This window comes from Rhinatrema bivittatum, chromosome 10, assembly GCF_901001135.1.
Source record: "Rhinatrema bivittatum chromosome 10, aRhiBiv1.1, whole genome shotgun sequence".
NCBI classification, from domain to species: Eukaryota; Metazoa; Chordata; class Amphibia; order Gymnophiona; family Rhinatrematidae; genus Rhinatrema; species Rhinatrema bivittatum.
In genome coordinates, this window is record NC_042624.1 from 48,827,260 (window position 1) to 48,971,438 (window position 144,179).

The window sequence follows — 144,179 nt, forward strand, 5'->3', positions numbered from 1 at the left end:
AGCGGATAGTGACCAAATGCAGGAAGACCTTGAGAGACTAGAAGATTGGGCATCCAAATGGCGGAATTGTGGACAAGTGCAAAGTGATGCATATAGAGAAAAATAATCCATGCTGTAGTTACATAATGTTAGGTTCCATATTAGGAGCTAACACCCAGGAAAAAGATCTAGGTGACATAGTGGATAATACATTGAAATCATCGACTCTGTGTGCTGTGGCAGTCAAAAATGCAAACAGAATGTTAGGAATTATTAGGAAGGGAATGGTGAATAAACGGAAAATGGCATAATGCCTCTGTATCACTTCATGGTGACACCGTACCTTGAGTACTGTGTACAACTCTGGTCACCACTTCTCAAAAAAGATATAGTTGCACTGGATAAGGTACAGAGAAAGGTGAGCAAAATGATAAAGGGATGGAGTGTCTCCCCTATGAAGAAAAGCTGAAGAGAGGTTAGAGCTCCTCAGCCTGGAGAAGAGACGGCTGAAGGGGATATGATAGAGGTCTTTAAAATCATGAGAGTCTAGAACGGGTAAATGTGAATCAGTTATTTACTCTTTTGAATAATAAAAGGACTAGGGGGGGCACTAATCAGAGAAAATTCTTTTTCAGTCAATGCATAATTAAGCTCTGGAATTTTTGCTGGAGTATGTGGTTAGTGCAGTTAGTGTACCAGGGTTTAAAAAAGGTTTTGATAAGTTATTGGATGACGAGTCCATTAACTGCTATTTATCAAGTTGACTTAGGGATTAGTCACTGCTATTATTGGCATTGGTGGCATGGGATCTACTTAGTGTTTGGGTACTTGCTAGGAACTTGTTGCCTGGATTGGCCACTGTTGGAAACAGGATGCTGGACTTGATGGTCCCTTGATCTGACCCAGTATGGCAATTTCTTTCTTTTAAATAAAAAAAAAATGGACTTAATGCATTATGTTGCTAGAGATGAAGGCCTATTTTCAATGATAATTGATCCTGATGGTTTTGGTTCTTTGGGGCTTGCTGAATATGTTCAGTGATTGTTTTGCTTTATTCACTTGCATATAGTTTTTAATAGGGATCTGCATTCTAGGTTTTGCCAACTGGCTCCAGATTTTCAGTACAGGTTGAGACAGTCCTGGTTTTACCCCACTGCATCCTGGGATTTATTCTGATTTCCCTATTGCATTCCCTAAGAAAAGCAAGACTCTGGAATTCATTGCTAGAGGATGTGGTTACAGCAGTTAGTATAACTCGGTATAAGAGAAGTTTGGATAAGTTTGGATAAGTTCCTAGAGGAAAAATCCAAAAAACAGCTAGTAATTAATAAGCAACAGTAGCTTCAGATTTATTTAATGTTTGGGTTCTTACCAGGTACTTGTGACCTGAATTGGTAGAGATGTGAATCGGGTGCCGGAATTTGTTCTGGTTTCAGGATCATGGACCCGCGTGAAATTTTGTTTCCCGCAGGTCCAGACAGTTTTTGTCCCGAGCCAAAAAAAAACAAAAAACACTCTGACCTTAAAATCTAATTATTTAGAATCCCCCACCCTCCCGATCCCCAAAAGCTTTCTTAAAGTACCTGGTGGTCCAGCGGGGGTCCCTGGAGCGGCGGCGGGCCATCCATTGCTCCTACCATGTGATAGGGGCCAGTCAATGGCACCGATAGCCCCTGTCACATGGTAAGGGCAAAGGACCATCAGCGCCATTTTGATTAGTGGCAGCCAACGGCCCGAGAGTGGGAGATTATTCCCAGGACCCCGCTGGACCACCAGGTACTATAGGAAAGTTTTGGAGGAGTCGGGAGTGTGGGGCATTCTAAATAATTAGATTTAAAGGGTCGGGGTGGGTTTGGGTTTCTTTTTTCAGTGTGCCCTTTCTTCCCCCCCCCCCCCCCCCAAACGATAAGAAAACCACACGAAAATTGTGTGGGGTTTCTTATTGGTCTGAACCAGTATGGTATATCTTATGTTCTTATGACTAAGTACCTGCATGCAGGTGAGTAAAAGCAGGACTGATCAATCAATTCTGAAACTTGGGAGCCAATTAGCAACCCTGCTGCATTTAGATGATCTGAATGTGAAGTTTGATCCAAATGAGCCAATTTTTTATTTGGTTTGGGTCATCTGAACCAAATAGGTGCAATCCCCTGAAAAAGTATGAAACTTTTTTTGGCTCATTCAGTTTTATCCTGTGGGGAAGCAAAGCCAGACAGAGAGGAACTGGTTGGGGATGGAACAAGAAAGTTACAGAAGCAATCAAGTTTCAGCACATTTTAAACCAGCCTGTTCTAGCTGGAAGTGGCATGGATTGACTTTTGTTTTTAGATGAAAGTAAAATTAAGAGCACTGGGGTAGATTTTAAAACTTGCGCGAGCGCGACCATGTGCACGCACTACCCGGCGTGCACACATGGACACGCGATTTTATAACATGCGCAAGCCTGCACGCATGTTATAAAATCGGGGGTCGGCGAGCACAAGGGGGTGCACAATTGTGTACCTTGCATGCGTCGAGCCACGCTGCCTTCCCCCATTCCCAACCCCCCACCCCACCTTCTCTTCCTTTCCCCTACCTCCTCCCCCTTTACCCCCTACCTTTTTCTTCTCTTTTCTTTTGTTTTAAAACTTACTTCAGCCCCAGGGCTGAAGTAAGTTGCATGCGCCGGCCAACTGCCGGCATGCGATCCCCGTCACAGCGGCAAATGGCCCCAGACTGCCCCGCCCTGCCCCCTCCCCGCCCCTTTTTGCAAGCCCTGAGACTTATAAGCATCCCGGGCTTTACGCGCGTCATTGGGCCTTTTGAAAATAGGCCCGACACGCGTAACCTTATGAAAATCTGTCCCACTATGAGCAACCAAAGACCATTTTGTTCTCAATCATTCCTTTGTTGCCTCAGAGAGAGACGTAAGAGATTTTGAAGGTATTTGTTTCAAAGTTCCAGTTAAAGAAAAGATTAGCAAAAAAAAGCTATAGATTTAGAGAAGAATGCAACGTATGCTCTTACAGTCACTGACACTGTGTTCTAGTTATGCTGCTAGTAGCAGGAGAAATTGTAATCTTTGTCAGAGAGTTACAATGTAACTGTATTTCAGCAGGGCAAGACTGCACTTCTTTAGAAGGCAGGCAGCATGTGTCAATGTTTGCAATTAACATACAGTGGGAGTGATTTAATGTTAGCAGCTGCCACTTACTCCTTTGTCCGTCGGCCAGTCTAATTTACCTGACCCGTACCCTAATACCCTCTTGGTCCTTATCCACTATAATAGTAATCATACAGACACTGTCCTTGGTAGAAAAATGGCCGCAGCTTTTATTTTAAAACATAACATGATAACTTTCTAGGATTCCCGAGCCGACAGCATGCTTATACCGCTGCCCGCCGCCTGAACCAAGCAAGGGAGCCTGACTCTGTAGGCGCTAGGGATGTGAATCGTTTTTTGACGATTTAAAATATCGTCCGATATATTTTAAATCGTCAAAAATCGTTAGGGCCACGATACAATACCAATTCCCCCGATTTATCGTCAAAAAATCGTAAATCAGGGGAAGGGGGAGGGCAGGAAAACCGGCACACTAAAACCCCCTAAAACCCACCCCCGACCCTTTAAATTAAATCCCCCACCTTCCCGAACCCCCCCCCCCAATGCATTAAATTACCTGGGAGTCCTCCGTAGTGGCGGTCCGTGGCTAAATCGGGGGAAGGGGGAGAGCACGAAAACTGGCACACTAGATCGTGAGGTCTTCAGCCGGCGCCATTTTTCAAAATGGCCGCCGCAAAATGGCGGCGGCCATAGACGAAAACGATTCGACGCAAGAGGTCGTTCCGGACCCCCGCTGGACTTTTGGCAAGTCTTGTGGGGGTCAGGAGGCCCCCCCAAGCTGGCCAAACGTTCCTGGGGGTCCAGCCATTTTGCGGCGGCCATTTTGAAAAATGGCGCCGACTGAAGACCTCACGATCTAGTGTGCCGGTTTTCGTGCTCTCCCCCTTCCCACGATTTAGCCACGGACCGCCGCTACGGAGGACTCCCAGGTAATTTAATGCATTTGGGGGGGGTTCGGGAGGGTGGGGGATTTAATTTAAAGGGTCGGGGGTGTGTTTTAGGGGGTTTTAGTGTGCCGCTGGACCACCAGGTAATTTAAGGCATTTGGGGGGGGGGGGTTCGGGAGGGGGGGGATTTAATTTAAAGGGTCGGGGTGGGTTTTAGGGGGTTTTAGTGTGCCGGCTCACGATTTTAACGATTATGACGATACTTTACACACACAAACGGCAACAATACGATTCCCTCCCCCTCCCAGCCGAAATCGATCGTTAAGACGATCGAGGACACGATTCACATCTCTAGTAGGCGCCATGCTTTGTTCCCGAGCAAGGGGACCATAACCTTTTATACCTCCTGGCGCCAACGGCTACCACGCCATCACTTGATGACACCAGCACCACTTGTAATCCGGCCCAACCGGCCCGGGTACCACCAGAACATGAGGCAGGGAGGACCCTTGCCTCGTGTCCCCCACTAAAATATAAGCTGTGGCCATTTTACCTGTCTTGTGCCTCATTGGCATCTTGTAGGGTATTATCGAAGATGTCGTAACCAATACCAAATAAATGTATTTCGTCCAGTCGGAACAGCCCAGGGGACATGTCGTCGGCTCACTGATGTCTTATCTGATGTCCCCCCATTTTTTGTATCCATGCACCAGAGGTTAGGACTTTTCAGCTTGGAGAAGAGACGACTGAGGGGGGATATGATAGAGGTGTTTAAAATCATGAGAGGTCTAGAACGGGTAGATGTGAATCTGTTATTTACTCTTTCGGATAGTAGAAAGACTAGGGGGCACTCCATGAAATTAGCATGGGGCACATTTAAAACTAATCGGAGAAAGTTCTTTTTTACTCAACGCACAATTAAACTCTGGAATTTGTTGCCAGAGAATGTGGTTAGTACAGTTAGTACAGCTGTGTTTAAAAAAGGATTGGATAAGTTCTTGGAGGAGAAGTCCATTACCTGTTATTAAGTTCACTTAGAGAATAGCCACTGCCATTAGCAATGGTTACATGGAATAGACTTAGTTTTTGGGTACTTGCCAGGTTCTTATGGCCTGGATTGGCCACTGTTGGAAACAGGATGCTGGGCTTGATGGACCCTTGGTCTGACCCAGTATGGCATTTTCTTATGTTCTTATGTTCTTATGTTCTTTCTCCCGTGGCCCCATAATTTTGACTCTTTCCATTTAGACTCTTTCCATTTTGACTCTTTCCATTTTGACTCTTTCCATTTATCAGACCAGCATACAACCGCACCTGGGTATAGCTCTAGTATTCTGGGTAGGTCGCATTTTACCATCTTAATCAAGCGCTTACATGTCCATGAACTCAAGTCATTGCTTCCCAAATGTGGTATTATTACATTGGGCGGTGCCCTCTTGTGCTTCAGGTGCCGTATTAAGGGCAATAACTGTTCCCATTGCATGCCTGGTTTCCCCATCCTTTCGATGACCCAACCTTTTGGCACCAGACCTAAGTGTTGTCCGTAAGGCCGGTCATGAGCTCTTTTTGCCGCTCATCGGACATAAGAGTGACCGATAATCCATGCAATACTCTGTCTCTGCCATCCATCTGTAAGATACAGTTAACAATGCTTGTTAACAGTAGCTACTCTGTCCAGTCGGACATATGAATTGACAGCCCTAGATTGCCAACGCCCAATTTTCTTGATAGCGTCCATTTGTAGTCCAGCCTGCACCTCACTTGTGGCCGCACCAATCCTGAAAGAGTGTGTGTGTTGAACTGTTTTGGGTCCAATTTCATTTCTGTTACTGATGCTCTTAAGATTGCTGAAAATTGGAATCTGGTAAGCGGCGTACCATCAGTGTGTATCAACAGGTGCACTCCGCCCTATGGCCGCATCGCCTGATATGTTCTCATATTATATATTGGACAAGTTTCGCATGCTGGGACTTTCATGAGAGATAACATGGTTCCTCGTCCTTCTTGGTCTGTTTTTGATTTCTGTATAGTAATCGTTATTTTCTCTGGAGTCCACACTACATTCTTCGCCAGCAGTCCGCTATTTCCTTCGTCTTCCTTGTTGTCAGCCATGAGTTCACTGACTCTGAATGCTCCGAAGAATGCCAATGAGAATGCCAGGCGAAAAAGCCCTGTTTCAAAATGAGAAGAGCAGATTGATGATAACTGTGTCCATAATGTCCTGAGCATGTTGTGTGTGATGGGATGTCTGGTATCCTTGGTTGAACCAGTTTCCCTCACCCATCCAGTCATCATTTTCTTGATAAGGAATGACTTCGTGGGATCACCCCAACCACGTGCTTTGGTAAAAAATGCCAGGCCGGCCATGCGTTTTATGACGGTGTTCCTTGTTACACCGGCCTCCTTTGAAGAGTCAATGTATCTGACCATCAGGTCGTCGCTTATGGGGCCCTGTTGCCAAACACTCTCCTTTAAGAACTTGGCCACGACCTCATATCCTCGGCAGTACGAGTTCCAAGTGGATGGGGTGACTGATCTGCATATTAAGCCTTGTGTAGTTGTTGTCCAATGGTCCATAAGCATGCTGGCATTGGTGTTCCTGCTTCGTCCGCTGTCGGTACCTGTTTACGAAACAAATGCCATTTAGAACGGGAGAAGGAATCCGCTGTGCCATTACATATTCCTGGCACATGCCTAGAGTGCAGAGTGGTGTTATTATGTAATGCTTCTAAAACTATTTCCCTTAGTAAATTGACAACCATCGGGCACTTGGCAGTTTGCGCATTTAATACCTGCACTACTGCCTGGTTGTCACTCCAAAAAATTATTTATTTATTTCTTGTCCTTTCGCTCCACAGAACCAGTGTCACCCAGATAGGAAAGAGTTCAAGAAAAGTAATGTTCTTAGTAAGGCCTTGTGATATCCAGTCCTCCGGCCACCTCTCCGCGCACCAGGAATTTTGACAAATAGTGCCGAAACCCCACCCTCCAGGTGTATCTTTCATAGATCTCCACACATGTATACACATGTATACAGGCTCACAGAGATATACTATAATATTTCATAATCTGTATGTATCTAGTCTATGCAGATTGTAAAATATGCATATATCACCCCAACATACATGCACATGCTTCTGTACATGAGCATACTTTCAAATCATTGAAGGAGCGTACTTTCTCTACCTATTGTATACACATACATGTATATTTTACATGAGAAAAATAATTAATCATATGTATAAAACCATGATTTACATTAGAGATGTGGTTCGTTTTTCGCCCTATTTAGGAAATTTAACGAAATTTCCTAATTCGTTTCTGTTTCGGAGTATCCGAAACACGACATAAACGCCGTTATTTCGGAGCCCCCGAAACCGGAAACTAAATTTTCCCCGCAATTCGGGGGAAAATTCGTTTTCGGGTTTGCCTGGGGAGAGGGGCAAAAATTATTATTTTTTTATTAAAAACCACCCCAAACCACCCCAAATTTAAATTAATTATAATACACCACCCCCCGATCCCTCCCCAAGACTTAAGAAGATCCCTGGTGGTCCAGCGGAGTCCCGGCTTCCATTTGCCATGCCCTCCGTGCCCTAGTTCGTGCCAGTGCAAGCCGCGCGCCAAAATGGTGCCGAATAGCCCGAACGACCATGTCACAGGGGCTTTCGGCGCTATTGGTCAGCCCCTGTCACATGGCCATCGGCACCATCTTGTGCTCCTATCATGTGACAGGAGCTGACCAATGGCGCCGAAAGCCTCTGTGACATAGTATGGGCAAAGGCTATCGGCGCCATTTTGGTTACTGGCAGCCGAAAATGAAATCGCTTTCGGACCCTTGCTGGACCCCCAGGGATTATTGGCAAGCCTTGGGGGGGTCAGGAGCCCCCTCCTGACCCCCCCCAAGGGTCCGAAAGCGATTTCGTTTTCGGCTGCCAGTAACCAAAATGGCGCCGATAGCCTTTGCCCATACTATGTCACAGAGGCTTTCGGCACCATTGGTCAGCTCCTGTCACATGATAGGAGCACAAGATGGCGCCGATGGCCATGTGACAGGGGCTGACCAATAGCGCCGAAAGCCCCTGTGACATGGTCGTTCGGGCTATTCGGCACCATTTTGGCACGCGGCTTGCACTGGCACGAACTAGGGCACGGAGGGCATGGCAAATGGAAGCCGGGACTCCGCTGGACCACCAGGGATCTTTGTAAGTCTTGGGGAGGGATCGGGATGGGGGGGGGGTTGTTATATATGTACGAAAATGCTTAAAAATGTTTTTAAATGCTTGGGGTGGTTTTTTTTTTTCGCTTCGTTACCGATTCGTTTTTCGGTCCGGTTTCGGGTTTCTCGTTTCGTTTTCGGGCAAACGAACCAAAAACGAAACGAGAAGACCCGAATTATACCACGAAGTATTCGAACCGAAAAACGACCCGGTAGAAAAAAACGAAGCACATCTCTAATTTACATGCAGAAGTAGGTATATTTTTGAATATGTGTATCTACTTGAAATTACCAGCTTGCTGATACCTTCAGCAGCTCACCCAGTCCATCTCCTGTTCAATAAGACCCTTGTACTGCTTCCCCTTGAAATTCCTCCAGTTCACCCAGATCTTCCATTAAAAAAATAAGACAACAGACATCTGACATCAGTTGTTCTAGTTAATTAGCAGATATAAAATTGCATGAATAAGCTGTGTAAATACTAGAGATGTGCAAAGCCCGAACCTGTTGGTTTGGGCTTTTTTTTTTCGGTCTGCCATGGGAAATTATGTATTTCCCGCGGTTCTGGCCTTTGTAATTTGGGGGACCAGAATTTTAGGTTAGTGCGCGCTAACATTTTAACATTAGCATGCACTAATGGGGAGTTAGTGTGCACTGACCCAAAAAATGAATTTTCCCAAAATTTCGGGAAAATTTGATTCAGTTTTTGGGTTCCCTGAACCAGGACAAATTAGGCAATTTCATTGAAATTGCCTAAATCATCCTAAACAATTGCACATCCCTAGTAAATACCACCCCTTTTTTGCACAGGTGCACTCAAAACTATGTGTCCCAAGCAATTCATGGAATTCCTGGGACACACAATTTATCCTGAAGGAATACAGATTTCTCTCTAAGGTCAGCACAATGGCCAAATTGCCTGACCCAAAAAACATTAAGGAAATATAATGCTTCCTGGAGTTTGAAAATTTTTCCCTTCATTTTATCCTGGGATTTTCCAAATTGGTGGCTTCACTAACAGAGGCTCTTATGACAAGGACTCCTTTCAAATGGGCCCAAGAGTAGCAATTGGCATTTGAGTATCTGAAGAATTCATTCATGATGGCCCAAGTTCAGGTATACTTAGTAGGGATGTGAATCGTTTTTTGACGATTTAAAATATCGTCCGATATATTTTAAATCGTCAAAACCATTAGGGCCACGATACAATACCAATTCCCCCGATTTATCGTCAAAAAATCGTAAATCGGGGGAAGGGGGAGGGCAGGAAAACTGGCACATTAAAACCCCCTAAAACCCACCCCCGACCCTTTAAATTAAATCCCCCACCCTCCCGAACACCCCCCCCCAAATGCCTTAAATTACCCTGGGGTCCAGCGGCGGTCCATAGCTAAATCGGGGGAAGGGGGAGGGCAGGAAAACCGGCACACTAAAACCCACCCCCGACCCTTTAAATTAAATCCCCCACCCTCCCGAACCCCCCCAAATGCCTTAAATTACCCTGGGGTAGAGCGGTGGTCCAAAACGGCCTCCTGCTATTGAATCGTGTCGTCTTCAGCTGGCGCCATTTTGCAAAATGGCCACCGCAAAATGGCGGCGGCCATAGACCAACACGATTCGACTGCTGGAGGTCGTTCCGGACCCCCACTGGACTTTTGGCAAGTCTTGTGGGGGTCAGGAGGCCCCCCCAAGCTGGCCAAAAGTTCCTGGGGGTCCAGCGGGGGTCCGTGAGCGATTTCCTGCCGCGAATCGTTTTCCATACGGAAAATGGCGCCGGCAGGAGATCGACTACAGGAGGTCGTTCAGCGGGGGTCAGGAACCCTCGCTGAACGTTTCTGTGGGTCTAATACTTAGACCCACAGAAACCATTTATAGTTGAGCCAACAAATTTAGGGTAGCTATCGGGGCTATACTTTCTCAAAGAAGGGGATCTACAGATATTATCCATTCATTCACCTTTTATTCACATAAGCTTACAGCTGCAGAGAAAAATTATCATGTCATGACATAGAACACCTGGAAATAAACACCTTTGAGAAAGTGTCACCTTCTAGAAGGGGCCTATCAAGTCTAGACTTTTACTAACCAGAGAAATTTATAATTCTTTCAGATCATGCACAATATGAATTCCAAGGCAAGCTTACTGGACTCTTTTCTTCTCTCAGTTTGACTTCATATTGACATACCAACCAGGTATGGCAGATGTTCTGTCCTGAAGAGAAGGAAAACCTGCAGAACTGGAAATGTTTGCCACGTTCTTCTGACTGGAGAACTTTGCTCTCAGAATCAGGAATCCTGACCTGATGGAGGTAATATGTGGAGATCTACAGCAAGATGAGTTTACACAAGCTCGGCTGCAGGAATTGGAAAAGGTGTAAAAGGACAGCATAACGAGACATTGGGAAATCATCCTTAATAGGATGGATTGTCTCTACATTCAAAGGGCACTTCACATGTGGAGGTCTTGCAAAGCTGCTATGATTCCTCATTGGCAGGTCATCCTAGTTGCCACAAGCCTAAGGAACTATTTGCCCATTAATTCTGGTGGCTGGAATGCAGCCAAGATGTAACCCAGTATGTCACCTCTTATGAAATATGAACCTGTAACAAAGTACCCTGTCATCACCCTCTAGGATTAGTCTTGCATTACTAGTATGCTCAAGACCATGAGAATAGGTATAAATGGACGTTCTTACTGATTTACCAACTTCATAAGAAAAGACCATGATTCCAGTGGTGGTAGATTCATTCACCAAGATGACCCATTTAGTGCCACTATTGGTCTTCCCTCTTCCTGTGAAACAGCAGATCTGCTATTCTGAGAAGCAGTGCATCTGTGTGGTCTGCCAACTCATATCATCTCTGACCTGGGCTCACAATTTGTGCCATGCTTCTGATGTGAAATAACTAAACTTCTGGATGTCCAACTCTGATGGGGACAATTATATTTGCAAGTAGCATTCTAGACTATTCTGTGATTGCACATTGACTTCACTCTCTCTTTCTGAATTTGGACTTAATCCAAAATATCTTCACACAAATTTATGAGTATTCATGCAAAAACATAGGGTGAGACTCTTTCATTGGAAGTGAGATATTAACAGCAACTTTGTATATCTATAGTGATATTTTTTTGCACATTCCAATACATTTGTTAACTTAACAGTCTCATTATGGTGACTTTCATTACCATGAAATATCATTTACTTCTCCCTTATCTCATATTTGTAAATGGTGAGCAAGTGCTCATCAGGCAACATATATTAAATCATTCAAACATAATACTTTACAAACAGTCTATGAAAATTATAATGAGTGCTCCTAATTAGCTGATCATCAAGCTATAATCACTTCAAGAATAAATTAAGTTAAGGGTATTACTGAAAAGTAATGAAGTGCTTGTGTCAGTTGTTTTCTTTTCATCTGATGCATTCAGATGAGAGGGGCAGATTAGATTTGCTTTGCCCTTAACCTCTGTTTGCATGTGGTAAGTAAATATGAGCTTCTCAATCCCCCATTACTGGAGCTTGTTCCTAAATTGAACATTTTATCTCAGGCTAGGGCTCTCTGTGGCAAGGCTTCATTTGTCTTTGTCAGTTTTGACCCCACTTATCTTCATCAGGTTACTTTTTGAACAAATACTTTTATGATTGTCTTGACTCTTAAAAAAAAATGATACAACTTGTCTTAAAATTTCCTATCATTTAACTCTCAAAAAACTTACATTATAGTCTTGAAAAAGACCAACTTTGAAAATAATATTAGTGGCCCAAAACTACACACATGCAGCAAAAGTATGTACACACCATCCACTTATTGCTTTTATATGACTGACAGTACAATATTAAAAACTTGAAATACAAAGGGAATAATAAGCAATTAGATTAATTGCCCTAATAAAAAATGTTAAATTGCTATTCAGAACCCATAATAGTCATAATATTCTACAAGAAAGCTCTGTGTTTACATGCATAATTAGGATGAAAATTCTGATGACACTGTATTGTGACATCTGTCATATAATATAAAGGAAATTAAAAATGCATAGCTTTAAACCAATGGATTTGTTCATTCAGTTTTAAATTCAACTGAAGAGGCACTGAGAGATTGCAGCATAATAACACTTTTATGTTTGTTATGCTAAGCAATTTTAGAAAAGGAGCCTTGTTTATATAGCTTCTAGTTGATTAGCTTTCCTGTTTACACACGAAGCATGGCAATTTCAATTTGCATCTTGCAGTCATGGTCCTCTCAATAGCTTGCTAAAAATTATAGCATTTATATTTTGTAATAAAGTCTGGACCTCAAATTTCAATGGAGAAGACATGGCTGATTAGTGCATACTAGATTAATTTCCTAAATACTTTGGATTTGCTGTTTTACTGGCAGGATATTTAAAAAAAAATGCTCAGAAAACCAATGGTGAACTTAGAATTATAATATGCAACAATTAATCCTTGGTAGTTGCTTCCTTAAATGTGAATCTAACTTTGCTGCCTTTTATTCAAATTTGCAGTTGTTTCTCCTGTTCTTTACTGAAGTTCTGAATTTGAAGTAGATATAGAGTATTTACAGGCATCCTGAAAACTGTACTAGTGATCATTTTAATCAGAGATAATCAAGACAATGCAGGCCATATCACAGGAAAGGCACACAAATCTGACCCCACACTATGTATCGTATCACTCTGACTGATCCAACCCTGATTTCATCTTGAATTTGACCTTCAGCTTAACACATTTAAACCTGTAACTGTTCTGAAGGGGACACTGTCAGGATTAGTAACAAATGACTGAAATTGATTTAGCATCATGGTACAGCAACAAAAATATGCAAACTGAGACTCTGTTACATTTTATCAGGATTGAAATGTCTTGTTGCCTCGGTTTGCCAAAGAGTAAAGTGAAAATGAAAAATGAGATAGAGGCATAAAATAGTAAATTCTCTCTTTGCAGAACATGCTTGAAGTTCAGATACAATATAAATTATGCAAAGGACCTGATTTTAAAAGCCCGGCGCACACAAATCCTGGGAGAAATGCACGTGGCCTGGCTGTGCGTGCGCCAAGCACATTTTAAAAATGGCCCGGGGGAGCGTGCATCGGTAGGAGCATGCCAAAAGTTCCATACCAAAAACAACGAGGGTAGGAGAGGGGAAGAGGGAGGAAGGTCAGGTAAGGGGTTAGGGAACTGGGGTAGGCCTATTCACATCGCAGTGTGTTTTTTTCAAAAATCCCCCCCTGTCCCTGCATCAGATTTTATAACATGCATGCATCATGCATGTTATAAAATTGACGTGTCCATTTGCACGCACCAGGAACCGTGCCAAAACAGAGGTGAATTTACCCCTTGAGATTTGGGCCTCCATTAGGTAAATAGTAGCGAAATAGAGGATTTTCCCAAATAGTCAGAATCATAATATATATTCAGCTGCTATTCGGTGTGTTTTGAAATACTCCAAAAGTTATATGCAAAGGCCTATATACAAATATTCAAAGCCTGCTATTATCAGATTGCTCTCTGCCTCTGTTCCCACCAGCAAAGAGTTATTTGCCTACCTACATATGTGAGGTTTTCATTTCCCTGAGGTCCCTATCCTGAAGATATTTACTCCTGCTTAGAACAGGAGTATATCCAGGTGGCCTCCCTTTTGCTTGTATGCTCCAATTATTTGTTATTGGAGGAAACATTTATATTTTATTTTATTTATCTCATAAAAAAAAAAACATGTGAGCTAGCCTTCCCCTCTCTTTACCCTTTTACTGACGATTCCATTGGCAAGGAATCAGAAAAAATCCCCAGGAGATTAATAGAAGTTCCTATTTCCTGATGCTTTTAAAAAGAGAAAGTATTACCATTACTGCAACAGCTGTGCCAATACTGGTCTAAGAAGACTATCTAGAGAAAAGTGGGTGGTTATTTGGCACACATGGAACACATCCCATCCTCAGTTCTTATAATTAACTTCAGCCTGTATAAAAGGAGTACTGAAAGGTAAATGCCAGTGACCATAAACAGGATGTGCATCATGAACTTGAGGCCTACTATTATGCACACAGACTGAGTAAAAAGTTCAGCCATGTGATGATTTTGGCAACTTTTCATGAGACTGTTTTTCATACTGAGGAGAAAAGACTGTGTTTGTTTTATTCATATCAGAGAGTTGTCATCACCTTCCAATGTGAGAACAAAACCTTGGACAGCAGAATTGTGAAATATGTCCAGTTATGAAATGAGTATTGTTCTAGCACCTATTTTGCTAACAAAATCTCTGAACATCTTTAACCTGTATGAGAATGTTCCTATGCATTGGAACTCAGATGACATAATTTGCATCCCCACCAATCCTATGTCTAAAGGAGGTGGTGGCATCCAATCAACACCAATGTTGGACCTTATGGAACTGAATATTCAATGAGGTTAGACTCAGAGAAAAGGGACTCAGTTACCCAGACAGACTTTGACGTCAGACATTATCTGAAAGGATATTATCTGAAAGAGCCTTTGCTAACTGCTAAGAGCTTATTCCAGTGGCTTTTTCCACAAATTCCCCAAACTCTGCCAAGAGAGCTTTAATTGAACTTATAGAAACATAGAAATGATGGCAGAAGAAGACCATATGGCCAATCCAGTCTGCCCAGCAAGCTTTCACACTTTTTTTTCCTCCTCTCTCATACTTATCTGTTACTCTTGGCATTTAGTAACCTTTTGGTTCTATTTCCCATCCACCCCCGCCATTAATGTAACTTTTTAGTTTTATTTCCCTTCCACCTGCGCCATTAATGTAGAGAGCAGTGCAGGAACTGCTTCTAAGTGAAGTATCTAGTTTAATTGGTTAGGGGTAGTAACCACCACAATAAGCAAGCTACTCCCACGCTTATTTGTTTACCCAGTCTGTGCAATTTAATCCTTGTTGGTTGTTATCTGAATATAAATCCACCTTTCTTCACCCCCCCCTGCCGTTGAAGCAGAGAGCTACTCTGGATATGTATTGAAAATTAAGTATCAGGATTGTTTGGTTTGGAATAGTAACCGCTGTAACAAGCAAGCTACTACCTGCTTTTTTGTGAATGCCAATCCTTTTATCCACATTTCCTCTTGCCGTTGAAGCATAGAGCACTGCCGTAGTCACATTAACCATGTGTATGACTATTGAATAAGGGTATTATCTCCAGGTATTACCTGTCTTTCCCGCAAGCCACCCTCTCTTCATTCACATCCTCTAGACTTTATGGATCCACAGTGTTTATCCCACGCCCCTTTGAAGTCCTTCACAGTTTTGGTCTTCACCACTTCCTCCTGAAGGGCATTCCAGGCATCCACCACCCTCTCCGTGAAGAAAACCTGCAGTAAACCTGCAAACTAAACTGAGTACCAGGTACTTAGCACAGTCTGCTCCTTAATCAAGAAACAGCTGTTCTTGTCAACATCCCTTGAAAGACTTTTGGCCAATTAGTATGTCCTATCCTTTTTTTCCTGCTGTCATATCTCACAGAGACATCTGTGAGATTTTGGGGGTTTTATCTGTCATTCCCCAAAAGGGACTTCACTGAATTACCCTATGGTGTTGAGACAGCATCCTGTTACAGGAGTGACCCTGGACTTGTGCAGTACCACGGAGGGTGAGAACACTGGCTTAATACCTTTCAGCTAGGCTAATTAGTATGGCAATTGCATAATTCTAAGTGCAGAAGTTGGACATAGAGATAATGCATATACATTGTGATTTTCTTTTACTACTATGCCTTGTGCTATGAAACTGAACCTGTAACAAACTAAACCAAAACTAAAGAAAGAAAATAAATAATTGTACTGTATTAAACTGTTCTTACTTATGCTGATAATAAAATTAACTTATTACCTCACAAAAGTATCTGTATCTACTTCCTAAAACTAAGGAATTCATGTCATAAAGTTATCAGACTAAATTCTGATAATCAAAGGTAAGATATTTATACCAGATACTTCACAATACAAAAAGCTTTTTCCTTTCCACTTGCTGGAACTAAGAAGGATTTGCATTTGAGGTATACCTCAATGGCTCTAGAAGGGTATCCACTTTTTTATGCACATTGTAGGAGATCCAAGCACCCAGCAGAAGAAAATGTGTTCCATACCAGATTTAGAGGCACTAAGTGGTACTGCCTAAGTAGATTCAGGTTAAACAGAACTCTCATCTCTCAGCTTTAAGAAAAGACATTTGGACATATGGAGGCCAATATTCTGTTGGCTATTTAGTAGATAAGTTATCTGGCTAAAGTTAGCCAGACAACTTGACTAGTATATTCAGGAGATATACATCCCACTGAATATACTTGTATAAAGTTATCCAGCTACATATAGCCAGATAAATTTAACCGTAACTGGCCAACTGAATATTGGCTGGCTAGATCTAAAGTTATCCAGCCTCATGAGGCTAGATAAATCTCTACATACCTGAATACCTTTAGACATATCCAGGTAAGTAGCTCATCTTAAAAAAAAAAAAAATCACAAGTTGCAGGCCTCCCAGCCTGATGCCTGACATCCCCTCCCCCCCCCCCACCATTACCATGTGTCTACTCCCTCCCTCCGCCACTGTCTGATAAAATGGCAGGCAAAGCCAAAAGAAAAGCATTTTAAACTCCTGTGTCACTGATCACCATTGACCTGGGCTTCCCCCAACCCTGCCCATCTAAATATTTTACAATTTGCTTCCTCTGCCTCCCTCTAAAGCTACACTGCCTCCCCCACCACAGGATGATACCCTTCCACCCACTCGTTACTTTTAAACAGGGCCCCATCATCTTGATGGTATCATTGTTCTCAGAAGGAGGGAGGGGGTAGAGGCATGATGATGGGGGGGGGGGGGGAGACAGGCATTGAGCTTGGAGGCTGGCAACATGTATTTTTCTTTTCTTTTCTTTTTTTTTTTAAGGTATGCTATTTACCCCGATATCTTTGAAAATATCTGGGTAAGAAGCAAGTTATCCGGCCTCATGAGGCCAGATAACTTTAGGCCTACTTTGAAGTAGGCCTAACGTTATCCAGCTAACCTAACTGGATATACCCCATATTCAGCTAGCTTAGCCAGATATCTCAGTCCCTCCCCAGAACACCCTCAAAATGACCCTTTTTTATCCGGCTAAATTCTACCCTGGTAAATGATAAGGACTGAATATAGCCGGGTATGCCAATTAGATGGATAATTGTTAGGTTATCCATCTAAATGGAATTTTTTTTATTAAGGTTTTAATAAATTTACATACTAAGAATACAATCTTTTTAAATTATCTCTCATCATGGATTCTTGAGACTCCTTATTTGAACCCAAAAGAGTTTTAATTATCATTAGAGAAGACTTTTCAATGTCTTCTCTAATGATAATGATCTTACTTCATTATTTTGTACAACATCATTTATAGGAGGAATTTTATTAGCTATAAAATTTCCTAAGCTCTCAAATGCAGTCCATAAAGATTCTAAAGTGAATTCTGCTGGTTTCTGTAATGAGTAAGAAGGAGTTGAGGAGTCAAGTCCAGCAATTAATCCTTGATCCCCCCTCACTGGACTGCCAGCAGACTCGCCAGATCCCAATTTCCTGGCATCCTCACTTGGTTCTCCCCATTTAGGAGACCCTGGACCTTCAAAACTGCAGGCAATTTCAGCCTGCAGTGTATCCGACTCCGATTCTGGGGCCCTAAGCGTGGAGGGTTTGCTGGCGCCACTCTCAAAATCGGGGATAGTGAGATGTCAGAGTCAGGCAATGGAGCTTGAGAAAATTCTGAAGCTCCCTGAACTAGCGACTGCACACCCGATTCAGTTCCTCCTCGTCTAATGTGTTCATCCATTGGTCCGAATTTTTCAGAGTTTAGGGGGGGTTCCAGGGCACACCTTCTCCTTAGCCTTTCTTTTTCTGACACTATGAGGCATTTAAAATTGAAAACGAAAGTCCAGGTTCACACAATACAGCGGTTTGAAATGATATCCTTTGGTCCTTTAATAAGGGAGGTGTATAGTAAGCACAATAATTTTTCTTTAATCAATTACAAATAAATCTATTTGCTAACCAGAGGTGGAGGAGTATTCGATTAAGAAGGGTAAAAGTTGGGGTGAAGTCAAGCACTGGGGGGATGGCCTTATATCTCTCAAGCCCGTCCCTCCCCGATGATGTCAGCATCCTGGAAAAGTTATTGGAGGCCCCGACTGGGCTAGGTGAACCCTTCACCCTGTTTCAACTTCCTCAGGTAATTTTGTTGTAAATCGCTCTCACCTCCACCCCGTCATCTAAATGGCTTTTGAATATGGACCTCCATGGTCTTCCATATCATCTGCCCATACAGCTTTGTAGTGAAAACCTTTTGATTGCAGCAGATGTGATGGCCATACAAGATAATGTCACCACCTGAGTTTGAAACAGGCTCTAAAGCACCAGCCTCATGCTTTTGCTTGAACCGCAGATCCCAAGGCAGGCAGTAAAGAAGGTGAAGCCATAGGAGCCATCAGTATTTAAATCTTCAACTTATTCCACCCCCTTCTGCATTATGACACTGCCTCATGCAGCCAACCAGAAGCTGCCGGTGCACTCAGCATGGACTGATGAAATCAGTGCACCACTTGGTAGCCAATCATGGGGTGCCCTGTCATTCACCCATACCAGGGAGGGCACTAACCATAAACCAGCCATACTTCCATTTGGCCAGTGCTATGACTATGACCAACCCAAAATCTCTGTCCCAGCCCCAGCCCCCCCCCCCCCCTCACCTTCCCCTCCCCCACCAAACCCACTGTATCAGGTATGTTTCTGTAGTCTTCTTTGCCAGGTGTATGGGTGCCCTGTTACAGGCAGCATTCATATGTTCACACAAGAGGCCACCCATTTAAAAGATTTATGCATTGTTTATTTCATGTTGATTACTCATCTCTGATCATCTGCTTTTCTATGGGAAGTACTGTAGTAGTGATACCAGATCGATCATCATTTCCCTACACTGGTTCCACCAATTACAAAAGAACATTTCTCAGCTATTGCAATCAATATGTTTGAGTTAACCAGTGGAAAAATATTCCTTCTTTACACATTCATAGGTTTATTTATTTGTACATTTTCTCTGCTAAATATTTATCTCTACCATGGCTTGCAATAAATCAGGTCTGTCAGCACTCAGTTATAATCTATTAAATAACTATGAATCCTTACTAATGCTTTATTCCACATTTGTTCATTGGAGTCCTGTTTATAGAGTTTAATATCACATAATCTTATCTAGTAACATAGTAAAGAAGGGAACTCATATTCAAATACCAGTTAATTGTTATATTTTTGCTCTATTACTATTGCTTAACCCATGACATATAATATAGAGCTAGGAACATTTCAGAAACAATATTCTGCCACTGGCTGGCTTGTAAAATTATCTGAATAAAATTCAATGCAGCTAAATATACGCAACTATCTTAAAGATAGATACATTTATCTGGCTAACCATAGGATTACTCTATGTCAAGACGAGAGTTATCTGGATAAGTTATTTGGCTAATTCTGAATATTGGTATTAGCTGACTAGTTTAAATCTACCCAAGAACACCCTCAGAAAGCCAATTATCTGACAAAATTTTAGATGGAAAATGATTTAGCCTATGGGCGTCCAATTCTAGTCCTCAAGGGCCACAAACCGATATGATTTTCGGAGTAGCCCTAATGAATATGCATGAGTTAAATTTGCATGCACTGCCTCAATTGTATGCAGATCTGTCTCATGTATATTCATTAGAGATATCCTGAAAACCAGACTGGTTTGTTGCCCTTGAGGACCAGAGTTGGACAACCCTGATTAGCTAGTTGAAATTTAGCTGGATAAGTTTCTACAATATTCAAAATTCAGCATTTAATTGGATAACTCACAAGTTATCCGGTTAAGTGCCTTTGAATATGGACCCCTTGATACCTCAGTGCTAAACAATAATTTCTAACATTTCTTCACTCCTTTAATTATACTATATTAATCAGTAACCATACTATAACAACTAAAATAATTTCACATTTGCTTACTTATTATAGCCTTCGAAAATTAAAATGTTGACACTTCATAATCAATCTTAAATCAATTATGCTGTAATTGCTGAGTCAATAGTCTACGTAGTTAAATATTGATAAGTGTCTAAAAGCTCCATCAGAACATATCGACAAGTGAAGAGATGAATGCAAACCTATGTGAGAGGAGAGCTGGACTTGCATTGCTTTGATGGAAAGCAGCATAAGGTTGAGTTTACATTCTTATTACTGCTGTTAGACGTGACAATCAATACAGACTACCTCTGCTCTGTCAGCATGGAACATCCAAGAAGTACCTTGGTGTTCTTTCCAGACTTTTCATCTTAAGAGGCACACCAAAAATGAACTAATGCTCTTTGCATCCAGCTACAGCGTACAGAGGCCTTTTTTGTCTTTTCAACAATTTTTTCTTGACTTTCACAAGCAAGGTGACATATTAAGCTATGCAGCAATGAACTATCTGCTGCTTAAAATTCCTTGGCTATTACACAGGTAGATACAGCAGCCTGAACTGACAAAAACCAGAGTAACTATGTTTATATAAATTATGTATTAAAACCCTTTCTAGTGTGATAGATTTAAACAAATTGACTCTGAAGATTTACACATTATATATAAAGTTAGAGAAAATTGTTATTCATTTTAATTAGAAACAGATTTAATATTATTATGGCAAATATAAAGAACCATATTTTTTTGTTTGAAAGGCTTTTTATTCATGCTTTTTAAAAATGTATTTGCAATGTATTTTTTTTTTTTTACTTTATACCAGAAGACCAAGAAAGTTTCATTTCCTTAATGAAATCATGAAGATAAAGCATTTTAAGGAATTAATGCACTATTTGATCATGAGTTTGATTCACTCAAACTCATAATCAAGAGCCAGAAGCCAGAAACTCAAACAGTAATTGTTCTAAAAGTAGCTGTTTGGAAGACTATGCACTAGAGCTCCCCCATGGCATGAGGTATCCTCCTGTTGTCCCTACAGAGACTGGGGCCCCTGTCATCCAGATCACTAAGAACCATGCATTCAAATGGCAGACAACCATGGTTAACCAAGTCCTAATGAGAATACATATTCATTTGCCCTTCCCAGCTATGAAAATCATATGCTAGAGAAAACATGCCAGCTAGGAAACAAACACATGTAACACTTGATTATTTATAATCCAAATGTTACTTTACACCATATTCTAAAATAGGTGTCCCCAAAATTTTCAGGGAAAGGGCCATATAGAATGTTTTAGGAGAGCGAGGGAGGTCTGATGGACTAAGGGGTGTCTGATGGACTAAGGGGTGTCTTTTCATTCATTTGAAATGCTGGGAAAGAGGAAAAGAGGGGTAGTGTCCCCATAAATGTTAGCCATAATGGGACGGATTTTAAGAGCCCTGCTCGCGTAAATCCGCCCGGATTTACACGAGCAGGGCCTTGCGCGCCAGCACGCCTATTTTCCATAGGCCTGCCGGCGCGAGCAGAGCCCCGGGACTCGCGTAAGTCCCGGGGTTTTTCGAGGGGGCGTGTCGGGGGTGGGGCCGATCGGCGCAGCGTTTTGGGGGCGGGCCCGGGGGCGTGGTTTCGGCCCGGGGCGGTCCAGGGGCGTGGCCGCGCCCTCCGGAACCGCCCCCAGGTTGCGTCTCGGCGCGCTAGTGGCCCGCGGGGATTTACTTCTCCCTCCGGGAGGCGTAAATCCCCCGACAAAGGTAGGGGGGGTTTGGAAAGGGCCGGGGGGGTGGGTTAGATAGAGGAAGGGAGGGGAAGGTGAGGGGAGGGCGAAAGCGAGTTCCTTCCGAGGCCGCTCCGATTTCGGAGCGGCTTTGGAGGGAACGGAGGCAGGCTGCACGGCTCAGCGCGCGCCGGCTGCACAAAATCGGCAGCCTTGCACGCGCTGATCCTGGATTTTAGCAGATACGCGCGGCTACGCGCGTATCTGCTAAAATCCAGCGTACTTTGTTTGCACCTGGTGCGCCAACAAAAGTACGCGAAGGCGCACTTTTTTAAAATCTACCCCAATATGTCTTGATTTCTCTGGTTAGTAACTGTGCCACACTCCTGGGAACGTTGCCTCCTGTGGTATAAGTTTGGTGCTCTCCCTCTTATCCTCCCTTCCTCCTCTATGCCCTCTCTCGCTCATCTCCCTTCCACCTTTCACTCATACTCTCCCCATCCCCTCTTTTTCTTCTCCTCTTCCTCTTCCTCTCACCTCTTTCACCCCTTCCTTCTTCCTTCCTCCCTTTACTCTTACGCTCACATCTCCTCCCTTTCATGTCTTTCACCTCCTTTCCTTCTCAACCATTTACTATTACCTCCTCTACCCTATCCTCTCTCACCTCTCATCTCATTCACTACTTTCCTTCTCACTCCTCTCCTTTCCCTTCCCCATTTTTCCTCTCACCCATCCTCTTCCTACTGACCAGTGTCCTGTGCTCTTTGATGATTGCACATGCATGATTATCTTTATCAATACAGACAAGAACTGATAGAAGGATAAATTCAAAGTTCCCTAGTGTTGCGTTAGTGCCTCTTCTCACCCCTCGCTCTACCCTCTCTACCTGGGATGCGGCTCCTTTCGGCTCTGATGGACAGATGCGGCCACGGCTTCTCTCCACCTCCTTGGTCCCGGTTCCCCCGGGCTGGCCTGATGCTACGGATCCGCCATGTTCTCGATGACGTAAGGGCGCGTACGCGCTCCAGACTTGTACCAGCAAGGGCGCGAACCTAGGGGGCATCCCCCCATAGTGACGTCATCCATTTGTACTTTAAAAGGTCTTTGTTTGCTAACTTCTAATGAGTTAGCAAGGAACTCCAACAGGACTTGCTTCGGCAGTCCACGATACTTGCAACAACGATCCGAGTCAGCGAGGGGAAGCCTTCCCCACTGCTCGGCCTTTTCAAACTTACCAGGAGAGCAGAGCTCCATGGGGGCTCTGCTGTCTCTTCTTGATTTCAGATTGCCAGAACACTCAGAAGACTCCTCATTGCCTGAAAGTGATCGCGGACTTGAGCACAGTGAGTTCTATTACATGGGAATCTGTACTCACTCCACGAGGGCCTACATTCCTATTTGCTCTGAAGACTCCCTTCCGTCCAAGACGTTTTTGCAGGTACAGAGATCAAGAGTTACATTGGCAAGATTACAGATAGGAACCGGTTCTCGCTCCACCAGGGCCCATGTTCCTAGAATCTTATACAGACTCTCTTCTACTCTAGAAGCCATTTCATATACAGCAATTGTGAGTTCTTATTACAGACTGTTTGTGGGAACCAGTGCTCACCTACGACTCCTGTTCCTGAATGTACTGAAGACTCTCTGTGGCATAGAGACCATTGCAGACATCTACTATTGTGTGTGTACCATCTTGTATCCAGTATACCCTGTCTATTCACTACCTCTAGTCTCTCTACAGCTCCGCGACCCACAGATTATATTCCAGTATCAGAAGGACTTCAGCCTTGCCAGACACAGTGACTCACTATTGCCACCCCTGGTGGTCCAGCTTCCAGTCTAATAAAGAACTATTGTGTTTATCTCATATTCTAGCCTAGCCGGTGGTTCCTCTCAAGATCTCCTGGGGGCGCTGTCATCTACCATCAGCCCAGGGATTCACCATTTCCTCCAAGTGGTCATTCCTTTCACTTTTGTCACCTTGTGGGAGCCAACCACTACAGACCACTAATTCCGCTCACGGAAGTATTATATAGACAGCTACTCCTCTTTCTCTAAGACTTGCCAGCAGCTTATATATATATACAGATTGCTACTCCATAACGGGGGCATGACAAGATTGCTATCTCAGTAGCGAAGTACATTATACCTATTGTTAGCTCCTCTCCTCAGAAGAGTATCATTATACAAGTTTGCCAACTCCTCTTCCTTGGAGGGTTGATCCATAACAGATTGCTACTCCTTAACAGATTGGTAACAGAGTGCTACTTCCTTTCCTTACAGGAACATCTAACAGAAGTTCTCTAACAGATCTACAGATAGTTAACTCCTCCCCTCTGGAGGAGCAGGTCATGCCATATCGCTACTCCTTCCCCCTTCAGGAGAACAGCAGAACAGCTTGCTAACTCCGCCCTCCTGGCGGGGTGAGTGACAGCAGATTGCTAACTCCTCCCCTCTGGAGAAGGAGAGCGTAACACCTAGTCCATTAGGCAGTATGCTAGTCAATATAATATGATTACTGTTGCGGAAGGTGACAGGGTGCTTGCACACACACACTCACACAAAGGAATGCTAGCTGGATGCAAACCTCAAAGAATAAAAATAAGTTTGTGTGCCCTTGGGACCTAAACTCTCTGTTGCGCTTGAAGGGACCTTGGCCAACTGTTGCGCTGGAAGTAGAGTGTCCCCTTGGGCCTCAGCGAACCAGGAGAGGAGCTCTGAGGAAACACTGAGGCAGGTGAGACGGAGCCTCATCTGGGCGGAATCTGGGAGCCCAGGCCTCCGCCAACCTGCATCGCCTCCGTGAGGCCAACCACACAAGGTTCTTCTCTGAGTAGTCCTCTGACCACTCCAAGCCCTTCTGGACCTGCCGCTGGGTAATGGCAGAGGTAGCAGGCCAGACAGGAGGCACAGGTGGACGAAGGCCAGGAGCTGGAGAAGATGAAAATGAGGACTCTGGAGAAGGTTAAGACACAGGAAGCAAGACAAGCTAAAATCAGGCAAGTAAAACTCAGGATGGAGTGGAATCCAGATAGCACGCTAACTGACATAGCCAGAAAGGAGGCTTCAGTGGCCAGAATGGCCCTCAGGCTATCCACTGAGCACAATCCGCCAGAGGCTGGGCAAAGCCAGAGTCGAAGACATTAGAGGAAGCTAAAACACCAGGCCTCCATGGTGAGGGCTCAAGACATCCCTTTGGACTCCCAGGACACTCAATGAAGGGCAGTGAGGAAGAGCGAGGCAAGGGCATGAGGAGAATTCGGGACCATGGACATGGAAGATCCGTGGCTCCACAGAAGGAGTTATCCCACCAAGCACCCTACACACACCAGCCAGGGTGGTTGTGGACCACTAGAGCCACTGTGCACCCTACACAACCCAGCCGGGCTGGTCGCAGACCACGCAGGGATGGGACAGTGTGGAGCTTTGGCAGATGCAGGCAGGATGGACAACAGGTATGAGGAAGGGGCATCAGGCTTCAGATTCAGAATTGGATCAGGAAAACTGGAGACACGACGGACTTTGGCGACATCTGAAAACATGACGGACGACAGGACGAAACGAAGGACATTCAGAGGAGAGACCAGGAACATGGACGATGAGGGATCGATCCCACGAAGAAGAGAGATGCCAGAAGCAGGAATCAGAGATGCAGGAAGCAGAGAAGTCCTAGGGAGGACTAGCCCCTTGCAAAGGCAAGGAAGAAGTGGAAGCAGAGCCTTTTTATAGGGCTTTGCTGGAGATGCCCAGGGAGGAGTCCATAGGCGGAGCTGGGGACATATCTGGCTGTGGGTCCTTTAAATATTGATGAGAGATGCGGCTTCGCCCCTTAGGAAGAAGGGGCAAGACCCTGGACAATGGCGTCCCTGCCGCTGAGTGCAGGAGCCGGCCACGATCAGGCCTGATGCTGGAGTGGCGGCATCCAGGACACGAAGAAGAGGCTGAGGGTGGCTGCAGCCACCATGCAGGTCCCAAAGGGAGTGGATCCAGCTGCCTGAAGATCCCACGGAGGCCCCACTGGTGTAGAGAAGGTGTTAGCGGCCTCCTACCGCAAGGACTGCATCGTAGTGGCTCCAGCTGCTGAAGACCACGTCGGCCATCTCCTGAGCGCATGGAATGCTGGCGGCAGCCACTGGACCGCGAGGTAAGCGCCTGCTCGAGGCTAGGCCCACGAGCAGGAGCGCAACACTCTCAAGCAAGGTTTACACATAAAATATATACAAATATGTTTATAAAATAGGTAGGAAAAGAACACGTTTTCAATGCATTGCGTGTATTTGCTCGTAACCAAACTTATGGATTCAGCTTTGTAAGGAACTGGGGAAACTTTTGGGGAAAGGGGAGACTTTTCCGAAAGGATGGGCTCCACCTTAACGAGAGTGGAACCAAGCTGCTGGCACTAACTTTCAAAAAGGAGATAGAGCAGCTTTTAAACTAAAACAAGGGGGAAAGCCGACAGTCACTCAGCAGTGCATGGCTCAGAGAAATGTATCCTTGAAGGATACTACTGAAACAGGAGAGTTAGGGCATCTCAAAAGAGGTTCTATTAAAAGCAAATATAGTCCATGTGCCTATATGTAAAAAATCACCAAAGCTAATGATTTCTAAATTATCCCTAACAACTGAAAAGAAGGTTGTTAATACAAACAAAAAACACACTTTGAAATGTCTGTATGCCAGTGCCAGATGTCTAAGAAGTAAGATGGGAAAGTTAGAGTGTATAGCAGCAAATGATGAGATTGACATAATTGGCATCACAGAGACTTGGTAGAAGGAGTATAACCAATGGGACAGTGCTATATCAGGGTACAAATTATATTTCAATGATAGGGAGGATCAACTTGGTGGGGGTGTGGCACTTTATGTCTGGGAAGGTATAGAGTCCAACAGGATAAAGATCATACAAGAGACTAAATGCTCAGTAGAATCTATATGGGTAGAAATCCCATGTGTGTTGGGTAAGAGTATAGTGTTAGGAGTATACTACCTTCCACCTGGACAAAATGGTCAGGCAGATGGTTTAATGCTAAGAGAAATCAGGGAAGCAAATCAATTTGGCAGTGCAATAATAATGGGAGATTTCAATTTACCCCAATATTGACTGGGTAAATGTAACATCAGGACTTGCTAGAGACATAAAGATCCTGGATGTAATAAATGAGGGGGGGATATGATAGAGGTCTTTAAGATCATGAGAGGTCTTGAATGAGTAGATGTGACTCGGCTATTTACACTTTCGAATAATAGAAGGACTAGGGTGCATTCCATGAAGTTAGCAAGTAACACATTTAAGACTAATCAGAGAAAATTCTTTTTCACTCAACGCACAATAAAGCTCTGGAATTTGTTGCCAGAGGAGGTGGTTAGTGCAGTTAGTGTAGCTGGGTTCAAAAAAGGTTTGGATAAGTTCTTGGAGGAGAAGTCCATTAACGGCTACTAATCAAGTTTACTTATGGAATAGCCACTGCTATTAATTGCATCAGTAGCATGGGATCCTCTTAGTGTTTGGATAATTGCCAGGTTCTTGTGGCCTGGTTAGACCTTTGTTGGAAACAGGATGCTGGGCTTGATGGACCCTTGGTCTGACCCAGCATGGCAATTTCTTATGTTCTTATGTTCTTATGATTGCTTCATGGAGCAATTGGTTCAGGAACCAACAAGAGAGGGAGCTATTTTAGATTTAATTCTTAGTGGAATGCAGGATTTGGTAAGAGAGGTAATGGTGGTGGGAGCCACTTGGCAACAGTGATCATAACATGATCAAATTTAAACTAATAACTGGAAGGGGGACAATAAGTAAATCTGCAGCTCTAACACTAAACTTTCAAAAGGGAAACTGATAAAATGAGGAAAAAAGTGTATTTGGATTTTCAGAAGGCGTTTGACAAAGTCCCTCATGAGAGGCTTCTACAAAAACTAAAAAGTCATGGGATAGGAGGGGATGTCCTTTCGTGGATTACAAACTGGTTAAAAGACAGGAAACAGAGAGTAGGATTAAATGATCAATTTTCTCAGTGGAAAAGGGTAAAAAGTGGAGTGCCTCAGGGATCTGTTCTTGGACTGGTGCTTTTCAATATATATATAAATTCTTGGACTGGTGCTTTTCAATATATATATATATATATAAATGATCTGGAAAGGAATACGACGAGTGAGGTTATCAAATTTGCGGATGATACAAAATTATTCAGAGTAGTTAAATCACAAGCAGATTGTGATACATTACAGGAGAATCTTGCAAGACTGGAAGATTGGGCATCCAAATGGCAGATGAAATTTAATGTGGACAAGTGCAAGGTGTTGCATATAGGGAAAAATAACCCTTGCTATAGTTACACAATGTAACTAGGTTACATTGTAACTATGTAACTAGGTTCTATATTGTAACTAGGTTCCATATTAGGAGCTACCACCCAGGAAAAAGATCTAGGCATAATAGTGGATAATACTTTAAAATCGTTGGCTCAGTGTGCTGCAGCAGTCAAAAAAGCAAATAGAATGTTAGGAATTATTAGGAAGGGAATAGTTAATAAAACGGAAAATGCCATAATGCCTCTATAACGCTCCATGATGAGACTACACCTTGAATACTGTGTACAATTCTGGTTGTCGCATCTCAAAAAAGATATAGATGCGAAGAAGAAGGTACAGAGAAGGGCAACCAAAATGATAAAGGGGATGGAACAGGTCCCCTATGAAGAAAGGCTGAAGAGGTTAGGGCTGTTCAGTTTGGAGAAGAGATGGCTGAGGGGGGATATGATAGAGGTCTTTAAGATCATGAAAGGTCTTGAATGAGTAGATATGACTCGGTTATTTACACTTTCAAATAATAGAAGGACTAGGGGGCATTCCATGAAGTTAGCAAGTAGCACATTTAAGACGAATCGGAGAAAATTCTTTTTCACTCAACGCACAATAAAGCTCTGGAATTTGTTGCCAGAGGATATAGTTAGTGCAGTTAGTGTAGCTGGGTTCAAAAAAGGTTTGGATAAGTTCTTGGAGAAGTCCATTAACGGCTATTAATCAAGTTTACATAGGGAATAGCCGTTGCTATTAATTGCATCAGTAGCATGGGATCTTCTTAGTGCTTGGATAATTGCCAGGTTCTTGTGGCCTGGTTTGGCCTGTGTTGGAAACAGGATGCTGGGCTTGATGGACCCTTGGTCTGACCCAGCATGGCAATTAAAAAAAAAAAAAGTGTATTTTATAATCTGCATGTACCTGATGCATGCTGGTTATGAAATGTTGTAGTAGAACTCCACACAGCAATATATGCACATTTATGGGGCTATGCAAAGTTGTTTGAAAGTTATCTTCATTGTAATAGGTTATTTTTACATGGGTGGCAATTCTGGGATTTTACTCATTGATTCCTATGAAGCAGGATGATGTATATGTTTTTCAGGGAGTAGAAAATGATAGAGATGTGAATCGTGTGCCCGATCGTTTTAATGATCAGGTTCGGATGGAGGGAGAAAAAAATCGGATCATTAGAGATTCCAATTCACATCGTTAATTTTTTTAGTGAGGCCTGAGCAGATAAAAAAAACCCCACCCCGACCCTTTACAAATTACCCCTTTGCTCTTCTACCCTCCCGAACCCCCCCAAAATGTTAAATTACCTGGTGGTCCAGTGGGGGGGGGGGGGGGGTGTCCTTGCGCGATCTCCCGCTCTCGGGCCATCGGCGCCATTTTGGCTACCACTGATAAAAATGGTGCCGATGGCCCGATAAAAAAAAACCCACCCTGACCCTTTACAAATTACCCCTTTGCTTCTCCCACCCTCCCAACCCCCCCAAAAACCTTTTACATGTACCTGGTGGTCTAGCGGGGGGTCCGGGAGCCATCCCTTCAATCATATCCTCGGTGCCGGCGCTGGGCTGGTTTCAAAATGGCGCCGATCGCCTTTGCCCTCACTTTGTCACTCACTTTAAAACTTTGTCACAGGGACCCTGTGACAAAGTTTTAAAGGGTCTGGGTGGGTTTAGGGTTTGTTTTGGTGTACCCGGTTTTCCCGCCCTCCCCCCAAATAATCCCCGCCCTCTCCCCAAATAATTTAACGATTTTTCACGATAAATCAAGGGAATTCCTATCGTATCGAGTCCCTTACCGATTAATGACGATTTTAAAATTATCGGACGATAATTTAAATAGTTAAAAAACGATTCACATCCCTAGAAAATGATGTGGTGTGGAGACATAAGTATGGGTAGATGTTTTTACCTTCTTGCCTATAAGATTGTGCTGACATCATTGCCTAACAATGCTCTATGGGGGCAGATTTTAAAAAGGGTTATGCGCGTTACCGCTCCTGCGCACGCTGAGCCTATTTAGCATAAGCTTGGCGACACACGCATGTCCCGGGGCTTTGTGAAAGGGGCAGGGCAGGGGCAGGACCTAGGCCTCTGGCACAGTGGCCATGCCGGGCGATCGTGCACCGGTGCGTGCAAGTTATGCCTGCCAGAGGCAGGCGTAATTTACAAAATAAAGGTGGGGGGTATTTAGGTAGGGCTGGGGGGTGGGTTAGATAGGGGAAGGGAGGAGAAGATGGGGGGGGGGGGGGGGCTGAAGGAAAGTTCCCTCCGAGGCCGCTCTGATTTTGGAGTGGCCTCAGAGGGAATGGGGAAAGCCATCGGGACTCCCCTAGGGCTCGGCGCGTGCAAGGTGCACTAGTGTGCACCCCCTTGTGCGCGCTGACCCCAGATTTTATAACATGCGTGCATGTTATAAAATTGGGCGTACATTTGTGTGCGCGCATAGGTTTAAAAATCTGCCCCTATGTGTTTTTACCACATTTTCTATAGGGGACCAACATCACTAGAGTGACTTTGTATGTCAAAAAAGAGAAATGCAGCTGCTATTACATTCTAAGCAGAATTTTCAAAAGGATTTACATGCATAAAATCTGCAAATAGGCTTTTGAAAATTGTCCAGATGGTTGTATGTGCAAAGGTATGCACATAGGGGGTAATTTTCAAAAGGAGTTACACATGTAAATGTAACTACTATTGTAGCAATTTTCAAAAGCCATTTACTGGAGTAAAGTGCACTTACACAAGTAAATCCTATGGACAATTCAATGGCATATATTATAGCAATTTTCAAAAGCCCACTTACTCAAGTAAAGTGCATTTACTCGAGTAAAACCCTGTTTTACTCGAGTAAGAACCAGGTTTACTGGAGTAAATTCACTTGAGTAAGTGGGTTTTTTAAAATTGCTACAATATATGCCATTGACTTGTCTATAGGATTTACTCACATAAGTGCAATTTACTTGAGTAAATGGCTTTTGAAAATTGCTACAATAGTAGCTACATTTACGCATGCAACTCCTTTTGAAAATTACCCCCATAAGCGATTTCACATATACTTTTATGCACTCTAGAAAAAGGCATTCCTGGGAGCAGAGTTGGAGCAGGGAAATCTTTCATATACATACCTTCAATTTTTGAAAGCATGCACATAAATTTACATGCACACATTTACACCTGCTAAGTTGCAGGTGTAAATATGCCCATGTATGCTGCCAGGGTTCCATACACATCCGTTAATATTCTTTGGGGGTAATTTTCAAAAGGAGTTACATGCGTAAATGTAGCTACTATTGTAGCAATTTTCAAAAGCCATTTACTCAATTAAAGTGCACTTATGTGAGTAAATCCTATAGACAAGTCAATGGCATATATTGTAGCAATTTTCAAAAACCCACTTACTCAAGTAAAGTGAATTTACTCCAGTAAACCTGGTTTTTACTCGAGTAAATGCTTTTTAAAATCAGGCCCTAAGTGGATTTATGCGCTTAAATGCACTTTGAAAGTTCGGACTATATTCTTTATGGACATGTACTTTCTACTAGGGATGTGAATCGTTTTTTGACGATTTAAAATATCGTCCAATATATTTTAAATTGTCAAAAATCGTTAGGGCCACGATACAATACCAATTCCCCCGATTTATCGTTAAAAAATCGTAAATCGGGGGAAGGGGGAGGGCAGGAAAACCGACACACTAAAACCCCCTAAAACCCACCCCGACCCTTTAAATTAAATCCCCCACCCTCCCGAACCCCCCCCCCCCAATGCTTTAAATTACCTGGGGATCCAGCGGTGGTCCAGAACGGCGGCGGTCCGGAATGGCCCCCTCAATTGAATCCTGTTGTCTTCAGCCGGCGCCATTTTGCAAAATGGCCGCCGCAAAATGGCGGCGGCCATAGACAAAAACGATTCGACGCAGGAGGTCGTTCCGGAACCCCCGCTGAACGACCTCCTGCAGTCGATCTCCTGCCGGCACCATTTTCTGTACGGAAAACGATTCGCGGCAAGAAATCGCTTCCTGAACCCCGCTGACTCCCAGAAACTTTTGGCCAGCTTGGGGGGGCCTCCTGACCCCCACAAGACTTGCCAAAAGTCCAGCGGGGGTCCGGAACGACCTCCTGCGTCGAATCGTTTTTGTCTATGGCCGCCGCCATTTTGCGGCGGCCATTTTGCAAAATGGCGCTGGCTGAAGACAACAGGATTCAATTGAGGGGGCCGTTCCGGACCGCCGCCGTTCTGGACCACCGCTGTTTCCCCAGGTAATTTAAAGCATTGGGGGGGGGGGGGTTCGGGAGGGTGGGGGATTTAATTTAAAGGGTCGGTGGTGGGTTTTAGGAGGTTTTAGTGTGTCGGCTCACGATTTTAACGATTTTCACGATAGTTTACACACCCAAACGGCAACAATACGATTCCCTCCCCCTCCCAGCCGAAATCGATCGTTAAGACGATCGAGGACACGATTCACATCTCTACTTTCTACATGTAGACTTTAACCCAATATAGGCTGTTATAAACTAACCCTGTTCCTGACTCAGATCAAGTTGGACCTAAAATGCTTTATTATGTAGTCTTTTCATCCTATTTACCCTATTTGACCACTTGCATAGCCTCTGCTCATTTTGAAGAGCACATATTTTTATTCACTAATCTATCTACCAAGCTATTTTCCTCACACCTCCATATATTTACGTATGTAATTTTTGTACCCCACTCCAAAAGTTGGGGCGAGTAATAAATATATTGCAAATAAATAAATAAAAACTTGCTAGAGTATATCATCACATCCTACCCCATTACCCCAAATGAAAGAGATAACCTGGGCTTCCAGTTTATATTCTGAATAGGTCCCACAGACACCATGCTAATCAGTCAGCAAATGCAGAAAATTCCATGAAGAGTAAGTCATGGAAGCTCCATACATGGCCAACAGGATGGCACTTATTTGAAATGGAAAGGGGTCTTTTCACATATCTGAATGGGAGACCATTTTATATATAGCTGAAATAGATTATGGAATACAAATTCAATAATGGCATTTAAAATATGACTTCCATTTCACTTGTCATATCAAAGACAGAAATGTGCTAGAGGTGCAAGACTAGAGAAGACTGAATGACCTTTCTATTTTATGTTCATTTTTGCTAACATCTTTCAATAAGTAGATTGTTGGCTTTCAACATTTGTAAGAACTACCTTGGAAACGGTGGTTCATACAAGCTTATATGACAGGATGAAATGAGATAAACATAGCATTTAGCATTTATCTGTCAATTATTTTCGTGTGTCATTTCCCTTGTGCATGGCATGGTTGCTTATTATTCTGAAGACCAAAATATTATGCATAGCTCTAGTGCTCATGATAGAGTAGAGTTGCCATTGTGTTTCCATGAGATTGGTCACTAGCTGAATGACAGTATCCTGAAGATTACTATAGTGCCCTGTCTAGATGACAAGAATTCATAATTCCCCATGTTCATTTTTTAAAAAGTTGATTCTGTGATATACAGTATATAGATTAAGGGGTAGATTTTCAAAGGGTTACGCGCACAACCCCGAAAACCTGCTCCTGCATGTGCCAAGCCTATTTTTCATAGGCTCGGCGGCGGCACCCAAGCCCCAGGATGCGCGTCTGTCCCAGGGCTTTGAAAAAGGGGTGGGAAGGAGGTGGGGCGGGGGTGTGGCATCGGTCCAGGGGCGGAACTGAGGCCTCCAGCACAGTGGCTGTGCTGGGGGATGGTGCGCCGGCAGTTGGCCGGCGCGCGCAAGATACGCCTGCCAGAAGCAGGCATAAAAGTCAAACAAGGTCCCCTACCTTGTTTAGGTAGGGCTGGGGGGTGGGTTAGATAGAGGAAGGAAGGGAAGGTGGGGGGGGGGGGGAGGGGATGTACCCTGCGTGCGCTCCTTTAAAAATCTGGCCCATAGCAGTATGATGAGTGAAGCATCACTTTCTGCTCTTTGAGCTGTTGTCAGGACAAATGTATCATATGCATGCTCATTTATTAATTTTGTTATTTCAAAGTTCTTGTATCCCATCCATCTAGACAAAAAGCTATACTAAGCAGGGAACATTACTACATAAAAATTAGAATATAGACAATATAATTTAAATGCATTAAAGTAAACATTGTGCTAATTCCACTTATTTACTGATAACTCGTGATCTCAGAAGAATGGTTCCACATATTAGAAAAAGGATAGCGAGGTTCTTGCATTTTATAATGAAGCAGAAACAACTACATTATCTAGGACTTTACCATTCCCATATTCTGATTTATTTATTTTTATTAGATTTTAAACAAAAGTTCAAGCAAAGTATAATTATAACATAAAAATATTTAAGAATAGAGGAACATATATAATAAAGGAAAATATTAACAACTAATCTGAGAGAGAGAGAGAGACTGAGAATATCTACAAGCCCTCATAGTAGTTAAGTATTTATATCTCTATATGAGGGCCCCCTGATAGGACAAGGTGAGCTATTAATGGTGGTTTAGGGGCCAGTTTCACATGTAGAGTGAGATGTATGAATAGCAAAGTACACCTTAGTGAAAATTTGACATCATTTGGAGTGAGGAAAGTCTCAAAAAAGATGAAATTTCTACTATGTTTTTTCACCTTAGCCTGATGGACTCTATAACAAGGAACCATCATGCTAGGGTGAGAGAGCATATTACAAAATTTCACTGTGTCAGTGAAGGTCATAGAGGGAGAACTAATCCACATACTTTGCCAGGTGGGATTCCCTAGAACACTGCAGACCGATAGAGCGACAAACTTTGTCACAATTCCTCAAACAGATGTGGGCCTCATTCAGAATACAGCATATGAAAACTGCTGCCTACGATCCGTAAACAGATGGATTGTTAGAATGGTTTAATTGCACTTTAAAGGGCATGCTGCGCAAGTATATTCAAGGGGACCTCCACATTTGGGACCAGTTGATCCCTCCTGCTGTTTGCAGTGAGAGGAGTCCCTCAGGCCTCTACAGGGTTCTCCCCATTTGAATTGCTATTTGGAAGACATCCATGGGGTGTCCCAGAGGGCTTAAACGATTTCTGGAAGGGAAGAACACAGTGAGCTATGTGGTGCAGTTAAGACAGGTTGTATAAGGCCCACAAAATAGCCAGGGATAATCTACAGAAAATGCAGGAGCCCAGAAAAGCTATTATGACAAGGAAGCCCGAGCGAGGGAATTTAAGGAAAAAGATAAAGTCCTAGTATTGGTACCCAAGTCCCCATGCCGCTTGATAGCCCAATGGTGAGAGCCTTGTGATATCTGCAGAAAGCTGGGACCAGTGGATTACAAGGTCACCCAGGGGAGAAGTTTTCTATGTGAACTTGCTCAAACCCTGGATTGAAAGAGAGCCTTTAGGGACATGATGAGAGAAGGAGGAGGAAGTGGATCTGGGACCTGAAGATGTCAGGAAAGGAGAACATAGAGATTGGCCCCACACTCACACTGGAACAGAAACAGGAGGTGTAAGCAGTGATTGATCAATTTCCAGACATATTTTCTAAATATCCAAGGAGGACTCGAATAATTCAACATAAATTATATATGGAACCGGGGAAAATAGTGAAGCAGAAACCCTATAGAGTCACCGAAGCCAAAAGGAAGGAAATTGATAAACAACTAGAAGAGATGCTGGAGCTAGGGGTGACTGAAGAATCATGGGATGAACCGGTTTTGCATTGATTTTTAAAAGTAAATGCCATCTTCTGCTTTGATGCATACCTAATGCCCTGAATTGAGGATCTCCTGGAGCAATTGGGAGGTGCCTGATATCTGTCATCCCTAGACTTAACCAAGGGATACTGGGAAATCCTATTAGACCAAAAGTGCTGGGAAAAATGGCGTTTATCACTCTCAGAGGCTTATACCAGTTTAAAGTGCTCCTGTTTGGAGTACTTGGGGCTCCCACCAATTTTCAAAGGGCGATCAAAATAGTCCTAAGGCCCCATCAGGCTTATGCGGGTGCCTATTTAGGTGATGTGATAATTTTTGAAAAACTTGGCGAGCCCACATAGAACATCTAACCAGAGAACTACAATCCCTGGGCCAGGCTGGGATAACAGCGAACGAAAAAGTGTGCACTTAGGAAAGCCGAAATCCAGTATTTGGGACACGTGGTAGGGCATGGCCAGATAAGATCCAGACTGAAGAAAATAGAGGCCATTGAGAAAACTCCCTGACCTAAGACAAAGAAACAAGTAAGAGTCTTTTTAAGTTTTGCGGGCTATTATAGGAGATTTATACCCAATTTTGCAGATCTAATGGCCCCATTAATGGAATTGCTAAGGAAGGACCACCTGAATCAAGTTACGTGGGATAGTGAGACTGAAGGGGTGTTCAAGGAGATAAAGTGGAAATTATGTCAGAACCCGGTACTGCATAGCACCGATGCAGCCTTCACTTCTGTGGTCATGATCAGGCATCACAACCAATGCCCGTATTCTAGGACCTATTCCAGCTTCTATCAGCCATGCCCCTTGGACACTGCACAGCAGTGGGAGGTCTTCATCGCACAGCCTGCCGTCTGCTTCTTTTTCCTCTGGTAGCCCAACTCTGATATTTCCTGCATGCGGTTTGAAAAGCTGATTGGGCCATGGCACTAAAACGAAAAGAAGGAAAAAACCTCATCCATAATTTAAAAAACAAAAACATTGGCGAGGTTTCCACAGAGAATATGGCTATATTAGCCCTGCGCCTTTGCCATCAGCGCATTGGGCAGACCAAAGAGGCAGCACCTGCAACCTATACATAAAAAAAAATATTTTCTTCAGTTAATCTTACTATCAAATTTGGCATATTCCCTGGAAGAAGGATATCAGATAAAACTACTGCAGTAGCATTTAACTTTAAAAAAGATAAAATGAGGGCATTAGAAAAAAAAGTAAAAAGAGAAGTTGCAAGAGTTTGCATGAAGAATAAAATTTGTTTAAAAATCCCATCTTTAATATTAGAAATCTGGATGCCGCACATATCATCTCTACCACATAAAGTGAAAAGTTTAGTCTTAAATGATTATTGACTTTTCTGGGGGGGTTGGGGGTGCATATGATTGGCTGAATTTATTTATTCACTTGCCACCATGTTGTATGAAACTCTAATAGATGAAAGGTAGAGGGTAGGGTGAGAGAGATACATTATATATTGGGGTTCAGTTCTATAGTGATCTTACTGTTGTACTAGAAGTAGTATGTATCAGGAACAAATACATGTGCCACATTGCATTTTTCTGTTTCAAGGCCTTCTTTATTACTTTAATAAACACATTTCCATATAAAATGCCATCTTGGAAGCCAAAAAATATTTATTGCACATATTGAAAAAGGAAGTCCAAATGACCAACAGCATGGTTAAATGGTGAGGTGGAAGAAGCTATTAAAGAAAAAAAAGGCAGATCCAAATGAGGAGACTAGAAAAGAACATAAGCACTGACAAGGTAGGTGTAAAACAGTGTTAAGGAAGGCCAAGCAAGAAACTGAGAAGAAACTTGCCATAGAGGCAAAAACTACTAATAAAAATGTTTTCAAGTACATCCAAATCAAGAAGTCTGTTAGGGAGTAGTTTGGACCACTAGTTGATAGGGGTGTGCATTCGGATTGACCGCATTAGTAAAACGCAACTCATATTTTTTTTTTACTTAAAAAATTGATTCGACATAAACGATCGGATTTCCCACATATCGAACATAGATATGTTCGATATGTGGGAAATCGCGATTGTTGAGCCAAAATAAAAATATAAACCCCCTCACCCTCCTTAATACCCCCCCCCCCCGACTTACCACAACTCCCTGGTGATGGAGCGAGGAGTGAGGACGCCATTTCTGCAATCCTTGGCGAGAAGCATGTGACGTCGGCGGCACGTCGAGTGACGCCGGCGTCACGTGATTCCCGGCTCGTTCGCGCCGGACGGCTCGTTCTGCCCAAAAAGAACTTTTGGCCAGCTTGGGGGGGCCTCCTGACCCCCTCAAGCTGGCCAAAAGTTCTTTTTGGGCCGAACGAGCCGTCCGGCGCGAACTTGCCGGGAATCACGTGACGTCGCGTCTGAGTGACGCGGCGCCACGTGATTCCCGGCTCGTTCGCGCCGGACGGCTCGTTCGGCCCAAAAAGAACTTTTGGCCAGCTTGGGGGGGTCAGGAGGCTCCCCCAAGCTGGCCAAAAGTTCTTTTTGGCCGAACGAGCCGTCCGGCGCGAACGAGCCGGGAATCACGTGACGCCGCGTCACTCGACGTGCCACCGACGTCACATGCTTCTCGCCAAGGATTGCAGAAATGACGTCCTCACTCCTCGCTCGATCACCAGGGAGTTGTGGTAAGTCTGGGGGGGGGGATTAAGGAGGGTGAGGGGGTTTAATTTTTTTTTTTGCACATATGTACATATACCCAACTCATTGGATTTTTTTTATGTCCATATTGGCCGCAAGTGGGACCCCCTTTCGGACATAAAAAATATGAACATAAAATTTTGCTCTGCACATCCCTACTAGTTGATTAGATCAGTGGTTCTCAACCAGTATGTCACCAAGTACACATAGGTCTGTCACCACACTTCCCGGAACCCCATTGCCCAGCTGCTCCCCATGCCCTAGTGAAATGGAAGTCTTCCTCCGCCCGGGCTTAGAATGCTGAAAGCCCGGGTAGAACAGGGCAGGAGAGCTGGAGTCAGCGGCATCAGCATGGTCTCTTCTTCCTGCCTCCTTGGCTCAGAAGAGGAAGTGGAGTGCAGCGGCAGCACATACGAGAAAGAAGAAACCATAGGGGCCATTTTTCAAATCGCGTTAGGGTCTTTTCGCGGGCGTTAAGGCCCTAACGCCATAATGCCCATAATAAATAATGCATCACAAGATACATATGACAATTTTATTATTTTTCCTGAATGAGAGGAGTTTGGGTGGAGTCAATTGAAATGAGGGGTGCTTAGCATTGCGTGTGATACTGTAATGCATGTTATCGCGGGTTGAGCGCCATAAATAACTACACCTTTTTTCATGGTGTTATGCTGTGCGATATGCCCGAAATAGGATTTGCACTAAAAAAATCACAAATCGCATTTCTGAGAGAGCGCTTCTCGGAAGGCACACATAGTCAACTTTTTATACTACTGTAGGAGGAGCAACCAGTAATTTGTGGCGAGGATTTGGTGGTGTCCTAGGTTTTGGAGGACAGTTTTACATACAAATTCAGAGGTATGATCAGCACAGTACACATCAGTAAACATTTGATGTGATTTGGAGTGATGAAAGGTATACAAAGATGAGATTTGTACAATGTACTCTCAATCTAGACTGATGCATTTTCTACCTAGCTGCTAAATAGCTAGGTTGAGAGTACAATGTACAAATCTCATCTTTGTGTACCTTTCATCACTTCAAATCAAATCAAATCAAATATTCACTGATATGTACTGTGCTGTTCGTACCTCTGACTGTGAATAAAATCTGTCCCCCCAAACCTAGGCCATCACCAAAACCTCTCCATGAGTTACTAATTGCCTCTCCAATAGTGGTATACTTCTATGAGAGTCTCTCTCTCTCAAATATCATGGGTGTGATAGATATGCCCCTAACCACACCCCTTTTCCTTATCACAGGTGTTATTCATGTGAAATGTAAAGCATTTTGATGAATACAGTGACATCAGCCTTTATTTGCAGCTTCACAGAATTCTTGCCATTTTTACTCTCTCCTCCCTGCCTTTGTAACCCAGCCCTGTAATTTGAGGTCCTCAGTATGCATGCACATGAATCCTATACAAAGGCTGTGAATACTTCTTTTGCAGCATTCCCAGTTTCTGATAAATCGATAAGCAGAAGCCAGGACTGAGAAGGAACCGAGGTATCCCACATTGCAGGAGGACTGTGCATGCCAATTTTTTCATTTAATTTAGTTTATACAGTCAGAGCCAGATTTTATAACATGTGCGCGGGCATAGATTTGTTCGTGCACCCCAGCGTGAACAAATCTACACCCAATTTTATAACATGCGCGTGCTGCCGCACACATATTATAAAATCCAGGGTCGGCGCGCGCAGGGGGTGCACAATTGTGCAACCTGCGCATGCCGAGCCGAGCAGCCTGCCTCCGTTCCCTCCCAGGCCGCTCCAAAATCGGAGCGGCCTCAGAGGGAACTTTCCTTCCAGCCCCCCGCACCTTCCTCTCCCTTCCTCTCCCTTCCCCTATCCATCCCACCCCCCAGCCCTAACTAAAAGTCCCCCAACCTTTATTGAAGAAGTTATGCTTGCCAATGGGCAGGCGTAACTTGCGTATGCCGGCTCTCCATCCCCCGGCCCGGTGGCTGTTCCGGGGCCTCAGTCCCGCCCCCGGACCGGTGCCCCGCCCATGGCCCCGCCCCCAGAACACCCATTTTTTCAAGCCTCAGGACTTACGCGCGTCCTGGGGCTTGCGTGCGCCGCCGAGCCTATGCAAGATAGTCGGTGCAAGCAGGGGGAGGCAGGGGTAGGTTTTCCGGGGTTGCGCGCGTATCTTACGTGCGCAACCCTTTGAAAATCTACCCCTCAGGGTTCAAGGTTTTTTTTTTTTAATTTAATTTTCCATTTTTGTGCATGTAAGTTGCAAAAAGTGATCACAAAATTTGAATTTTGTACATACAGTTTGCAAATTGCATGCCCAAAAATCAAAAGTGAAACAAAACAAAATGTATTTTTCATTTGGTCTTGAAACAACACAAAACAAAACAGACTGTTTCATTGTGTTTTTTGTGATGTTTCAAAACTAATGCACATCCCTACATTACAGTACACAAAACTGTACTGTAATGTAGGGCAATCAGAATGGCTTAGTATACCATTTTTATGCTTAAATAATTGAAAATCAATGAGCATGTCTAAACTGAAAGTAGCCAAAAACAAATAGCACTGTATGAAATCTTTAGAGGGATTTCACTCAAATGACACCTAAACGAAGAACGATAACACCTCTTAATGAGAAAAAATTTTTTGAAAAAAAAACTTCATAATGAAATTCAAACTGTAAGTAGAACATAATTTGAGAAATTATTTCAGCCAATATTTTTTAGGCATGTGCATTTGTTTCATTCATTTTGATATTTATGCATGTAAATCACAAACTTTATAGTACTTGCAAAATGGATAGTATGTGTGTAATTTTAATAATTTGAGTATATGTACACTATCCATTTTTACACGTATACTATAAAGTCTGAAAATTATGCACACAACTCAGAAATGAATAAAACAAATGCACATCCCTAATGTTTTTATTAAAATAAAGTTAATCTGAGCATATGTATAAAATAAATAAGAATACAGAATGATTTTAACTTGTATGTTTATGTATGGTACTTATTCAAAATTAATTCCAATTTTAGAAAACCTGTTGAATATGGGCAGAGAAAGACACTGCAAAACAGATGGTTTAGGCATATGTTTTGTAGAATTACACCTGTTTTTCTAACATTTTCGAAAGATTAAAATAAGTCCCAATATACATCCTTAAAGAAGCTGTTATTTTTAAAAGACACATAGGTGCAGATGGACCCTTGGTCTGACCCAGTTTGGCATATCTTATGTTCTTATGTAACTCTCACCTTAATCCTCCTGCACGCTGCTCACAGTTGCAAACAGAATGTTGGGAATTATTAGAAAGGGAATAGTGAATAAAACAGAAAATGTCATAATGCCTCTGAATCGCTCCATGGTGAGACTGCACCTTGAAATCTGTGTACAATTCTGGTCACCGCATCTCAAAAAAGATATAGTTGCAATGGAGAAGGTACAGAGAAGGGTGACCAAAATGATAAGGGGAATGGAACAGCTCCACTATGAGGAAAGACTAAAGAGGTTAGGACTTTTCAGCTTGGAGAAGAGACGACTGAGGGGGGATATTATAGAGGTGTTTAAAATCATGAGAGGTCTAGAATGGGTAGATGTGAATCTGTTATTTACTCTTTCAGATAAAAGAAAGAGAAGGGGGCACTCCATGAAGTTAGCATGGGGCACATTTAAAACTAATCGGAGAAAGTTCTTTTTTACTCAACGCACAATTAAACTCTGGAATTTGTTGCCAGAGGATGTGGTTAGTGCAGTTAGTTTAGCTGTGTTTAAAAAAGGATTGGATAAGTTCTTGGAGGAGAAGTCCATTACCTGCTATTAAGTTCACTTAGAGAATAGCCACTGCCATTAGCAATGGTAACATGGAATAGACTTAGTTTTTGGGTACTTGCCAGGTTCTTATGGCCTGGATTGGCCACTGTTGGAAACAGGATGCTGGGCTTGATGGACCCTTGGTCTGACCCAGTATGGCATGTTCTTATGTTCTTAAGTGTGTTCATTATTTTAAGAGAGAAAATGAAAGCAATATCACATTCATACAATTTCTATTTTGGTATTTAGTGTTTAATAATAATGATAATAAATGTCATCTATGTGTGTATGTGTAATGTGTGTGTAACAACTGAAATGGTTGATAGTGTTAAACTGATTGTTTGATTTGTTGCATTTACTAGGAAATTGCCAAGGGCAATAGGGCCACACATAGTTAAATGTATTGTTGCAGAATAAATATTGAAAAGGTAATTTTCAAAGGAGTTATGCATGTAAATTGTGATGGGCATTATATTCCCCTGGTGAATACAAGACAGTAGGTTGAAAAGAAAACCTGGGAAGGAAATCCAGTATGTAAAAGAAATCAGGAAGAAGATTCCAATTTCCAGAAGCACAGGGGTTCTGGAGAGGGAGGAACTTCCCAAGTTTGCCCTATCAAGAAGACAAGAGAGTCTGGGCATGGTGGTAGAAGGGTGAGATCCTGTCTGAAGCAATCTCTGCTTCAGACAAGATCTCAGGGGCAGGAACAGGAAGGAATCCTGCTGGAACCATTTGAAGAGACAGAAGAGATGGAGGTGGAGTTGTTGAGTAGTCCTGAGGATGAGATGGAGCTGATTGACTTGGGAGACGAGTGGTGGAGACTCCTTCCAGAAGAGGATATACTCATGGAGACTGCAGATCAGTGAGCAGTCTCACTGCCCCATGGGGTAGAATTAATTGCAGACATAGTAAATGGGGAAACACGAACCCCAGCTGCAGTCTATAGTGGGAGGTGGCAGTAGGGCCTGCTTTTTAGGAAACCAGGCCCATAGAGCACATCCAAACTTAAGCTGTGCAGGAAGTAACTGTGAGCAGTGTGCAGGAGGATTAAGACAAGAGTTACATAAGAACATAACATAAGATTTAATTAATTAATTGATTTTTTATTTATATTCCACTTTTCGCACTTTTTTCAGCATTTCAAAGTGGATTACATTCAGGTACTGCCATACTGGGTCAGACCAAGGGTCCATCAAGCCCAATATCCTATTTCCAACAGTGGCCAATCCAAGTCACAAGTACCTGGTAAGTACCCAAACATTAGGTCACAAACTACTATTGCTTATTAATTACTGTCATAGCAGTTTATGGATTGATCCTCTAGGAACTTATCCAAACCCTTTTTAAACCCAGTTACACTAACTGCTGTAACCACATCCTCTGGCAATGAATTCCAGAGGTTAACTAGATATTGAGTGAAAAAGAATTTTCTTCGATTTGTTTTAAATGAGCTACTTGCTTTCTTATCGTAATAGTTTGAGACTGGTGTAGTTTGATAAAATAAAGCTATAGAGACTTTATCAGGATAACCTAGGATTATGTGTGCTTAAGACCAGCTCACAAACTGGGTGTGAGGATTTGAACCAGTAGCTGTGATACCCTTGAAGCAATGGGGTAAAGTATAGGCAAAAGAGACTGGAGTACCTGGCCTGGGGAACCTCTGAGGGTGGAAGCAGAGAAGCTGCAAGGAGGAGTTGGGCAGCAGAACCGTGGAAAAGCACCCCCAAGAGGCTTAACCAGTGGTTCAATTTCTTATGTAACCAGAGAATTCCAGCCAGACTGTGATTAGGAGAATAGCCAGTGACACAAATTCATGACAAAATGTAACATGCTGTTATAGCAATTTTCATAAGCCATTTATGTGTGTAAACTGTACTTACTACTTCAATGGTATATACTGCAGCAATTTTCAAAAGCCCACTTACACAAGTAAAGTGCATTTACATGTGTAAACCCAGTTTTAAGTATGTAAATCCTTTTGAAAATGACCCCTGTATGTTTCAAATGTAACATATTATATTTAAAACACAAGAGAAAAGCAATTAAAACATTTTAAAAAATAAGTAAAGCAGCACACAGCAAATCCCCTCAGTAACATGACAGTCTATCCCATCCACACCTGCAATAAACTCAATAACACAATATATTCTCACAGGACAATCAGGATGGTAGTCCTCACATATGGGTGACATCATCAGGATGGAGCCCAATCACGGAAAACTTTTGTCAAAGTTTCTATAACATTGACTGGCACCTACTGGGCATGCCCAGCATAGCACCGACCCTGCATCCAGCAGGGGTCCCCCTTCAGTCTTCTTTTTTCCATGCAGCAGTAGCCACGCGGGTTAAGGAACTCTTCAGATATTCTTGACAGGAATTTTCCTCACGGAACCTCTTCAAGAAAATTTCAAAATTTTTACCTCACAGGGGTCCCCCTATCGATAACTTTACTCCGTGGTTGAACGGTAAGTTTTTTATCTGCTTGTGGTCTATTCCCGTCGAGTTTTTTCCTTGCGGCCTACCGGCCATCTACCGCACTGCGGCTAAATTTTGTCAAGACCATGGCGTCGGGTTTCCGTTGATGCCCCGACTGCACTCGAACAAAGTCCATCACTGACCCTCATATGGTCTGCGTGATGTGTTTAGGGGTCCGACCATGATGTTCTAACTTGCACCAAATATGCCCAAATGACACCAAAAGGTCACAAGGCTTGGCTGGAGAAGATGGAAATTCTCTTTCGGTCTAAAACCCCAACTCCATCGATTGCCTCGACATTGTCCAAACCAGTGCAGTCTACTTCGCGCCAGCACCGTGAAATCGCTGCTGTCCGACCGGCTTCGACAATTCCGTGGTTGTTGACTCCTTCTGTCTCTCCGCGGGAAAAGGACTGGGGAGAGCACCAAGAAAAACATCGACACCCCCATCGAAAACCTCAGGCCACCGATACAGGCAAGCCCTTGTCATCGACATCATCTAAGCCACCGACAAAGAAATTCCATCCAGAAAAGGCCCCATCCTCTTCTGTGTCTGGGTCACTGAGGAATTCCCCACCTGGACAGGTGCCAGGAGCTGCAACTCCACTGTCACCGGTGGACCCTCTCGCTACGCCAGTGCTGCCTCCTACTCCAGAACCAGGGCTCCATGCTCCAGGTTTCCATGAGTAATTGGATCGGATGATCCAAGAGGCCATCAGAAAAGCACTCCGGGGTTAAAACCTCCATTGATACTGGTGCCGGTTCCTGAGTCGGTCACCAACCCAATACCTAAGGCTCTTGCACCACTATTGGCCAGAATGGACACTTTAATCGGTGCCTTTCCACTGGTGGATCCGAGGGAACCGGTAGCCCCGATTCTTTCCACACCGATACCCTTATCATCAGATGAAGAAGAAACACCGATCTCCATTCCGCCTTCCAGAGTGCTGCCACCGACACGTCCATCAATGTCACCGATTCCATCGGTGCCTCCGTCGATGCCTTCGGTGCCACCTCCGATTCCATCAATGCCTTCTGTGCCTAAGCCTGGACCTTCAGGATTAGCACCATTCTTCCATCTGATGATCCTATGGGAGCTGGTGATGAGCCTTATGATCCCTGGACCGATGACACATCCCAGGACACTGATGATCTACCTTCACAGCCCTCTCCTCCTGATGAAAGAAGATGTTCTGTTAGGATCTGCTATGCTGATGGGAGGAGCAAGCAGATAGTAGTTAGTGATGACTCCTAAGGAGGAGGAGTTATCAATCTGTAATGGATCTGTAGCTGAAGACCCCTGAAGAGGGAGGAGTTAGCAATCTTGATGTGCATCGGCTCCTGAGGAAGCAGGAGTTAGCAATCTTGTTAGAGACTCCATGAGGAGTTAGCAAACTTGTTATGAACTAACTCCTATAGAGGGAGGAGTTAGCAATCTGTAATGCTTCGGCTCCCGTGGTAGGAGGAGTTAGGAATCTGTACCAGCAGAGTACTTAGAGAGGGCACTCGGCTGTAGAGAAATGTAGATAGGTGGATCCCTGGGACGATGGTAGATGACAGCACCCCCAGGAGGATATCCTGAGAGAGACCACCGGCTAGGCTTAGGTATGGTGACAGACACAGATAATTCTTTTATTATACAGGTAGTAGAACCACCAGAGGTGGCAGTAGTGAGATGATATGCCCAGCAGGGCTGAAGTCCCTCAGGTACTGGAACAGTGTTCCCAGGGTTGCTGAGCTATAGAGAGAACTATAGATAGTGAGTAGACAGGGTATGCTGTGTACATAGCCATAACTGGATGACAAACTCACATAAGGTCTTTAAGAAGCTCAGTAGCTGGAAATGGTTAGGCCCTCGAGGAGCAAGTACCTGGTTCCAGGGAAAACTCAGAGAGCGATGGTAACTCACAATTGTCTGTATCTGCAATAGCTTCCAGACAGTAGAAAATCTTCAGAGTGTTCAGGAACATGGGTCCTCAAGGAACAAGTACCGGTTCCTATCTGTAATTTGAAATAGTAACTCACAAATATCTGTATCTGCGATAGCTTCCAGGCAGTAGAGAATCTTTAGAGTGTACAGGAACATGAGCCCTCGAGGAGCGAGTACCAGTTCCTATTTGTAATCTGAAATAGTAACTCACAAATGTCTGTATCTGTGATAACTTGCAGGCAGTAGAGAATCTTCAAAGTGCTCAGGAACATGGGCCCTCAAGGAGCGAGTACCAGTTCCTATTTGTAATCTGAAATAGAGAAAAGATAGCGAGGCCCCCGAGGAGCGGATACCTCTGGTAAGTCCGAGGAGGCAGAGTAGCTTGGACAAATCCAAATCCGTGTCCTTGTCCAAGTCCTTGCTAACTCCATTCGTAAACAAATACTGAGACCTATTATATTGGAAGCGGATGACGTCAATAAAGGGGGTCGCCCCCGAGGTTCGCACCCTTGCTGGTACATACATCAGAGAGTGCGCCCTACATCATCAGGAACATGGCAGATCTGCAATGTCGTGCCAGTCCGGGGAAGCCGGAGGAAGAAGGCAAGGAGACGCTGCGGCAGCGAAGCGTCCATCAGACCGGGAGGGAGTCGCCACAGAGGTAAAGAAGGCGGAGTGAGGGCATCGAGCAGCGACGGACGCAACATGTTCTCCTTCAGAGGACTTGTCTTTCATTAATTTTATAAAGGAGGATGTCTGAAACAATTCTATTTCAGCTTTAGACAGAAGAGGACTCCAGGCACAAGATGCTGGAAGTACTCCAGTTCATTGATTCTCCTAAGCAAATCATGTCTATTCCAGTACATGAGATCCTTATTGATCTATTGAAAAGAAATTGGGAACATCCAGGTTCTGTACCACCTGTCAATCGCAAGACAGATGCTACTTACTTAGTCCAGTCTGCTCCTGGTTTTCAACGATCCCAGCTAGATCATCACTCAGTGGTTGTGGAGTCAGCCCAGAAAAGAGCAAGATGGTCCAAATCTCATTCTTCCATACCTCCAGGAAAAGAACAAAAGTCCCTGGATGCATTGGGCAGACGTGTTTTTCATGGTTCAATGCTAATTTCTCGCATTGCTTCCTACCAATTGTACATGACACAGTACAATAGAGACCTGTTCAAGAAGATCCATGACTTTTCTGAATCTCTACCAGAACAGTTTCAAGACCAGCTCCATACCCTTGCTCAAAATGGTCAAGACGCTGGCAAGCATGAGGTCCGTGCTGCATATGACATCTTCGACACTGCCTATAGAGTCTCTGCAGCAGGAATAAGTGCAAGAAGATGGGCCTGGCTCAGTTCAGACCTCAGACCAGAAGTACAGGATAGACTTACCATGTGCTGGGGATAATCTTTTTGGAGAAAAGATTCAAGAAACAGTGACGCAGCTCAAGGATCACCATGAGACTCTCTGCCAACTCTCCTTAGTACCTTCTGATTACTCTTCTTCTTCCAAGAGGTCTTTCAGAAGAGACTCCAAGAGGCCTGCGTATAAACCAAGCAGATATTACTCTCTGGATTCCAGAGGTCGTCCCTCCAGGCCTTACCAAAAAGGCCAATCCAGACAACCTCAGACCCAAAAGAATCAGCCAGCCCCTCAGCTGGGCCCAGCATCTGGATTTTGACTCCTTCCTGGATAGCAGTGCCCAGCGTCCTCTCCCTTCCATACCAGTAGGAGGTCAATTATCCCACTTCACCAGAAAGTGGCACAAGGTCACGACAGATCAGTAGGTACTAGCTGTAGTGACTCAAGATTACCATCTCAACTTCCTCACAGTTTCACCGGATTCCCCACCTCGGCTGACGTGGGAAACATCCGACCATTCTCACCTTCTCGATCAGGAAGTTTCTATCCTCCTCGAATCCTGGGCAATAGAACCAGTACCCTTCTCCCAGCAGGGCCAGGGATTATATTCCCGGTATTTTCTAATCCCAAAAAAGTCAGGTGGCATTCGCCTAATACTGGACCTTCGTACCTTACACAAATACCTACAAAGAGAGAAGTCAAGATGGTGACCTTGGGTTCTCTGCTTCCTCTTCTGCAAAAGGAAGACTGGCTCTGCTCTCTAGACCTCCAGGATGCTTACACTCACATCTCAATCACTCCGTCACATCGTAGATTCCTGCGGTTCCTAGTAGGCCCAAAGCACTTCCAGTATCGAGTGTTGCCATTCGGCCTAGCATCTGCCCCACGAGTCTTCACCAAGTATCTTGTCATGTTAGCAGCCTATCTCAGGACTCAAGGTGTCCACGTCTACCCCTATCTCGATGCTTGGTTGATCAGGGCTCCCACTCATCAAATTGCGCTGACGTCCCTACATCTCACTTTGCATACCTGATCTCCCTAGGGTTCCTCATAAACTATCCGAAATCCACAACACAGCGCAACACGGCGCAAACAAATCTACGCCGAATTTTAAAGCCTGCAGGGAAAGGGATTGGTAAAGTTGAAGCTCCAGACCCAGTCCCATCCCAGGTTATGCTCACCAGCTGTCGATATGGATGTAGGGGGTTCACTCCCTAGGCTGTACCAACCACACCACAACACTCACAGGGTAATTTTAAAAGAAATGTGCGTTTTCCCATAAACGTGCAAATCAGTGAGCAAGCGGAGAGGCACTGCAATTTTAAATTGTACTCGCAAGTACATGCATACCATTTAAAGTACCCCTCCTGCACATATTTTCCTATGGCTTTAGTGGTTTTTCTGCATGTATGCAGGCAGATTTTAAAACATGCTCATGTGAGGGAAAAACCAGCTTTTCAAAATTGTCAATCTTAGGAACATAAGAGATGCCATTCTGGGTCAGACCATGGCTCCATCAAGCCCAGCATCCTGTGTGCAACATTGGCCAATCCAAGTCGTGAATACCTGGCAAGTACCCAAACATTAAATAGATCCCAAGCTCCTATTCCTTAATGATTAACCCCTTTCTGGTCCACCCCAAATATATTCGTCAGGGAGCCTATTGTATTGGGTTTTCTCATCCTGAAAGGGGTTAATAGCAGTTTATGGACTTCTCTTCTAGGAACTTATCCAAACCTTTTTTTAAACCCAGTTATACTAACTGACATAACTACATTTTTTTTTAATATACCGACATTTGATCTGAGATATCACATCTGTTTACATTCAGGTACTGTAGGTATTTCCCTATCCCCAGAGGGCTTACAATCTAAGTTTTGTACCTGAGGCAATGAAGGGTAAAGTGACTTGCCCAAGGTCACAAGAAGTGACAGCGGGACTTGAACCCTGGTCTTGTAGCCCACTGCTCTAACCACTAGACTATTCCTGGCAATGAATTTCAGAGCTTGTGTTGAGTGAAAAATAATTTTCTCTGATTTGTTTTAAATGAGCTATTTGCTAAATTCATGAGTGCTCCCTAGTCTTTCTAATAACTGAAAAAGTGAATAACAGATTTACATTTACCTGTTCTAGACCTCTCGTGATCTTAAAGGCCTCTATCATATCGCCCCCCCCCCCCCTCAGCCATCTCTTCTCCAAGCTGAAAAGTCCTAACCTCTTTAGCCTTTTCTGATAGGGGAGCTGTTCCATGCTCCTTATCATTTTGGTTGCCCTTCTCTGCATTTTCTCCAGTTCAACTTTTTTTTTTTTTGAGATGCAGCAACCAGAATTGTACACAGTGTTCAAGGTGCTATCTTCACTATGGAGTGATACAGAGGCATTATGACATCCACCATTTTATTTCCCATTCCCTTCCTAATAATTTCTTATATTTTGTTTCCTTTTTTGACTGCCACAGCACATTGAGCCAACAATTTCAATGTATTATCCACTATGACACCTAGATCTCTTTCCTGGGTGGTAACTCCAAAGATAGAAGCTAACATCATGTACTCAGCAAGGGTTTTGTTTCCCTGTATGCATTGCCTTGCATTTGTCTACATTAAATTTCATCTGCTATTTAGAAGCCCAATCTTCTAGTTTCACAAGGTCCTCCTGTAATTTATCACAATCCACTTGAGATTTAACTACTCTACATAATTTTGTGTCATCCACAAATTTGATCACCTCACTTATCATACCCCTTTCCAGATCATTTATAAATATATTAAAAAGCACTGATCCAAGTACAGATCCCTGAGGCACTCCATTGTTTACCCTTTTCCACTGTGAAAACAGACATTTCCTATCTTTTAATCAGTTTACAATCCACAAAAGGTCTTCCCTTACTATCGCATGATGTTTTAGTTTTCTTAGAAGCCTCTCATGAGGGACTTTGTCGAATGCCTTCTGAAAATCCAAATATACCACATATACCGGTTCACCTTTGTCCACATGTTTATTCACCCCTTCAAAAAATATAGGAGATTTGTGAGGCAAGATTTCCCTTGGGTAAATCCATGCTGGTTGTGTCCAATTAAACCATGACTAAATGTTTTGTGATTTTATTCTTTATAACAGTTTCCTTGATTTTTCTCACCTCTGAAGTCAGGCTCACCGGTCTATAGTTTCCCGGATTACCCCTGGAGCCCTTTTTAAATATTGGGGTTACATTGGCCACCTTCCAGTCTTCAGGTACAATGGATGATTTTAATGATAGGTTACAAATTAATCGTAATAGGTCTGAAATTTCATTTTTGAGTTCAGATCTCTGGGGTGTATACCATCCAGTCCAGGTGATTTACTACTCTTCAGTTTGTCAATCTGGCCTACTACATCTTCCAGGTTCAGTTCATCTGAGTCATCATCCTTGAAAACTGTCTCCAGAATGGCTATCTCCTCATCATCCTCTTCAGTAAACACTGAAGCAAAGAATTTGTTTAGTCATTTCGCGATGGCCTTATCTTCTCTTATTGTCCCTTTAACCCTTCAATCATCTAACGGTCCAACGAACTCCATCACAGGTTTTCTGCATCAGATATATTTTGCCCAGTTCATGTCGACATCTTCAAGATCATTCTGGTGTTTCATCCTGCAAGACTAGAAAAGGGCAAATGTAATCTCCAGTCAATTTTGCTTCCCTGGCTTTCACTTGACAATGATACAAGCTAGGGATGTGAATCGTTTTCCATATCGTCTTAACGATAGAAATCGTGTGGCAGGGCAAGAAAATCGTCTTAGGCACGATTTTTTAGTTAAAAAATCGTTAAAAATCGTTTTTTTCCGATTAGTGCGCACAAACTCGAGTTAGTGCGCACTAACTGGGAGTTAGTGCGCACTAACTGAAAATGATACAATTTGACACTTTTCAGGTCAGTTAAGGTCAGTTTAGGAATGAATATGTATTCCTATTGGCTGCCCTCTTATTTATTCATGTTACCAAGTTTCCTACTGACAGTATATGGGGGATGGGAAATGGAAACAGTTGGTAGCTTGACAAAACAAGTAATGTGATCAGTCAATGTGACTAGAACTTGTGCCCTAACCCTGATACCAGGGGTATTGTGATCTTCCTGCACACAGTGCCCTATCCCTATTAATACCAGGAGTGTTGTGATCTTCCTGCACACAGTGCCCTATCCCTAATACCAGGGGTGTTGTGATCTTCCTGCACACAGTGCCCTATTCCTGATACTGGGGGTGTTGTGATCTTCCTGCACACAGTGCCCTATTCCTGATACCGGGGGTGTTGTGATCTTCTTGCACACATCCCGGTATCAGGGATAGGGCACTGCATGCAGGAAGATCACAACACTCCTGGTATTAATAGGGATAGGGCACTGCATGCAGGAAGATCACAACACCCCTGGTATCAGGGATAGGGCACTGTGTGCAGGAAGATCACAATACCCCGGAGGAGTGAGGGTCAGGCAGCTCCCCCCTGTCTGTGAAGCCAGCCTCTCACTAGTAATGCAGGGAGGGAGCTGTCTCAGACTTCACCATCCTCCCCCCCCCCCCCCTTACCCACACACCATTCACTAGCTGGGACATGGGGGAAGTCAGGAGTGAGGGTCAGGCAGCTCCCCCCTGTCTGTGAAGCCAGCCTCTCACTAGTAATGCAGGGAGGGAGCTGTCTCAGACTTCACCATCCTCCCCCCCCCCCTCACCCACACACCATTCACTAGCTGGGACATGGGGGAAGTCAGGAGTGAGGGTCAGGCAGCTCCCCCCTGTCTGTGAAGCCAGCCTCTCACTAGTAATGCAGGGAGGGAGCTGTCTCAGACTTCACCATCCTCCCCCCCCCCCCTCACCCACACACCATTCACTAGCTGGGACATGGGGGAAGTCAGGAGTGAGGGTCAGGCAGCTCCCCCCTGTCTGTGAAGCCAGCCTCTCACTAGTAATGCAGGGAGGGAGCTGTCTCAGACTTCACCATCCTCCCCCCCCCTCACCCACACACCATTCACTAGCTGGGACATGGGGGAAGTCAGGAGTGAGGGTCAGGCAGATCCCCCCTGTCTGTGAAGCCAGCCTCTCACTAGTAATGCAGGGAGGGAGCTGTCTCAGACTTCAGCATCCTCCCCCCCCCCCCCCCTCACCCACACACCATTCACTAGCTGGGGACATGGGGGAAGTCAGGAGTGAGGGTCAGGCAGCTCCCCCCTGTCTGTGAAGCCAGCCTCTCACTAGTAATGCAGGGAGGGAGCTGTCTCAGACTTCACCATCCACCCCCCCCCTCACCCACACACCATTCACTAGCTGGGACATGGGGGAAGTCAGGAGTGAGGGACAGGCAGCTCCCCCCTGTCTGTGAAGCCAGCCTCTCACTAGTAATGCAGGGAGGGAGCTGTCTCAGACTTCACCATCCTCCCCCCCCCCCCTCACCCACACACCATTCACTAGCTGGGACATGGGGGAAGTCAGGAGTGAGGGTCAGGCAGCTCCCCCCTGTCTGTGAAGCCAGCCTCTCACTAGTAATGCAGGGAGGGAGCTGTCTCAGACTGGTATCAGGGTTAGGGCACTGTGTGCAGGAAGATCACAACACTCCTGGTATTAATAGGGATAGGGCACTGTAAGAGATGACTGTAGTAGATTGAATAAAGATCTGATGTTTCTGCTCTCCTCACACCAAACAAAAACAACACACAAGCAGAGAAGCCCTTCTTACAAAGCTGAGCTAGTGAGTTAAGTAGGAGGAAAAGTAAACATACTGGTGCCAGTGTGGCTACTTAAAAAATACACTTACCAACAATCAATTACATATATTTGAACTGTGTACAGTTCCAGCCAGGACCACCTTTCTAAAATGCACAGTGATTGGCAAATTCAACATGCACTAGCATTTCAGGTGCCTGCTAACAAAAATAATAAACAAACAAGTTCTAGTCACGTGAGTGCTGATCATTACATTACTTTTTTTGTCAAGCTTCCAACTGTTTCCATTTCACATCCCCCCAACCATATTGGTAACATCAATAGATAAGAGCACAGCCAGCCAATAGGAATACATACATACATATTCATTCCTAAGTGACCTTTACTGACCTGGGAAGTGTGAACACTTTGTTTCATTTTCTGTTGGTGTTCGTTAGTTTCCAGTTCCATTTCCCATCCCCCCAACCATCACCTCAGTGGTAACCTTGGTAACATCAATAGATAAGAGGGCAGCCAGCCAATAGGAACACATATTCATTCCTAACTGACCTTCAGTGACCTGGAAAGTGTTTATTTGTATCATTTTCAGTTAGTGCGCACTAAATCGAGTTAGTGCGCACTAACGGGGAGTTAGTGCGCACTAACTCGAGTTAGTGCGCACTAACACGATTTAACGATTTTTAACGATAAATCGTTAGAATTTCTATTGTATCGTGTTCTATAACGATTTAAGACGATATAAACATTATCGGACGATAATTTTAATCGTTGAAAAACGATTCACATCCCTAATACAAGCTGGCCCTGAAACCACAGCCAGTCTCAGGACCAGTTGGTGCCAATTTGTTGTATGTTTGTACAGCTGAACAGCAAAATGGGACTGGCATTGGAGCTGGCTGACGCCGTTAAGGAATTGGGAGTTGGTGGAACAGGAGCAACTGGGGATTGCTTCTGCCCCTTTCTATACTGAAGACCCCGTGGAAGGGGTAAGTGGGGCTAGGGAGGGCACATTTCAACTCTGCAGGTAGGATTGAAGCTTTTTGATTTCTGTCTTTTTTTTTATTAAACAAAAAATATCTGAAAATGTTCTGATATGTTTGACTGAATTAATTTTTTTTATTCTGTTCACAATCAACTACACTAAATTATTTGTATTCATTTTAAACAAATGAACATCTCTATTAAGGGAGGTGGAGTCATGGTTATTATTTTAATATCATTGGCCATCAGCAGATGTCAGCAAGTCAATCAGTGGGATATAAATGTCTTATATTTGAAGAAGGTAAGGTCAATAGGATGTTTATATTGTGGACCTATTGTGCTCTAGTCTCCAAAATACTCATATTACAAACTCAGGAATTGATTCATTTTAATGTCTAATTGAAAACATCAAAGCTTCTGCTTTTAGATGATTTTAATCCATGGGTTAATTAGAATATTTCTGGTCAAATTTCAGAGTGTTTTTAATACAATAATAGACCAAGGTTTTCTTCAATTTATGTCTGAGTCTAGCCATATTAAAGGCCATATGCTGACTGCACAACTGGTTGTATTTGATTTATTGTGGCTAGCCAAGATTTCCAGCAGAACTATCAATCTATGCAGTGGTAAAGATATTGATGAAGACAAAATCTAACTTCTTAAAGCTTTGGATGTAGTTGCTTTTAGGGAAGGGTTAGGTATGGAGGAGTTTGTGAATGTATGGTAGTCTGGTACTTCACAAGCCATAAACTCAGAGACCCTCTTAAAGAGCAGTTTATCAAGATAATGAAATCTGCTCAATGGTACACACAAGAGTTACATGATTTAAAAGCTAAAGGTAGATGCTTAGAGCACATTCAGTACTGAGTAGATAATAAGAATCTTAGATTAGCCTATTGACAACATCTGAGGGTTATAATAAATAAAGAAGTATTTTTCTGATAGATCTCACAGGACATTAATTATTCAAAAGTCATTTTTCAAGTGGTTAATGAGCTTTTATTATGTGGGATTTTGATAGCAGTGCAAAATATGCCTTAATTCTTTTGGATATTTCCATCGCTTTTGATACTCTTGATTATCAAATATTATTAACCCATCTTTCTTCATTTGGCATCTCTAGAACAGCTGCAAAATGGTTTGATTCATTTTTATACAATAGATGACAACAAGTTCATCTTGGCAGTTCCTATTCTGACTGCTTTAATGTTGTTACCAGTGTCCCTCATGGCTCAGCCATTTTGGCAGTGCTTTTTAACCTTTACTTGATTCCCATCTGTAAACTTTTTTCCTGTCTTGGCATTAACTATCGACATACACCGATGAGATACAGTTTTTTTTTTATATAATACTCTACATCATTCTCCGAGACTTTAAAATTAATCATTCAACGCTGGCTGTCTCACAACAAGTTAATGTTAAATGTTTCTAAAAGAGATCATTTTACTCAATTAATCCTCGTGGGAATGAGTGGTGATCCCCTGACACAAACCTGGACTGACTCCAGCTTTTCTTAAAACACTTTAGGCCACATTTTACTAGCCCGGCATGCGCAAATACCAGGAGATATGCACGTGGCCGGGCCGTGCGCGCGTCCAGCACATTTTTGCAACGGCCTGGCCATGCGCATATCACCCAATACATGCGGAACTGCTGGGCTTTGTGAAAGGGGCAAGCCGGGGGGGGGGGGGGGGGGGTATGGACAGGGGACAGGGTGAGGCGGGGAGGGGGCCAACTGGGTCAGTGCCATTAGGCCCTGTCCTGGGAAAGTGCACACCAGCTGGCTGCAGGCGCACAGAACTTATGAAAATAAGGAAAAAGAGGTTAGTTAGGTTAGGTTTAGGGTTGGGGAGGAGAGGAGAGGGGAAAGGGAGGAAGGTAAGGTAGGGGGAAGAGGAAAGTTCCCTCCCAGTCTGCTTCTTAACTGGAGCAGACTGGAAGGGAACTGGTGTAGGCTCGATTGCGTTGCCACACATTTTTAACTAAAATCCCCCCCTTGCATGGGCGAGTTGCAACCTGCCCACACATGTGCACACTGAAAAAAAATCGGACATGCATCTGTGTGCAAGATAGGTAGGGCCGGGGGGGTGGGTTAGGTAGGGGAAGGCAGGGGAAGATGGGGGGATGCGGAAGGAAAGTTCCCTCTGAGGCCGCTCCGATTTCGGAGCGGCCTCAGAGGGAACGGAGGCTGTCTGCACGGCTCGGCACGTGCAGGCTGCCGATTTTGCGCAGCCTTGTGTGTGCCGACCCCGGATTTTATAAGATATGCGTGGCTACATGCATATCTTATAAAATCCGGCGTACTTTTTAAAGATCTACCTCAGAATCACAGATTCCTGAGTTCAATAAGTTCCACAAGAACAAACTTAAGGAGATGTCTTATATATAATTGAATAAATAATTCCTGTTAGATGCTGGATGAAAAGTATACTGAGGTACATCTTAAAACAGTACACGCATGCGTACTTTTGTTCGCGCAACCGACGCAAACAAAAGTACGCTGGATTTTATAAGATACGCGTGTAGCCGCGTGTATCTTATAAAATCCGGGGTTGGCGCGCACAAGGCTGCGCAAAATCGGCAGCCTATGCGCACCGAGCCGTGCAGTCTGCCTCCGTTCCCTCCGAAGCCGCTCCGAAATCGAAGCGGCCTCGAAGGGAACTTTCCTTCCACGTCCCCCCACCTTCCCCTCTCTACCCCTATCTAACCTACCCCCCAGCCCTACCTAAATCCCCCCCCTTTGTTGTGCAAGTTACGCCTGCTTGAGGCAGGCATAACTTGCGTGTGCCGCCTCGGCATCCCCCGGCACAGGCCGTAGTGCCAGGGGACTCGGGACCGCCCACCCGGCCCGCTCCCGAACCATCGCCATGCCCCCGGAACTGCCCCAGACAGCCCCATGACCCTGGACATGCCCCCGGACACACCCCACCTGCCGACACGCCCCCGGACATGCCCCCTCCTGCCCCTTTTACGAAACCCCAGGACTTACGCGCGTCCCGGGGCTTTGCGCACACCGGCGGCCTATGCAAAATAGGCGCACCTGTGCGCATAAATCCGGCAGGATTTACGCGAGCAGGGCTTTTAAAATCTACCCCAATATGTTCTGGAATTGGGATAGGAGCCTACTCCTTCATATCCCAACAAAATTAATTGACCCTCCCAGAGATGGGGAGTGGAAATTTCACAGTGTCACTACTCCTGTGCATCAGTGACTGCAGATTTTGTGGGGATGAGTAGAGTTGGAAGCTCTGAGATTCAAACCCTCCTGTGTAACGTGGATGTGATATGTTAGGATTTTTGATACTTCAGAGGTAAATTGAAAAGAACTTCTAAGCTCCATACAACCAAAATTAGTTTGCATCACTTGTGGAAGCATCTATAAAGGGAAATAATTTAACAGCAGCCTTTCTTCAGAAAGATGGCAGACTCAGTTTGGACACATTAGTTAATCACCTTGTAGATGTAGTAAATTAAATTATTAATCAATTTGATTAGTAGTCAAGTATTTGAGTCAGTTAAGTAATTAAAGACACTGCTTCAATAAATAAGAACAAAGTATTATTAAATTAGATGTCTTGCAGTATCTAGAACAAAATTAACAAGAAATAGTTATAACAAAGAATTTAATTTGTTTTAACTATTTCTATAGAATTTCATATCATTTATGTATAAATTTGGCCATATAAATTCTCATAAATGATTAAGAAAGCTAACTACAAAATGTAATCCAGATATCAATACATTTAAAAAACTTTAAGCACCAAAATTTCACTCTTTTGAATTAGCTCAGAGACAGTAATCAAAGGTCTTGTCATCTGCAATTCAGATATTTCAAAACAACTTCATAAAAGATTATCACCAGCAGAAATTTTCTATCCAGCTTTTTCCTTTTGTATTAATTTCTCAATCTATATTGCATATTTTGTAAACCTTTACTATATTATCATAATCTATCAGCTATATATTTTCAGCAGTAGAAAAATATGTGCAGATAATTTGGTTCAATTTTCAAATTTTCAAAGGTTCACGCATGTAAAATACGGTGTTTATGCGCATGGCCAGGCCTTGCACCCACCGCGCATATTGTAAAATGGACCTGGCTTCATGTGTAAACCTCACTATGTACACAAGTGCCAGGCCTCTCCAGGGGGGTGGGACAGGGTCAGGGCGAGGAGGGGTGGGGGGATGCGGTGGGACAGTGCCATTGTGTGCTGTCCTGAGGAAGCATGTGCGGGCAGCCAGCCGGTGTGCATAACTTGCTTCTGCTCTGGAGGAGCAGTAAGTAGAAAAATAAAGAAATGGGGTAGCTAGGTAGGTGTTAGGGGTCAGGGTAGAGAGGGGAATGGGAAGGAAGGTTAAGCAGGGGGTTAGGGAAGGTCCCTCCCAGTCCGTTCCTAAATTGGAGCTGACTGGGAGGGAACTGGGGAATAGGGATGTGAATTGTTTTTCTGATGATTGAAAATATCGTATGATATTTTCAAACTCATCAGAAATCGGGGGCTCCCTGAAACCGATAGGAAAACGCCACAAAATTGTTCTTGGGGTTCTCTTATCGTTTTGGGGGACAGGAAAAATGTCACACAAAAACAACCCCTAAACCCACCCCAACCCTTTAAAACACATCCTTTAGCTTCCCCCCCCCCCCCCAAACTTTTTAAAAGTACCTGGTGGTCCAGTGTGGGTCCCGGGAGTGATCTCCCGCTCTCAGGCCATCAGCTGCCCCTAATCAAAATGGCACTGATGGCCCTTTGCTCTTACCATGTGACAGGGTATCTGTGCCATTGGCTGGCCCCTATCACATGGTAGGAGTAATAGATGGCTGGCACCATTTTGATTAGGGGCAGCCGACGGCCTGAGAGCAGGAGATTGCTCCTGGGACCCACACTGGACCACCAGCTACTTTTAAAAAGTTTTGGGCGGGGGGGGGGGGGGGGAGGTCGGGAGGGTAGGGGAAGCTAAAGGATGTGTTTTAAAGGGTTGAGGAGAGTTTAGGGGTGCTTCAACAACAAAATGACTGCCTACCTTTGCAATACACTTCCCACTCTCTGGGCTTTGGGTCAGCATAGATTTGTAGGAGCTGTCTCTTCTGGAGATGAAGGGGCCTCTTGAACCCAGTTGAGCTTACACTCAGAGGTAGATTTTAAAAGGAGTGTGTGCTTGCGTCCACGTGCACGCAGTTCCTGGCGCGCACACATTGACGTGCCAATTTTATAATATGTGCGCATGTTATAAAATCTGTTGGCTGTGCATGCAAGTGCGGGCAGCACACACAAGGGGGGTAAATTTTAGTAAATTACATGCAGCGATGCAATTGGGCCTCCCCCAGTTCCCTCCTATTCCACTCCAATTTAGGACTTACTTCAGGCCCGAAGCTTACTTCAGGCAAAATGGAACTGTCCCGGCCCTCCCCCCTGCCCTGCTACTTCCTACCCTTCTCCACCCCTTTGGAGAGGCCTGGCACTTGTGCATGTATCGGGCTTTACATGCCTGGCCGGGCCCATTTTAAAATGCGCTCGATGCGTGCAAGGCCAGGCCACTAGCGTAAATCCAGGTTTTTACGCATGCGAGCCTTTGAAAATTTGGCCTTTATGCTTCCCACTTAGTACCAACCTCAGGCCTCTCCCTGCCCCAACAGGGTCCTGCCCACAGAGCTCTCTCCCTCTGTAGGACTTAAGGTGGACCTAGGCCTTTAGCCTGGTCCTGGACAATCAGCAAAGGGAAAAATGGGGTCACTCTGTTACAATGACCATATTGCACTATATTTTGATGAATTATTTTTTATATAGGAGGAAATTTGCATTGTTGCAAAGTCCACCTGTACTTTATACTCATGGACTTTGCACCATTTTTCAAAGGAAAATTGCCTAAGTAAGAAGTACTTTCAGAGATCCGCATTTCCTTTTTCTGTGGATAATTTTTCTGACCAAAATTATGCAAATAGTTTTGAAAATAAAAAATTATGCAAATAATGTTCTCCCCTGGCCTAACCCAGCCCTGGGAATTCCCTCACTACTATGCAGGTAAAAGAATGCACCTTATGAAACTATGCACACACTTTTACCCACATACGGGGGGGCAATTTCAGACAGGCAATTTTTGCTTTTTAACCCAAACCTGGATTTAGGCAGATGCAGACAAATGAGGAGCCTATCTCTGCTTCCTTTAGGGTCATGAGCTGACACAGCTTCAGATGGGCACTGTGGTTGCCAAAATCTTAAACCTGGCCCTGTTTTAACTATGGAAATCTTTTAGAAAATTACTCTCAGTGTGTCTTGCATAATATGTAGATATTAGAGAATGACAATCACAATTAATATGATTTCTGTAGGGATATTATATTTAATTTTACTTTTCTGTACTCTGTGCCATCTCTAAAGTTTCTGTGGGTTTTATAAAATGTGTTGCTTCATTAGATTTAGGTAGGATTTCCTGTGGCAATTTTCAGGTTTCTTTTGATAAATACCATTTTTTTTGGCAATTCATTAAACATTCCTGACTAATGAGGATGTGTCCTACTAGCCCTTTCTTTCTTGACTACCAATTGCTTCCATTTCCTTTGGAAGCACAGTAGTCTAATATTCTAGCTCCATGAAGATTTAAATATGTTCATGTAATAGTTTGTTCTTTTCTCACCTTCATCAATGTTAGCACTGTAATTTGCCAACATAATTTCTTTAATGCTTCTCAACTAATGCTGCCACCCTTAAGTTTGTGAACATTTCTCTTGAATATACATGACATTATTCCCAGAATACAACTCCAAATATAGACCTTTATGACATGACTTATCATCTTAATCTTTATGACCTTCTCTACTAAACTTCAAGATCACCTTCTGTAAACTACTGTATGTCTTCTTCTTCTTACCTAACACCCAAGAAAGATATGACAGAAGCAGCAGAGTTGAATTTGGTGCTAAAATAAAATGAAGTAAAATATTCTGAATAAAAAGTTATACGTATATAACACAACAAACTATAAAGACATTATTATCACTCACACAGCCCCTTGCAGCATGTATTGGACTCATCAGAAATGTGTGAATAGCTAAAACGTCACACAATAATAAGGGAAAATATATGCATATTTATTCGATTTGACATGAGGACCATCCTCCTTATGGCAATATTATCTCCAAACCAGCAATTAGTCTTTGCTTGAGCAGTGATTATTGCATTTTCCAAAATGTTTGTCTTTTTGACGTTTTGTTACTTTTTCTTCCTGGACTGCAGATTTTTGCATCAAATTACACAGGGTTTTGAATATCTGCAGTTTCCATAGCATTAAGTTACATCATTATCCTCCATAATGTTTTAAATGTTATATGTTGCGAGGGAGATTGTAGCTGTTCTCCTGAGAAGCTGCTTAGAAGTTTCAGGCAAGGGCTGCCAGGGCAACCATCCCTTCAATGTAGAATCTCCCAAGGTCAAAAGCTACACAACCAAGCCTAAAGTATTTGTCCAAGTTATAGCTCTCATGGCAATGCTGCTGATCCCTAAACAGTAACTCAAGCATTTTTGCAGCCTTAGATTATTGCTGCAGGTTGAATTTCTGATCCATGACAGGATAACATACTAATGTCATTTCTTCTACTACATCAGATGGCATTCCTATCTCTGTGTAAAAGTGGCAAATTGATCCATCAGTCCAGGATCTACTGAAGATCGGGATTTTGCTTCTCCCATTTACATGCCCATATTTATGTACAAAAAGATTTAAACATTTTTAAACTGGGATGGAATGTCGTCTCAGCTACCATGTTGCCTCCACAAATCAATTTTTGCCAGAAAAAGTTTTTAAGTCCCAAGTTGAGGTGAATTGTTCGCAAACTCTCTCTCTCTTCCCCTGAGTTTCTTAAAAACAAAGTAAGCCATCTGTGCAGCTTTCTGCAGGATGTACAGGTACAAGTCATAGAAGCCTATAAAGTAAAGCTGCACTATATTTAGAATGTGCACATACTAAATATAAAATGATTTACTGAGACCCTTCTAGAGGGTCCAACTGGTGCTTATTAACACATATATAAGGACTTTAAAAATTAGTGTAACCACATGTGCTCAATAGTTAGTTAGTTACATAGCATGGCAATGATCTCATTAGTCTTTACAATGTTATGTACTAATTTAATGATATCAGACGTTACATTTCATATGCCTTCCTAGTGCATGAAATACAACTTTCGGTCTGGGTTTGTAGTAAACTCCTAGCATGCTAACTTGTCATAGAAGTATTAGCAACTGACATGCTAGGAGTTTCCTAAAGGAAACATAACCCCTTGACATCCTCCAACTATTCTGTGAACATATCTGAAGCACTGCTACCTTTTCTACCTCCTCTGGGAACATAAGAACATAAAAAATGCCATACTGGGTCAGACCAAGGGTCCATCAAACCCAGTATCCTGTTTCCAACAGTGGCCAATCCAAGTCACATATACCTGGCAAGTACTCAAACATTAGATAGATCACAAGCTACTATTGCATATTAATAACCGTAATAGCAGTTAATGGATTTAACCTCTAGGAACTTATCTAAACCTTTTTTAAATCCTAACTGCTGAAACCACATCCCCTGGCAATGAATTCCAGAGTTTAACTATACACTGAGTGAAAAAGATTTTTCTTTGATTTGTTTTAAATGAGCTACTTGCTAACTTCATGGACTGCCCCCTGGTCATTCGGTTTTGTAGACTTATATCCCACCTTAGTCGTCTCTTCTCCAAACTGAACAGCTCTTTTTAGCCTTTCCTCATAGGGCAGCTGTTCCATGCCCCATTTTGATCGCCATTTTCTACACTTTCTCCAGTGCAGCTATACCCTTTTTGAGATGCGGTGACTAGAATTGCACACAGTATTCAAGGTGCAGTCTCACCATGGAGCGATTTAGAGGCATTATGATATCCTCTGTTTTATTTTCTATTCCCTTCCTAATAATTCCTAACATTCTGTTTGCTTTTTTGATCACCGCAGCACACTGGGCTGACAATTTCAATGAATTATCCACTATGACACCTAGATGGTGGTAACTCCTAAGATAGAACCTAACATTGTGTACTCTTTCTGATTCCCTTAGACTTCCCTGTTTCTCATGTCCCTCTTGGCTGGCTATAAAATAGTAACGTACTTCATACTAGCTCATCCTGTTCCTAACTTAATTTCCCTAACTGGAACCTGTCCACTTTTTAGATACCAGAAGCCTGCATAGGTCAAAGTTCATTGCTTTGCTAGGCAACACCAGAATAACACTGGGCTCTGAGCCAGTAGAAAGTAAGATGCTGTCCTCTTAACGGCCAGCCTGGAGAAATAAAGTGTATAAAGGGGTCAGATACATTGCTGGGAGGAGGCTGGATATATTGCCAGGGAAGGCAGTGAGGTAGAAGAATCTGGATATTTTGACAAACTGGTTGGGAAAGCCACCTGTGCTGGCTGAGTAGGTGGGGTCTTCATGTGTTGGCCAGAAGCAGAGTTTTCCTCAGGCTATTTGACTCTTTAACTTTGGGCCAGCTACCTCAAGGTCAGTATATATTTTGCTATTTATTTCTTTGATTCCATTATGCTTTCTGATACTATCCCTTCTCAATCTTATTCTCCACTGAAAACTATTCCAAATATTGCCACCTAACTATGGGCAGAATTCATCATTCCTCACGGAATGATGAATCCCATGAAAAAGGGGGTGGGGGTAAGGGGGGTGAGCCTGCGAAAGGCCGCAGCCATTTGCACCATGGCACGGCAGGCTACAGCCTTTCGCAAGAAATCGCGACACCGTAAAAGGTGTAGCTATTCGCCGGCAGTGGTGCCGTGGTCTCTCCTCCTCGCCCTGTCCCCTCCCCTCCAGCTCATTTGAATCCTATCGCACGCAAAAAGGCCCTTTTCACGTGCGATAGGGGTTTATCGCATGTGATTTGTCAGTAACCTTTGAAGCTAGCCACCAGACAAAACCAAATATTTGAATATTTCTCCCTGGAGCACTGGACGGCCGGCACCATCTTTAAAAATGGTGCGAGCCATCCAGTGCTCCTACCATGTGACAGGGGCCGGCCAATGGCACAGATACCCTGTCACATGGTAAGGGCAAAGGGCCATCGGCGCCATTTTTATTAGTGGCATCCGATGGCCCGAGAGTGGGAGATCACTCCTGGGACTCCCACTGGACCACCAGGTACTTGTAAAAAGTTTTGGAGGGGGGTTCGGGAGGGTGGGGGAAGCTAAGGGATCAGTTTTAAAGGGTCGGGGTGGGTTTTTTGTTTATCAGCTCGGGCACAGCCGATAAACAAAACCGCGATCGGGCTGCACGAAAATAAACTAACGATGTGAATCGGAACCGGAATCAGAACCAATTCCGGTTCCGATTCACATCTCTATACTGTACTGCAAATGGGGAAAAAAGCTGATAAAATTAGTGTGCATTATTTTAATGCGTTTTTTATACATAAACCTTGTAGTTAGGAGTGATGTACATTCATTTTAAAACAAATAGCAATCTAAACAAAAAATGGCCACTTTTTATTTTGCATAATAAAAGAAAAAGTGATGGACTAATTCATATAAATCAATCAAAAGAAAATCTTTACTATAACTCACATCATATTATCAAAAAATAATTTAATAATCATTACAAAGTTGAAAACAAACTAACAATTAAGGGCTAAATCTGTTATGGTTAAGCGGTGTTTACGTGTATTCTTGGGTACAGTGACAGATGACCATGCCCATGGGGAGGGGTCCCTTGGGGAGCCACAGTACTGGGCTAGACTCAGGACGCACAAACACAGAATTAGATCTTTTATTGTACAGCTTGATGTATACCACCAGAGGTGGCAGTAGTGATGTAGTCTGGATGTAGCAGTCTCGGGACCCTTCTCACCCCATTGGTATAGGGGAATTCCGGTGTAGGTCTCCCAGCAAGGCATTGCTGTAGATGAGACAGAGAGTTAGATTACTCACTAGATGGTAACTATAGGTATGCGATTCCACCAGGCTGAAGTGGATGTACTGGCACCGAGGCAGGGAGAGCAGGCCCTCGAGGAGCAAGTACGATCCTTTTAAGGCACCTGAAATAAAGCAGAGGTCCCCCGAGGAGCGGGTACCCAGGTTGGTCAGTACCCCGAAGGGCAGAGAGAGAGAGCTTCCAGCGGCAGCAAGGATGTGGCAGAGGAGCATTGACTGGCTGAGACCAATCATTGCTAACTCAACTAGCTAGTAAGTAAAGGCAGGCTAAATACCCGGATGGCATGATGTCACTCGAAGGGAACGCCCCTGAGGTTCGCGCCAATGTTGGAATAAAGATGAGGGTAGCGCGTGCGCGCACCCTAGTAGGCCCTTGCTAGGAGCATGGTGGGAGGCAGCACCATAGCCGGTCCGGGGACGCTGGAGAGGGCAGCTTGCAGACGTGGTGGTAGCCATTTTCCCAAGATAAGCGGGAGGAGCCGTGAACAAGGTGGGGCGAATGGGGCGAAGCCGTCTAGGACCACGGACGCAAAAAAATCAACAAAGCAAATAACTTTAACAGCAAGATATATATATACATATAATATAATAATAATAATATAAAACCCACAATAAAGAAATAAGTATCCCCATTTTCCCAAATAAAGCTTTCACAAAATATAAAATGATCAAAAAAATAAAAAAAATTAAGAAAATCATCAACCATAATCCATTTGGAACAATGTCAAAATCCCTGTGATATTGATTTTATATTTAAAGCTGAAAATCAATTTCAATCATGTAAAAAGTGCTCCAAATCTGAATCTCTATCTCCTCAAACTCCCAGTTTGTAATGCAATATCCTCAGTTATTCAAAGCAATGATTTAAATGCATCCTCATCCAAATTCTAATGGCGAAGCTGAAGATTTAACACCACAGAGATTAAATCAAGGGGGGACATCATTTGCAGCAATTTCATCATTCTGAAATGTTTTACCCAAAAAGCTTCTTCAGGGGTCCTTATCTCTATCAGACCCCAACTGTATGACATGTTACAAGATGTTATCATCCAAACAGCGCTACACACCCACTGCCGATATATTTTGATAATGTGTGTTATTTTCGAAAACAAATAAAAAATAAATTAAAGGAGAAACCAAACCCTCCAAAATGAAATTTGGCACAAAATATTCAAAAAACAAATGAACCAAAACAAAAATTCCAGCCACAGATATCACAGATAGTTAAAACAAAGAATCAAAATTAATTGTATAAATCAGGTGTGACCAACTCTGGTCCTTATGAGCCACAAACAAGTCTATTTTTCAGGATATCTACAATGAATATGCATGAGATAGATTTAAATGTGCTGCCTCAATTGTATGCAAATCTCTCTCATGCATACTCATTGTAGATATCCTTAAAATAGAACTGTTTGTGGCTCGTGAGGACCAGAGAATAGTTGGTAACCCCTGCTATAAATGATAAAGTCTTCAAGACACTTATCTGTAAAAGAAAACAATGGTAATTTTCATTATAACCATATTGGGACAATAAGGGCACTCAGCTTTCAAATCTGTCTTTAGTGCAGCATAGGCACGTACAGATTTATAAGTGGAGATTAACACTAGAATTTTATAAACTGTGTGGAGGGAGCTGCACAGTTTATATAATATTGCATATTTCTGATCCAAAAGTACATACATATGTTGCAGTACATGCATATATTTCCAAATTAAAAAAAAACATCCCACTTTCTCTTCCCATTTTATAAACATACATGCATATAATTTACATGCAAATTAATTGTGACATTCTGCTAATAAATAAATGCCAATAATTAAACACAGTGGCAGGTATTTCATAAACTGTGTGCATATACCATTTTAAAAATAGATACTTTTGAATACTTGGAATGAATGTTTTCTCTAAGGATTGGATTACTGTGTGCAAAAATATTTTGCTCGCGAGCAAAAATATTTGGTTTCATTACCCTGTGAGCACTAATTTCTTTGATGCAAAAAGTCTATCAATACTATGCTCACAGCAGCCCAGTCCTTAGAGGGAACATTGGTAGCAGCATGCACACAAACTTTCTCACACACACACACGCACTCTCATACTGTTTCACAAGCATACATGCTCATTCTCACAAACACAAACTCACTCTCATGCTGTCTGACACCCACAGACACACCCACCCATACAGAGTCTCAAGTCATTCCCTCACACCCACACCCACACACACACACACACTCACACACACATTCTACAGGGCCTCAGCCTCCCTCTTGCCCCTGGACCTCCTCTTTGCGGGTCATTGTAGGACGGGCTCTGTGCATTCTCATACACCCACAACCACAGACACACACCCCCACACAGAGTCTCAAGTCACTCTCACACACCCACACCCACACCCACTCACACATTCTACAGGGCCTCAGCCTCCCTCTTGCCCCTGGACCTCCTCTTTGCGGGTCACTGTAGGACGGGCTCTGTGGCGGCCCTCTCGGGCCACTGTGAGATGGGATTTTCTGTGGCTCTGCCACAGACACTGCTCCTCTTCTGCACATGGGCTGTCACTCCTCCTCCATCTTGCCTAGGCAGCTCTGGCAAGTTATTTTTTCCAGGGCTGCATGGACTGGAAGCAGGAGGAGCACCCGGAGTTTTGGAGGTTTCTTCTTTGCATCAGGCCATTGTGGGATGAGTTCCACCATGACCCCACTGGTCTTCTTGCGCCAGGGGGTAAAAGCTGTGCATGGCCGCAAGTAACTTTGTGTGCGGCCATGCATGCACGCGGCTTAGATAGAACATTGCTTGAAATCACCAGTTTGCCAATATCCCCCATCAGTTCACCCAATCCTCCTCCAGTTCACAGAGACCCTCTAGCACTTCATCTTGAGCACCCACCAGTTCACCCAGAGCTCCCACCCAAAAACTGCAGACAACAGTCAAGTCCAATTTCACTTGTGTGAGCCAAGTAGTAGCTGTAAATGTGTACAAATATGTTCAATATTGTATAAGAATTACAAAATATCAACTACCGGGTGTACTTCAGAGCTCTGCCCAGAATGCTTAGACTTTCTCTTTAATTATCACAGTAAAACATATGTGTGAAACTAAAAACATTTATAAACTAGCATATATGTGTGCACACTAAAGTGAAAATATGTATGTATTTTGACTTTTGTAAATCATGGAATATATAAGTTGGGGCTATTTATGTGCACATATGCTATTTTTTGCATGAAACTCTTTTGAAAATTAGCTCTAGAATGCATACTTTTCCCTGCAGACTTTGCTCCGATTTTCAAAGCAAAAGTTCTTGTGTTCTTTTTGCTTTGAAATTTTATGCTGCTACAAACTGCTGTGGAGTTATGTGCACCTGCTTTACTTGTGGAAAACGTTTAGCTAGAAACATGTGCTTGAAGATTTGAAAAATGTCATCTCTACATGTACTTTTGCTCTTCCAATCTAAACATGATGCCAGGATTGCTGCCTGTTCAGGCAGCATAATCATAACATGCGCGCTTATAGCCCCATCCAGGGAAGCTGATTTTCAGATAACAGATTAATGCAGGGGCATTGATTTTTCACTTGGGTAAATCACTTTGAAAATTGTCCTTCCCATGTTAAAAGAAATGTTAAGAGGAAAATTCTAAGACATTAAAATAGCATACATATTCCATGTACAAGATTTATCCTGGAGTAAAGATAATGAAAACATTCCTGTAACACAAAATTAAAAAAAAAATTCTGTAACACTAAGCATAATATTCTAGTGGGAAAGATAATTTTCAGTACATTTCACTAAGACAAACAGGTATTTACCTGGGTTAAAAGGCCTTTGAATATTCTCCCTGTTCACAGCATGCAGACTTTCTTTTTACCTGCAGGAGAGAAAAGGGGGAGGGTTAGGTTGGGGGAAAGAAAGTATGCATGATTTCATTTTGAAATTCCTGCTTTTACTTGAAAGCAGCAAAGGACACAAGTTGAAAGTACTTGCTTTCCCCTGCCGGCCTGGAATCTTCAGAGAAACTCTGCAGGGAGTTTCCCTTTGAAAATTAGCTTGCTGACCCATGGGTGCAATGCTTCTGCAGGCCTTCAAGCCCCGCAGTTCACCTGAAAATTGCCACAACAATGTATAGGATTATATTAGCGAGAAAAAGCTAAGTGTATCTTAGTTTATCCATATTTGGGATACATAATCCAGATACTGAATTGTACATTTTGTGCAACCATGTTTTTGCTAAGTTGTAATATACTGTCTACATGACTCAGTTTAAATTTGAAAGCATACAGACTAAAAATGACATGCTCCTTACGTGCATATATGCTATTTTCATTCATAAAACCCCTTTGAAAATTCACTCCTTTATAGGAAATGGGTGAGACAGAATGTATGCGAAGGGAGAGAAATTGTGAAAGGCATGAATGTTTTCATGAAGAGCAATAAAGTAGGAAGGGGAGAACAGGTTCTTGCAATAATGACAAGAGTTGATTACAAGCTGGTCATGATATTTTATGATAGGGCTCCACTGTTATAACTCAAACTAACATAATCATGAGTAGAAGTGACCTTGAGAAAAATTGCTTTACCTCTTTGTGATCAATGTATCCAACTGTAATTAATTACTTAATAATGTGTTTGCAAGGTACTTTGAAGTCATGTTTGGATCAAAGTTCTCTTTGAAGTCAAATATGAATAGTATTTCTTTACCAGTGCTTGATGATACCATGTGAAGAAAGGAGAAAAATTCAGCATATATGCGCACAAGTAGCGTGCATGTGTGAGTATGTTAGCTTATAAAAGTTGAGGGTACATGCTAATTTTCAGTTTTGTGCATACATTTTACTGAGAAAAAAGGGGCGGTCTAGGTGCCAGGACAGGGTTCTGAAGAACTTGTGGTAGTTGTTATGTTATGAGAGGTATATGCATATCCATTATCAAATTTCTTCATACACTTTCACACCTGCTAATTGATTCATGCTATTGAAACTGGACATGATTGTTGTCTGCAATTTCTGGCTGGGAGGCTTTGGTGAACTGATGCTGGATTAGGGTGAAGTGCTTAAGGGTCTAGGTGAACCAGTGGAGGTATCAGTGAACTGATGATTCCAAGGACTCGCACAACTAAGTATTTTCAAAATGGCATGTGTACATAGTTTATAAAATGCCTGCCTTCACGTTTAATTCTGGGTGTTTGTCACAATTATTTTGTGCATAAAATATACTCATGTATGTTTATAAAATGGGAAGAGAAAGTATGTTTTCTTAGGAGACATGTGGGTGCTCTTAGAGTCATTTGAAACTATACTGTGAGGTGGACATTTCTGAGGTGACTTGCAAATACAAGTGAAGGCATGACACCATCTGATTTCCAATCCTGACTTCACACAGTCAGACCAGCATCCTTGTGTCACCTCCCCGAGAAGCTATTCTAAACAACATGACATCCCAACAGCCAACAGGCCCTCGCCATCTGAACATGATAGTTGACATTTTGCCTAGGTAGGTATAGCAGATAGGGATGTGAATCGGGCATCGGACGATTGAAAATATCGGACGATATTTTCAAAATCGTCAGAAATCGGGGGCTCCCTCAAAACGATAGGAAAACCCACAATATTGATCGTGGGGGTTCTCTTATTGTTTTGGGGGACGGCGGGAAAAACGGCACACAAAAATAACCCCTAAACCCACCCCAACCCTTTAAAACTAATCCCTTAGCTTCCCCCACCCTCCTGACCCCCCCAAAAACTTTTTACAGGTACCTGGTGGTCCGGGGGGGGGTCCCTGGAGCGATCTCCCGCTCCCGGGCCGTCGGCTGCCACTAATCAAAATGGCGCCGATGGCCCTTTGCCCTTACCATGTGACAGGGTATCCGTGCCGTGGTAGGAGCACTGGATAGCTGGTGCCATCTTGTGCTCCTACCATGTGACAGGGGCTGACCAATGGCACCGGTAGCCCCTGTGACATAGTAAGGGCAAAGGCTATCGGCGCCATTTTGAATACTGGCAGCCGACGGTCCGAGTGCAGGAGGTCACTCCCGGACCCCCGCTGGACTTTTGGCAAGTCTTGTGGGGGTCAGGAGACATCAGAGTGCTGCTGACATCAGAGTGCTCACCTAGCAGCCTGCTAGGTGAGCACTCTGATGTCAGCAGCAACTCTGAAACAGCTGAGGCCTATGCAAAATAGGCTTGACAAACGCAGGGGGGGTTTGGGGTAGGTTTTCGGGGGGTACGCGCGTATCTTACACACGTACCCCTTTGAAAATCTACCCCTTTGTTTTTTGGTGCCAAAGTTAAACTGGAAACTGAAGCACCAAATTCCAGTATTATTTATTCTCGAGATGACTATTCAAATTAGAGAATACCATTCAAGTTCTAAATTCAACCCCTGAGTTCAAACTGTATCTAAATGAAAGATCCAAAGTTATTCCCTGCGATTGAGCAGTGCTGAAAAATTGCCCTTCAAGGGGGATTCTGTAAGATGTTCCAAAATATCCCATTTTAAGTCAGCAAAGTTGTGCGCATATTCTAGACAATGAGCTACTATAGGAACCTGAATTTTCCCGGTATTAATACAACTCTTGTGTTCAGTTAATCTTATTTTTATACTGCGCGATGTATGACTAACTTATATTTTGTTGCATGGGCATAATAAAAATAAACCACTATTTTTGTTAGACAATTGGTATTCCTTCGCATTTTACAATTTATCCTGAATTAGGATTTGTCCATTGAGTCCCCAAAATAGCCTGAGCATAATGAATACAATGTCCACATTGGCTATTTCCATATGATGAAGACACTTCTATAGCCACTTGGGTCTGTAATGATGAATGCACAAGGAAATCTCTTATGTTGCATCCTCATTTGAACATTATTAATAGGAACTCAACGAAGATGCTACCCTGTTTCCCCGAAAATAAGACATCCCCCGAAAATAAGACCTAGTAGAGGTTTTGCTGAATTGCTAAATATAAGACCTCCCCCGAAAGTAAGACCTAGCAAAATTTTTATTTGGGAGCATGCCCGTCGCACAGAACACCAGAGCATGCAGCTGTGATTTTTTTACCCTGCAGGATTCACAGTTAGTTGTCATCACAAACCAGCATAACCAACAACTATTCAGAATATAATAAATGTTCATTTTTTTGTTCAACAATATATGTGAATTCTTCTTCATGGAAAAATAAGACATCCCCTGAAAATAAGGCCTAGTGCATCTTTGGAAGCAAAAATTAATATAAGACACTGTCTTATTTTCGGGGAAACAGGGTATGTAGTGCTAGCACATGCCAATTTTGTCTGATAATGGATACAATGTTACTTTCCAAGGTAGAATATTGTAATACACACACAAATTGTCAGGAGATTTCTGATTGTCCAATAGTAACCTGGAATGTTCAGCATATTTAGCTCTTTTATATGCTCTTTAAGGGCCTCATTTTCTAAACGGATCGCACGCGATAAGGGACGTTTCTCATGCGAAATGTCCCTTATCGCGTGCGATAGCAAAATGGGGGTGGAGTTGGCCCCGGAAGAGGAGGAGTCGGGGCGTCACCGGGGCTGACTCCACGAAGACGCCGCAGGCGACAAAAAGGTAAGGCCCTTTTCGCGTCCGAGTTTGCGCCCAATAGCTACACCTTCTATGGTGGCGCTATTGGGTGCGAAACCGGCAGCGATCACACCACAACGGTGCTATCACTGCCGGCTAGTGCAGGCCTGCCCTTCATTCCCTAAAGTATCGCAGGCCTGTGATACTTTAGAAAATGAGGCCCTTAGATAAAAATAACCTCATTCCAAAAGTTGGGCGCTCAAGTCTCGCGCATGAAATTTAAAATCCTTTTTGTCTGAGAAATACGACGTATGTGCAGTAATTGTCCTACTGGGAGATTGTTTTTTAGACTACGAGGATGATAACTTGAATAATGCAATAAATTATTGCATTCAGTCGGTTTCCTATATAATGATGTTTTTAATTTATTGCCTTATCTAGTTATTAATATATCCAAAAAAGAAATAATCTCAGAATGGCATTCCATGACGAATTGTAAATTTGTGTCCTGCTGATTTAACCAAGTTATAAATTGTAATATCAAAAAAAGTCGTCAATGTATCTGTACCATGTGTGAATGCATCTAAAAAAGATTGATTGCTATAGAAATTGTTGGCTATATTTTGGGCCATAGTCATGCCCATAGAACTGCTTTGTTGCTGTAAATAAAATAATTTAAAAAAAGGGCTAGTTCAGCTAATCGAATAATGAAACTGGACGGAATATGATGGGGGCGAGGACGAGCTTCTACTCTCTCTTGCACAAAGTTAATTGCTGCCTTTTGAGGAATATTTGTATATAATGATTTAATATCTAAGGATACCAAAAGAATGTAGGAATGCATGTGAATTAATATTACTTCATTAAACATAAATTGTTATCATTCTTAATGTAATAGCTTATTTATCCACAGAGTATTTAACATTCACAGTGAAATTAAGACAGTGGTCTTCACTATTTTTAAAACAGGGGCTACCTTGGCAAAGAAACTTCAATGCGAGAGCCAGGACCATCATTGAACAAAGCAGCCAGAGCCCTGGGGAAGGAGGGACCCCTCCAATGATGCACTCCTCCCACTCGGGGTTCCACTCTGGTAATGCAGCCAGCCTGGCTGTTCAGTTGCATTCAGAGGAATTTGTGTGTAACTAAAAAAATATTTTCTCATTTCCCCCAACACTTCTCCCCAGCTCTTCTCCCTCATACACAATCCTCATCCATTATATCTCATCTCCTAACCCCATCCCAGTCAAACCACACCTGCTTCTCCCACCTGTCAGCTTACACATTCTGTTCCTACACTTAACTCTATCCTCTCCAGGCTGGCTCCCCATTTCCCCCATACCTTCTACAGAGGCTTGGTGTGGATGCTGTCTTTTGAGCAGCTATTCTGTTTTTTTTTCCTGGCATGACACAGCTCTCAGTGAGTTTCAGCCATGAGGTGCCCATACTCCCATGGTGTTCTCAGTCTTGAAAGAATAACACAGGAATTTGGACACCGCACAGCTCAAACTCACTAAGAATTGCAGTGTTACAATTTTCAAAAGCCCGGTGAGCAGCAAAGTTATTCAAAACTTTATCTGGATTACTTAAGCCAAGTATATTCAGCAGGAGACTTACTTGGTTAAGTCCAAGTTAATATGCCAAAAAAGGGAGTCATTAACTGAGGGAAAATACCTGCAACACACTATATTTTTCCATGGGGAAAAGTACCATGGCAGAGAAAGACCCCACTATACAACATATGATAGCAGCCCCAGGACTGTGGAGGTGTCATTTCTTAAAAGGTCCATCAGGCCCCATGAATGGTCCCCCCTCACGAGTTATAAAAACTTCCAGGGGTCTGCTTAGACTCCCCTGTCCCATTTCCACCTCCTTTGCAGGCAGCTTATATTTGTTAAAAATGTAAAAAAGGCATTTCGTAAGAAAGAAGGAAGCCACACCACTTCACTGAAAAATTCTCCCCCAGTTTCCTTTTAAAAAAAACAAAAAAACATGGGCCTGGTAGTCTAGTGAACTCCCAACCACCTACTTCGTGGATTTATCTTATACAAAAAAATCTTAGCTCCATGGTGTCTAGTGACCCTAGCAGATGATAGAGACCATCACGTGATTTTATTTATTTATTTATTTATTTTTAATTTTTATATACCGAAGTTCTTGTGGGAATTACAAATCACTCCGGTTTACAAAAAACCGGAGTGATTACAAAAAACCGGAGTGATAGGGCCACTTGGGTGCTAACCGGTACTCCAGGCTCCCACTACACCATGATACACATTCTACAAGTAATGGGAAGTCTGGGGAGTGAGTTAGGGTGGTAGGTGGTGGTCTCAGGATCCCAGCCTCTAGGAGCTGGGTTTTTCAGTGAATGGATGAGTGACAGAATTCTTCCTTTGAAACAAAATGCTTTTTTTTTTTTTTTTTTTTTTTTTACATTTTTAACAACTACAGGCCAGCTGCAAGGGTGTTGGGGGGTGGGACATGGGATCTTAGCAGACCTCTGAGATCTTTACAACTCTTGGCGGGGGCAGAAATGTTCTCAGGGCCTTTAAGGCTAGGCCATGGGTGCATTGGGGCATTTATCATCCCCATACACCTGAAGGAAATTAGCTAATTTCAAGTCAAATAAGGTGGCTTGCAAATTTTTCAGCAAGTCACATTATTCAATTAGCATACTTTAGAGTAGTAATGAGCTCATTTGCATGTGTCTGCATGCTAATGCACTAATTTAAATATGCATGGTGCCAAGCCTAGAATAATGTGAGATATTTGAAATATCTAGTGCAGTGGTTCTCAAACCTGTCCTGGGGACCCCCCCAGCCAGTCGGGTTTTCAGGATATCCACAATGAATATGCATGAGAAAAAATTTGCATGTTATGGAGGCAGTGCATGCAAATTTTCTCTCATGCATATTCATTGTGGATATCCTGAAAACCCGACTGGCTGGGGGGGTCCCCAGGACAGGGTTGAGAACCACTGATCTAGTGTTATCCCCATGTTAGACCATTGATCACTTGAAAACAGCATTTTTTTTTGCATGGTAAATGACCTAACACAGCTTACTGAATAAGGCCTAAGGGGGTCATTTCTAAGGCTTATCACGTGCAATGGCTTGCTAGGGGTGGAGTCGGGGTGGTGAGGGGGTGGACTCCACGATATCTTCACTGGCAGCGATAAGGTTAGTAACCTTATCATCGCCAGTAGCGCGCCCAATAGCGCCACCTTTCACGGTGGCACTATTGGAGTATTGGGTGTGAAAGCCGGCAGCGAAAACACCGCAGTGGTGCGAAGGCTGCCGGCTTTCGCAGGCCCACCCCCCGTTTTCACTGGATTCACCAATCTGTGATAGAATGGTGAATCCAGGCCTAAGTTAGTTGTTTACCTTTAACTGGTAAACTTCCCATCCCCTCACCACTGAATATTGACCTTTCTGAAGAAAGATGAACATGACAACAAATTACTTTCTTCAGTCTAAATACAACCCGAGATGCACATTCATTTTTAAATGAAATAAAATATGCAGCAAAATCCCTTGTTTCATTTTGTTCAGTTTCAAAATAAAATGAAATAAAATCCTCTTCCTGAAATTTGGAGGATTTTTGTTGATTACATGTTTCAAAATACAATGTCTGCACACAAATGTTTGCATACACATTTATACCTTCTCAGAAGCAAGTGTAAGTGTGTGTGTGTGTATGCTCATTTTCAAAGCAGGCATAAGTGTGTAAATCAACTTTAAAAATTAGGGCTGAAGACATGTACTTCTACAGGGGACCTCAATCCCACCCAAGCAGTTATCAAACTGGGCTGTCAATGAAACAACATAAGAATTAGCCCACCTGAAATGAAAAACATTTTCTCTGCACCCACCTATTATTCATCTTACTCCTCCTTTTTGTACTCTGGAGATAGAATCTCACTGAAAATTCATGTTTAGTTAAACCATAACTGTTTTAAAAGATTCTATTCTGGAGATATTCAGGGAGTTCACAATTTATTCAGTATGGCTAGAGATTTTTTTTTTCAGAATTTAATTTATTTTTCCCAGGAATTTATCAGTGTTACATGAAGAGCAAAAACTTCTATTTAAATATAGAAATTACGAGAGAAAAGAACCAAATGGTCCATCCAGTCTACCCAGCTAGCTTAAGGTAATAACTGACACTCTCTGCAGGTTACTCCCATATTTCTCTTAAGGGTAGTAACTTTCACTCTGTGCAGTTATCCCCAAATCTTATGATACCCATAAAAATTTAAGCTAGCAACATTTTTCACTGGGTGATGAGCTTTCTTAAAAATTCAGACAGTGCTGCTTGACGAGCTTTGCTTATGGACTTGGCCATAGAGGCAGTCCTGTACTTTTTCCTTCGGTCTGTGTATCATTACCCCAGACCTCAGGCCCTCTTGATTGTTCTCTGAATCCAATTCCCATTTCCCCCCTGCAATTGAAGTGGAGAGCAATGTTGCAGTTTCATTTAAAGCATCAAGACTTATCGGTTAAGGTTAGTAATCTCCGTGCTCTCTGCTAAGGGTAGTAACTGCCACACTCTTCCATTACCCCCATGCATGCTTTCTTCATTTCCATTGGGACTTGGCTGAAGAAGCAGTCCTGTGCTTTTTCCTTTAAGTCTGTGTATCAGTATCCCAGAGCGTTGAAGTCGGGGCCCTTGGTTGTTGTCTGAATCCAATTCCTCTTTTCTCCCCTGCTGTCTAACTACCGAAACCTTGCTTTAAGCGTTCTTGAATAAAAGGTGGAAACGTGTGCTTTAAGTCTTCATGTTTTGATTTACTCACCACAAGGATCAGTGATTCTCTAGTGATATACCAGTTCTACTCATGGTTAGTCTCCAATATATATACACCACATCCTTGATTAAAATTACAATTGAAAACAAACCCTAAGTAAATCTCCTTTATTCTGAAAATAAACATTAATAATCCAAAGGGACTGTTTTGTAATGTTCAAATGCTTTCAATTCTGTATCCATCTGTTGTATGGAACATATCCATTCTTTAATGATGATCTTATTCACAACAACCACTGCTGGTTTCTTACTAGAACACAATACAAATGCACCAATTAACAGATGTTTATCACTTGAATATAAATTATAATTGTTTTAGATTGTACCTACATTAATGAGTTCCTTCTGGCACTGCAGTCTTCTGGCTGCCTTCAGAAAGAGTAACCATTCTTACTTGCTATTATTATAATATCATTGGTAAACTGCACATACATTCTGTAAACAAACAGAACACATTAAAAAAAATTTTTTTTCTCATCATCTCAACCATACAAAACCCCTAAAACAAAGTATTCCAAACGTACTCACCACTACCATAAAAAACTCCAACAAACCATTTTCAAAAACTCCTCTCGTTAAAGAATGGATATGTTGCATACAACAGATGGATACAAATTTGAAAGCATTTGAATATTATGAAACAGGTCTTTGGATTATAAATGTTTATTTTCAGAATAAAGGGAGTTTTCCTATGCTTTGTTTTTCAATTGTAATTTTTATTAAAGATGTGGTGTATAAATATTGGAGCCATTTCCTCTGAAGAAGTCATATTTATGGTGAAACATACTGGATCCTGATATTGGGAATTAGGAATAGTAAGGGGTTTTGAGTATATGATAGGATAATTAAATTGTATGGATATTGGGTGGGGTTTTTAGTGAGGTATTGTGCTTTTAATATGATATAGATGAGAGGTATGAATATGAGTTGTGTGAATTTGTAAGGATATAATGTAATTTTGGGTTGGTTATGTTAAATTGCATAGAATAGTTATATATGTAATTTATTAAAGTACTGAACATTTTGTAAAAAAGAAAAGGGGGACTTTTTTGAAAAATTGTCTAATGAAGAAATAATATGTAACAAATTAAATATTAAAGCATTGTGTTTAAATGAATGCTAATTATTAATAGATTTCTTTTGGGATTTTATTCCATAAAATGACACCGGCTAGACCAGTGTTTTTACAATGAATATGCAAGAGATAGATTTGCATCCCCTGGGTCTCCAATGTATGCAAATTTATTCATTATGGATATCCTGAAAACCTGACTGATTAGGTGCCTCCAGGAGAGGGTTAGGAAATGCTGGGCTAGACTCAGACCCAGGCATGAATGGGAAAAATTAACAATATCACCAACATCAGTCTGCAGCATCATTTCTAAGCATAACTCTGGCCATGCCTGAGTGACTGGTATTGCATCTGCCCCTTGAAAACAAAAAAAATATAGTAACAAAAGTCCAGGAGGATTGGGAGAATTGGGGGAGGGAGGGGTTAGAGGGATTTTTTTCTTTTGTTTTTAATTTAATTTTTCCTTCTTTTTATATCCCTTGTTTCATTTCTTTTTTTCAAATACATCAAAAGAAACAAATCAAAATGAAAATGTCTCTGCATAGGCCTAATCCAAAAGAGCAAACAGAGCAAAGGCTGCACTCAGCAATAACAGTTCCACCACAACAAGTGCAGAAACATGTTACATAGTCCAGTTTTAAATGTTCCAAATCAATCTTTTTATTTATAAGTGAATGGAAACTTCAGGGGGTTCCCCCGCCACCGACCCATGTTTCACCAAGGCTGCGTCGGGAGGGACAGGCAGTATTTTAACGAAGTCTAAAGACAAAACATGAAAGCGGACTATGTTAAAGTAGGCTACAATACCGACACCCTTATAACTTTAAATTATAAAAAAAAAACATTCTACATACCCTGGTCGTTTCATAAACATTTTTTCAGGGAGTGCGTACGTACATCAGTTATGCAAGGGGGTTTTAACAATCACAAAAAAGGCGCCAAAAAATGATGGACCAATCAGCATACAGGGGAACATCCAATCAGAATCCAGACAGTGTACAGCCAATCAAAGTCAGGTAAAATGAACCCATTCTAGTTCTTTATTGAGTCCGTGCAGTATTCTGTCTGGATTCTGATTGGATGTTCCCCTGTATGCTGATTGGTCTGTCGTTTTTGGCACCTTTTTTGTGATTGTTAAAACCCCCTTGCAGAACTGATATATGCGCTCCCTCAAAAACTGTTTATGAAACGACTACGGTATGTAGAATGTTTTTCTTATAATTTAAAGTTATAAGGGTGTCGGTATTGTAGCTTACTTTAACATAGTCCGCTTTCATGTTTTGTCTTTAGACTTCGTTAAAATACTGCCTGTCCCTCCCGACGCAGCCTTGGCGAAACACGGGTCCGTGTCAGGGGACCCCCTGAAGTATATATATGATAACAGTGGAATTGCCATTCACTTATAAATAAAAAGATTTGATTTGGAACATTTAAAACTGGACTATGTAACATGTTTCTGCACTCGTTGTGGTGGATCTGCATAGGCCTAAGAAATAAAATATTTGTAATTGCATTGTACAAGTGAAGGGGGTCTTCTTCTGTGACCTAGATATTTTGTTTGCACACAATGTACCACCTGCCACATAAGCATGCCAGACAACCATCCCATGTGGTAACACACTTTTATCCACACATAAGCCACCATGCCATACAAGGAAAATCCTGGGGTGAGTCTGCAGGATTCATTACAGATGACCTCCCAGACCATCAGATCTCTCTTCTTCTTCCAGTAGCCACTGGGGGAGTTGGTAATCCACAAATTGAAAACTAGGAATGAAGATGCCTTACTCGTCCCTTAAACCAGGATGGTGCTAACATTGTCCATGTCAGTCTGAAAAATGCATTTAGGTCATGGCTTAGAGCATGGTTTTTCAACCCAACACTTGGGGACACACATAGGGCTAGATTTTCTATCGTCACGTGGCTCTGTGAATCGTGCGGTACTGGGGGGCGGGGGGATGAAGCTGGGGGGGGGGGGAGCGGGCCTGCAAAAGCCGGCAGCCATCGCACCACTGTGGTGCGCTGGCTGCTGCTGGCACCACTGCAGTGCGCTGGCGGTGATAAGGGTCCTTTCCTTTTGCCGGCAGCAATGTCTCCACAGCGTCGGCCCTGGTGCCGCCCTGATTCCTCCTCTTCGGAGCTGACTCCACCCCGATCACCCTATCGCACGTGAAAAGTGACTTTTCGTGTGCAAAAGCTATTGAAAATGACCCCCATAGTCAGTTGAATTTTCAGGATATCCTCAATGAATATTCATTAGACAGATTTGCATGCAATACAACCAATAGTTTGTAAATCTATCTCATATATATATATTAATTGTTGATATCCTGAAAACCTGCCTGGCTAGGTGAGTCCCAAGGACTGGGTTGAGAACCCCTGGCTTAGAAAAAGTTCCAGTGAAATACAAAGGCATTGTAACAGCTCAATGTCAGCATTACAATATTATATTGGATGCATTAACAATGTGTGATAACCCTAAACTCCAGATAAACAATATGGGAAGAACAGTTGGAGGAAGTTAGGAAGGGTGATGGTGTGGTAGAGCTGCTATGAAGAAGACTGCAAAAGGTCACCTTGCTGTTTCCTGTTGCCATAGTTTCAGCCAGTCAGACAATAAGCAGAGACACATGATCCCTACAGTTTTATATTGTGCAGTTTCATCACAAGGACAAGCACAGTAGATTTAATTAAAGGGACAACTACAGTTTATGTTCACTTTTAAAAGCTGAATGATATTTTGAAAGATAAGCAGCATTGTTTATAAAATAATACGTAGGAAGAATTAGTAGCAGCAATCACTTTTTTTGACTCCAGAGGTGCTAGGTCCTTTCTATACATCCTGGATACCCGCATATCTTAAAAAATGCAGTATTCCTCTAAGAATTGAAAAAGAAAACAGGAGATTAACAGAATATTAGGCTGTTTTACTAGTGCTTTGGAACAATTTTATTAAACTGATCATCAAGCACAGACCCATTGGATTAGGTTGGCAGCAAAGATGGAACAACCTGGCATTCTACAGGTACATGTATTTACAGAACATAGAAAATTATTCAAAGAAAGCAAAGGCTATCCTTTTGTACCAATTATTGTTAATATATTGTATAAAATGTATAAAGTAGCACAATTATTCCCCTTGTATCCCATTATCAAAACAAAGCTTTATTAAAGAGTGAGGAGAAAGATATGGGAATATCACAAAGAAAAAAATGGGGTCCTTTAGATTTCGCAAGGACATTTTTCTTTTATAATAATAAAACAAAAAATCAAGCAATAACAACGTGAAACGGAATCAAGCAGAGTAAAGAGAATCAAACTATTAAAAAAAAAAACCAAATTCCAAAAATTGTAAATAATTATTTAACACTACTATTCTTGTTGCGATCCCGGTCACTGGGTTAGTGACCGGGCCCTTACCTGCGCTCCAAGACCCGCGAAATGCCGGTTTCTGGGCCGTTCGGGCCGCGTGGCAGCGGCGTCTCCACGAGGGAGACGTCGCCGAAGACTCCTCCCCTCAGCAGGGGAACGCGCGCGCGGGCTGGGTTTTTGTAGTTTCAGCACCCGGATGTGCTGGACCGCCCCCGACTGACGTCAGACGCCGGCAGGAGATTTAAACAAGGTTTCTGCATTACTTCTTTGCCTTGCAACGTGGTCACTCAGTTGAGTCTCTAGTTGCCGTTCCTGTTTGCCTGGTTCCTGACTTCTGCTTGCTCGTTCGTGATTCTGCTTGCCCGTCTGACTTCTGTTCCTGCCTGCCTGCCTGCCTGCCTTGTTACTCAGATTTCTGTCTGCCAGCTGCCTGCCTTGACTCCGGTCCGTGATTCCATTCCTGCCTGCCTGCTGCCTGCCTTGACTTCGGTACGTGACTCCACTTCTGCCTGCCTGCTGCCTGCCTAGACTTCGGTACGTGACTCCACTTCTGCTTGCCTGCCGCTTGCCTTGACTCCGGTTCGTGTCTTCTCTCCTTGGTTTCTTCAGACCTTCTCCTAAGTCCCAGTGGTCCGGGTCCCTACGGGCTCCTCCTGGGGGGACTTCGGGCTTCCAGGGCGAAGACACCTAAGTCCTAGTGACCCGGGCTCCCACAGCTCCTCTGGAGGGGTCACGGGTTTCCAGGTGAAGTTCCGGTCCCTTCAGTGTGTGTCTGCCTCCCGACCGTCCTCCTGCGTCGGTCGGGCCCAAGGATCCACTTCCGGATATTAACAATCACAACAATTCTAGCCCACAATATTGTTGGGAATCCAGACTAATAACCTAAAGAACATAAAAGTAAGGAAATAGATGGCTCAACCAGGTTATACTTGTTATATGGACCTATTTCAATTGTCCCCAAGTCAGATTATTCAGCAAGCAGAGGTCTCTATCACTCAAAAAAGCTGTAAATTAGGATGGCTCAAAGTAAATATACTTATTAGACTAATACAATAATTATATGCTTGCAATATTTTAAAAGAAAGAGCTCCAATCTGTAACACTGCAGGCCTCATCAGAAGAAATATTTTTTTCTTTCTTGTTTGTATTCCTATCAACACAGAAAACATTCTTCCTTTGCAGATGAAAAAAGTCAAATCTTTAAATTTGAAGACATTCCAAAGTAGCCATTTTCTAAGTCCAATACTAGAAATACCAGCAAAGGTAGGGGTTCCAGCTACTAGTCTCATCTTTCCCCAATTGGGATGGATCCTTCCTTTATAAAAAAAAAAAAAAAAAAGAAAAAAAGAGATCTTTTAGAGCTATTTTATTCTCCTGTTATCATTTCCAAAACAAAGGAGATCCTGAGTTACTTCCCCCCAGGGCCCAGTTAAGGTGTTAAGGGCATATTGAGTATCCGGTATCAGTGTGACTTCCATAACTTGGGCATCAACCCATGCAAGGAGAAGCTGACCAAGGTAGGACCCTCTAGTAGTGCTTACATCTCATACAAGTAATTCATACTTCCTATTACCTTAGTGATACAATTCTGAGACTGGATTGTCAAAGTATTGTTTCCTAAAGGGTCTATGTCTTCATTTGGCCACACAGATCATGATGGATTTGAAACAATGGTATACTAGCTCAAATGTGGCTTGGTTTCCCAAAGGATCTGTAGTCATTCAGCCACACTGAACACCATGGGTTTGTTGCAGTGCTGTATTTGTTTGACAACAGCTTGCCACAGGGAGTGGTGCAGTCATTAAGTGCATAGGGCACCGTGGTCCTATGTATGATCTATGATTGAGTTGCTCTGTCTACCTACTTTCTTCCATTGGGCATGTGGATAGTCCTAGATTCTAAGTGGCAAATAGTTGCTTGTCACTGCCTCTTACTTTTTGAGCTGCTCAAGTGGAGTGGTGTACATGTCACCTATTCACACTATTCCTTAATTTCTGGCTGGTCATGTGTCATGAATCCATATCCTGGCCTCCAATGTTACTTCTCCCAGGAACTCTTAAACAGTGCCAAGTATTCAATGTCTCCATGGCTATTTGCATATTTTCCTGCCTCTTTTGTCTCAGTTTATGACCAATAGCTATTAGAGATGTGCATTTGTCTGGGTCGAATTAGACAATCTCAACAAAATTGTCTAATTCATCTCGTTTCGGCAACCCTGAAAATGAAGGGAATTTTCCCTAAATTTCGGGAAAATTCGTTTTTCAGGGTTAGTGCGCACTAACGGGGTTAATGCACACTAACCCGAAATTCAGGGTGGCCGAAAAAAAGGCCTGAACTGCGGGAAACCAAAATTTTCTGCGGCGGACCGATAAAGGCCGAACCAAAAGGTTCGGCCGAATCACATCTCTAATAGCTATCAGGTTTACAGGAATAAGAAGTCTCCCTTTAGAGCCCTACCTCTCCTCAGTAACAATATAGCCAAGGTGGTGACTGCCTATCAGCCACACTTCTCCTAGTAGGTATCTCTGCCCCCTCTCCTGGGTTGTACTTTCCCCCAAACCTTACCCTGCTTTTGAATGATTCTCGTAACATCAGTTGATTTTGGGGCTGATGGACTTGGGGATGGATCTATCTTCCTTGGGGCAACTAAGGCTATAGGACTGCCTGACTAGCTGCAGATGGAGGTGTAATGGCTGGTAATGACAAGGTGGCATGTGCGCATAGTCCTAGCTGCTCTGGTGGCTGGGGTTGGTGGACTCCACAGTCCAGAGTTTCTATGTGCTTTCTTGATTATGGCAGCATTGACCGGTCATAGGGATGGATGCCTTCTGGTAATGTTAGTATCTGAGGATGAAGCCTCCATACTGCTTCAGTGAAGGCTTCTAGTTTGCATTGTGTTATACTGTTCAGTACAATGTTAGTTGGAATTGGATGGATTTAGGTGATCCTTGCATCTCAGGTGGAGCCTGTTGATCACTGAGTGAGGGCTTAAGATGCCTAGCTGCCTTTAATCCTACTTGCACCATTGAAGAGGATGGAAATCACTGGACTCCAGGAATCTTGAAGGTGGTGTGCTTTGCTGATCATATTAGCTCTGGCTGCAACTGGGATAGATGATCAGGAGGAAGAGAATGGTTCTGAAAGAGCAGCTGAAGCCAGAAATTTGGGTGGAATGTGCTTTAGTTTGTTCTTTTATTTTGATGTGGTCTATAATCCAGCATATTAGTAGGCTGAGGCTGGGTATCAAGTAATAAACTGATTGGATCTAGTTCTGGCTGGACATTCTGGAGGCATTCCTTGGCTAGTAAACTGCCTGAATTCAGAGGCTTGCTTTGTTCTGGCATAGTGGTGTCTGACTATAATCCTAACTGATTGGAGGCTGATGAGAAGGGTAGCAGGTTTATGAGTCCTTAGTGCTGGCGCTTAGTTGATGCATCCTCGAGGATGGACCTACGAGGCCTACACCAGCAGCTGGCAAACACACCCTGTAACTTTACCATCCACATTCCCCACAGATGGAGCTCTTGGGTTCTGGTGGCTGGCAGGACTTAGGTGGGTCCATGGAGTGGTGAAGATAACTAAAGTCCAAAGGCACATTGGGATCAGAACAGACAGAAGACTAATGGAGAAAGGGACAGGCCAAGGTCGGGGCAGGCAGCTAGCAAGAATGTTCAGGTGCAGGCAAGAGGTCAGGTCTAGGCAGCAGGAATTCATGGCAGGTCCAAGCAAGAGATCAAGATCCGAAGTGTCAAGACAAGTGGGATAAGAACATAAGAACATAAGAAAATGTCATACTGGGTCAGACCAAGGGTCCATAAAGCCTAGCATCATGTTTCCAACAGTGGCCAATCCAGGCCATAAGAACCTGGCAAGTACCCAAAAACTAAGTCTATTCCATGTTACCATTGCTAATGGCAGTGGCTATTCTCTAAGTGAACTTAATAGCAGGTAATGGACTTCTCCTCCAAGAACTTATCCAATAGGGATGTGAATCGTGTCCTCGATCGTCTTAACGATCAATTTCGGCTGGGAGGGGGAGGGAATCGTATTGTTGCCGTTTGGGGGGGTAAAATATCGTGAAAAATCGTGAAAAATCGAAAAATCGAAAAATCGAAAAACCGGCACATTAAAACCCCCTAAAACCCACACCCGACCCTTTAAATTAAATCCCCCACCCTCCCGAACCCCCCCCAAATGACTTAAATAACCTGTGGGTCCAGCAGCGGTCCGGAACGGGCTCCTGCTCCTGAATCTTGTTGTCTTCAGCCGGCGCCATTTTCCAAAATGGCGCCGAAAAATGGTGGCGGCCATAGACGAACACGATTGGACGGCAGGAGGTCCTTCCGGACCCCCGCTGGACTTTTGGCAAGTCTCGTGGGGGTCAGGAGGCCCCCCACAAGCTGGCCAAAAGTTCCTGGAGGTCCAGCGGGTGTCAGGGAGCGATTTCCCGCCGCGAATCGTTTTCGTACGGAAAATGGCGCCGGCAGGAGATCGACTGCAGGAGGTCGTTCAGCGAGGGTTCCGGCGCCTCGCTGAACAACCTCCTGCAGTCGATCTCCTGCCGGCGCCATTTTCCGTACGAAAACGATTCACGGCGGGAAATCGCTCCCTGACCCCCGCTGGACCTCCAGGAACTTTTGGCCAGCTTGTGGGGGGCCTCCTGACCCCCACGAGACTTGCCAAAAGTCCAGCGGGGGTCCGGAAGGACCTCCTGCCGTCCAATCATGTTCGTCTATGGCCGCCGCCATTTTTCGGCGCCATTTTGGAAAATGGCGCCGGCTGAAGACAACAAGATTCAGGAGCAGGAGCCCGTTCCGGACCGCTGCCGTTCCGGACCGCCGCTGGACCCGCAGGTTATTTAAGTCATTTGGGGGGGGTTCGGGAGGGTGGGGGATTTAATTTAAAGGGTCGGGGGTGGGTTTTAGGGGGTTTTAGTGTGCCGGCTCACGATTCTAACGATTTATAACGATAATCGTTAGAATCTCTATTGTATTGTGTTCCATAACGGTTTAAGACGATATTAAAATTATCGGACGATAATTTTAATCGTCCTAAAACGATTCACATCCCTATTATCCAATCCTTTTTTAAATACCGCTATACTAACTGCACTAACCACATCCTCTGGCAACAAATTCCAGAGTTTAATTGTGCATTGAGTAAAAAAGAACTTTCTCCGATTAGTTTTAAATGTGCCCCATGCTAACTTCATGGAGTGCCCCCTAGTCTTTCTACTATCTGAAAGAGTAAATAACCGATTCACATCTACCCGTTCTAGACCTCTCATAATTTTAAACATCTCTATCATATCCCCCTCAGCCGTCTCTTCTCCAAGCTGAAAAGTCCTAACCTCTTTAGTCTTTCCTCATAGGGGAGCTGTTCCATTCCCCTTATCATTTTGGTAGCCCTTCTCTGTACCTTCTCCATTGCAATTATATCTTTTTTGAGATACAGTGACCAGAATTGTACACAGTATTCAAGGTGCGGTCTCACCATGGAGCGATACAGAGGCATTATGACATTTTCCGTTTTATTCACCATTCCCTTTCTAATAATTCCCAACATTCTGTTTGCTTTTTTGACTGCCGCAGCACACTGAACCGATGATTTCAATGTGTTATCCACTATGACGCCTAGATCTCCTTCTTGGGTTGTAGCACCTAATATGGAACCCAACATTGTGTAATTATAGCATGGGTTATTTTTCCCTATATGCATCACCTTGCACTTATCCACATTAAATTTCATCTGCCATTTGGATGCCCAATTTTCCAGTCTCATAAGGTCTTCCTGCAATTTATCACAATCTGCTTGTGATTTAATTATTCTGAACAATTTTGTGTCATCTGCAAATTTGATTATCTCACTCATCGTATTTCTTTCCAGATCATTTATAAATATATTGAAAAGTAAGGGTCCCAATACAGATCCCTGAGGCACTCCACTGTCCACTCCCTTCCACTGAGAAAATTGTTCATTTAATCCTACTCTCTGTTTCCTGTCTTTTAGCCAGTTTGCAATCCATGAAAGGACATCGCCACCTATCCCATAACTTTTTACTTTTCCTAGAAGCCTCTCATGAGGAACTTTGTCAAACGCCTTCTGAAAATCCAAGTATACTATATCTACCAGTTCACCTTTATCCACATGTTTATTAACTCCTTAAAAAAAGTGAAGCAGATTTGTGAGGCAAGACTTGCCCTGGGTAAAGCCATGCTGACTTTGTTCCATTAAACCATGTCTTTCTATATGTTCTGTGATTTTGATGTTTAGAACACTTTCCACTATTTTTCCTGGCACTGATGTCAGGCTAACCGGTCTGTAGTTTCCCGGATCGCCCCTGGAGCCCTTTTTAAATATTGGGGTTACATTTGCTATCCTCCAGTTTTCAGGTACAATGGATGATTTTAATGATAAGTTACACATTTTTACTAATAGGTCTGAAATTTAATTTTTTAGTTCCTTCAGAACTCTGGAGTGTATACCATCTGGTCCAGGTGATTTACTATTCTTCAGTTTGTCGATCAGGCCTACCACATCTTCTAGGTTCACCGTGATTTGATTCAGTCCATCTGAATCATTACCCATGAAAACCTTCTCCATTACGGGTACCTCCCCAACATCTTCTTCAGTAAACACCGAAGCAAAGAAATCATTTAATCTTTCCGCGATGGCCTTATCTTCTCTAAGTGCCCCTTTAACCCCTCGATCATCTAACAGTCCAACTGACTCCCTCACAGGCTTTCTGCTTCAGATATATTTTAAAAAGATTTTACTCTGAGTTTTTGCCTCTACAGCCAACTTCTTTTCAAATTCTCTCTTAGCCTGTCTTATCAATGTCTTACATTTAACTTGCCAATGTTTATGCTTTATCCTATTTTCTTCTGTTGGATCCTTCTTCCAATTTTTGAATGAAAATCTTTTGGCTAAAATAGCTTCTTTCACCTCCCCTTTTAACCATGCCTGTAATCGTTTTGCCTTCTTTCCACCTTTCTTAATGTGTGGAATACATCTGGACTGTGCTTCTAGAATGGTATTTTTTAACAATGACCACGCCTCTTGGACATTTTTTACTTTTGTAGCTGCTCCTTTCAATTTTTTTCTAACAATTTTTCTCATTTTATCAAAGTTTCCCTTTTGAAAGTTTAGTATGAGAGCCTTGGATTTGCACACTGTTCCTCTTCCAGTCATTAAATCAAATGTGATCATATTATGATCACTATTGCCAAGCGGCCCCACCACCATTACCTCTCTCACCAAGTCCTGTGCTCCACTGAGAATTAGATCTAAAATTGTTCCCTTCTCGTCGGATGAAGACACACTGAAGAAACTGACATGAGGAAGGTTGGAGAAGTCAAAGCTGGATGAGGCAAGGCTGGAAGATGAGGCACAGGAACCAGGAAAGCAGACAAGAATCAGGAACCAACACACAGGAGCAATGCACATTATTTCAGGAGCAGGAGACCAGTTGCTGAGGCAAAGAAGGAAGGTCTGAGGAATGCTTATATAGGGCTGGACTACCGACATCATCCAAGGACATCACTGGTCTTTTACCACCATGAACCTTTTATGAAGTATCATGCACTTTGCATTCATACCTAAGGAAGCCACGGGGAGGAGCTAGAGCATGGTGGTGGAGAGCAGCATTGGAGCCATCAGGATAGGTCCTATACGGTCATAGCTGAATCGGGGGTAAGTACAGTGGCTTGCTTGTTATTCCTACAAGCCATAAATCTTAACAGCTGGCTACTTGATTCTAGGAGGTGGGATGGCAGTGTGGAATGTCCATTGGGTTTAGGACTGGCTGGAAATGGGCTGCCAGCATGGGTATCATGGCACCTATACATTCAACATGGTTGTGGTATAGTGTATATTCTTTGCCAGTTTATCAGAACTGGCCATACAACAGAAAGGCAAACTGTAAAGCAAGATGGCTGGTGGTTTAACTGAATGATAGTCTGCCTTGTTACAACCCTCAGTGACACCTCTACTGCTGGAGGGAAAGCTGGAAGGCTTGCAGAGTGGTGGTCTGCCTGGTTGGCTATCTCTTGTGACATCTCTAACCCTAGAAGGAAGGCTAGCAGTCTTTCAGTGTGACAGTCAGCCCTCTTGGTCTCTAAGGCTGGAGAGAAGGCTGGCAGGCCTAATATGTAATGGTCTGCCGCTGGCTACCTCTGTGACATCTTTAATGCTGGAGGGAAGGCCAGCAAGTTTGTTGTGTGGTGGTCTACCTAGTTTCCCTCCTCAGCAATGCCTCTTGCTGAAAGGAAGGCTCTCGGACCTGTTGTGTGGCAGTCTGTCCAGTTGCTCACCTCAGTGGTAGAATGCACAGATATTGCTGGATTACCCAAAAATTGCCATACATTGAATTGTCCACTGGTGCTCTAGATTGATGGCTCCTCTGTGCTCACCCAATATTAATCATACCTTAATGTATAACTGCACTTCTTTTGTTTTTTCTTTGCAGATGCCATCTGACAAGGATGATAACCATGGATAGTTGGCCACTCGATGTCACACATGCATGGCATCGGCCATTCATGGTGGTTTCAGTCTTGATCTCGGTATAACCAACAGAGGATGGTTGGTCCAGGGATTGGTAGGGGCAGCATGTTTGGAGTCAGTCTTTACCCCTTCTGCGATTCATGGTGTGAGGCATGTTATACATTCAGGAGGCAAAGTATAGGCTATGACTGATAAATAATATTAGGGATCACTTAAACCTGTTATCCATTGAATGACCTGACAACAGCCATGCACAGTCCAATCATCCCTCATTGTCCAATGGCTAGAGGTGATTAGTGAGGATAACACCATTCTAAAGTTAATAGGTTGTGTCTCTGTAGGCCAGTCTCTATCTTCATCTTGAATGGGCTGATGCATATTCTTGGGGCCTCTGCATTTGAGATGGGAGTCACCTGTCAATTTAAAAGAAGGTAATGAAGTGGACGAGAAGGACAATAGATCTTAACAAGAGCTTTAGCCCCCTGTGGGACATGAAAAACTATCTGTTCCTATAACTCTTGAGGAGAAAAATATATTTAGGTGCTCAGACTACAGCTTAGTTTGGGGGGGATCCCACATGCTTTCCACTCCCCGGGGAACTTCCTATGGTGAGGTGCCCAGTATTGATAGAGAAGGATGTGCCAACAGATGTACAAGAGGCATGTTTAGGGCCACCACCTTGTCAAGGATCAATGACCAAGCATCTGAAGGATAATAGGCCATGAAGACACTGGAGAGTCAAATGGCAAATGAAAGGGGAGGCTGCTAGACCTGCTGTGTGGCAGCTTACTTGGTGGGGCCCTTTTCAGGAACAGGGGAACTTATTAAGATCCATGGAGCAGAGGCGAGAACTTGAGTGACTTACTTGAGCAATCACAGTAATCTGATCTTGACAGCACCTTTATCAAAAGGGACCTAGAATAGGATAATCAGACTCAGGATCCTATTCATTTCCTTGTCAGGATATCTAATAAATGGCTTGTCTATTATATCCATATTGACATGTATCTTTCTTGTGTGGGCATCATGCTTGGGGGAAGGCAATTGAACAGGGTGTATCTATTTCTTTGATTGATTTATCAAAATGTTTCTTTATCACCTAGACATAGTTCAGAGTGGTTTACAATGAAGCATTTATAAAAGCATTTAAACAAAAGACACCACATTCCAACAACTTGCATCAATCTTATTTAGCAATATGAAAACAATAAAAAGTAATTAAACTTTAAAAAGCCTGGGAAGTCAAACCTGTCTGGTCCATCAATAAAAGGATCAACAGGTGCTGCATAAAAAGGAGTCTGACATCTCCAGTCTATGAGTTAAAAGTTAACTGGAATAAATGAGTTTTTAAAATTTTCTCAAAGGTTTTTACCAAGTCTGAGTTCCCAAGCTACTTGGGCAATGAATTCCATAAAACAGGCTCTGCAACACAAAAAATAAAAGCTCTTTCGAGTGTCTCTTCAAAGTGAATCAATTTAAAAGAAAATCCTGAATGAAGTAGCCAAGAGGGACAATAGATCTTAATAAGTGCATTAGCCCACGGAAAATTATTCTCAAGCAGTTTAAATATAATAGCTCCCACTCTAGCAGCAATTGGAAGCGAGTGTAAGTTATATAACACTGGAGTAATTATCTCTCTTTTATTTAAGTCAACCAAAACTCGTGCTTTACATTCTCGGTGATTTGTAATAAGTGCAATACTTATGCAGGAAGACTGAGATAAAGATAGTTGCAATAATCAAGACCACTGAAAACCACTTACCAACTTTAAAAATTCCTTATTAATCTGTATACATTTATTTTATATTTATGGCATTTAATTAAATAAACAAGAATATCAGGTAAAAAGCAAAGAAAATAAACATCAGATCCAATCAATTATGTCATAAAACAAATAATATATTCTTTCTCAAATTCTCTTTCTAGAAAGGCAGAGATCACCATAAGTGCAATAAAATACAATAAACATAAGAATGGGTGCAGAGCAAAACTATGACAGTTCACATTACAACCCAACATGAAAGAAAATATGAAAGACCCCCCTTCACTGCTAAACATTTTGTGAAATAACACACCTGCAAAAAAAAAAAAAGGCACCTAGAACCTTGCAATACCATATACTGCGCAGGCCCGCGCCCCGTTTCGGCCCCCCGCCCCTCATCTTCTAAAGTATCGCAGGCCTGCGATACTTTGGAAAATGAGGCCCTTAGACATTTCTTGTGGATAAACAAAAACCTTAAGTGATTGTATGGTGTGGGATGTAATGGTAAAATAATTAATAGTCTCTCTATATGCTGTAATCAATACAGTTTAAATTTCCTCAATTTATATTCCGCTATAGCCTTCCAGAATGGGGATTTATTTATTGGAACTTTATATTTGTATGTATCACGATGATGTGATAACTAATTCTAGATTCCAATATGTTTGCCTGAATTTTACCAAAAGGTATTGTTAACATTCAATAAAATATAAATTAAAAAAAAAAAGAAATAACTTTTCCTGTTGACAAAAACATCCATAACAAAGCACCTACTTTGCTGTTCAATAACATTGAAAAATCCTATAATACCTGTCTAAAAGGATCACATCCATGAGCTATAAAACTGCTCCAGCAAAAGTGCATTTTTCTATAACCAGCATTAGATTGCATATAACATTATATTTAGTAGTTAATCGCCAGGAAAGGATCTATATTTTTCGAAGCAGCAAAGCATTATTCTAGAAATACACCAATATTTCTGTAAGGCCTTAGATTTCAAAGGCTGAGTGTAAAAATATAAGAGGCTTGATGATTCTTTACAAGCAGAGCAGGAAGTCTGTTCAATATTTATGACCTTTAAGAATAAAAATGCTCTTTACTGATCCCTACTTTGCATTCTGCTCGACTGACGTTTCAGTATAGGTCAGCTAAAAAAAATCAGTGGTATAAGATAAATGAGCAGCTTTCAATATACAGGAAATATAATCGAAAGTTAATAGAGAGTTTAAATGTATGCTATATTAAGTTTGGAAAATTATCTGACTTTTTGTAAATTAATATATCTGAGAATACAAGTATATTGATTTTACATCTTATAATTTTACTTCGATTCTTAAGTTCTTCAGTAAATACCTACTAAATTTATGCAGGCAGGTTAAGAATTTGTCCTGTTTGCTGATTTATTAATTGATAGATTTTACAGTTTACATCCTTTAAGTCTAGAAAAAATATAGTTTGCTTTCTACCATTAGGAATGTTTTTTTGCATCGGGGTGTTTTATCAGGATTTATCAATTAAAATCTAGAATGAGAAGCCCTACATGTACTTGTTTCTGCACTAAAGGCCCATCAAAGTGTAAGATGGCAATTTCTGGTACTATTTTGTGTACCAAATGTCAAGCAATGCCACTCTTTCTCTAATAGACTTTTTTCCTTTCTCCTTCCTATTTTCTCCCCCCACTACCTTCTCCTTTTCCTCTATAGTTCCTCTTAGCTGGCTCCCAAGTATGCTTGTGCAACTGCTGATCCCAAATTGCTCACAAAGTCAGCAAAGTCAAAAAATCAGCACGGGATGGGGCTGGATCAGCAAAAAGGGAGCCCGAGAGGGTCGGCTACATCCGCTCCCTCTCACAGCGTCACGTGATCTCTAGACTACATATGTTTTATTTGTTTGTTTTTCATTTCTTGGTCTTTTTTTTTTTTTGTGAGTGTAAACTATTTCAGTTTAGTTCTTATGCCAAATCAAAATAAACATTAAAAAAAACCCCAAAATAAAAAAAATTGAAATGGGTGCCTACCACCAGTTCCCAAGGTATTACAAATGCCTCCCTGGGTCCTTTGACCCCCCCCCCCCCCTCTTATTCCCACTCCCCATCTATAAGATGGAATTCAGGCCTTCCTAGCTAGGCTGAGCCAAGTCCAGCTGGGGCTTCACAGGGCTCCTCCGATTTCACCCTTCTGCTCTCCTACATACATTTCTATGTGAACTGAGCAGAGGCTTTCTGGGAAGTGGATTTGGGGGTCGAGTCAGTGCTTATGCACATACATTTCTATTTTAAAAAGTGTACATGTAATTTTATACCCAAGTTATGGCATCCAAAGAGGAGATGTAACTTTACAGGAGTAAATCTTTGCATCTACCTGGCCATTTACATGTGAATTTTCAAAGCAAACTTATGCGAATAAAAATGCTTTGAAAATCATCAGTAAAATACGTGTACAGTGTATATGTAGACTTTACCACTGTGGGCTGTCTGAAAGCTACTCTCCTTATGGGATCAGCCCTCTTAAGTGGTTCAGAGTATATTTAAATGAGGTTAAGCAGTGATCAAAGTGCAGACAAGCCAATTACGCTTCTTACCTTTATATCATATTGATGTGATAGTATGTGCATGCTCTATGTGCTTTCTACACCATATTTCACATATTGCATAAGTTTGCTTTGAAAATTCACATGTAAATGTTGAAAAGGGTCTCAATCTGTGTTACAACAGTGAAACTTATGAGTCAGCCTTCATCAGACCATTCAAAAGATTTCCTATTGCACATAAAAAAATAACCTGACATCAACTGAATGTTTCAGAAATGATCCTGCTTCAGTGAGAAACATATAAATAGTTTATGAAAAGATAACTTAGCTTCAGGGGGTGCTCAAAGTCGGACCGTGTATAGTCTCACTTAGTTGCAATGGAGTGCGAAGTTGCTGTTTTTGTCTATAGACGCTGTTCTTCTTTCACGATGATGTGCTTCATGACCATAAGTTTTGGCGTCACAACACAGATTGACATCATACCAGCTTGCTGATACCCCTTAACATTTGTACTCTAGTCTCAGAATGTTTATACATTTGTACCTAGGATATATGCGGTTTATTTGCATTCATGCTTGTATACTACCTTTCAGTGTTTTTGCTATTTAGTCAGTTTGAGATAGATATTAGCTTCTTGTCTGGCCTAGCACTGGGGTTTGTAACATGGCAGGTGAGAGAAGAGGAGGACGCCAAAGGATGAAGAATGATGTAAAAGGGGGAAACACAAAATGCAGAAAGAAGGGCAGAAAAGACCAAGGGAAATGAGAAAGGCAAGAAAGAGTGCAAAGATAGACAGGGAAAGGATGACAATAACCACAAAAAATACTACTATGCTCATCTGTTTAAACCGGTTGGCACTTGCCAGCTCTTGTTTACTTTATGATACAGAATTATATTGGTAGACTCTGAACCCAACATTTTGCCTGCTTTCTAAATCGAAGGTTTTGCATTCTGATGCCATTATCCTTTCAGAGAAAGATTGAAAACTGGATCATCCCAGATAAAATACTGAGAGAAAATGTATGGGTTCCTTTGTCCCCAGTAAATAACTACTAAAGGCAATCCTTGTTTCATTCTGGAAAATGGCGGCTTCAAGATTTGGAACATAAGAAGAAACCACTGTAAGTTGAAAGAACAGTCTGTTAATTGAAAAGGAAAATAAAAATTATCTCATCATTGCTCTAATAATGTTTCTTAGCAGTATCAATCTGTTTCAAGTCTCAATGGAAAAGTCAGTATCTATCATCTCTTTATTCTTCATAAATTTTCTCACAAGGCATATTCAATCATTTATTTCAAGCCTTAATCATTTAGGGCCATAAAATTGATTCAAAATAGAGGTCAATTTATAGGTGTAATCTGATTCAACTTGAGGAATGCTAATGTGTGGGCTACATGGAGACTTTCACATTAGATTTTGAATTGAATTTGAATGAAAGAGAACTAGTAGGCTCAGGACTAAGAAAATGCTAATCATCCAAAGGGAAATCTCAATTCCAGTGCACAGAGGTTTCAATTTAAAATGAGAGAGAATCATAATAAGATCACTTTAGTAGACCTGATAATAGTATAACATACATTAGTTACCCAACATAATAATAATACTACCAATGAGGAAATATATATTATAGCCCTATATGTTTCTAGGAGGTCAGGGGTATTTTAATGATATCCATTGATTGCTTCACCCTTGATATGATAATCTTTTGCATTGGAAAGAAATGTCCTGGTAGAGCCAGTGTATTCTACCTATACTCAAGCCCCTCTTCCCTACCTCATCTTAGGCTTCTCTCTGTATCAGCTTGTGGCCAAGTAGATGGAATTCTGCAGCTAAAACATTAAAATTCTGTTCTATGGCATGTCTGCAGCACAAAATCTGTCTATATATTGACATATAGCTAATGACAAATTACTGCAGATGAAAGAAAAGCATTTCTTTTACTAATTAGATATTGAAAACCATGTCATTACAGCTACTAACTTCTTACAAGTAAAACAATATAACCTCTGTGGATGTTTTCATCTACTAGCCAGCTTAACAAAATAGCCTGATAAACATATCCAGAAAACTTGTCTGGAATATTCAGCGGCATGACCGCACCACTGAATATAGCTGGATAATTTAGAATCAACCAGATAAATTTATCTGGCTAACTGTAGACATGCTCAATTGCAAGTCTAACTTATTCAGCTAACTTACCAGATAAAGGTGAATGTCATTTATCTGGCTAAGTATCTCCTCTCCGAAACACCCCCATCCTGCCCACCACTTAGCTGGCTATTTACCTGGATAAATAGTTATCTGGCTAAATGGTGGCTGCTAAGCATGGCTGAATATTATAACAGCACCAATTAGCCAGATAAATCTGACCTTATCCTGCTAAGTGGTGCTTCATATTGGGCCTTAAGAAAGATTCTTGAAATACTATTCAAGTTCAAATTTAGAACAATCTATGCAAAAGTGTTGATATTATTTCAGAAGAGAAGATTCAGTATTTATAAATGGGCGGCACTGTATAGCCCCATGTCTACACCGCAAGTAATGGAGTGGACTTCCTGACAACACCCCCTTTCCCCAATGCCCTGAGACATCAGTACCACAGGGAGTAGTAGGGGCAGATGTTGTCCTAACATAGTAACACAGTAGTGTCAGCAGAAGACCAAATGGTCTATCCAGTCTGCCCAGAAAGCTTCCCATGGCAGCAAATGCCGCTCCATGCAAGTTACCCTCAAGTGTCCACCAAGGGCAGTAACTGCTGCTCCATGCAGGTTATCCCCATGTGTTTGCTAAGAGTAGTAACTGCCATTCCAATCAGGTTACCCCCATGCCTTATGTTAAGAATAGTAATACTTACAAGCAAGACCAAGTAACTGTCAAACCCATAACACTGTCAATTACTGCAACATTATCCCAAATGTAAGCATATTAGAACCCTAGACCATAAAAATCGAAGCCCAGCATTGTCTATTTTCAAAGACCAATACATTTTTTCCCTGCCCTGCTGTCAAAGCAGAGACTGAGTGGGATTGCAGTTGTGTCTAAATCATCAAGGCTAATTGGGTAGAAATCCCTCATGCCTTCTGGTTAAGAGTACTAATTGCTGTTCTGTGCAGATTGCCCCCATGCATCCTTTTCTTCATTATCATCCTAAAGCCCTTATGTAATCACAGTGTTTATCCCATGCCCTCATAAGAACATAAGAAATTGCCATAGTGTGTCAGACCAAGTGTCCATCAAGCCCACCATCCTGTTTCCAACAGTGACTAATCCAGGCTACAAGTACCTGGTAAATACCTAAAAAATAAATATAACCCATGCTAGTAATAGCAGTGGCTATTTTCTAAGTCAGCTTGATTAATAGCAGGTAATGGCTTTCTCCTCCAAGAAATTATCCAAACCTTTTTTAAACCCAGTTACACTAACTGCACTAACCACATCCCCTGGCAATAAGTTCTAGAGTATAATTGTGCACAGAGTGAAAAAGAATTTTCTCCAAATAGTTTGAAATGTGCCTCATGCTAACTTCATGGAGTCCCCTAGTCCATCTATTGTCCAAAAGAGTAAATAACCGATTCACATTTACCAGATCTAGACCTCTCATGATTTTAAAGACCTCTATCATATTCCCCCTTAGCTGTCTCTTCCCCAAGCTGAACATCCATAACCACTTTAGTCTTTCCTCATAGGGGAGCAGTTCCATCCCCTTTATCATGTTGATCGCCCTTCTCTGTACCTTCTCTATCACAATTATATCTTTCTTGAGATGCGGCGACCAGAATTGTATACAGTATTAAGGTGCGGTCTCACCATGAAGCGATACAGAGGCATTATGACATCCTCCAATTTATTCATCATTCCCTTCCTAATAATTCCTAACATTCTGTTTGTTTTTTTGATTGCCATAGCACACTGAGCTGACAATTTCAAAGTATTATCCACTATAACGCCTAGATCTATTTCCTGGGTGGTAGCTCCTAATATGGAAACTAACATCATGTAAATACAGCATGGGTTATTTTTCTCTATATGCATCACCTTGCACTTAATCACATTAAATTTCATCTGCCATTTGGATGTCCAATTCTCCAGTCCCACAAGGTCCTCCTGTAATTTATCACAATCAGCTTGTGATTTAACTAACCTGAATAATTTTGAATCATCTGCAAAACTGATTACCTCACTCATCATATTCCTTTCCAGATCATTTATAAATATATTGAAAAGCATGGGTCCTAGTACAGATCCTTGAGGCACTCCACTCTATACCCTTTTCTACTGAAAAAAATATCCATTTAATCCTACTCTGTGATTCCTATTTTTTAACCAGTTTGTAATCCACAAAAGGACATCACCACCTATCCCATGACTTTTTACTTTCCTTAGAAACCTCTCATAAGAAAATTAGTCAAATGCCTTCTGAAAATCCAAATACACTATATCCACTGGTTCACCTATATCTACATGTTTATTAACTTATTTAAAAAAGTGAAGCAGATTTGTGAGGCAAGAATTACCTTGGGTAAAGCCATGCTGATTTTGTTTTATTAAAACATGTGTTTCTATATGTTCTGAATCTGTAATTTTGATCTTTAGAACACTTTCCACTATTTTTCCTGGCACTGAAGTCAGGCTAACTGGTCTGTAGTTTCCTGAATCACCCCTGGAGCCCTTTTTAAACATTGGGGTTTTCATTAGCCATCCTCCAGTCTTCAGGTTCAATGGATGATTTTAATGATAGGTTACAAATATTAACTGATAGATCTGAAATTTCATTTTTTAGTTCCTTCAGAACCCTGGGGTGTATATCATCCAGTCCAGGTGATTTACTACTCTTCAGTTTGACAATCAGGCCTACCACATCTTCTAGTTTCACCGTGATTTGGTTCAATTCATCTGAATCATTACCCATGATAACCTTCTCCAGAAGGGGTATCTCCCCAACATCCTCTTCAGTAAACATCGAAGCAAAGAAATCATTTATTCTTTCCACGATGGCCTTATCTTCTCTGCCTTTTTAAGCCCTGCATCATCTAATGGTCCAACTGACTCCTTCACAGAGTTTCTGCTTCGGATATATTTTTAAAAGTTTTTACTGTGAGTTTATGCCTCTACGGCCAACTTCTTTTTAAATTCTTTCTTAGCCTGTCTTATCAATGTCTTATAGTTAACTTGCCAGCGCTTATGTTTTATCCTATTTTCTTCTGTTGGATCCTTCTTCCAATTTTTGAATGAAGATCTTTTGGCTAAAATAGCATCGTTCATCTCACCTTATAACCATGCTGGTAATTGTTTTGCCTTCCTTCCACCTTTCTTAATGTGTGGAATAGATCTGGACTGTGCTTCTAGGATGACATTTTTTAACAATGTCCATGCCTCTTACACACTTTTTACCTTTGTAGCTGCTCCTTTCAGTTTTTTTCTATTTTTCTCATTTTTTCAAAGTTTCCCTTTTGAAACTTTAGCACTAGAGGCATAGATTTACTTACTGTCCCCCTTCCTGTCATTAATTCAAATTCGATCTTATTTATTTATTTATTTATTTATTTGTCAGGTTTTATAGAAAACATTCCATTACAATGGTGTACAAGATAAATTAAAATAATGAAAGGAATACAATAATCGCATATAAACAATAACAATAAATCATAAAAAAATATTAAAACTTCTCATATAAAAAGACAGAAAACCATAAAATAATCATAATAATGTTAGCAGCTGCCACTTACTTCTTCGTCCGTCATCCAGCCTAATTTACCTGATCCATACCCTAATACCCTCTGAGCCTTTTCCACTATAATAGTAATCACACCAAGACTGTCCTTGGTAGAAAAATGGCCGCAGCTTTTATTTTAAAACATAACATGATAACTTTCTAGGATACCCAAGCCGGCGGTTTGCATATACCGCTGCTCACCGCCTGAACCAAGCAAGGCAGCCTGACTTTGTAGGCCCCCCCGCCTTGTTCCCGAACAAGGGGGCCATTGCCTTTTACGCCTCCTGGCACCAATGGCTACCGTGCTGTCATGTGATGACACCAGCACCACTCATAATCCTGCCCAACCGGTCTGGGTACCCGCCACGACACGAGGTAGGGGGGACCCTTGCCTCATGTCCCCCACAAAATATAAGCTGTGGCCATTTTACCTGTCTTGTGCCTCAATGGCATCTTGTAGTGCAATATTGAAGATGTCGTATCCAATATCGGATAAGTGTATTTCATCCGGTCGGAACAGCCCAGGGGACATGTCATCAGCCCACTGATGTCTTATCTGATGTCCCCCCATTTTTTGGATCCATGAACCAATTTGTCTATTAACCTTCTTTCTCCCATGGCCCATAATTTAGACTCTTTACATTTTGGTCTGGGAATAATATCAGACCAACATACAACCACACCTGGGTATAGCTCTAGTATTCTAGCTATGTCGAATTTTACCATTCTAATCAAGTGCTTACATGTCAATGAACTCAAGTCACTGCCTCCCAAATGCAGTATGATAACATTGGGCGGTGCCCTCACGTGCTTCAGGCGCCGTATTAAAGGCAGTAACTGTTCTCATTGCATGCCTAGTTTCCCCATCCATTCAATGCGCCAACCTTTTGGCGCCAGACCCAAGTGTAGTCCGTAAGGCCGTTCACGAGCTTGTTTTGCCACCCATCGGAAATAAGAGTGACCGATAATCCATGCAATATTCTATCTCTGCCACCCATCTGTAAGATACAATTAACAATGCTTGTTAGCAGATACAATTAACAATGCTTGTTAGTAGTGTCCACTCTGTTGAGTCAGACATACGAGTTGAAAGCCCTAGATCTCCAACGCCCAATTTTTTTGATAGATTCTGTTTGTAGCCCAGCCTGCACCACGCTTGTGGCTGCACCGATCCTGAATGCGTGTGTGGTGAACCTTTTAGGGTCCAACTTCATTTCTATGATCGATGTTCTTAAGATTGCTGAGAATTGGAATCTGGTAAGCGGCATCCTATCGGCGTGAATCAACAGGTGCACTCCACCCTTCGGCCGCATCGCCAGATACTTTCTCATATTGTCTATTGGGCAAGTTTCGCATGCTGGAACTTTCAAGAGTGACGTGGTTTCCTGTCTTTCTTGGTCCGTTTTTGATTTCTGTATAGTAATCGTTATTTTCTCTGGAGTCCATACTACATTCTTCGTGAGCAGTCCGCTCTTTCCTTCATCTTCCTTATTGTCACCCACGAGTTCGCTAACTCTGAATGGTCTGAAGAATGCCAATGAGAATGCCAGGCGAAAAAGCCCTGATTCAAACAGAGAAGAGCAGATTGATGATAACTGTGTCCATAAGGTCCTGAGCATGTTGTGTGTGATGGGATGCCTGATATCCTTGGTTGAACCTGCTGCCCTCATCCATCCGGTCATCAATTTCTTGATAAGGAATGACTTGGTGGGGTCAGCCCAACCGCGAGCCTTGGTAAAAAATGCTAGACCTGCCATGCGTTTGATAACAGTGTTCCTTGTTACACCGGCCTCCTTTGAAGAGACAATGAATCTGACCATCAGGTCGTCGCTTATGGGGCCCAATTGCCAACCATTCTCCTTCAAGAACTTGGCCATGATCTCATATCCTCGGCAGTACGAGTTCCAAGTGGATGGGGCAACAGATCTGCGTATTAAGTCTTGTGTAGTTGTCGTCCAATGTCCATAAGCATGCCAGCATTGGTGTTCCCACTTCATCTGTTCTTGGTACCTGCTTACAAAACAAAGGCCATTTGGCATGGGAGAGGGAATCCGCAGCGCCATTACATATTCCCGGTATATGCCTAGCGCGCAGGGTGGTGTTATTATGTAATGCTTCTAAAGCTATTTCCCTTAGTAAATTGACAACCATGGGGCACTTGGTTGATTGCACATTTAATACCTGCACTACTGCCTGATTATCATTCCAAAAAATGATGTGTTTATTTCTTGTCCTTTCACTCCACAGTACCAGTGTCACCCAGATAGGAAAGAGTTCAAGAAAGGTAATGTTCTTAGTGAGGCCTTGCGCTATCCAGTCCTCTGGCCACCTCTCCGCGCACCAGGAATTTTGACAAATGGCGCCGAAACCCCACCTTCCAGATGCATCGGTGTGAATGTGTAAATCGACATTGGACAATGGTGGCCCCTGCATCACCGATATTCCATTAAAGTTGGTGAGGAATGAGTTCCATATGCTGAAATCAGCACGGATGTGTTTTGATAGATGGAGGAAATGATGGGGTCATTGTACTCCCACTGTTGCTGCAGCAAGTCTCCTCATGAATGCTCTTCCCATAGGAATGACTTGGCAAGTGAAATTTAGTGAACCCAGAATGGATTGAGCCACCCATAGAGTTATCTTCTTCGATGTAGACACTTGTTGGATGATTAATCTTAGCATGTTAACTTTCTCTTCCGGCAGCTTCGCTACCATCTGGTTAGAATTGATTTCGATACCAAGGAAGGAGATAATAGTAGTCGGCCCTTCTGTGTTGCTGTGTGCTAGCGGAACACCAAATTCCGCAGTAATCTTTTGAAATTCCGCTAAGTCGTTGTAGCAGGAGTGTGACTCTCTAGGCTCAATGACTAGAAAGTCGTCCAGGTAATGAATAATGTTTTGGGAAGATGTACATTTTCCCGTTACCCAATGTAGGAATGAGCTGAAGAGTTCAAAGTAAGCACATGAAACGGAACATCCCATGGGCATGCATTTGTCAAAGAAGTAAAGGTCATTGAATTTGAAGCCCAGTAATGGAAAACTTTTAGGGTGTACTGAAGTAAGCGTAATGCAGATTCGATGTCCGCTTTAGCCATTAGGGCCCCGTATCCACAGGTTCCAACCAAAGCAACCACGGAATCAAATGATACGTATTGCACCATGCACTCCTGTGGCAAATGGTCATTCACCGACCGACCCGGTGGGTAAGAGAGATTTTGAATCAGTCAATATTTCCCTTTTTCTTTTTTAGGAATGACAGCCAATGGGGAAAGGAAAATGTGGGGAAAAGGTGGTTGCGGGAACGGACCAGCAATTCTGCCATGTGCGATTTCAGACTTTAACTTGGCTTGCACAATATCCCTGTGTTGTGTTGCCGATTGCGCGTTGCCCATGTAGATGTCTTCAATGCATCTCTGGAAAGGTATAATGAAACCTTGATGGAAACCTAGTGCTAATTTATGGGCCTTTTGTTGATTAGGATATATATCTAGCCATGGTTGCATGGCTTCCAATCTTATGGGAGAGGGAACTTTCTCAAATGGAGCCGGTTGAGTTAGCTTTTGGCTTACTCCCCGCTGACTGTTTTTTTGGACATTTTGACAACGGGTGAGGTGAAGCGCAATCTGTGCATATGTGTTTATATTTGCAGTCAGGAAAGGTACAGACTTTCTTGTTATACCTCCAGCAAGTACTATCCTGGACTCGCGGTTGTCTTGCTGCGAATCTGGGAGGAGATGTCCTCCTTGTTAGCCTTGACCTAGTTGATAGATCAGTGGATTTGTGTGTCATCTGGTTAATCCATAAACTAACGTCTTGTGTACCCCAAGTCTTGAATCAATTCTCCTCCATCTTGTCCCGGAATTGCTCATCGTAGTTGAGCCTCGCCCAACTCTCATGCTGCTGGTAAGCCCGTAAAATGTTGATAGCATAGCTCAACATGGGACCATATTGTGTGGGATCATGATGACCAACGACACTCATCATGTACATGAAAGCAATAGTCCAGTTAACAATGGTTTTTGGTATTTTTACCTCTTTGCTCAAGGTTGCAGATCCAGCTCTACGTTTCTTTCTCTCCTGTGGTTTTCACCAGCCATGGAGAATGGAAAAGATGTCTATGTATTTATGTTTTTTGATTTTTCTTCTCAATTTCCTTGGCACACCCTCCCATAGCTCGGACAAGGAGTCCAGGTGCTGGTGGGCCCCTGGACTCCTTGTCTACTATGTTAGGGGTTATTTGGCGGTCACTGTCAGTAGAAGAGTCAGAGGACGAAGTTGAAGAAGAGCTACTAGAGCTAGAAGTAGATTTGCGCCTGCGCTTCGACCTGCGTTTAGACTGTTTTATTAGCATAACTTGTGCCACATCGGGCTTTTTTCCGCTTAATACTAACTCACCCATATCAGCCTGTTGGCCGCATTGCTTTCTTTCGGCCTGAGAGCTAGTAGATGGTCTGTCATCGTCACTTCTATTTTCTTGTGCCAATGTGACATCTGCTCACCTTGTGAACTCGACATATTCATCTGGCGCAGCAGCTGTGGTATTGCTGAAAGGATTCTCAAATTCGGCGCTGTTGTCCTCTGCTGTGCTGTTGGGTGGATTTCTATCGGGAGCTGGTGGCAGCTGTCGGGTAAGCTCTCTCCCCTGATTGCCTGCAGTGTTCGGTGGTGCTTGCCAATACCACCAAGGATGCTGGTCGTAGTATCGGCGGCTCCTTCCCCGTTGATGGCCTCCTTCCCACCGCCTTTCTTCGTGATCCCAATTGGGACGCGCATAAGGGGTGTCACTGTCCCATGGTGGCCTGGAATACCAATCATCATCTTCATGCCAAGCAGGATATCTCTCTTTTCTGGTTTTCCTGGTATATCAATCAAAATAACTTGAAAACTTTAATATACAATATTGCAGAAAGGAAATATCAATTCAGTTTCAGAACATAAGAACATAAGAAATTGCCATGCTAGGTCAGACCAAGGGTCCATGAAGCCCAGCATCCTGTTTCCAACAGAGGCCAAACCAGGCCCCAAGAACCTGGCAAGTACCCAAACACTAAGAAGATCCCATGCTACTGATGCAGTTAATAGCAGTGGCTATTCCCTAAGGGGCGGATTTTCAGAGCCCTGCTCGCCGGTAAGCCTATTTTACATAGGCCTACCGGCGCGCGCAGAGCCCCGGGACTCGCGTAAGTCCCGGGGTTTTCGGAGGGGGCATGTCGGGGGGCGGGCCCGAACCGCGCGGCGTTTTCGAGGCGTGTCAGGAGCGTTCCGGGGGCAGGCCTGGGGGCGTGGCTACGGCCCGGGGCGGCCCGCATTTTATTCTTTTAAAATCTGTAGATATTGAATGCCTTATGCACCAGATATTCTACTACTAGATCATCTATTGTCAATTAGAGATAAATGAGAGAAGGAAAACAAACTGGCCTCACTTTGTAAATGTACATTGATTATTAAATATCAATAACAGTGTAATAATATAATGAATGTTAAGGTTTGGATTGCTAGGTATCTGATCAGTTATCTAAGTTGCTAATAATTTCTAACACAGTACTTCTCTGCATGTCATTTTCCTCAAATTTCAAATTGTCAACTTAATTTTAAGGAAGCATAACTCAACATACTTTCCAGAATGCATAAAAATTGTAGATGGCTATGCTTAACATCTATCAACACAGAATAAAAATATCAAATATCTACTCTTATTACAACCAAGGTGGATAAGAAAGAATCAATATTCTAGATCTGAAACAAAGCTTTGATGGTACCCTTTTCTTTGTAGGCTGCCTCAGACATTAGTAGGGATGTGAATCGTTTTTTGACGATTTAAAATATCGTCCGATATATTTTAAATCGTCAAAAAGAGGCGATATATAATAGGAATTCCCCCAATTTATCGTCAAAAATCATAAATCGGGGGAAGGGGGAGGTGAAGGGGGAGGGCGGGAAAACCGGCACACTAAAACAACCCTAAAACCCACCCCGACCCTTTAAAATAAATCCCCCACCCTCCCGAACCCCCCCCCAAATGTCTTAAATTACCTGGGGTCCAGTGGGGGGTTCCCGGTGTGATCTTCCACTCTCGGGCCATGGGTGCGTTGATAGAAATGGCGCCGGTGCTACCTTTGCCCTGTCATATGACAGGGCAAAGGTAGCGCCGGCGCCATTTTGGTTCCTGTCCCCCGACGTCACGAGCGTAGGAGATCGCTCCCAGACCCCCGCTGGACCCCCAGGGACTTTTGGCCAGCTTGGGGGGGCCTCCTGATCCCCACAAGACTTGCCAAAAGTCCAGCAGGGGTCCGGGAATGACCTCCTGCACTCGAATCGTGTTGCCGTAATGAAAAATGGCGCCGGCCATACGGCCGGCGCCATTTTGCAATACGGCAATATGGCCATACGGCCGGCGCCATTTTGCTTTGCTTTGCAAAATGGCTTTGCCAAATGGCGCCGGCCGTATGGCCATATTGCCGTATTGCAAAATGGCGCTGGCCGTAGGGCCGTATGGCCGGCGCCATTTTTCATTACGGCAACACGATTCGAGTGCAGGAGGTCGTTCCCGGACCCCCCGCTGGACATTTAGCAAGTCTTGTGGGGGTCAGGAGGCCCCCCCAAGTTGGCCAAAAGTCCCTGGGGGTCCAGCGGGGGTCTGGGAGCGATCTCCTACGCTCGTGATGTCGGGGGACAGGAACCAAAATGGCGCCGGCGCTACCTTTGCCCTGTCATATGACAGGGCAAAGGTAGCGCTGGCGCCATTTCTATCAACGCACCCGTGGCCCGAGAGTGGAAGATCACACCGGGACCCCCCCACTGGACCCCAGGTAATTTAAGACATTTTGGGGGGGTTCGGGAGGGTCGGGGATTTATTTTAAAGGGTCGGGGTGGGTTTTAGTGTTGTTTTAGTGTGCCGGTTTTCCCGCCCTCCCCCGATTTATGATTTACACAATATTTTAAAAAACAAAATCGCGACGATATGATTCCCTCCCCCCCCCCCCCAGCCAAAATCGATCGTCTTAACGATCGATCACACGATTCACATCTCTAGACATTAGTATTTTAAAAGCTGCTTACATAATATGAAATTCATATTTCAGAGACTTCACACAGGCAGTCTCACCTAAAGGAGCCTGTGTACTAAAGGATTTCTCCATTTTGCATTTATGGGAAAATTACCTAGGGTATATGGCCTTTTGTGTCTCTGGGATAAAAGCTTAGTAGATGGATCCAAAGGCAGTATAGTTATTGCTCTTTCTAGTTGATATCATCCTTCCTGTCTGTAGTAGCCAAACTCAAACCAGAACCTTGCCCTAAATAAGGCACATGACTTTCCTTTCACCATCATCTGGATTAAAGGGATGGATTTCCTTTGCTTCCATTCAGCAAATTGTACTTGCTGATATCATCCTAGGGACAGGCATTGCATGGACACATAGTGGGTAATAATCACTTACCGGATTGCAAACTTACGGGGTTATTTTCTAAAGGCTTATCGCATGCGATACGGCTATATAGAGTGCGATAAACCTGTATCTCATGCAAAAAGGCCCTTTTCGCGTGCGATAGCATGCAAATTCAAGTCAGGGCGGAGGTGGGGCAGGGAGGGGAGGAGTCAGGGTGGGGGGAGGGAGGACTCGACGGTGTTTTCGCTGCTGGCAATAACATTACCAACGTTATCATTGGCAGTAGCGTGCCGAATAGCACCACTTTTCACAGTGGTGCTATTCAGTGCAAAAGCTGGTAGTGAAGACACTGCAGTGGTGCGAAGGCTGCGGGCTTTCGCAGGCCTGCCTTCCCCTTCGCCCCCCACCCCCCGTTTTCTCTGGATTCATCATTCTGCAATGAATGATGAATCCAGGCCTTAGCCAGATAAACTTATCCAGTTAAATTTGGGAGGAATATTCAGTGGTGGAGCCACAATATTAAATATAGCTGACTTTCTTAAAGATAGCCAGATAATTTTATCCAGCTAACTTTAGGGCTACTCTTTGGCATGAAAAGAGTTAGCTGGATAACCTATCCAGCTAACTCTGAATATTGGAGTTATCCAGTTAATTTAACTCTGTGCCGGAATGCCCCTGGTATATCCCTAGATTATTTGGCTAATTTTAGATAGACAATGAGTTGTCCATCTATAATTTATCCAGATAAGTGCCAAAATATTCAAAAGTTGACATTTAGCTGGATAACTTAAATTATCTGGCTAAATGCCTCTGAATATTGACCACATAGAATATGATGGTAGATAAAGACTATATGGTCCATCCAGTCTGCCCATCCACACCTCCTGTTCACCTTTATTAGCTCTTCCTCTCCCTTAGCAATCCTCGATTGCCCCATGTGTTCTTGAATTCTGATACTGTCCTTCCCTCCACAGGGAGGCTTCTTCATGTGTTCATCACACTTGCAGTAAAGAAATAGGAGGTAATTTTCAAAGGAGTTGCATGCATAAAAGTACCACATATCATTGCAATTTTCAAAAGTGTAATTATGTGCATAAAACCTTTTCACAATTCAGCCCTCTTGAGTGAACTTTCAAAGAAGTTACACACTTAAAGGTAGCAAATTTCAAAAGCCCATTTTCACACATAAAACCCAGTTTTAAGCAAATAAATCCTTTTGAAAATTGACTCCATATTTATTTATAAACATTTGATGTTCTACCTTTTCCAAATGGTAGGCCCAAGGTGGATGACATAAAATGATAATCTGAAGCAAAAATTAGTAAAAGTAAGCTTCTTACAGAAAATCAGAAAGGAGATAATGGCACATATGCCTGCAATATACCATGCTGCAAACTATGCCAACATACATCACAGGACCCCATAATCACCCACATGAGAAAAACATTCAACATAAGAAGAACCTACTCATGTTCCTCCTTTAAAGGTGAATTTTAAAAGCTCTATGCACCCTGAAGTTGAGAGATACTCACCAAGTCAGTCCAGTGAACGCCAGATGGATTTCAAAACACACAAGTACGAGCATATCTGTCGGTATGCACACAAACATTTTTTACCCAAAAAGGGGTCAGGCATGGGATGGTCTGGGTGAGGCATGGGCATGCCAGGAAATATGAATGAAACCATCATGTAAGTATTTACATGCAGCAATGTGTGCCAAGGTCCATATCCACTTAACTTTGATTCTGCTATGAATGGCATGTAGCTAATAAAACAAAAAAAACAAACCTAGAATAGTCAGTGGGGTTTTAAGGGTTAGGGCAAACAAGGCAAAAGGGAGGCAGGTTAAAGAGGGGAGTTAGGAACTCCTATCCTTTACCTGGGTGAACTGGGTATGGACTGGGGAAACTGGTAATTGTGTCGGTGCATTTGAACACACATGAATGCATTCGTATAAAATTGCATGCACATGTATGTGCATACAGCTTATTTTATACCATGCATGCATATACATGCATAAATTATAAATGGCCACATCTATTTGGCACGAGCTGGCATATGTTTTTACATGTGGGCCTGCGCATCTGTATGAAAGTTATCCTCTTAATATAATATATTGAGGTTAGAAAATGTGAAATGCACGCTACAATGGTAACAGACCAAACGTTAAATGCATGAGTCAATTCACACAAACATAAAAATCAAATACTACAGGGAAGACTAGGCCAATAGCTCCATGAGTGAGTATTCAGAAATAAGCCACTATATCAATGAACTTGTGATCAGGATAATCAAAGGAAATTTTAAAACAATGCAGAAATGCAAGACTTTTGAAGTCAAAATGATCAGACATTTTGGAACTGACATAAAAGGACTTAGAGACATAAGTTTCCTATCACATTATGGGGTAGATTTTATAAACTTACGCGCACGCGTACTTTTGTTCAGGCACCAGGCGCGAACAAAAGTACGCTGGATTTTTATAAGATACGCACGTTCATTTGTGCACCTTGTGCGGGCCGAGCCCTAGGCGTGCTGCCCATTCCCTCCGAGGCCGCTCCGAAATCAGAATTATTTTAGGAATTATTAGGAAGGGAATGACAAATAAAATTATGGATGTCATAATGCCTCTGTATAGCTCCATGGTGAGATTGCATATTGAATACTGTGAGCAATTCTTGTTACCACATCTCAAAAAAGATTTAGTTGTACTGGAGAAAGTGCAGAGAAGGGCGACCAAAATGATAATGGGCATGGAACAGCTGCCCTATGACAAAAGGCTAAGGAAGTTAGGGCTGTTCAGTTTGGAGAAGAGACAACTGAGGGGGGATATGATAGAGGTCTACAAAATCATGAAAGGACTTGAAAATATTAATGTAAATTGGTTATTTACTCTCTCGGATACTAGAAGGACTAGGGGCAATCTATGAAGTTAGGAAGTAGCTCATTTAAAACAAATCAAAGAAAATTCTTTTTCACTCAGTGCATAGTTAAGCTCTGGAATTCATTGCCAGAGAATGTGGTTACAGCAGTTAGTGTAACTGAGTTTAAAAACTAGAGGAAAAATCCATAAACTACTATTAATTAATAAGCAATAGTAGCTTGAGATTTATTTAATGTTTTTGTACTTGCCAGGTACTTGTGACATTGGGGTAGATTTTAAAAGGTTGCTCGGACGCGTTCATGTTCACGCTCTACCTGGCTCATACACATGGATGCCCGATTTTATAACATGTGCCCCTTTCCAGAAGCCCCGGGACTTACACGTGCGTGGCCAAGCCTTTTTAAAATAGGCTCGGCACGCGTAGGGCTTTTAAAATCCGGCTCTTAGATTAGCCACTGTTGGAAACAGGATATTGGACTTGATGGACCCTTGGTATGACCCAGTATGGCATACCTCATGTTCTTTTGTTCTTATATAGTAGGCCAAACTAAGAATAGCAAATCATCTGGACTGGATGGTATCCACCCCAGGGTTCTAAAAGAACTAAAAAATGAAATTTCAGAAATATTAGTAAAAATTTGTAACCTATCATTAAAATTGTTCATTGTACCTGAAGACGTGAGGGTGGCCTATGCAACCCCAATATTTAAAATTGGATCCAGGCGAGTTCCGAGAAAATATAGACTTCAGTGCCAGGAAAAATAGCAGAAACTATGCTAAACATGAGAAATACCAAATATATAGAAAGACATGGTTTAATGGATCACAGCCATCATTGATTTACCCAAGGGACATCTTGCCTCACAAATCTGCTACATTTTTTTTGAAAGAGTTAATAAACATGTGGATAAAGGTGAACCAGTAGATGTAGTGTATTTGGATTTTCAGATGACAAAGCCCCTCATGAGAGGCTTCTAAGAAAACTAAAAAGCATGGCAAAGGAGGCAATGTCCTTAAATGGATTACAAACTGGTTAAAAGACAGGAAACAGGGAGTAGGATTAAATGGTCAGTTATCTCAGTGGAAAAAGGTAAACCGTGGAATGCCTCAGGGATCTATACTTGGACTGGTGCTTTTTAATATATTTATAACTAATTTTGAAAAGTATATGATGAGGTGATCAAATTTGCAGATGACATAAAATTAATTAAATTATTCAGTGTAGTTAAGTCACTTGTGGATTGTGATAAAATGCAGGAGGACCTTGTGAAACTGGAAGATTAGTCATCCAAATGGCAGATGAAATTTAATGTGGACAAGTTCAAGGAGATGCATATAGTAAAAAATATCCCATACTGAAGTTACACAATGTTAGGTTCCATATTAGAAACCACCACCCAGGAAAAAGATCTAGGTGTCGTAGTGGATAGTATATTGAAATTTTTTGCTCAGTGTTCTGTAGTAATTAAAAGGAAACAAATGTTAGGAATTAATTAGGAAGGGAATGGTGAGTAAAACAGAAAATATCATAATCCCCCTGTATCGCTCTATGGTTAGATCACACCTTGAGTACTGTGTGCAATTCTGGTAGCCGCATCTCAAAAAGATATAGTTGCACTGTAGGAAAGTACAGAGAAGGGTGACCAAAATGATAAGTGGGATGGAATGGCTCCCATATGAGGAAATGCTAAAGAGGTTAGGGCTGTTCAGCTTGTAGAAGAGACGGCTGAGGGAGGATATGACAGAAGTCTATAAAATCATGAGTAAATGTGAATTGGTTATTCTGGATAATAGTAGGACTAAGGAGTATTCCATGAAGGGGGTTATTTTGCAAAGCATTATCGCATGTATTAGGGCCTTATTGCGTGCGATATAATGCAAATTAGAGGGTGGGGAGAAGTCGGGACGGGGATGGGAAGAGTGGGACGGGGAGAGGAGGAGTCTGCTGCTGCACTACTGCTGGTGATAATGTGAAGAACATTATCGCTGGCAATAGCGCGGTGAATAGTTACACCACCCCGCCCCCTTTTTCGCAGGATTCATCATTCCGCGAGGAATGATGAATCCTGCCCAAAGTTAGCAAGTAGCACATTTAAAACAAATCAGAGAAAATTATTTTTCACTCAATGTGCAATTAAGCTTTGGAATTTTTGACAGAAGATGTGGTTATTTATTTTATTTATTTAAGGTGTTTTGTATATCGTCATTCAGTTTTGCCATCATAACGGTTTACATAAACATGTAAGATATTACATAAATATGCAAGATATGACAACATCATCACAGAGATTTAACATGTATAGAAGGTTAATTAATTCTACTAGTTTTTAATTGAGTTTGAGTATGCTTTTGTGAACAGCCAGGTTTTTAATTCCTTTTTGAACGTTTTTATGCTTGGCTGATTTCTTATTCCACTTGGTATTGAGTTCCATAGTTTGGGGCTGGCGATGGAGATTGCTCTTTCACATGTTGAGTTGATTCGAGTGCTCCTAGCATGGGGATTTTGAGGAGGCTTTTGTTCTTAGATCTTAAGTTCCATTTTGGATTGTGTGTTACTATGTATTTGCTTAGCCAATTGCTTTGCTGTCCTATGATCATTTTGTGCAATGTTGTCAATACTTTGTATTCAATTTGGTATTTTATTGGGAGTCAGTGTAATGAGATTAAAGTTGGTGTTATGTGCTCCAGTTTTTTTGATTCAGTCAGAATTCTGGCCGTTGCATTCTGTAATATTTGGAGTGGACGTATGGTTGAGAGGCATAGTCCAAGGAAAAGGGTGTTGCAGTAATCAAGGTTAGAGAAAATGAGAAGTTGAAGAACTGTTCTAAAATCTTCTTGCATGAGGAATGGTTTGAGACGTCTGAATGTCAGTAATTTGTGGTATCCATCTTTAATCTTGTTGGTTATGTGAGTTTTGAGTGAAAATTCATTGTCAATGGTAATTCCTAGATTCCGTGCGTGGGCGACAGGTAAGATTACAGTTTTTGGGTTATCTGTTATGAGTGGCTTCATGAGTGCGTTGTTGTTCTTTTTGTTTAGTATGATTAATTCAGTTTTATCAATGTTTTTTATTAGTTTCATGTCATTTAGTTGCTTTTTTATTTCTGAAAGGTAGATGGAAGTTCTGTTGTATGGTCTTCGAGAGTGTTCTGTATAGGAACCAGTATTTGTATATCATCAGCATATAGGAAGAGAGTCAGTCCAAGTCGTTCTAGTGTATGACAGATTGGGAGTAAATAAATGTTGAAAAGTGTAGCTGATAGGGCAGATCCTTGTGGTACTCCTGTGTTGAGGTTCACTTTGAGACGGTGTTCAAAATTACTCTGAAACTTCTATTTGATAGGTATGACGAGAACCAATTTCGAGTGTTACCAGTGATTCCTATTTCAGATAATCTTTCTATTAGAATGGCATGGTTGACGGTGTCAAAAGCAGCTGATAGATCCAGGAGGATTAATAGGTAGCTTTGTCCTTTGTCAAATCCTTTGAGCACTTTGTCGTTTAGTGAGAGCAAGAGAGATTCCGTGCTTAGGTTTTTTCTGAATCTGAGTTGAGAGGGGTGAAGAATGTTGTTTGTGTCAAGGTAATCAGATAGTTGTGATTGGACAATTTTTTTCTAACATTTTTGCCATGAAAGGTAAGTTTGATATGGGTCTGTAGTTTTGTATTTTTTCCGGGTCTAGGTTGTTCTTGTTTATTAATGACTTAATGATTGCTGCTTTTTTTTAAATTTTCTTTTATTAAAGTTTTTAGCATAGAAAACAGTACAACCCAAAATTATCAATACAAATAACAGATAGATGAGCAATGTCGTACATGTCCCCCTCCCTCTTCCCTTCCTCCCCCCTCCAGCCAATACAGCAGTGTGTTACATAATAAACCAGCAAAAGAACAAGAACAATTCAGTGCATATATGATGACTTGCATGCAGGCCAAACATTTTACAGTAACATGGTCACATTTGGTGTGTCTCGTCCACATGAGCTTCAGACCCTAATGTTGCCAAAAATCCTGGTCCTTTACATATATACATGGTATGTTACAATCGGTTAATATAGGCCACAAATGGTTGCCAAATAGTGCGAAAGGAAGCAAGTTTGTCATTCTTTTCAGCAGTAAGTGAAGCTAAATGATGATAAGCATGCAATTTAGTGATAACAGCCGAAACTTGGGGCAAGGAAGTTGATTTCCAGTTAAGAGCCAGTAAGGTTCTGGAAGCTATAAATACATGAGTGCCAACTTTCTTAGTGCCTATGGCCATTGAGTCAGGGAAAATTTGCAGTAAGGCCATTGCTGCATTAGGGGTGAGAATTATACCCCAAACGGCACTGGTCCAGGTAAAAACCTCTGTCCAGAAGGGGGTAAGTTGAGGGCAATCCTACCATATATGCATGTATGTGCCGCTAGCTCCACCATTTCACCAGCAAGAGTTAGACAAATGTGGATAAATTCTATGAAGTTTATCCGGGGTTATATATAGCATCTATAAATCATTTTATAGCAATTCTCTTGTAACCTAGCGGAGATGGAGCACTGCCTAGCAAGGAAGATGGCCTCCCTCCAAGTTTTCTCAGGCAGAGGAATGCCTAAGTCAGCCGCCCATTGTAGCTTGTGTTTTTGCTGTGCTGAGGAACTGGGGAGGAGCAGTTGATAGAGTTTTGAAGTCGTCCCCTTCAGGGCATCACTACAAAGGATATAAGATTCCAACATCGTCCTACCCGACCTTAAAGAGTTGGAGCGTTGAATGCTTCGCACAAAATGGGAGACCTGCTCATATGCCAGAAAGTTCTGGGAATCTAAGCAATGTAGATCAAAGAGCTGATCCTGTGATAGCAAACTACCTTGATGGAGTAGATTACCTATTGTCGTGATACCCTTCTCCTGCCATGAGTGCAGGCTTTGGCTCTGCTAGCCACTGGAGAAGCATATATTGTTAAAGAGAGAGGTTTGATAAAAATAGTTGTGGGTGCCCACCAAAGACTGTTTGTTATGGTCCCAAATTTGCAAAGTAGTCCTCAATGATCAAGGGATACACTTGAGTAGGCGCCAGGTATTGCGAGGTTGCCACACTAAGGAAGTCAATGCCATGGGGCCAATTATTGCTTATTCAATATGTGCCCATTGGTTGGCAGTCAGCTGTCATGGAAGTCCAAAATGACTCTGAGTTAACACACACACTGTAGTACCATGACAGGTTGGGAACCGCCATACCACCCTGCATCTTGGGTTGGTATAATACAGCTCTAGCTATCCTCGGAGGCCGTCTTCTCCATATAAAGTAAAAAACCTTCTTCTGCCAGTTGTGTGGAATGGAAGAGGGTATATAAACAGGGAGGGAAGAAAATAAATAAAGAAATTTAGGGAGGATCGTCATTTTGATTATGGCAATCCGTCCCAGCCAAGAAAACACATTCTTATTCCATCTGCTGAGGTCAATTGTTTTGCGTACGAGAGGTTGATAATTGAGGGTGAACAGGTCATCTAGGTTAGCCGATAGAAGGATACCCAAATAATTTATATGGTGTTTGGCCCAATGAAAAGGATATTTATGTTCTATGGTCATTTTGTCTATTGGATTGAGATTGATATTAAGTAGTTCTGATTTTTCTAGGTTGACTCGCAGACCTGCCACCTTGCTAAAACAGGACAGATCTCTCATCACCCTCTGAAGTGAATGGTTGAGATCAGTCAGTATCATGAGAACATCGTCCGCAAACAGTGATAACTTATACTCCTGTGAACCTAGCGTGACACCGGAGATGTCTGGTGTGAGACGGACTCTGGTCGTAAAGGGCTCCAAGTAGAGAGCAAATAAGAGAGGGGACAGAGAACCTCCCTGTCTAGTCCCACGCCCTATTGCACAGGCTGGTCCATACCCATTATTGACTTTTACTCGTGCCTGGGGCTGGTCATACAGTTTTTGTATCCATTGAAGGAAAAAGGGCCCAAAATTCAATTTCCATAGAGTGAGAAATAAAAATGGCCAGTGAACAAGATCAAACGCTTTCTCAGCATCGATGGATAACAGTACCGCCAGCACTTCATTCTCTCAAACCCATCAGGTCGATAACCTTTCTGATATTGTCAGCTGCCATACGCTGCGGCACAAAACTGACCTGATCAGTGTGCACTAGGCCCGGTAAAACCTTATTGAGTGAGAGCACCAACAGGCGCGCCAGGATCTTTAAATCCACATTTATTAAGGAAATAGGTCTATATGAGCTACATTGAGTGGGATCCCTGCCTGGTTTAGCAAGTACTGTTATACCAGCCATATTAGCTTGCTGTGCTATAATTCCATCCATCTGGAGATTGTTAAAGTATTCGGCTAATGAGGCAGCCACACTAGGCATACATTTCTTGTAGTAGGCACCTGAGAGACCATCAAGCCCTGGAGATTTCCCTAATTTAAGGGATTTGACCACCGTCTCTATCTCAGTAACCGATACAGCTGCATCCAAAGCCTGTTGTTGTTCCTCCGTGAGGCTCGGTAAGGTAACAGCATTCAGATAAAATTCTATATCGGCAGTGGGTATAGAGTCTTCCGGGCTGTACAGCTTGCCATAGAAACTCGAAAAAGCTTCCCTAATCCCAGATGAGTCTGTGACTATCTTTCCTGAGGGATCTTTGACCTTAGAGATGTTATTGTGGTATATCTTAGCTTTCAACTGGCAAGCCAGTAGCTTGCCGGCCTTGTCACCCCCTTCGTAGTATAATTGTTTGGTATCCAGAGCATGAATTAATTGCTTATTGTTGAGTTGTTGGATTTATGTTTTAAGAGCTAGGAGCTTTTGATAGTCCGTCTGAATGTGTTAGCATGTGTTCTCTGGAGAACTGTTGGTTTCATCCTAAAAGGTCTTTTTGGATTTGTAATCTCTGGCATTTACACTCGGCAGCTCTGGATATTAGGAACCCACGGGCTACTGCTTTAGAGCAGTCCCATCATGTGCTGGGAGTTATGGAGATGGTTGCATTCAGTAAAAAATACTCTCAAAGCCTGGAATTCAGGTCTTGGACAAACTTTGCATCTTGTAACAGGGCCTCATTCAATTTCCAGAAATGAGTTCCCACATCCCTATCCCCCAAGATGACCTCTATGCTGATAGGAGCGTGGTCTGACCATGTAATAGGTTCAATGTCTGTTTTGCGCACTTGATTACTTAACATTTTATCAATCAAGAAATAGTCAATACGTGAGTAGCTATCATGTGGAAAAGAGTAAAATGTATAGGAGCGGGAATGCGAATGGTGATTCCTCCAGACATCTACAAGCTGCCAGACGTCTATTATGCCCTTCAAGTGAGACGCGCGGATAGGAGTAAAAGCCCCTCGCTGTTTAGAATTGTCCAATTCGCGGTTAAGAGTGAGATTTAAATCTCCTACCGGAATGATGGGACCTTCTGCGTGTGATAACAAAAGTGACTCCACAGAGGAGAAAAAGGCTTCCTGATCTTGGTTTGGCACGTAAAAGGAGACTAGAGTGAATACTTGTGCGCCCATTCTTATGTTTACCAGCAAAAATCTGCTGGAGGGAGTCCTCAGTTTTTGAGATAAATTCAAATACGAGATGTGAGGAGATTAAAATGTCCGTACCAGTATTTTTATGCTGAGGCCCGCTGGCAGCTGTGTAAACATGTGGATATTCCTTACTGGCCAATAGGTGACACTGTCTATGTTTGAGGTGCGTCTCCTGAATATATGCTATGTCTGCTTGAAGTTGAAGCAGTTCTTTCTTGAGAAGGAAGTGCTTCCTATAAGTGTTAAGGCTCTTAACGTTTAATGAAACAATCTTAACCATGAGAAATTTACAAAAGAGCAGATAGCATGAGGAACCACATGGACAGTGTCATAAGAGAAAATACCTCAATTTTCAATGGACCATGTACAAATGTGATCAGAAAAGGGCATGCACCACATAATACTGAGCTTTGCTGAATGATACCCCAGGTAAACACTGGCTGAATCCCCATCCCATATCCTATATGGTCGCAACTTCTGTGTGAACCCAACCATCGGAGGAACATAAAATGCAACGCAGTGACCCCTTAACACCCCCCCCCCCCCACACACACACACACCTTAAGAAGGCTAAAAGAATTAAACTGCAATTCGGCATTCCTCTGAAAGCTTCATATTATCCCTAATGAACTCAAGTTCAGGTATGATTCTGAAAGTAAACAACAAAGGAGAAACCTGTGAGTTTTTTATACACCAGATTCTTGTATACGAGATCCAAATGCTGTAGAAGGCGAGCTTCAGCCTTGGTCTGAGTGCAGGACAGCTTGCTGAGAATTCTATTGTTGCAATCTTCCACTGCCCGGTCCCAGCCAGCACCATCTTGGTGGTAACTCAGCCATTGAAATCTGTGGCTGTTTAGATGGTGCCTTGAAGGGGATCTTGAGAACCAGCTTGGCGAAAACTATCAACAGCATCAGCCAAAGATTTTATACGGTATGTGACCCCCTTCCGCTGGAAAACAAGAGCAAATGGGAATGCCCAACGGTATCGAATGTCTTCATTACGAAGCGCCGTGGTCACCTCCCGAAGCTGGTATCTTTTTTGCAGGGTAGAGGGGGCTAGATCATGATCAATAGCGATGGAAAGATCTTGCCATTTCCAGTTGGGGTTGGTTCTCGCCATTTTAAGGACTTCTTCTTAATTTGGAATCTGTGGAATTTAACAATATTATCTCTGGGTAGATTGTCTTTCTTCGGCCCTAAGCCCGGTGGGCGTGTTCCAATTCGATCTCGGGTCCCTGGGTCTCTCCGTCTAGCGCTGTACCTTCAATGTTCAGAAGTGCCCTGCAAAGATCTTTTGCTGTCGCCATGCAGTCTTGGAATCGCTCCATTTCTGGCACCCCTCTGATATGCAAATTCTCCCTCCTCAAGCGATTTTTGAGGTCCTCAACCTTATCGGACAAAGTTTCAAGTTTTGGTTGCAGCATGGCATTATGAGTGATAAGGGACTCTACAATCGCTCCCTGACTATCAGCTCGCACGTCGAGTTCGTCCACTCGATGTCCCATTGCTTCCAGGTCCTCCTTCATAGCAGACATTAAAGCCAGTAATTCCGCCTTGTGGGATTTCAGGTCCGCCCGTAATTCCATGAACCAGTTCCGGATTTCAGATTGGGTTGGAAAATCCGGCCGGTAGGCTGAAACTGTAGTGTCAGAATCATCCCCGGCTCCCGATTTAGGGTCCTCCGTTTCTCCCTCGTGCTCTGTAAGCTTCTCAGCCTGAGCGTCATCATCAGCGGGCAGCTCTCCTGCAATTCTGCTAAAGGAGAACTGCTTTAAATCAGCATTTCTCTTCCGGGATGCCATCCTGAGCAATTCCCCCACACTTCTCCTGCAGTAGTTTTAACTTCAGGCTCAATCAGCTGCTATAAATGCCTCTAAAATGCAAAGGTGGAGAGGAGCTGAGAAATCAAGCAGCCATATTGCTGCACTGCTCAATAGTGTCCCTTATGATTGCTGCTTTTAAGCATTCTGGGTATTTCCCTTCGGTGAGGGAAAGGTTTACTATGTCTGTTAATGTTTTGTTTATTGAGTCGGAAATCTGTTTGTCTGTATGGGGATACTGTCGATGGGATGATTTGCTGGATTCATTTTTAAAATTATATTCTGAATTTCCAGGGAGGAAGCGTAATCGAAATTCATCCATGTTGCTGTGGTTTGCTGCTGTGATTTAGGGGATTGGATGGGTGTGTTGTTGTTGGGGGTTGTGTTGTTGATAGTGATGTTGTTGTTGTTTGTTAGATTTTTTATTTTATCAGTGAAATAAGTGGTTAGGGCAGTTAGTGTAGCTGGGTTTACAAAACGTTTGGATGTTCTTGGAGAAGAATTCCATTAACTGCTATTAATCAAGTTGACTTAGGGAATAGCCACTGCTATTATTGGCTTTAGCAGCATGGGATCTATTTAATATTTGGGTGGTTGTTAGTAGGGATGTGAATCATTTTTTTTTTATTTAAAATATCGTCCAATATTTTTTAAATTGTCATTAATTGTTAAAGAGTGCGATACAATAGAAATTCCACTGATTTATCGTGAAAAAATCATTAATCGGGTTAGTGCACATTAACGGGAGTTAGGACACAACCTAAAAACCCACCCCGACCCTTTAAAACTGCCCTCTTAGCCTCCACCACCCTCCCGACCCCACAAAAAACATTTTAAAATTACCTGGTGGTCCATCGGGGGTACCGGGAGTGTTCTCTCGTGCTCGGGCTGTCGGCCGATAAACAAAAAACCCACCCCGACCCTTTAAAACTGCTCCCTTAGCCTCCACCACCCTCCTGACACCCCCAAAAACATTTTAAAATTACCTGGTGGTCCAGTGGGCCCCGGGAGCGATCTCCCGCTCTCGGGCCATTGGCTGCCACTAATAAAAATGGCTCCGATGGCCCTTTGCCATTACCATGTGACAGGGTAACTGTGCCATTGGCTAGCCCCTGTCACATGGTAGAAGCACTGGATGGCCATAGCCATTCTTAAAGATGGCGCCGGCCATCCACTGGATGGCCATAGCCATTTTTAAAGATGGCGCCGGCTGTCCAGTTCTCCTACCATGTGACAGGGGCCAGCCAATAGCACAGTTACCCTGTCACATGGTAATGGCAAAGGGCCATTGGCGCAATTTTTATTAGTGGCAGCCGACGGCCCGAGAGCGGGAGATCGCTCCCAGGGCCCACTGGACCACCAGGTAACTTTAAAACATTTTTTGGGGGGTCAGGAGGGTGGTGGAGGCTAAGGGAGTGGTTTTAAAGGGTCAGGGTGGGTTTTTTGTTTATGGGCCAACAGTGTGAGAGAACACTCCCGGGACCCCCGCTGGACCACCAGGTAATTTTAAAACGTTTTGTGTGTGTGTGTGTGTGTGTGGGGGGGGGGGGGGGGTCGGGAGGGTGGTGGAGGCTAAGGCAGTGGTTTTAAAGGGTCAGGGTGGGTTTTTTGTTTATCGGATCAGGTGCAGCCGATAAAAAAAAACAAACGATCGGGCCGGACGAAAAAAATTGCACGATTTGAATTGGAACCGGAACCGAACCGATTCCGGTTCAGATTCACATCTTTAATTGTTAGATTTTGGAACCTGGATTGGCCACTGTAGGAAATAGAATGCTGGGCTTGATGGTTCCTTGGTCTGTCTCAATATAGCAATTTCTTATGTTCTTATGGCTAGGGTCTTACTTATTAAAATTGAATACAGTACATTTAAGAGAAAATGTTTTAATTTTTTCAATGAAAATCACCGGAATCAAATACATTAATGCATGGAAGTGGGAAGACAGATCTATCAATACGACTAACAGTACAAAAAATATAATGAGATAGATAACCAGCTGCTGGAGGTCTGGCTAAGTTAGCCAGATAAAGTTGTTTAGCTAACTTATATGAGATAGTCAGTTACAAGGGTTTGTGGCTGAATATACTTGGCTATCATAAAATTTGCTGGATAGTTCTAAACAGGGGTGGATTCCCGATGATGACCGGCCAGGGGATTATCTGCCCAGGCTGGCCCAGGAGATGCCACGTGGTCTGCCGAGCGTGGCTCTTTCACACCTGCGCTCCGCAGACCATGTGACTAGAGTGACCGGCCCACCGGGGGATGCCCGATCCCCCGATAGGCCAATCTGCCCCTGGTTCTAAAGTAATCTGAGTAACATAAGCCATATAACTCTTCTCTGCTGTTGCGGTCTCCACCGCTTCCCCCCCTAATTGCCGTATTCAGGACTCACCATCTATGCCGGGAACGCCGCTCCCGCGGCTCTGCTGGGTCTATGGGGCGTCCGCCATTGCTGGGCCGTCTCTCTGCGGCCCCGCGTGCGCACAAGGACGCGTGTTATGGACGCACGCTCACCGGAAGTCTGGCCCCGCCTGAGTTAACCATGCCACGCCCCAAGCCTGATTTAACCGGCGTTCATCGGGGTTCTCATTGCCTTGCAACGAGGGTCGCTACTGCTTGTAGTTCTTAGTTGCATCTCTGCTGTTCTGCTTCCTGCCATTGACCACTGCTCGTTCCTGACTCCGCTTCTGCCTGCCGCCTGCCATTGACCACTGCTCGTTCCTGACTCCACTTCTGCCTGCCGTCTGCCATTGACCACTGCTCGTTCCTGACTCCGCTTCTGCCTGCCGCCTGCCACCGACCTCTGCTCGCTCCTGACTTCGCTTCTGCCTGCCGCCAGCCTCTGACCTCAGCGTGTACCCGACTCCGTCTCTGCCTGCAGCCCGCCACCGACTTCAGCTTGTGCCCGACTCTGCTCCTGTTTGCCGCCAGCCTCCGACTCCGGTCAGTTCACTGGACTGTTTCCATTGGCTGCCAGTTTGACTTGGGGTTTTCCTTCTGCTACTCTCTGCCAAGTCTGAGTCTCTACACGCTACTGGCTCCGGTCCTGCCTTGTACCGGTCATACTCCACGAGGTTACAGACACCCTTCCGGTTACCTGTCTGGCCAGCCCTCGCTGGGCCTACCTGCTTCCTGCCACTGGACTCTGTGACTTAACCTTTTCCAGGTCTTTCCTAGAGACTGAGACCTTACTCCTGAGTCCCAAGGTTCTGGGACCCTACGGGCTCCTCCTGGGGGGTTCCCGGGTGAAGACCTGTACCTGTGTCTCCTAAGTCCCAAGGTTCTGGGACCCTACGGGCTCCTCCTGGGGGGTTCCCGGTTCCCAGGTGAAGACCTGTACCTGTGTCTCCTAAGTCCCAAGGCTCTAGGACCCTACGGGCTCCTCCTGGGGGGTTCCTGGTGCCCGGGTGAAGATCTGTGCCTGAGACTCCGCCTCCCGAGCTACTCTACCCAGGGTGGTTCGGCTCAAGGGTCCACACCAGGACTGCAGCTTCCCAGACTGCAACATCTGCCCTCAGAATGTCCCCCAGTTATCCAGCAAGTAATTAGCTGGCTAATTATTTCACTGGATAACTCAGGAATGGTAAAATGGGTAGACATTTTGAAATGCTTTCAATATGGACCTTTTAATCTATTTAATCTACAAATACTTTTTCTATCATATCATTAAAGTATCATGTTATCTATTTATATCAAATGAGTACTGTTCTACTTTCAAGGGCTATATGCCCATGGAAACCATTTTAGACAACCAATTTTCAGGGTGGAAACTAGGTGGCAAATAATGCCACTAGTTTTAACAGGATATTTTCAGCTGAAGAAAGTATAAGGAGAAAAATCCTTCATAACAGAAGAAGGCATTAAAGAACATAATTAATCTGGGGATAGTAGTGGTAAAGAGGGAAGGTAGAGAAGCAGAGCATGTAATGAAAATATCAACAAAGAATGATTTAAGCTATAATAGCTGTTAGTTTTATTGTGATGTGCTCCGTAAGTATTAATTTAATTGACTGAGGAATACAAATGTTGTATAGCAACATCACAAGTTCAAATGTTTATTAAGTTACAGAAATAATGTATGTCAATCTGTTCTTTTTCACAAGAAAGGTAGCTTTCTAAACTACAAACGTCTACAATCAACTTCATTAAAAAAACTTCAGATCTGGAAGCCTAGCCCAAAAAGGCTGTCATTTGCTGTTGAGTCATTACTGAAGAGCACTGAGCCTTAATCTAATTCACCAGGGCCCTGATATTCTAAATGCATATAATGCTACTTAGCCAGCTAAGTGGGTCATTTATCAAAGTGCTATCCGGCGTTTTCTCATGCGTCAAGGTGTTTTTGCATGCGAAAAACGCCTTTAACGCATGCGAAAATACATGGTGCGATGCAAATTAGGAAAAGGGGAGGAGTTTGGGGTGGGATTTGTGGTCAAGTGGGCTGGCTTTGTAATTTGTAAAGCCATATCACATGGTTTTAACTACACCTTTTTCATTAAGCCATGCGATATGGCTTTATTACGCTTTGCAATGTTTTTGCAAATACCGTTTTTAATATTTTAAGCTGCTGGAGAGCCAGCCTAGCTATCAGGGCCCTCATGAGAGAGAGAGAGACTAGCTATAAGGTCGTCATACTAGGTAGGTATTTTACCTCAATATGAGGCCCATCTAGTTACTTGAGGTGAGGTTTAGGTAGGAGGGTAGGGGTCAGGGGCCACTTTGACATTCAAAGTGAGATGTATGAACAGAACAGGGCTCTCTTGTGAAGATTTGATGACTTTCGGAGTGAGAAACTCAACCAAAGATGAGATCTGTGCAATGTTCTCTCAACCTAGCTTGATGTTCCCCAGGTAGAGAGTCCATCAAGCTAGGTTGAGAGAACACTGCACAGATCTCAACTTTGGTTGAGATTCCTCACTCCAAAGGTCAGCAAATCTTCAGAAGAGACCACTGTTCTGTTCGTACGTCTCACTTTGAATGTCAAAGTGGCCCCTAACCCCTACACTCCTACCTAAACCTCACCTCGAGTAACTAGATGGACGTGGGCCTCATATAAAGGTATAAATACCTACCTAGTATGAGGGCCTTATACCTGGGCGCTCTCTCCCCCCACCAGTGGTTGTAGGTAGGATATACAAAAATTCTGGCACTTATCGCAAAGTGTGAAAAAGTTATTGCAGTTTGCTCTTATACCTATGTGAAGCGCTAAGATAACACACTTTGCGATAAACAGCCGATTACCATAAAACATGCCCCCTTTTCCTATTGCATGCAATATTTAGTGCACTATGATAAATCCAGGCCTAAGTGACTACTGCTAAATATCTGGCTATGTTCAGCAGCCACCACTTAGCCAGATAAGTCAACTATCCAGCTAAGTATTTAGTTAGATAGTCAGTGGGAGGGCAGTGGGCATAACCAGATGGTGCTACTTATCCAGCTGGCGCCATTTTGCTTTGCTTTGCAAAATGGCACCGGCCATATGGCCATATTGCCGTACAGCAAAATGGCGCCGGCCATACGGCAACACGATTCGAGTGCAGGAGGTCATTCCCGGACCCCCGCTGGACTTTTGGCAAGTCTTGTGGGGGTCAGGAGGTCCCCCAAGCTGGCCAAAAGTCCCTGGGGGTCCAGCGGGGTCCGGGAGCGATCTCCTACGCTCGTGACGTCGGGGAACAGGAACCAAAATGGCGCCGGCGCCATTTTCTATCAACGCGCCCGATGCTCAAGAATGGAAGATCACAACGGGACCCCCCCACTGGACCCCAGGTAATTTAAGACATTTTGGGGGGGGTTCGGGAGGGTGGGGGATTTATTTTAAAGGGTCGGGGTGGGTTTTAGGGATGTTTTAGTGTGCCGGTTTTCCCGCCCTACCCCGATTTACGATTTACACGATATTTATAAACAAAACCGCGACGATCCGATTCCCTCCCCCCCCAGCCGGAATCGATCGTTAAGACGATCGATCACACGATACACATCTCTAATACTTTGGGCCTGGGATCTCATCCCAACATAACCAATTGTCATAACTACTCTTCTCACCACTGAGGTGCTTCAGGCCCTGTTTCTCTGCATTGCTGAAAAACTATAGACCAGGCAATCTACCACAGCCCTAAGAGCACAAGCTCCTACCATGTGACAGGGGCCGACCAATGGCACAGGTAGCCCCTGTGACATAGTAAGGTCAAAGGCTATCGGCACCATTTTGAATACCTGCAGCCGACGGCGTGAGTGCAGTAGTTGGCTCCCGGACCCCTGCTGGACCACCAGGGAGTTTTGGTAAGTCTTGGGGGGGGTCAGGAGGGTGGGAGGTTGTAGTTAATTAAATTTTTGCCGGGAAACGAATAAGAATGGAATGCATGAAAGGATCGAGGCCCCCCCTTGCCGAATGCAACGTATCTTCCCCTCCCACGAATTCGAATACCGAATGTAATGTATGCGGTCCCTCTGCACATCCCTATTGCTTATTATCTCAGCCACACACAAACTCTAAAGAATATAGCCTACTATTTCACCTCTCTCCAAATATTTTAAGTCCTAAGATTTCCCAAAGCAATACTTACTGATCCTCTTCAGCCACCAGCAAGATTATCTCTTAATTCTCACACTGAATTGAGAGCTTTCCAGTCCTCTTTTAGTGCAGGAGGTGAAGGGCCTGTGGAACAGGAGTTGTGGAACTTGAAGCTTGGATTGTTTGCTCTGACCTCTGGAATCCCCTCCTAGAGGCTGCTTGGAACAGTATGCAGATGAGCCTTCTGACCCAGTATGCAGGGCTTCTGGAAGCTGGGGCAGTGGAATTTGAAGTCTGGATCACTTGCTCTGACCACTGAAGTCCTCTCCCAGGAACTGCTGGGAACAGTATGCAGATGAGCTTTCTGGTCCTCTTCTACTGCAAGGGGCGCAGGGCTTCTGGAAGCTGGGGCTGTGGAGGTCGAAGCCTGAATCGCACACTCTGACCTCTAGAGTCCTCTCCTAGGGCCTGCAATATTTTCTATTTACTGATTAAACCTTTCCAAAAAGTGAAACTTGCAATGAGCTAATAGTAGTGCTACTTGAATTTCCGCAAGGGTTCTTTAGAATCCTAGGCCACTAATAAAAATAACAGGTTAAGAGTGTACACAGAAATAAGTAAATATATCAAAGGAAGTGCAAAAGCAATCAGCAGTTCAAATCCAGCGAAATTGTATTGGGGACAATGATGAAACGGTCATCAAGACATGCAAGCCGCAGGTACATTGTACCCTTTGGGCCTGCAAACACATTTTCAAAGGAAAACCCCATGGAATTTCCCTTTGAAAATATTGACAGTTAAAGTTGGTGTTTTGTACCTGCATACATGTGTACTTGCTTTGAAGCAGGTGCAACAGTACCAACAAAGAAAGTACACTCTAAGCTTTTAAAATGAAAGGCTCATGATTAATCTCCCTCCCATGAACTAACCCATCCTTTTTTACCACAAGTAAAGAATTGTGCACTGTTAATAGCACATATATTTATCTGCCATATGGAAGTGAGGAGGCAATTTTCAAACACCTCATTTCCATGGATAAAATACTTTTTTTACCCATGGAACTGTCTATGAAAATTGTTCTCTTAGTAAACAATAAGAATCCTTCACAAATTAAATATAGGTCATTTCTTAAGGATTGATTCCTGGCTCATAAAATTAACATGCTGATCACAATGCTAATCCTCAGGATATTCTGTGCTGCTTACATTAGTCTGTTTCTTTTTCATGAATACACAATATCTAGGTCAGATTTAATTAAAACAATAATAGTAATGAGCAGATGCCAATAAAATGCCTATATTCTTTACCCATTTCTGACTGACTCAAACATAAAAATAATGTAGTCCAAAGAGATTGAAATACCACTTTTGTTTTAGTCTTAGTTTAACACATAATACATATTTATCTGTCAATGGTATTTCTACAATTGTAATTAATCTAAAATCAATAATAGCTTTTGATGACAGAAGAGAGAAGGATGACAAAATGGAGATGTGAAGATATATTTAATCGGTTCCATTGGGATTCCAGATTTTCCTACAAGCATAGTAGCATTTACATCTCTTTGTTGGCACAGGTACCTATACTTTTTAGCATAATAGGAAATGCAAGAATATCTCTCTGGAATGTATTAGATTATTTTTATTAACTCCCTAATTCACTGTGTGCTTTATGAGCATCTATGTGTTCATAAATAATTATATTTCTATTGATGTATTCTCTTAGTTTTTGCTATAAATTTGTTGTAGTGTCATAACCCAAAAGGCTGCTATGATGCAGTACATGTACAATACAATATTACAGCATCTATGTGCTCCCTAAAAAGGAGAGCTTCATTACAAATGAACTACTGGAGAGATGATTTAATCTTTTTATGTTTGCTTTTGAAATAGCTCATGCATTATTTTCTCTAAAGCCTTTCCTCATTATTCTGTTATTTCTCAAATATAGCAATAAAAATTGATATTATATAAAAAAAAAGAACAATGGGGAGAATATTGATTTCTTTGGAATACCACAACACTTTTGGGTCTTATTCTGCTCCCACAGACTGAACCCTCACTAGTGTGATTTGGCATGTTTTGAACTAAGTGTAGGGATTTCTTGGGTTCCCTACTAGAACAATGTCCTAGTACAGGGACTATAATGATATTCTCCAGGTCTATAGTCACCTCTTTGGAAGATCTTGGAATGGAATGGTCCTAGAGTGGAATATAGATACTTAGTGATATATACATTCCTATAAGAGATTCTGCAGGGAGAACAGGAGCTCTCTGTCTGACAGTGGTGGAAGGATTCAAGATGATCTGAGCTGGTGGTGATTCCTCTGAAATACTTCTGACCTAAGATCTTTTTGGGTCCATGATGGTCAAGAGAAAGAGTAAAATGATGTTACCATGGAGAGATGGCTACTCCAATTGAGGGCCACATAGGTAGATATTTCCAATGGTTAAGAACACCTGAGACCTCCAGGGAGAGCAATGGAGATCATGAGAGTTATCAATAGTAACTGATCCTGGAGAATTCATTGAGCTCCTTGAAGTATACCCCACCTCAGCTGCTGATTACCTCTATGATGTCACTTTCTGAATATACATTGGATCCCATGAGACATCCTGACCTTGGAGTTCCTTGGTATTGAACTAGAGTGATTGACTGGGTTAGAAACTGACTGAGTGGATGGAGACAAACGGTAGTGTTTAATGGAGTAATCCTGGTCCACCACCCAAGCAGTAGCTTGTCACATACTGGCCTATATAACCCCTACCATGTTCCCTCTGAGGCAAGAATAATTCTTCTGACAGCAAGTAATTTTTTCTTATACATAGGCCGATTTCAGTAAGAAGCATGAGAGAACAGGCGCTCCATGTTGAGCGCCTGTTCTCCCAATGCATGCCCAGACACCTCTCCTGGGCACGCAATTCTGTATTTACATGAGGGATCATGCTAAAAGGTGGTATTAAGGATGATTACATGCCCCTAGCAGTTCCTTGGCTCAGGAGATGTGGCTCTGTCAGTGGGTTCAGGAAACCGAAGCTCAATTTTACGAGCGTCGGTTTTCTGAACCTGCTGACAGCTATCGATTAGGAAACTGAACTCCGTTAAAATTGAGCATCCGTTCTCCTAACCAGACTGGCGGGCACATTTTTTTAAATATATTTTTTTAACATTTTAATATCCTAGCGATATTAAGTCAGAGGGTGTACAGAAAAGCAATATTTTATGGTTTTCTATACACTTTTTTGGACTGCTCATATATTACATTTCTGAGCATAAAATGTGCGGATTGGCTGCACATTTTACTTTCAGTATCCAGGGTGACTAACTTTTAGCCTCATCATCATGCATTTACTAGTGATGAGCACTATTACTTTCTATGGGGTTGGCTGCAATTTTCAACATGCTAAACCCTTTTCAGTATAAGGGGTAATTAGACATGCATCAAAAACACTCAGCCAACCACGTGTTAAACAGTGCACTCAGCTGAGCACACTTTACCGAATTGGCCTAACAATGCATAAATGCATGCATGCAATAATATGGGTAAATCTATAGAATAAGCATAGTTATTCCTTCTAGTCTAATAAAGTAAGTTGGACACCTAAAGACTCCAGACCTCCCCCACCACAAGATGATGAGTCTCATGAGTGGGTCATGAGCAGAAGTCAAAGGGGAGGGGAGACATTCTCTTCTCTCCTTTATATTTCATAATCTTTAATGTCCATGCCTCTTGCTTTGAGTAGCTGTCCAGTCCTCACTTGCTGGCTGGCTGGCTGATGGCCCTGTCATAAGAAAGATGCTGCATAGCTGCATGGCATATCAGATAGGGACCTGGAAGTGTTTCTCAGCCGCACGGTTCTCAGGCTGACACACAGTCTTTCTCAGCAGCAGTGTGTTTGTGTGTTGGGGGTATGAGGGGAGTGGCAGGCAGGCAAATTATATTCTCTCAGTTCTGCTTAACATAGATTATCTTTCCTCTTACATTTTCAGAAGCCAACCCCCTTACAAGGAAGCAAGACCCCAAGAGCTAGGAGGTCCAGGTTAGGCTGGAGGAGCAGGTGATAGTGGTGGTGGTGTCAGGCTTGCTGGGATAGAGGTTTGAGGCATGGGTGCCCCATTACCAATTCTGCCCATGCATATGAGTTGGGAAGTGAGAAGCATTGGATACTTTGGGAGCATTTGGAAACATTACCTTAGATTCAAATGGTGATAAGTTTCTAATTCTAGAATATGGACAGAGTAACAATGATAAGATAGAAGCTACTATTGTTGTTAACACTCATGGCACTCCTATCAATCAAACTAGTATTCTCATGATTCCTAAGTCATTCCTCTCATCCTAATATAATCAAGTCCTAATATGATAGCAATAATAATCCTATTTATTTATTTTATTTAGCGCTTTTCTATACCGGCATTCAAGATAGGCATCACATCATGCTGGTTTACATTTAAAAGGGGGTGTAAAAAATAGATAAATAAATTAAAAAAACTGTAGCAAGTGAAAAGAAAAACTCTGAAGTTACAATAAAACAAGGGAGTTCAAAACTGGGAGGAGGAAAGTCTAAAGAAATTTAACAGCGAAAGCAGTTATTTACAATGTTCTAGGCATGTCTGATTGTAGTTGTCGTTGAATTGAGGTTTAGTTGGGGTCTGGAAAGGCTTGTTTAAACAACCACATCTTAAGCCTTTTTCTGAAAGTTAGAAGGCACGGTTCTTGATGAAGATCCGGTGGAATGGAGTTCCATAGGGATGGTCTTGCTGTAGAGGAAGCCCGGTCTCTAAATATTATATGATGAGAGGTTTTGGCATGGGGTACATGTAGTGAATCTCTGCAAGTGTTATGTTCGTGGACCCTTGGACCGGTTGGAACAAAGGATGGAGTGCTGTAGAAGACCACAGCAGGTATCCCAACCGGGAGGTGGTTCGAGGAACTCGGAGCAAGCTGTGATACTGGACTACGGTGGAGTCCTATGCGACAAAGGACTCGGTACCCAGAGGAGGGACGGACGACGGTGGGCCCTGGAGATTGGGGAGTCTTCACCCTGGAGACCAGCACTCCCCCGGGAGGAGCCCTTAGGAGGCCAGCCGCTGGGACTTTTGGAGATTCACCCTGGAAGCCGGAGTCCCCCCAGGAGGAGCCCGTAGGAACCCGGCCGCTGGGACTCAGGCGACTCCCAGAAGACTGAAGATGGTCTGGAAGCAGGCGCCTCCTGCAGGTCGTAGGTTCCAGATGGCTGGCGCCTCCAGCAGGTCGTATGTAGTCCTTGAAGACAATCCAAAAGCCAGTCCAGGAGTCTGAGTCCGAAGAGCGGTCTGCAGCCAATCCAGGGTCGAAGTCCAGAGAGCGGTCTGCAGCCAATCCAGGGGTCGAAGTCCAGAGAGCTGTCCAAAGCCAGTCCAGAGGTCAGGGTCCAGAAGAATCAGTCCGGCAAGGAGGGCAGAGCAGAGGTGGGACGAAGAACCAGAGTCAAGGATGAAGCGGAGGAGAGTCAGGAGACAAGCTGGGTCGAAATGAGAGCAGTCCAGGAACACAGCAATAGCAGACTGGAGACCAGGAACCTTGTTGCAAGGCGAAGATCTTCTCTGAGCTGCAGGGTGATATACCCTGCAGCGTCTGACGTCATGCGCTGGCCCCTTTAAGAGGGGAGTCCCCGCGCGTGCGCCTGGGGGGTGGGGCCAGCGACGGGAGTCGGAGGCATCTCCCTCGCGGTGGAGACGCCACGGCAGGCAGCAGGGCAGGCCCAGGGGGTTGAAGAGAGCATCGCACGGGCCGGGCCGGCCCCGAGGTGAGTGGAGGGACCGGGGCACGGCCCGGTCCCGTAACAGTAAGCTTCTCTAATGGGTCTGGAGGAGGTATGTTTTCTGAATGGGATTTGTAGGTTGAGTGGAGCATGGTTATGGATGGCTTTATAGATGGTGGTAATGGACTTATGAATTATTCTATAGTGGTTTGGCAGCCAGTGTAGGGGAAATGTGGTCTCTTCTCCTCGTGTTTGTCAGTATTCTGGCTGCCACATTTTGGACCATCTGAAGAGGTTTGGTGTGAGATGAGGGGAGACCTAATAAGATAGAGTTACAGTAGTCTATCTTAGAGAAGATTATAGCTTGCAGAACCATTCTGTAATCTTGGAAGTGAAGGAGTGGTTTTATTCTTTTCAGGACATGTAGTTTATGGAAACAGTCCTTGGTTGTTTGGTTGATAAAGAATTTTAGATTTAGCCGATTATCGATAATAACCCCTAAGTCTCTTGCTTGGGTGATATGAAGGTTTGCTGGTGTATTCATAGTGATAGTACTGTTTTCTGGGGAGATGAGGAGGAGTTCGCTCTTAGAAGAATTTAGAATGAAGTTTAAGCTAGTGAGGAGGCCGTTGATTTCTTGAAGGGAGTTTTCCCAAAATTCAAATGTTTTAGTGATGGATTCTTTAAGGGGGATCACGATCTGGACATCATCGGCGTATAAGAAGTGTTTTTAGGTTCATTTTGGTTAGCAGCTTGCATAGTGGGAGGGGGTAAATGTTGAAAAGCGTGAGGGAAAGGGAAGAGCCCTGGGGAACTCCTAGGGAGGAATGATGACGGTGTGATTCTTTATTGTGTATTTTGAGCTTGTATCCTCTGTTATCAAGGAATGTTTTGAACCAGGCCAATACAGTGCCTGTTGTTCCGATGTTTGACAGATGGTTTAGGAGGATGGAGTGGCTAACAGTGTCAAATGCTGCCGAGAGGTCCAGGAGAATCAGTAAGAAGGAATGACCTTTATCTAGGCCCATGATGAGGTGGTCTGTCAGGGATATGAGTAGGGATTCTGTGCTTACTGTTTTTCGGAATCCATATTGGGTAGGGAACAGAATTTTGTGGTCTTCAATGTAGTCAGACAGTTGTGTATTGACTAATTTTTCCAGGACCTTGGCTATGAATGGAAGGTTGGAGATCGGGCGGAAGCTATTGGGATCTTTAGGATCCAGATTTGGTTTCTTTAGGAGTGGTTTGATGGAGGCCAGTTTAAGATCATCTGGATAAATTCCCTGGGATAAAGAACAGTTAATGATGTCTGCCAGTGCTTTGGAGATGGAGTCGGGGATTAGTAGGAGCAGTTTGGTGGGGATTCGGTCAAAGGGATGTGAGGAGGGTTTCATTTTCTTCAAAACTGCTTGGATCTCTGAGGTTGTGATGGGTTCAAATGATTTGAGAGATATGTCTTTGTTAGGGTGGTGATACACATTGGAAGGCAAGGTGGTGTTGGAGGGAAGCTGTGATAGGAGGTTAGTGACTTTGTTTAAAAAGAAGAGGGCCAACTCTTCTGCTTTAGATTGAGCTTGGTTGAGTGGAATGTCAGGGGCGTTGATTTGTCTTAAATTGGATATGTATGCAAAAAGGTCTTTAGCGTCGAAGATGAGGTCATGGATTTTATGAGCATAGAAGTCCCTTTTTGCTTTTAGGGTGGAGTTCTTGTAGTAATGAAGAGTGAGCTTGTAGGCAGTGAGGATGCTGGGGCAAGGTGCTTTTCGCCATTTACTCTCTTTCTGTCGTAGACTCTGAGTTTTTGAAGTTCGTTAGTGAACCATGGTTGTCTTTTGGAAGAGCTGGGGTTGAATTTTTTTGTTGAAAGTAGGCATAGTTTGTTTGCTACAGCCTCTGTTATGTTAGTCCAAGAAAGGAGGGCTGAGTTGGGAGTGGAGACATCTATGCGTGGGAGTTCTAGGGCCAATTGTTTGCTGAGGTCGTCGGATGAGGAGGATTTTCTGTAGAGAAATGAGGGTTGAGGGAGGTGGATGTTGTTGGTTTCTGCCAGTGTAATGGTAGTGGAGATTAATGCGTGGTCAGACCAGGGGACCTGCTTGCATACTGGGTGGGATGAGTGTGTGATACCAGCATTTACAAAGATAAAGTCCAAAGTGTGACCCGCTTTGTGGGTAGGTTTGTTGATTATCTGCTTGAATCCTATGGCTGACAGGGCTGTGAAGAAGGCCTCACAGCTGGTTGAGCGTGTTGGGTTGTCGACATGCAAGTTGAAATCTCCCAGGATTATAGCTGGGGAGTCCAGATTTATGTGAGTTGCTGTTATTTCAACAATGGGGGAGGGATCTGCTTCCAGGAGGCCAGGTGGGGCATAGACAAGGAGGATTTGTAGTTGGTCTGATTTAAAGAGGCATGTTTCTAGTTTAGAATCTGATTTAACTGGGTATTGTGCGAATTTAAAATCTTTTTTGGCTGCTAGGAGAATGCCCCCACCCCTTTTTTTCTGTCGGGGGAGGGAGAAAAAGTCGCAGGTGTGTGTTGGTAATTGATTTATTATTGCTATGTCCGTAGGATTAAGCCATGTTTCTGTTATGGCACAAATGTCCGGGTTCTCGTCTAGAAGAAGGTTATTGAAGACCAGGGATTTCTTGGTGAGGGATTGAGCATTAATTAATATCAAGGAGAATAAAGTGAGGCCTAGGACTTGGGTAATCGGTGAGATCATGATGGGGATGAGGGATTTGTAGTTGTGGGGATGGGGTAGCATAGATGATTTTCCAGTGTAGAGTGTACTGTGATGAAGAATCGGTATTGGGAGACCAGGAGGCATTATGTCCAGTTGTGTCAGGAAAGTTGACTGTTAGAATGACATGGATGCGAGCTGGCACAGGTTTGCTGAAAGCTACGGAGTGATGATGCTGAGATGAATTGGATAGAAGCTATAGTGGAAGAATGCTAGGCGGGGTTTAATAGAGTGCTGTAGCGGAAGAAGGCTGGAACAGGCTGGATGCAGGATGAATGTTGGAACAGGTTGAGTGCAGGATGAATGCTGGAACAGGTTGATTGCAGGAAGAAAGCTGGAACAGGTTGAGTGCAGGATGAATGCTGGAACAGGTTGAATGTAGGAAGAAAGCTGGAACTGGCTTGATATATTTGGTGAAGATGAATGGTTGAACGGGATAATAAAAGCAAGAATGAGATGGTGCTGTGGTGCGTTGGTAGACTGCTGGCCTTGGAGACTGGAGGGATGGTCTGAGGAGGTGTAGAGAGAATGCCTTTGTGAAAGATTGTAACCGCAGAGAGTAAGGGGGCTAAGACTACACTATGGTGCTGCACGAAGGGGCGCACAAAGGGGCCTGATGTTACCTAGGTAGAGAGTCCATCAAGCTAGGTTGAGAGAACATTGCACAAATATCATCTTTGAGTGAGTTTCCTCACTCTAAAGGTCATCAAATCTTCACAAGAGAGCACTGTTCTGTTCGTACGTCTCACTTTGAATGTCAAAGTAGCCCCTAACCCCTATTCTAGGTACTGTTTCTAGGTGGGCCTCCATAGAGATATAAATATCTATCTAGTGTGAGGGCATTATGGCTATTCTCTCTCTCCTTCTCTCTCTCTGCCTTGATAGCTAGGCTGGTTCTTTGGGAGCTTCAAAACTACTAAATCCAGCATTTGAGAACACATCACAACATGCAACAAAGACTTAACACTACTGAAAAAGGTGTAGCTAAAATCTGCAATAGGGCTTCACAAAATGGTGAACCCACTCCTCCTCTTTTTCTGATTTGCATCACACCATACATTATGGTGCTAGCACATGCATTGAAGGGGTTTTCGCATGCATTAAAGGTGCTTAACACATGCGAAAACACCTTATCGCATGCAAAAACGCCATAACGCTATTTGATAAATGACCCTGTTAAATTGGTGTTGGCTCATTGTTTGTTAAAGGATTAACTCCTATATGACTGAAGGGAATCATGTTCATCAATCTAAGCTTCAGAGGGAAACACTGAAAAATAAACCCCAGTCACAGTTTAGGTTGTGTGCATCTCTGAATTTACAAATTTTGTGTTAAGAGATTTCAGCATTGCCCTGGGGCTCATTGAATTCTATTAAATTCATCTGCAGTTCATACTTAAAACTAATCAGAGCTATTATTTTTGTGCTGTTTTGAATGTTGCAAAGGAGAATGTATTAGATTAATCTGCATTTTGCTGAAGCAATTTATTTTCATCATGCAGCTCTATTTTGGGGATCATTGGCAATGCACAGTTTTTTTTTTCAGTTTCACTCTTTTGTGTTGAAATACTTTAGTATAAGAAGAAAAAGTGTTAGGCAGAAAAACATCAGTGGTATTCTAGAAGGGGCTCTTGGGAGCTCTCTTTTAACTTATTTTATGAAAACAAAGTGTCTAAGTGGAGCAGAGTTGATGAGAGCTCCTTGGTAAGCGAAAGGGAGCATATCACAAGACTTTCAAGGAAAAATCCTTTGATAAACCATATGCAAAACCTCTTCTGGTCTGCAAACACTTGGGAAAATAATATGACTGTAAAGCCCCTGTTTTTTTTCCAAAGGGCTTCAATCAATGTATGCTGTTAAAAGGAAGGACCAAAGGCTTTTGTAATAAAGATGGAAGATGGGAAGGCAGAAATCTCTTTAGAAATGTATCTTTTTCCAGCTAGAAGATCATCATGGTCTGTCTGAGAAAAATGATATGATTAAATTAACTGTAGCATAGAAACATTTCTGAGATTTAAAGTAGATTAATACAAGTCAACACATCCTACAAAAAAATCTACTGGCTAATTTTAAAAGGAACTAGTGCGCGCAAGCAGAAACATGCTGCAATTTTATATCTTGCATGCAAGTGTGTGCATATCATTTAAAATACCCCTGCTGGGAGTATGTGTGCGCAAAATCTTGAAAAGCTACTTGAGTAAATGTCCCACATGTATTTCTGCTAGGGCTTTAGCGGAGATGGATTTTAAAACATGCTTGTGCGAAGGAAAATAAAGTTTTTCCAATTTAGTTCACCAGTTTGTTCAGTTGATATTGAGGTCTTCATGGCCCCTCTGATTCTTCATCCTGAAAACCATCCACTTGACCCTGAATACTCACACTGTGCAGAAATCCCTAAAACTCGAGATCTCCAAACTTGCTCCTCATCAGGACCAGCAGTAAAGTTATGCAGAAAACGCACTGATGCATCCTTGGTCAGCTGTTTTAAAATTCGGGGTTACACACTTAAGACTTGGCCCCACCCAGGAACACCCATGTCCTGCCCATGCTCTAACCCATTCCTCACCCCTTTTCTGCCCCCTTATACTTGACACATTTTTTATTTATTTATTTAATTTATTTAACTTTTTTATATACCAACATTCAAGACGGTGGTCCCATCATGCTGGTTCACAAGAAACAGGGGTGCAATTATAATAAACTTTACCATTTAAACAATAGTGCAGAAAAGCAGTTACATATAACAAGGAAAACAATAACTTGGAAAGAGAAGGGAAATGAAGATCAGATAGTTATATATGTGTATAAATAACATTGTAAGAGGTGGCTATTAACGCTAATACTAGTGGAGCGTGTTGAATGAAGGGAGTTAGATGGAGTTGGAGTTAGGAAAGGCCTGCGTGAACAGCCACGTTTTGAGTCTTTTCTTGAATGTTGAGATGTTGGGTTCCATTCTAAGATCCGGGGGAATGGAGTTCCATAATGTTGGACCGGCTGTGGAGAATGCACGATCTCTAAGCGTGATGTGTCTGGTAGTCTTGGCTGGAGGTACTTGAAGTGATCCTTTGTAAGCATCTCTTGTCGGTCTTGTGGAATGGTGTAATCGGAGGGGGATATGGAGATCGATTGGGGCTAATTGATGGATGTTTTTGAAAATGGTGAGAATGGCCTTGTAGATTATTCTGAAGTGGATGGGCAGCGTATACATACATAGGTATGTATACGCGTACTTTGCGGCTTCTTAGAATTTGTGTTGGTCATGCACGGCTCGCTTATGCACATATGTGGACATTTTTGCGCAATGCTTTTAAAATCTACTTCCTAATGAGGAGCATGAATTTATCATCCAGGATCAAAGAATACGCATAAATACTTTAGCACAAGTAGTAAGAAGCTAAATAGAATGCATTAATAATTAAATAAGATGAACAAATGATCCACAGTAGTGCTTAATTGTGAGATACCTATACATGTATGAAGGACTGGAACAGGCACAGAACATGCTGAAAAAGATATACCTGTGAATCAGACTATGAGAAACAAGAATTTGTGCTGTTATAAGAGGGAGGAGCTTATAGTCAGCAATACCATTTGAAAATGCAAGATCTGGCAGAGATGTTTATAGGGGAGACTGGCAATCTGGGAGCACCCATTACAAGCAGCAGCAAAGGCAAAAGAAAGGGGAGGTCAAGCTACCAACCTGATCCATGGTCTCTTCCCCTAGTGACTCCATTACTGAGCAGCACCCACTCCTACCAGAGTGGCAAGCCACCATGGAGCAGATATAATAATATCCTGCAGCACTGTCCTGGGATGAGAGACAGGCAACATCCAAACTGGTCACAAAGTGCATTGGGGAATTGATTGCTTTGGATGACCAACCCCTGTAGATGATTAAGCATGTAGGGGAGGATTTTAAAACCCCTGCGCGCGCCGACGCGCGTAAGTCCCGGGGCTTTTGAAACAGGGAGGGAGGGGGCGTGTCCGGGGGCTTTCCCGAAACGACACAGTGTTTTGGGGGCAGGCCCGGGGGCGTGGTCGAGGCCTCCGGACCACGCCCCTGGGACCGGAGGACGGAGCGGGGCTGCCGGCGATGCGCGCAAAGTTAAGGGGGGTGTTAGATAGGGCCGGGGGGGTGGGTTAGGTAGGGGAAGGGAGAGGAAGGTGGGGGGAGGGTGAAGAAAAGTTCCCTCTGAGGCCGCTCCGAAATCGGAGCGGCCTCGGAGGGATGTGCACCCCCTTGCGCGCGCCGACCCCGGATTTTATAAGATATGCGCTGCTCCACTTGTTAGCCCCTAACAAGGAAAATCCCCTGTCTAGCCACATTCCGTAGCTCTTATACCCATCCTATATATGCAGTGCCATACCCAGATGCTAGCAGAGCTGATCAAAGCATGGGAATGGAGGAAGGGTAGTGTACATTTCACCATTGACATCTGAACCAGTCAGAATACTATGCATGCCTACCTGCCCCTTATGAAACATTAACAACTGGACAAAGCAGGGGCAGACAGCAGCTGTAGAGTTGGGGGGGGACGGACCAACAGGGTACAGGTGAGCTGTGCTGCATACCCAAGTGATGAATCAAAACCATACCATAGCCCATATCTTAGATGGGAACAGGGGGATGATGGACGGTTGACTAGTTAGCAGAGACATCAAAAAGAGGTTTTCATTAGACAGTAGCAGCAACATACACAAGCCAGTGAACAATGGGGCCTACAAGTGGATCTGATGCTTTGTGCACTTGCTGCATCTAGCAGTACAGGTCAGGATGACCGTAATATCAACCTGCATCATCTGAGAGACATACAGGAAAATAGCTGGACATTTCAACCATAGCATGTAGGGTTGGGCAGCAGCTATGGCAGAAGTAGATCTTAGTTGGGGCACTTCTGAACATCCTTATTCAGGATGTTGGCACCAAGTGGAATTCCACCTACCTCATTCTGCAAAGGTTAGTGGAGCAGAGGACAACATTTACTGAGTTGTCTCTGAAGGCTGAGATAGGGGTGAATTGCCATTTTAGGTACCAAAATGAATAACATATGATGCAGATGGTGTATGTCCTGAAGCCCTTCAAAGATGACTGGATGCCCTGAATTTTTAGACATGGCCACTCTGGGCCAGACCATACTTATCATCAACCTCTGTGATCAGTAGCTGGATGGCTTCTGGCAGAAGTAGGAAATGGCAGAGGAGGTGTTGGTGCTTGTAGAGTACTTGCAGCTGCAACTCTAAAATCATCCCAAACCCCTCACCCTTATGGATTGTTATATGTTTTCACCATGTGCGACCCTTGTGTCAAAGGGAGTATCAGTATCCAGTCTGACATTCTGTGTTATTGGAAGGAGAAACTGGTGGCAGAAAAGGCAAAGGAGTAGTACAGGGTCTACAGTGAACTCACATTACAGCACTGCAAGCAATGGCATAAGCAGCACTCATTGGCTACTTTCTCTTCTATACCTTGAGTCACTGCCCCTCTCATCACTAAAGGATAGAGTCTCTTAATGAAGCCATAGCTTTAGCAATTAGCAGCAGAGGCCTCTGTCAACACCCCCTCAGAAGAGACCCCTGAAGAAACTTCAGTCAACATTTTGTAGAGCCCATTGAGGTCATGACCACAGACCCCTTAGCATATTGAGCACACAAGGATGAGATCTGGTCAGACCTCACTAAAGTCACTCAACATTATTTTTCTGTCCACCAGCCAGCATGCCTAGTAAACAAGCTTTTTCAATGGTTGAGGACATCATGAGTTTACACCATTGACAGCTGGCACCAGAGTTGGAGGAACAGTTGGTTTTCGTTAAGACAAAATGTCTCTCTCCTGGGTTTCCCTGAATTCTCATGTGAAAGATAGGAAGATTGATCTTGAAGTACCATTTAATATTTTTGGGGTTTCCCACCAACTGAATACCAATGCACAAACCTTTGGATGTTCACTCCTCTAAAACAGTAATGCTTGTACTTTTGGTATGTATTGTTGATACCTATATCCTGCTTGTTCTGAGTTTCTCTTAATAGCACTGCTGCTCCTGCTGTCTTACCCCTCGTTCAGTATCTTGGGGCATTGATGCCTCTGCTGCTGCTGCTGCTTTGTTCCATAGGTTGTCTATGCCAACTGCTTCATGCTGTTTGCTCTACCCCTCATTTACTGCTTACAATGATCTGTATGGAGGGATCTTCAATGTCTGCAAATATCATAAAAGTTGTATAGAAAACAATGTTATTTATTTATTTATTTTATTTGTTTCGAAATGTTTATATACCGCTTTTACAAACAAAGTTTGTTATAGGCAGTTGCAGGCAAACATAACACCCAAATGACATAACATAATACTACAAAATGAAAACATTGTTCATGCATATCCCTACCAGCTTATTGAATGTATGCCGTGTCTCTTTCTGTTGTGCAGAGATATCTAGAAGCATGGAAACAGAGGTAGCAGATGCTCGTAATGCCATAGGTACTATTTCAGCAGGGCCTTAGTTCTTAGAAAACACCACTAAGCCCTGTAAAAGCCACAGAAGGAGCACGTACATGATTGGAACATATGAACTTCATCTCTACCAAAGCAAGTGATGTATACAAGTGTTCCCAATTGTGGCATATAAAACATGCAATCACTTCACTTTGACATATTTCCACTATAATTTTCATTCAAACTCTACCTCATCCCTCATTTACTTTTCTCTCATTCCTCTACATCAAGGCTATTAAGAAAGGGATCAACTGTCTCAGCAGGTGGGAGACTTCCTATAAAATGAGTTGTCATTTGCTAGAGATTTGAATAAGTCTTACTTGATGCCTCGTTAATCATGTTTGTGGTAGTATCCTGTCCAGGTCCCCGCTAATCCTTCTAGGCTGCCAGATCCCAGAAAAACATAAGAACTGCCATACGGGGTAAGACCAAGGGTCTGTCCAGCCCAGTATCTTGTTTTGAAAAATGGCCAATCCAAGTCATAAGTATTTGACAGGATCCCAAATAGCAGATAGATCCCATGCTGCTTGCACTCAGGTATAAGCCATGGCTTTTCCCATTTTTACTTGGTTAATAACTGTTTATTGACTTTTCCTCCAGGAATTTGTTCAAACCTCATTAAATCCATCTATTCTAACTGACTTTACAACATCCTTCAGCAATGAATTCTGCAGTTTAATCGTGTAAAAAAGTGAAAAAATGTATTTTCTCCAATTTTTTAAAATGTGCTACTTAGTAATTTCATGGGGTGTCCCTTAGTATTTGTATCTTTTGAAAGAGTAAACAACCAATTTGCATTTACCCATTCCAGTCCATTCATGATTTCATAGACTTTTATCATATCTCCTCAGTTGTCGCTTCTCCAAGCTGAAGTAGAAGAGATAGATAAGGAGCCCAGTCAGCTGAATGGTTTTCTCTTATCAGTCTTCCTTTGGTGTTCCTGAATTCTGGAAAACTTGGGGAAAAGCTTGCATTAGCATCCCTGTACTGAATGTTCATATGCTTGGGGGAAGAGTCCTGGGTTTTCATGCCACTGTTCTTGTTTAAGGCTTATACTTTGAGGCTTCAACATTGGTTAAGTATTTTTTCAGCAATTCATGATAATTTTGTTTTGGTGATATAACTGGACTTCTATATATATAATTTTATGCTTTTTTGAATCACTGCTTTAAACATAACTCTGTTTATAATTTTACAATAGACTTTCCATATTTAAATACTTGGAAAATGATGGACGTGCTGTGATTATACCATCTCCTAGACTGACAGCTGCAGCAATATTTGCAAGTGGCGAATATAGTCACTAATTTGAATTTTATGAGCATATCCTTTAACGTTTCATAAACAATTCTTTAAATGAGCATTCCTCCACAAAGTTTTGCTAATGATTTAATTTGGATTTTTTTGCACTAACTGAGGTGCTCATAAGTTTTTTATTTACCTCTGCAAGATTTTTTCAATTGTTGTGAGCACTGGACTCTTCCATGGATAGTAACATAATGTGCTTAGCTGTACATTAGGATGCCCAAACTAGTTAGCTCTTCAGGTACGGCTATCCAAAACATCTGCTTAGCAGCATAGGACTTTCTGGTGGGCTCTTTGCCATAGATTATATCAATCTTTTCTAACACCCTCTCCAGAAGTAAGGAATTTACTTTCTCCATGAAATGCTATCTGCACTTTAAACAGAGGAGTGGAGGAAGTATGGTAGCCTGTAACCCGTTGACACATTTGTGGCCTTTGGGTAGGCTGAGAATGTTCCCTTGCAGCATGTTCCTCCTCCTTCTTCTTTGGTCTTGCATTATCAAGTGCCATATTGGAGTTTGGCAATGGTGGGGCTGGAGCAATTGAGGAGCGTTTCTGCTCCCTTTGGACCCCATGGCTATGGGGTAAGATGCAGAGGGGGGTGTGACAAACCCAGGAGACTTTTTTTTTTAAGTTTTGCTGTAGGTTTAATTGGCAGAGTGGAGAGGGGGAAAGCTGCACTATTGTTAATGAAATGAAAAAGTAAATAATAAAATTGTTTTTCTTGTATTTTGTTTACAAAATGAAAAT